The 117,464-nt window shown below is 39.4% G+C and overlaps 12 protein-coding genes across 14 annotated transcripts; 6 read left to right on the top strand and 6 right to left on the bottom strand.

Annotated features, from left to right (window-relative positions):
- The first annotated feature begins 6,288 nt into the window (after positions 1-6,288).
- Positions 6,289-9,451, top strand: LOC116714498 (phytanoyl-CoA dioxygenase domain-containing protein 1). The gene is made up of 7 exons (XM_032555112.1): positions 6,289-6,360; positions 6,786-6,974; positions 8,220-8,472; positions 8,557-8,648; positions 8,745-8,884; positions 8,976-9,080; positions 9,173-9,451. Exons 2-7 carry the CDS (start codon positions 6,845-6,847, stop codon positions 9,257-9,259), a joined length of 807 nt encoding a protein of 268 aa, XP_032411003.1. The 5' UTR covers positions 6,289-6,360; positions 6,786-6,844; the 3' UTR covers positions 9,260-9,451.
- A 1,895-nt stretch (positions 9,452-11,346) lies between these two features.
- On the bottom strand, positions 11,347-14,176 carry LOC116714499 (glutamine amidotransferase-like class 1 domain-containing protein 3A, mitochondrial). The gene is made up of 5 exons (XM_032555113.1): positions 14,046-14,176; positions 12,321-12,433; positions 12,052-12,223; positions 11,751-11,952; positions 11,347-11,668 (listed from the first exon to the last, which is right to left on the bottom strand). The coding sequence occupies exons 2-5, from the start codon at positions 12,426-12,428 to the stop codon at positions 11,476-11,478; spliced, it is 675 nt and encodes a 224-aa protein (XP_032411004.1). The 5' UTR covers positions 12,429-12,433; positions 14,046-14,176; the 3' UTR covers positions 11,347-11,475.
- Positions 14,177-14,767: 591 nt separating this feature from the next.
- On the top strand, positions 14,768-21,468 carry LOC116714494 (uncharacterized). Its single transcript, XM_032555109.1, has 9 exons — positions 14,768-14,870; positions 16,072-16,185; positions 16,268-17,944; positions 18,040-18,139; positions 18,225-18,373; positions 18,472-18,584; positions 18,660-18,749; positions 18,847-18,969; positions 19,073-21,468. Exons 1-9 carry the CDS (start codon positions 14,816-14,818, stop codon positions 19,154-19,156), a joined length of 2,505 nt encoding a protein of 834 aa, XP_032411000.1. The 5' UTR covers positions 14,768-14,815; the 3' UTR covers positions 19,157-21,468.
- Positions 21,469-26,381: 4,913 nt separating this feature from the next.
- On the bottom strand, positions 26,382-31,264 carry LOC116714897 (uncharacterized). Its single transcript, XM_032555695.1, has 11 exons — positions 31,173-31,264; positions 30,220-30,390; positions 28,632-30,131; positions 28,455-28,547; positions 28,264-28,368; positions 28,050-28,159; positions 27,764-27,955; positions 27,498-27,660; positions 27,209-27,374; positions 27,001-27,095; positions 26,382-26,912 (listed from the first exon to the last, which is right to left on the bottom strand). Exons 2-11 carry the CDS (start codon positions 30,374-30,376, stop codon positions 26,827-26,829), a joined length of 2,667 nt encoding a protein of 888 aa, XP_032411586.1. The 5' UTR covers positions 30,377-30,390; positions 31,173-31,264; the 3' UTR covers positions 26,382-26,826.
- A 281-nt stretch (positions 31,265-31,545) lies between these two features.
- On the top strand, positions 31,546-35,763 carry LOC116713906 (cis-aconitate decarboxylase-like). Its single transcript, XM_032554174.1, has 6 exons — positions 31,546-31,629; positions 32,047-32,101; positions 32,226-32,413; positions 32,580-32,672; positions 33,019-33,224; positions 33,693-35,763. The coding sequence occupies exons 1-6, from the start codon at positions 31,612-31,614 to the stop codon at positions 34,615-34,617; spliced, it is 1,485 nt and encodes a 494-aa protein (XP_032410065.1). The 5' UTR covers positions 31,546-31,611; the 3' UTR covers positions 34,618-35,763.
- Positions 35,764-48,615: 12,852 nt separating this feature from the next.
- LOC116714363 (histone-lysine N-methyltransferase NSD2-like) lies at positions 48,616-67,710 on the bottom strand. Its single transcript, XM_032554888.1, has 23 exons — positions 67,013-67,710; positions 65,565-66,577; positions 64,751-64,892; positions 63,932-64,104; positions 59,698-61,510; positions 59,489-59,613; positions 58,711-58,930; positions 57,095-57,198; positions 56,299-56,358; positions 56,027-56,218; positions 55,831-55,923; positions 55,604-55,727; positions 55,290-55,490; positions 54,078-54,257; positions 53,138-53,294; positions 52,848-53,053; positions 52,662-52,774; positions 52,309-52,578; positions 52,101-52,217; positions 51,854-51,995; positions 50,972-51,078; positions 50,642-50,846; positions 48,616-49,857 (listed from the first exon to the last, which is right to left on the bottom strand). The coding sequence occupies exons 2-23, from the start codon at positions 66,558-66,560 to the stop codon at positions 49,097-49,099; spliced, it is 6,501 nt and encodes a 2,166-aa protein (XP_032410779.1). The 5' UTR covers positions 66,561-66,577; positions 67,013-67,710; the 3' UTR covers positions 48,616-49,096.
- A 994-nt stretch (positions 67,711-68,704) lies between these two features.
- LOC116714514 (UPF0461 protein C5orf24 homolog) lies at positions 68,705-72,033 on the bottom strand. The gene is made up of 2 exons (XM_032555132.1): positions 70,889-72,033; positions 68,705-70,655 (listed from the first exon to the last, which is right to left on the bottom strand). The coding sequence occupies exon 2, from the start codon at positions 70,649-70,651 to the stop codon at positions 69,983-69,985; it is 669 nt and encodes a 222-aa protein (XP_032411023.1). The 5' UTR covers positions 70,652-70,655; positions 70,889-72,033; the 3' UTR covers positions 68,705-69,982.
- A 279-nt stretch (positions 72,034-72,312) lies between these two features.
- On the bottom strand, positions 72,313-76,323 carry atp5po (ATP synthase peripheral stalk subunit OSCP). Its single transcript, XM_032555133.1, has 7 exons — positions 76,194-76,323; positions 75,849-75,899; positions 75,624-75,734; positions 74,264-74,393; positions 72,869-72,981; positions 72,670-72,756; positions 72,313-72,552 (listed from the first exon to the last, which is right to left on the bottom strand). The coding sequence occupies exons 1-7, from the start codon at positions 76,218-76,220 to the stop codon at positions 72,442-72,444; spliced, it is 630 nt and encodes a 209-aa protein (XP_032411024.1). The 5' UTR covers positions 76,221-76,323; the 3' UTR covers positions 72,313-72,441.
- A 1,634-nt stretch (positions 76,324-77,957) lies between these two features.
- LOC116714879 (serine/threonine-protein phosphatase 2A catalytic subunit beta isoform-like) lies at positions 77,958-82,219 on the top strand. Of its 2 annotated transcripts, none has more exons than XM_032555665.1 (8): positions 77,958-78,064; positions 78,156-78,400; positions 79,378-79,587; positions 79,796-79,969; positions 80,065-80,154; positions 80,845-81,006; positions 81,330-81,448; positions 81,555-82,219. In XM_032555665.1, exons 2-8 carry the CDS (start codon positions 78,299-78,301, stop codon positions 81,625-81,627), a joined length of 930 nt encoding a protein of 309 aa, XP_032411556.1. In that variant the 5' UTR covers positions 77,958-78,064; positions 78,156-78,298; the 3' UTR covers positions 81,628-82,219. The 2 variants fall into 2 exon arrangements, with proteins under 2 accessions (XP_032411556.1, XP_032411557.1); XM_032555666.1 differs by having other exon boundaries at positions 77,995-78,074.
- A 1,427-nt stretch (positions 82,220-83,646) lies between these two features.
- Positions 83,647-95,973, top strand: sfxn1 (sideroflexin 1). Its single transcript, XM_032554469.1, has 11 exons — positions 83,647-83,769; positions 87,931-88,100; positions 88,171-88,341; positions 89,410-89,508; positions 89,610-89,685; positions 89,846-89,931; positions 90,584-90,711; positions 90,800-90,849; positions 91,034-91,083; positions 92,102-92,149; positions 92,242-95,973. Exons 2-11 carry the CDS (start codon positions 87,937-87,939, stop codon positions 92,336-92,338), a joined length of 969 nt encoding a protein of 322 aa, XP_032410360.1. The 5' UTR covers positions 83,647-83,769; positions 87,931-87,936; the 3' UTR covers positions 92,339-95,973.
- Positions 95,974-96,658: 685 nt separating this feature from the next.
- Positions 96,659-111,945, bottom strand: atp7a (ATPase copper transporting alpha). Of its 2 annotated transcripts, XM_032554467.1 has the most exons (23): positions 111,668-111,945; positions 110,347-110,477; positions 107,081-107,585; positions 105,020-105,781; positions 104,166-104,369; positions 103,921-104,084; positions 103,622-103,783; positions 103,414-103,490; positions 103,064-103,286; positions 102,732-102,965; positions 102,525-102,616; positions 102,242-102,369; positions 101,756-101,910; positions 101,538-101,672; positions 101,183-101,377; positions 100,733-100,915; positions 100,416-100,629; positions 100,192-100,338; positions 99,967-100,109; positions 99,231-99,434; positions 98,876-98,993; positions 98,396-98,498; positions 98,025-98,298 (listed from the first exon to the last, which is right to left on the bottom strand). In XM_032554467.1, the coding sequence occupies exons 2-23, from the start codon at positions 110,464-110,466 to the stop codon at positions 98,025-98,027; spliced, it is 4,542 nt and encodes a 1,513-aa protein (XP_032410358.1). In that variant the 5' UTR covers positions 110,467-110,477; positions 111,668-111,945. The 2 variants fall into 2 exon arrangements, with proteins under 2 accessions (XP_032410359.1, XP_032410358.1); XM_032554468.1 differs by lacking the exon at positions 111,668-111,945 and having other exon boundaries at positions 96,659-98,298; positions 110,347-110,466.
- A 1,015-nt stretch (positions 111,946-112,960) lies between these two features.
- Positions 112,961-116,981, top strand: fbxl3l (F-box and leucine-rich repeat protein 3, like). The gene is made up of 5 exons (XM_032554381.1): positions 112,961-113,608; positions 114,614-114,983; positions 115,182-115,304; positions 115,407-115,578; positions 115,919-116,981. Exons 2-5 carry the CDS (start codon positions 114,633-114,635, stop codon positions 116,560-116,562), a joined length of 1,290 nt encoding a protein of 429 aa, XP_032410272.1. The 5' UTR covers positions 112,961-113,608; positions 114,614-114,632; the 3' UTR covers positions 116,563-116,981.
- Positions 116,982-117,464: the final 483 nt, after the last annotated feature.

The raw sequence follows: 117,464 nt of genomic DNA, 5'->3' as shown, positions 1-117,464 counted from the left end.
GATTTAAAAAAGTGCTTTACCATCTACAAATAGTTCAGTGTTCAATATATTGATGTTCAGCCAATAATACAGCCTTACAAGAACATTTGAGCCATACTTTAAGGAAAAAGGGTAGTTTGTTGCACAAATGAATTTTATTAGAGAAGTCCTATTTATCTTTAATTAAACAGTTTTAATCAGTCCTCCAGGGACAGTCTCCTCCAACTTTTAGATGCATCTCTGCTTCAACACACCTAAGTCAAATAATGTGGTCAGAAATCTGGAGAATTTGGCTGCATATGAGGAGGTTATTCAGCTAATTGATTCAGGTACAAATACACATTTAAAAATTGAAGGACGCCGATATTTGCCTAAATTTGAGGACTCTTGATTTACACTTTCAGCATTTAAGTCATGAAAGTGATTACAGTACACAGCTTTAAAGCCATTGATGCACCAGCCCTATTGCAGCCAATTATTAAAACCTTCAACCACTGGTGCTTTTCCAAAAGATAAACAAGTTTCACAGAAACCTGTGGGTTTGCTTCTTATTAATCTCCTGCTTGAAATCAAGCTTAACGAGCTTAACAAGCATCACTACGGTGCAATTAGCTAACATAAAGCAAGCAGTTCACCAATATTGTTAAATATAATGATGAAAACCTTACAGTTCATCACCCAACTTTTATCACTAAAAGCTAGGTAGTAGGTACCACACAGGTACCACCTACCCCAAATATTGTCAACTTGTCAAACACCTGTTTCTAGCTAGGAGGCTAGCTCTAGCTAGGAAGCTAGCTCTCCTAGCTCAGCTAGTCTCTTACTTTAAAACACTCGGAATAAAAACTATACTGCTTCAGGTAAGTCTTTTCAGTCATAAAAGCATACATATTTAAGCTACTTGATGCAAATATCTAAAATAAGTTGCTTAGCTTTAATGTCACCTAAATTAAAATCTAAAATATTTCATTTTGCTCAAAAACCTTTTTTGCATCTGCAGTTATTTACTTGTAAATAACTTCATCTAGGCAAAAATTATTTTAATTTACCATTAATGCTTACCTGTGCACAGTTATTCCACCAACACGTCCATATTGAGGGCTGCGGCTTCAAATGAGGATTTAATTTTTAAAAACCTTGCGTCTGGGATGGTTTGGTAATAAGACACGCCCACAGTTTTTTTTCCAGCCAATCAGATGATGACCGGCTAAAAGCGCGCGTAGTGTATAAAAATGTGTGTAAAACTGCAATTCATACACTGACATCAGGCGGCGCTGTGTTATACACTGGAATACACAAAACTCAGGTTACATGGTATAAAAGGACAATTAAAGAAAGTGAGATATCACGCTGTTTATTCAGTGAAAAGTACAAATACATGGTCCAAATCATGCAAACACTGGCATAGTTCCTATAAAACTTTAGATTTATGAGAAAAAGTGTTGTTTAGATACTCAAAATTTAAAATACACTCCATGATTTATGCGGACATTGGCACTGTCCGTGTATTACCCCTAGGTCCGCGTAACGTAAGTACGTATTCAGGTCAAAAGGCAGGCTAAACCATATATACCAACACACACACCCCCACACACATAAATGGCCTGGTGAGCAATATTGTCGTGGGGCCTCCTCGCTAAAGTCACGAGAATGAATCCTGTGCTGGCGTTAACATCATATCAATCAACCCCCGATAGAGACCCTATTGAGATGATCGGAAATATACAGAGCCACACGTGTCACGCGGTGTTCCCCTTAAACACTGTATGGCGTTGAGACATCCTCAGGGACATATGTGCCCAGTATTCTCCCCGGACACACGCTCACACACACACACACGCACACACAAATGACCTGGTGAACAGCACTGTCATGGGGCCTCCCACCCCCACCCTCCCTAAAGTCACGAGAATGAATCCTGTGCTGGCGTTAACATCATATCAATCAACCCCCGATAGAGACCCTATTGAGATGATCGGAATATACATAGCCACACGTGTCACGCGGAGTTCCCCTTAAACACTGTATGGCGTTGAGACATCCTCAGGGACATGTATGCCCAGTATTCTCCCCGGATACACGCACAAACATGAACGGCTTGGTGAGCAAAACCGGAGTTAATTACAACATTCTATTTCAATATAATATATTGTATGTTACTAATGATTTTCTAACACCGAACCCCTTGTCTCTGTTTCTATCGGCTAATTCAAACTCATAGAGGTCAGAAGGAGTTCCCCTTAAACACTGTATGGCGTTGAGACATCCTGAGGGACATCTCTGTACAGTATTCTGCCCGGACACACGCACAAACACGAACGGCTTGGTGAGCAAAACCGGAGTTAATTACAACATTCTATTTAATTATATCATATTGTATGTTACTAATGATTATTTAACACTTATTGTTTTTTTTTTATACTTTAATTGTATTACCCATAAAACTCGGAGCCTGTCTCTGCTTCTATTGGATGAATTGAAATTAGCGGGAATATAATGTAACACGTGCTAAGCACGCTGAGGTCATGAGACATCCGGGGGGTCATATGACCGGATGGGGGGAGGGGCATCATGTGACCGGATGGGGGGAGGGGCATCATGTGACCGGATGGGGGGAGGGGCATCATGTGACCGGATGGGGGGAGGGGCATCATGTGACCGGAAATTAATATCAATTAGTCACGGGTCATTAATCACTCATCCATCAAACTCCGATTAAATTTTGACAGAAGGTGGCCCATATCGTCTCTCTCAGAAGTCTTCAGTGAGAGGAGCAATCAGACAGATATTTTATTTTGAAATACAACTAACTTTTAAAATATATAAAATAATAAAATACTTATTATGTTTATGCAGTAGATATGCAGTAATGAGCAATAGCATCTAGGGGGAGACAAGAGAATGAAAAGTCAGCAGGAAAGAGCAACACAAACCTCTTTGTTCTCAGAAAAATGTGGAAAATCAGGCTTTACACACTGAATCATTCCAGCTTTATTTTCATGGTTGGTAACAATAAACAATAAAAAAGTAAAAGTAACAATAAAGCAAATTCATCTATTTAAAAAAAATCAACATTAAATTCAAGAACTTTTGGTATTAATTTCTGAAGGTCTTTCAAGTTCGGCTTTAAACTTAAGCTGCTTTTTTTCTTTGTTTTCAGACCAGCCTCTGACCATTTTTAAAATAAAGGTTGTGTCTGATTTTATTTAATTTTGTTTGTTAAATCACTGAACGCTGACATATAATTTTTTATGACAAAAAGTAAACCAGTCATGACAAAAGTAAATGTAGCAAAGAGCCCATTTTAAAAAGGATGTTTTGGGGAATAGTGGATAGGTCAGATTTACCTCCATCTTTAAAAAGACGGGCTTCTGATTGGATTCATCGTTCATCTGTCTCGATGACGTAAAGTACTGGATGGCTTTGAATTTTTTACACTTGAACAAGCAAAAAACAGAAGTGATGGTCTGGTGGCACATTTGACACCTCAAACATAGATCTTGGTTCTCTGGCACAGTATGTTAGGCCGATCATCGCAAATCTGGGAGATAAGATGGATGCAGATCTTGAAACTTTTAATTACATCCAATTTTTTTTTTTTTTCATTTGACATAGTTAGCCAAAATAAAGCCAATTATATCAAGGCAGTTTTGTGAAACTGTTACATTATGCCTGGATTACTGTAACTTGCTCTATTTTGGGATTAGTGACGTGTTCATCAGGAGCCTGCACATTGTGCAAATGCTGTGTTGGTGTTGGAAAAAGAAAATATGAGCAAATTAACCCTCATGACTTTACTTCACTGGTTTCCTGTTTCACAATCAATTTTAAAGTTATTTTATTCACTTTTGTACCTCTTCAAGATGCCTAATGTGACTTCTATAGAAATATATTTGTTAAAACTATCTCTATGTCATGACAGTATAATATGAGACTCTGCTGCAGAAAGAAGGCAGTATTGCTTCATTTTTGTTTCTTGTGCTCCTTTTGAGGCTCTTAAATCCAGGCTGGTTTTTGTTTGTTTCGGTTAGTTGAAACAAACAAAAACTGGAAGTTGAAGTGTTTTGTTAATAAATTCTGATATCTTAGAAATAATTTATTTGTGTGTTTATTCTGTATGTGTGTGCATAGCTTGCTGTTTGAGAATGTCAGTCCAGAACTTAATCTGTCATCAATTGTTATTTCATACCAAACGTCACTAGCAAAATATTCAGAAACTTACCAAAACTGAGAGCCTTTTGGCTATCAATTCCTGACAATTAGGTGTTACCTCGACTGGTCATTATGATCACAATTACTAACTCTGTTAATATGTTCCTTTGACATTATTCATAGCCAAACTAAGCCTATTGTTGCATTTAAGTCAATTATAATTCTGTTGAGAATTACTGTTTGTGCAAGCATTGCTCGGAAAGGATCTTGCATTTCCTTTTTCATGAAATATGTTTGGAATAATGTCATCAAGTCAGAGAGGAAAGGGTGAGTAATTGGTTTTGAAAAGGGCTGTTAATTTTTGCTTTGTTGCTGTAAATATTTCTGCAATTGTTTCCTGGTAGCAGGTCATGAAAATGTAAAACAATGAGCTAAAGAATCAAGGTGAACAGTATGACGTCAGGGGGACTTTTTCTTTAAACTATTATCTCAGAATATTTACAAGGTTCCTGGTTCTGACAGTAAAAGATGTCATAGCTTTTCCTTTTGACCGAGCATTTATGGTCAATAGTATTTCCTCGTGAAAATACCAGTAATTTGTTTGGTTTGTTTCTTGAATTACTTTTTTGTACAAAGGTAGTCACTGGTTGCCTTTTGAATTTAGTTTTCATATTAAAGCCATTTGTTTTTTATTTCTTGTTCTATGTCAAGAACTTTATGATTATTTCCACTACAATGTTTGTTTCTCACAGAAACAAAATGATCTATGATCTGTTCAGCATCTCAATGAGTATCTCTTTGACATCTGGAGATTGATGGCTCTGATTTTTTTAATTTTCACAATAACAAGGCTAACATTATATTATGTAGAACCAGTTCAGCATATTGATTATTTGTACCCTACTGTGTGTGAGAAAAACACTGGAATAAACTGGAAACTGGATATCACCCTTCAACTTCTCATGTGAAACATACATATATTGTATGAAACGGGTGTGCACAATGAAGATCGGTCTACAGTTTTCTCAGATTTTCTTACATTTCTGGCTTCTGTGTGTGATTTTATTTTAGTTTGTCACTCACAATTTATTTAGTATTTGAACAAATAAAACAAGCAAAAATAAACTAAAACATTAGCAATTTGTTGTTCATCATTTATTTGTTGAGAGAAGTGATCCATCATTAATCTGTAAATAAAAACCTGTTATTGGTGTGAACCTGATGTTTTACAGGTCTTTTGTTTGACATATGCAAAAAGGAAAATGTCCAGCCTTCATCATTTAAGCACATCTAAATAATCAAAACCTGTCTTAATTAGAAAGTGGTCCTGAATGTGTGGCCAACTACATCCAAATATGAAAAAGCATCCAATTAGATGTCAGAAACTGCAGGTCGTACATATTGTCAGACAACGGTTTCATGAAGACACTGATTTCCTCACAGCAGTCTTAAAGTAGGAAAAGTAAGGAAATTATTAAAAAGTCAGATCCAATTCCCCCTTAGTAAATGTTTAAAAACTTAATTATAAAAAATACATAAACTGGATGTATATTTAATTAATGGATATATTAAAATTTGCATATATAAGGATGATAAATGTCATCATAGAACAGAGTTAATCGATAAATATAGTTTTTATCATTGAAACAGTGACATGTCACCAGATTTCCAGCAGTCACCAGACCACACAGTCTTTTAATCACTTCTGCTTTTATTTTGTGATGGTTCTTTCTTCAGAGTTTCATAGTGAAACATTTTTATACTGGTGGGGTTCATTTGTCACTAATTGTTTTTTTCACTCTACATGAAAATAAATGATAATCTGATATGAGGGTGTGGTGAGGGAAGCGATAAAGAAGTTGAATCTGGATCTAGCAGGATTTAACAGCTTTATCATCTATTGTTTCAGATTTCAACAGAAACTGTATATATCACAATGTGTTCTCTATTAATAGACTGTAAACAGTTAGAGATAACATAACACAAAAGGCATGTAGATCAAAGAAATGTTTCTAAATAGCCACCACACACCTGAATAATGTCATTGTCTTGTACTTTCCAGGTGTGGTGTGTTTTTTCCTGGAATATGATGACATAGCACAGCACAGTTTATGAATTGTACAACGATGTCACAGTGGTAGGAGTTTCCAAAGCTGTAGCATATATAAGGACTGACTGACAAGAGCCAGACAGAATCCAGACTTAACTGGGAGACTGAGCAGACAACAGGTATGGAGAGACACTTTCTGCTGTAGTTAAAATTTAGACTTTGCAGAATAATATTCTACCTAAACAAAAAGAGTAATATTGCCCCATTTGACCATGTTCCATCATGATTTGTAAATCAGCAGTATTTTGTTCAGGTTTTTTGCAGGAATTTGACAACAAAAACATTTTAGGAGTTTTATGTCTCTGCAGTCTCAGAGTTGTTTTTAGTGCACACGGAAATAGAGTTTCCTATATTTACAAGTCCAATTAACTTGATTCAAGCAGGTAATGAGTTATAAACTCAGCACAAGTGCTGCGGTGTGATTATTTTGAAGTGTATGTTCTTTATAATCAGCAAATAACTAAAGCAAGGTCAATTTGAAGGAACACCTTTAATGGCGTTTACTAAACTTAAACTCTTTTCAACTTTTAAACTTCACCTTCAGTCTACATCTCACCAACCTTGGAAGCAGGAAGCCAGAGACATCAGCAGGGAAACCCCAAGATGAATACATCTCCAGCTGAACTACAGGAGCGCTACAACAAGGAGGGCTTCCTCTCACCGCTGCCTGTGCTGGACGAGACCGAGCTGAGGGAGGCCAGGGAGGCTTTCGCTAAGCTGGAGGAGGAATTTGGTATGTGACATACAGAGGGAGGGAGAATTAGAGGAAAAATTCAGAGATTGAGCAAGATATAGAGAACTGAGATAAGATCTAGTAGACAGGATGCAAAGGGAAGTAAAATAATCAGATTGTGCAAGATGTATAGAGCTCAAAGAAATTTGAGTTTCGTTTGACTCTTTTGTTTAGTTGTGCTACTGCTTCACTGGTTTATTCTTATAGAAGCACGGCAATGCTTTTCCCGGTAAACGTAGCTGTAATGGGATGTACAGATACGACTTTCGCAAACAGGTGCCAAGTAATTCACACATACAAAGAAACTAAAATAATAAGTTCATAAAAAATTAAATATGGAAATAACTGTAATAGCATAGAGAACATAACATTTATTTATTATTTAGTAGAAAAGCCATTACTGGCAATGGTGATTTCAAGACATCTCCTGCATGGAGAAAATAAATATATATATTGCATACATGCGACTTTAACCCGTTCTTCACACAACACTTTTTAAATCTTGGAGGTTTAGGGGGCCGTTTCTCCTGTCAGCTTCATATTATTTCTCTGACACATCAGAGTTTACTCTGAAAATCACTCCTCTTTTCATCCGAAGAATGATTCATCCATCAAACCAGATGATCTTAGATGAAGGAGCTAACCATTTTGCAACAGCCTTCTATTCTATTATTTCAGATGATTGCGTTGTTGAATGCAAGCATCAACAACGCTTGATGCTTGCGCTGTTGATGCTTGCAAAATGTGTCTGTTTCCTTCGTGCTACAAAAGACAAAATTATTTTTTTTACTGGAAAATTACACAGTAAGGAAATGTAATAATATCAAGATAAAAACACCAGCAAATACTGCATGCTACATTCATCAAGTATGACGTGCGAGTGATTAAATGAAACAAATGTTTCAATAAACAGCTGATCTATCCATATACAAATATTAAATAACTACAGTAATACTTGAACACACCCAGTTCAGACACAATCTGTTCTCCTCTGTTGGTTTAATCATGTTTTTTTTTCATTCACATTACATTTTCTTATATAATAAATACTTTCTGTGTAGATTTGATAAACTTAACTTTGCACACCAGCAATAATTTTAATGCTCTTCTTCTTTGATGTACGAAACTCTTTGTCATGATAAAATATTTCTCTGAGAAAACTGTTGACATATCCAATACTTTGTTTCAGCAGATGAATCTGATTTTCTTTTTTTTCCTAACCATGTATTTTCATGTATCAAACAGGTACAGAGTACACACAGTACAGCCTCCACAATGTCCATCTTCAGTACCCCTGGGTGATGAATCTGACCAAACATCCCCGCATCCTGCAAGTGATCCAAGCCATCCTGGGACCCGACGTCATTCTGCTGGACTCTCGATTTATCTGTAAATACCCGACAGTCAAACCCGCCAAACTCCAGGAGAGCAAAACAGATCAAAGCAAACCTGATGGAGGCGATGAGCTTCCTTATGTGGCCTGGCACCAGGATATGAGGTGAATATAACTTACCAAAGGAAAATAAAGTGTATAAAGTGATTAGTTTTTTGTGTTGCATGATTAAGAATGTGGCGTTCACAGGTACTGGGGTATTGCTGGTGGACCTGTTCTGTCTGTGTGGCTTGCTTTTGATGATTCACAAAAAGAAAATGGAGTCCTTCAGGTCATCCCAGGTTAGTTAAATTTGTTAGTTATTTGCATTTTTTAAGTTATCACTGGCAGTCCAGGCCAGCTGTATGCTCCACGTATTTGACGTCAGTCCCTTATAGGAAGTCACTGCTCGGGCATGTTGCTCCATCGCCAAGCAACCCGCCCTGGAAACCTACTGTCAGTCAACCAGGAGATCCCAGAGGAGCTGGTGCAGGTGGACGAAGCTGTGCTTTGTCCTCTGAAAGCCGGACAGATGTCGGTAGGTTTATTTGCCTTTTGTGATAAAACTTTGCAGCTATAAAATGCTCTAAAAACAAGTTTATCTCAATCAAATTTATCTTTTTTTCCAGATTCATGATGGACTTCTTGTCCATGCAAGTGATGCCAACACTTCTCAAAGGAGGCGTTGTGGCTTCGTGATCCGTTATGTTCCCACCTATGCCTACCCCACTGAGGTGAGAGACAATCATATTTTCTTAGCCAGTGGTTCTTTTAGAGAACTTACCTTTCATTTCTAATAACTTTTTTCCCTCTGTTTTAATTTTAGGATCCTGATCGTCCCAGGAAATTTCATGCAACAGAGTTGATCTGTGGGGTGGACCAGTTCCACCATTTCTCCAACAAAAGCACATGAAGAATTAGTGAAGACTTCACAACAAAAGCTTTAACATCTCGTTTCATAAATCAAATGTCTATTTAGTGTTTATATGGAATTATGTATATGGACTATAATACATCACTGACTCTAAATTAAACCATTGTCTGGTTAACTTATTCTTTCAAGCTGCTAATGCATGTTTAAATATTATTAAAAGAACAAAAAGAATGTTGAAAATCTCATTTTCTTTTCTTAAATTACATTTTTGTTCCTTCACATGTGCATGTGGTTTAAAAATCTGTAAATTTACAGAACTCTAGCCTTGAAGACAAAGGCAGTTGGAAAAAATACATATTTGAGTACAAACCTCCAGGTTGCTTCAAAATGAAACCAACAGCACAGAATATGGCCAGACAGAAGAGGAATCATCTACACTTCTGCATGTTGCTATTGTGATATATTATATTATTTACATGTTAAAATAATCTGATCATAGTATCAAGTTTCTACACATATAAATACAATTTCATTTACATGCTCCACTTTCACTGAACAGTACTTTATTAAGATATTTTAGTAGCATATATAGGCTTTAAAATTCAGAAATGCTTTGGAACACACTCGACACACTGTGAGAATATTTTGAAAAAGGGCTTTTTCCCCACAGATTGAAAAGAGACCGTGCTCTAGAGTCACCTGTGCATGTCCCAGTTAGACATGTACAGTTAACTGTGCATGTTTGGTGTGTACTTTTACCACCAATATGTAAAAGTATCCATAGTAAAATTAGGAAATTTTTACAACAATGCAGATTTTCAAAGATTTTTCATGCTACAACAACTTGGGAAAGTGCATTAGTTGACTCAATTCTTGGTCAATTTGACCATATGCTTTGAATAGCTGTTGTTGTTGAGTCTCAAGTCTTTTTTTGTTTGTTTGTTTGTTTTTAGAAGGGCTTATTTTGGGCGTGATGTTTTCCAGATTCATCCTTTATTTTATGACTGTCCCACCCATTTAGACGTCATCTAATGGTTGTTTGGAAACCTGATGAATCTAAAAGAGCACTCTACAACTTGTTACTTTCTGTGATGTTCACATGGTGCTCTGTGGGTTTTTTTTGTTTGAGCCAATCCACGTCACGTTTCTCATTTCTGGTATTCCCCGCACCTGTGTCGCTCCCTGATTGTTTTCTTCTTAAGCCCCTCTCAGTCACAACCACGCTGCCAGATTATCCGAAGCTTTCAGCTAGTAGTTTTCCAGCACTCCCATCACGCCCTCGTCGTTTCAACCACGCTCTTGTTCCTCGGATTTGCCCTTGTCGGACTTTTTGCTGTTTGCCCATCTGGATCTCGACCCACGCCTGTCTCGGTTACACCGCTCACGCTCACTCCCACGGATTCTGCTCTCTGCCCCTTCGTGCATGACCTCAGCCCGTCTGACTAAGAATTTGGATTTGCAAATACCCTCCCCAGGCTCCTCCTCCTGAGCCCTGCGTCTGTGCAGCATCTGCTCTCCTCCTCGTCCCTCAGCTGTTCACTCCAGTACCTTTCCGCCAAGTCAGGTTAGTATTCCTTTCCTACACACTCACAAATCCCTTCGTTACTATTTCTATAGTCACTGATCCCCCCCCCTCTCGCAGTGCTGCAGCTGACGATCCTGTGTGCCCGGTTTGCGCTGCCTTTTAATAAAGATCTGAGTTTCTGCTCACTCCTGTGTGGCTGAATTTCTGGGTCCCTCTAGTGAATCATTACAACTTTCCTCACGTTGCATGTGGTAGCAACATCAATGTGTCCAATCTTGTGTCATATTTTCAGCTTTTTTTAAGTTTTCATTTGGTGCTAATCCAATGACTGCAAGTCTAGGTGGAATCTATCTACCTGACTAGAACAGGAAGTCATGGATTACTGATTTAAAGATCCTAGACACTGAGATGCAATGTAAAGAAACGTTTCCAGAACTATTAATTTATAGGGGTCTCAACAAACTAAAAAAACTAAATTGATCATAAAAAGCTAAATTATCTGAATAATCACTCACTTCACACATTGTAGAGCAATGAGAGGTTGGCGTCTCATACAAAATGTGTTATTGTATGTATGTATGAAGAAAAATATGCCCAAAACTGTAAGTTACAGAAAATGCTTTATTTAGAATTTCACTCTTTTTTACTCAGAGTTTCTGATTAAATGTTGCAGTATCTCTCATGATTTGCTGGTGAAAATAAATAGAACTGATTACATATAACAATCTTCTTAGGCAAGTTTCAGTGTTTCTTGAACCATGACGCCGATTCCATCAAACACTTTGTGAACGGGAGCGTTGCACATAAAGGCAGAGGTGGTGACCAGCTTGTTCTTGACATCAACGTGAGCTTCATCCACGTCTTTGTTCACATGTTTGCAGCCCATGTCCTTCAGAGCTCCAGCGGTCTGAGCAAACGGCCACCTGAAGATAAAAACAAAGTGAATGATCACACAAAATCCACTAAACTAACATTTTCACCTAATGTGAACAGAGATTTACACACTTTTCACACTCTTTGTCCTGCCCCACGGTGAGCTCACAGCCGGGCAGCAGCTTTGCAGCCAGGACAGGGGAAATGCAGCACATGCCCAGAGGCTTTCCTGCTTTGTGGAAATCCTTGATGATCTTCTCCAGATGTGGCTGGACGGTGCAGCTCTTGTTCTTTAAAGCCCAGTCGCTCAGGTTCTTTGCCACACCAAATCCCCCTGATAGAGAATGTAGGGGTTTGTTCAGAAACCTACATTAAAACATTAAACAGAGGAGCTTCACACAGTTTCATCTGAGTTTATAGAAGATCATCTCACCTGGAATGATGGCAGCATCAAACGCTGAGACATCCAGCTTGGCCAGATCAGTCACGTCGCCCCTAGCGATACGAGCGCTTTCCTGCAGGATGTTCCTCTTCTCCTCAGTAGGTTTCCCCTCACAGTGATTTACAACGTGCATCTGATCTCCGTCGGGGGCAAACATCTTCACCTGAGATCAAACAACCAATATGGTAAATGAAAAAACATGAACCCCTGCTAGTTTTATATCAACACAATACTTCTGACAGACACTTTTTTGTCCTTACTTTTGCTCCAGCGCGACTCAGATGGACCAGGACGGCCGAGGCCTCGTGGATCTCTGTGCCGTCATAGACTCCGCAGCCAGAAAGAATAACTGCAACATGCTTCACCATGATTGCTAAGAAATGCACAAAGACATGTTCATCTAGTCAAAAGGAGACTCAGAAATTCAAACCTCACCATGAATGATTAAGAACCAACTTGGCACCTTTAAGAGTCTCCTTTTTTCCCAATTGGAAGTATAGTCAGACTGGTGATAGACACTTATCACCTGTTGCATGTTCACATAAAACATTTACAGAGGCAGGTGAGAAACAAGTCTCAGTAGTGCAGCAAAACCTGGCAGCAATAAATGTGTTTTTTGTCCAAATTAATATTTCTTATTTATATTAATTCAACACTTTTTTCACTGTTGCAGTTTACACCAAAGATGCTCTGAGGAGAACAAAAATGTGATATATTTTCTCTAATGTTACTGTATATACTGAGAAGACATTTTCCTGTCTTTATTCAGGGATGAGGACTTCAAAAATCAAACATTTTTAACTTGGCTTAGAGTCCGGCTCTAAAGGTACGAGGCGTGATTCAGATTCACCGACTAGAAGTCACATTCTATGTGGGGAATGGAAGAGAGGACGAATCTGATGAGTCTACTTTGTGAGATGGTATGAGGAGGGTCATCTGGGAATCTCTGGTGATAGATTTCAGAAGGAACAACTACCCACCCTCTGCAATGTTCATCAATCTTATAAATATTTAGGAGTATAATTGAAGAATCAGCTATACTGGTCAACCAAGGTGGAGGCCATGTACAAGAAGGATCTGAGTGGGCCGACTCAGGTTATTTGATGTACATTACAATCTGCCTGTGAGATGCACCATATTTTTTTGCTGTAGCATTGTGGTGTGCAGGTGTCGAGGAAAAAAAAAACATACAACAGATCATCTTAGGAGCAGGTTTAGTAACCTGCTCCTAAGCATGGTGAATGGGTTACAAAACCTAAAAGCAGGAAGGGCATCCTGTATGGTTCTCCTCTGCATTTTGGATGAAGCAAGTCAATGGGGAAGTCACTTTTAATTACTGTACTCTTATGCAATTCTTCCAGCCACTCCGTCACACCGTCAGCCTCACAGTGCCTAGAAAAATACCCAGTCAAATCAAAGGAACACATAACTCTGTCTCTTTATAAGTGCATCTAATATAAACTCCAACAGATCATGAAAGAGCGACCAATAAAATACAAGCAAGGCATAGGTGAAGGAGGTGGGATTTAAAATAGAAATATATTTCTACTGTTCCTTTATAGTACATGTCAGTAGAGGGCGTTAACAGAACTAGGTTGCATTTTCAAATGCTAACCTGAACAAGCAGTCACAGGTAGGCAGGCAGTATTCAGTCAATAGAAACGGGACTTATTGGACTTAGAAAAACAATATTCCTGTAATCGGTTTGTTGATAAATGTATAAAAGCACTAATGTGTTTTTTTTTTTATCTGATCACTGATTAAACTAAATAATTAGTTTTAGCACAAATATTAACTCTCTGACAGTTTATGGGCTATTTTTAAGCTACTATTATTAAACCACAGAGTTAGACATTAATCGTTTTTAATTCAGTTTGCTGTTTAAAAAAAACAAAACAAAACTAATCGGCTTAAACCTGTAATGTGTTGCGCTTACTTTTTAACATACATTGAAGGCAAAGGGATCAAGAGAATGTATTACTCACCTTATTTAGTTTTTGTAGTATTTCTCCTGTTGAACACGGCGTGCAGCGCAGCTCCTCGGTGTTGATTTGAAGGTTGGGCTCCGAGCGAGCGGTTTTATAATCCCCTGCTGCTCGCTGGATTTTCCCGACCAATCAATACGCTGCTCAAGACGCTGACGTCACTGGCATCAAGTTACCAAAATCTGTTTAATAGTTAATCCTCTACCTTAAAATGCCGAATCATTGACTACTATGAACTCCCAGTTGTGGTGATGCTATTAAAAGACATTAACCTCATCCATCTGGACGCACGGGGTTAGTAATGTGGAAAGGGTTTAGAAAAGAGGAAATGAATCAAGAGTCACAAAATTACAAAACATTCTAATTTTAGGAGCGTGTGTTCTGCCATTCAAGAGGAAATCAACAAAAGATTTCATAACATTATTATTATTAGTAGTAGTAGTAGTAGTAGTATTAGTAGTAGTAGTAGTAGTAGTATTAGTAGTAGTAGTAGTAGTAGTATTAGTAGTAGTAGTAGTAGTAGTAGCAGTAGTAGTATTAGTAGTAGTAGTAGTATAGTATCACATTTTTCAGTCGGTTTATTTGACGGGAGAACGGGCTACCTGACACCGGAGAACAGCCTCTTGTCCTCTTGTCCTCCCACAGCTTTTAGTGGGGCTGTGGTTTTTCCCAGGTAGGCGCAGCTCCACTGTTTCCCGTCCCCGGGAGTCCTACCTGACACACCAGTATAAAAGTCCTCCTCACATCGTCAGAGCAGCACTACTGCTGCCATGGCTCAGTTCAACTCAGCTTATGTGTCCGTCGGCATCCTGGGTATTTTAGGAGGTAAGCCTTCAAGTTTATTTCACGTCCGTTCTCCAAGTTAGCACTGTACGTACTTTTTCCTCTCTACTTTTTTTGTGTGTGTGTGTGTTTTAGATTTTTTGGGTATTTTATATTTACGCCCAGCAAACCTCCATTCGGAAGCTGATGTCTCATTGCTCTCCATGCAAAATGAATTTCCAGTTTCTCCCTTTTCAGTTATTTTAATTTTACACTCCTTGGGGATCAAATCCCTTTTCAACTCGATGACGAGAGCTTTTAATGAAAATAAGACGATCGCAATGAATGTCTGTCACAGGTATATACATATTAATTGGTTTTCCGAGAAAAAAGAAATTTCAAAAGCTGAAACTGGTGTTTTAACGGTACAAAAGTTTATATTCATTATGTAAAAACTTATAATACTGATGATATTATTTATATAAAAAAAATTGTATATTTATATATTTTTGGTTGTTTTCAATAGAACTTCTTTTTAGTATTTTCAGGACCCAGGAGGAGGGAAAAAAGAAAATGCTTTGACTGGGTGATTGCGGGGATGTTCTTTCTTTCTTTATATTTTGACGTGAGATGTCTCACTTCTCAAATTATCTTTGAAGATATGATTCTTCAAAGTTACTTATTAAATAATTACACAAATAATTATATAATTTAAATGCAAAAGTGACATTGCATTGCGATTAAAATTGGATTTTTAATATCTCAATAACTCTACGGAGTTGTTTTTAAATGTCGTATATCAAGAAAGCATATCTCATAAATCCATCCATCCATCGTCTACCTGCTTATTGCAGGTTCGCGGGCGGGGGGCTGGTGCACAGCAGTCGTTGGGCGACAGGAAAGGTTCCCAGTCCGTCGCAGCAATCCACCAGAAATAAACGAATTAAATCATAAAAGTGACTTTATTACTTTACTTATTGTAAAAGTGTGTTCAAATGTGATATGGAAAATCAAAAATATTCTTGCTTTTTGTGTTTTTATCACCACAAATGCTGAAAATTCAAAACACTTAGACAAATGTGTCACTTCAACTTTACGATAAAATGTTGTTCTGTTGGTGCTTGGTTTGTGGACATCAATACTTTTGCTGTTATGGTGGACAAGCCTCTGTCTTCTTTCTTCCAGGAAAGAACAAAGTTTTTTAATTAGGAGCATTGCTTTGATTGAATTAGTTCCAAATAATAGCTGTGGATCTCATTTTCAGGCTCTCTCCTGCTGCTGGTGAACTGCTATGCCAGCACTCCTGAGAAAGACTTCATCCCCCACACTGCGCTGGGGATTTTACTCCTCATCATTGCTGCCCTGATAGCTTACACAGGTTTGTTTTCAGTATATTTCACCGCACAGATTTGAATTGTCTGCCTTTTCCAGCCTTCTGACCCTGTCCTGTATCTTTCTAGGTGTCCGTCACAGTCTGTCCCACTCCCGACTGTTTTCCACTCTGTGTCTGACCGTCTCCGCGCTGTGGTGTGGGTCAGGTCTGGTCTACATCCTGACAGGACAGAGAGTGTTGCCACTCACAGAGCTAAAATCCTCTCTGATTCCTGGCCTGGCAGCATTTACCTTAGCCCTGTTCATCATTGGCACCGCAGCCCTCTTTGTGAAGAAACCAGTTCTCCTGGTCATAGCTATCAGCATTTCCTTAGCCTGTGCCCATCAAATCGCTGGTCTGTCAGATTCAGACTTCGGTCAGTCTGCCACAGCTGCAAACTACCTCCTTGTTTGTCTTGTGTGTGCCTATTTTGGCTTTGGGCGTTTGCTGTACACCATCACACAGGGCAAAGTGAAACCTCCAGGAACAATCATGAAACAGAAATCTGAACTGAAAACAGAGCAGAATCAGAGCTGCAGTGCTGTAATTAGTGTAGGTTTGGTGATGAACTTGTTATCTGCCTCTGTATTAGCCTGTCCCCTGGTAGGCGTGGTCCCCCAACTCTCTGTTGGCCATGTCCCCTGGCTCTGGACAGCTGGAGTCTTCCAGCTTGGCATGTGTGTCCTCTTTTACCGAGCAATGGACACATTAGCTGCGACTTTCTATGGTTTTACATCTTTGCTCAAATTTGCTGAGGGTTACAGCGCTCTGTTATCATTGTACTCCATTCAGCCATTCTCCCCGATTCCCTTCCCTGTTGTCTTTGCCGTTCTTTTCTTTGTCCTCGCGCTGTTCAGCTGTCAGAAGAGCTTGTTGGATGGCCTCTACCAGTTATTCTTTGTAGCCTATTGTATTTCCATCGCAGCCCAACCTCAAGGCTTCTTCCAAGGTGGCACTCAGGGTGTACAAGGAGCTATCTTTGTAGCTTCTGCTGGAGTGCTTTTTGTTACAACATTCAACATGGTCTCCAGCACCAAAATTCCTACTGGGCAGGGACACTTCAAAGCTTTAGTAACCAGAATTCGCAGTCTTACTCTCAGGGCTCTGGATAAAGACCTGCATACACCTCACCTTGGATACTCCAAATATGCAGATGCAGAAGTGCTGGGCCACGCCTGCAATGTTCTGGCAGCTTTTGCCATCACAGCCACGATTGGTGACAGGAATCCTCTGACTGTGCTGGTTTTGCCCTGGGCAGTGATGGCTGGTGGAGTGTTGCAGCTCCTGTGTGGTTCAGTGGCGTTTGCTCGGGGTAAAACTCTGGAGAGCACTGCCTTTATTCTCTACGGGTTGATGTGGACGGTGTGGGGGTTGACACGATTTGGTGGTCTTTACAGTGAGACCAGAGGCTTCAGTGTCGCTGTTGGGATTATTGGTTTCATGATGTTTAACCTCCTGTTGACAATTGCAGCAATATTTCTTAATGTTGCCTGGTTTGTCTATGCATTCACCTTCCAGCTCATCCTCATCAGCTTCCTGCTGGATGCAATTGGTGCACTGCCCTATGGTTATGATATTGGCGTCACAATCATCTTTGGTCTTGTCAGTTTTTACTGTTTCTTGGCGCACATTTTCAACAGCACCTTCCAGTCTCCTCAAATCCCCTTGGGAAGACCTTTAGTCAATCTGGGTGGGGTCGGAGGAGGGGAAGGGGTCTGTCCGCATGTACCAGCTCGCAAAGCAGCATCAGTTCAGCAGATTGCAGGTGAGAAGATCATGTCGATAGTTTTTAGTGTACTCTGTTTACATGTAGGACCTGATATCCATATTTTTCTTCTGCTCTGTATTTCTATGATGTAGAAATCATGAAAAATGGAGGCATATGTGGAATGCCAACTGACACTGTCTATGTGCTGGTGGCTGCCTGCAACAGACCCGATGCAGTTATCAAAGCTTACAAGTAGGCTTCATAGTTGTAAAACTTTCTCTTAGCAACTTTTTTATTTGTTTTTCTGTCACTGATGATCATTTTTGTTTGGCTTCAGAGTTAAGAAGCAGGCTGAGGACCGACCCATGTCCATGTGGATCTCTTCTGTCAAGCAGCTGGAGCCTGTTAGACACCTGCTGAGTCCCCTGCTCCTGGACTTCATGGAGGCTGCATGGCCTTCCTCTATCAGCATGGTCATTCCCAGAGGTGAGTGATTTCTTATTTTCAGGGACAACTGTGTGAAAACTGAGTTCATGATGTGCTCATGTGAATATCTAATGGGTTTTGTTGGCTAACTGTGATAGGACCATGGTTGGACATATTTGGTTTGGGAGATGCTGCCAAACACATCGGGACTCCACAAAGCATTGCCATCAGGAGCCCAGACTGTGCAGTAGCTACACATCTGATTAATTTGGTAATTTCCATTTTACTGTGATTAAAAATAATGTTGCATACTCCTTATTGATTGACCATCTTCTATTTCTAAAAGGTGGGCCCAATTGCAGTAACCTCAGCCAACCCAACAGGCGAGGCAGATACAACTCACCATAACCAAGTTTATGCCAAACTGGGAAAAAAGGTAATAGCTATAATTTAGTTTTAAGAAGAACTTCAGTTTAAAAAAAAAAAAAAACATTGTTTGTGTTTATCTAATAAATATTGGATTTTTTGTTAAGGTTGAAGGAGTGTTGTGTGATGGCCCCTCCCCTGAAAATATTGCATCTACTGTGGTTGACTGCACCAAGATTGAAACTGGACAAATTGGTTTCTTCAGAGTGGGCCTCATTCCAAAATCAAAGGTAATAAATATACCATTGCTCCTGTCCTCTTTATGTAGATGAAACTGTTTTATTTTAGTATGTTTACTAATGCTGATGTCTTTCATTTTCCTCTAACCCTAAGGTTCTCCAAATATTTGAAGAGGTTCGAAATCGGCACAGACAAGGGCATACCAATCCAGGATTTGAATATGATGTACCCCTTTAAGACATGCAAAGAGATCAAAGTCTAACAGACACAACAGTGTCAAAAAGAGGACCAGGAAACTTAAAAGCATAGTTATACAACGACAGAGTCAAGAAGTCAGGAAATGCCTCATAATAGCCCCTATTAGTGCTGCTTATAATGGTGGCTAGTGATCAAGAGTCTGATAAACAGAAATAGCTGCTAAATTACCTAAAGAAATGTTGTATAGTGTCTAATAATGTATAATATTAACAGGTAACATAAGTAATTTATTTTTTTTTGTACTGATTGTAAGTTTTTATGCTTTTTATGACATTTTTATCTTCGTTTATGTGTTGTGATGTATAGATAAATTGTCTGTGTTATTATATACAGTATATATATATATATATAATTCAGGTTTTATTGCTGCAAAGTATACATATCATGTGCTTTATTCAGTTGTTGAAAACATTGTCCAAACATTTTTGTATGCTGTGAAATATGCCTGATTGAAATCATAGTTGCTAAAATAACTCCAAAGAAATTAAGCAAAAAAGAAAAAACACTGGTGCTCCCCAATAAGCACAGTAGTAACACTGTAAATGCATGTAATAACACTTTTTATGTTTGAGTGAGTGATCATTTAACGTTTCAGTAAATGATCATGTAATGTTTGAGTGATCATTTACTGTAACTCATTTTTAAGAATTCATTCTGTACCATATTTCCATAAAAAGAAACATTTAAAAGCCAATAGTTAGCAGTTGGTATATCTAAACTAGATATACCAACTACATTGTCTACATTTGCATAAATGTAGACAAAATATCACATTCTTCATGATTATAGCTTTGAGCCACAATATATCAGATTATTACAGAAAACCTTCACCCAGCTTCAGATTATCAGGTGCTTGAGGACATAACCAGGACCTTAAATTAAATCTGTTGTCTAATTTCCATCACCATAAAATATTACATGAGAAAAGACAGAAAGAGATCAAATTTTTGGGATAAGCAAAAAAGTTTTATTCCTGTAAAAATAGCATTTAGTTAGACAAAAAAACAGCTGCAATGTCATGTAATATGAGAAGGTTGTATTATATATCAGGGGCAGACTGGGTAGTTGGGGTGTGTGTCATGTGGCCAGTATAATTTAAGAATCTAACTGTAAAACTAATATCTGAGCTTTCGGTCCTCTGGCTGTCTATTGTCTGGCCTGGGTCATTGTCTCCCATATTCTATGCAAGAATTCCCAATTGTCCTTGAATAGGATATGGAAGAATAATTCCATATTCTATGGAATTATTGTTCTTCCATGTTTTATGGAAGAACAATAATTCTTTTTTTATTCTAAGCAGGGTTCACGTCAGCATTCTCGCCTCCCCACAGCATATTATTGCGGTGTAAATAATATGCGAGACCCATAACAACAGAAACATTTTGAAGTTAGAAAAATAAAACAATGCTAACCTCGCCAAAGCTGCAATGAGCAATATCATCCATGTTTGGTGGAGAGAACAGGCCTAGGACCAGCAAACAGAAATTTTTACAGTTGTTGCTACATTTTTCTGGAGGGCTTTCATTTTTATCTCTCAATATTTTAGCAGCAACTTTTGGTTTTGTAGTTTACTTTTGCAAATAGTAATGCTTACTATTATTTGCAAATAAGCACGTAATAATGTTGCTTATAATGTCAGTGATTGACAGGTAATGTTCCAAGAAGGAATGAGATGACAACAAAGCTGGCCCAAATCAAAGCTAAACTTATTAGCTGCTTAAGGCCCCAGAACTATAAATGCTTGAGTTTTAGCCCATACCATGGATCTAGAATTTTAACATTATTTAATTGATAATGACAATGCACACAACAGCTCCTCCCGATGGTACCAGCCCATTAACTCACCGACCCGCCAGGGAATTCCCTGGTAGAAGTCCAATCTGGTGATATACAGACAAAGATAGGATAAAGACAATCTGAGCAGTTTTCAAATGATAATCTCATTCAAACCTTTGAGCAATAACTGATAATGGGACTTTAACATCACAATTGGTGAGTTCAGGTCACTGCGTCTTATTGTTAAATCTTAAACTCTGACCACAACTGTGCCAATGAGGTCTCTGTTCTTGGATGTTTCCTGGTTGAATTGTCATTGTGCTTTAGGAATAAATTTGGTTGACCCCTCTGGAAGGCTTGTCACTGCTGCACATTTTGTAAAACTGAGCTCAGCTTTCCAAAAACAAAATTTTTAATCACAGTTAATTTATGATTTAACAAGGAGGGGAATTATTTTATTTTCAGGGCCAGGTCAGTTTGGATACCTTACAGAATAAAATTCTCATTTAAAAACTACTTTTGTGTTTAGTTGGGTCGTTTTTATCCAAAGTCAAATTTGTTTAATAATCTGAAACATATGAATGCTACAAAAACAAAAGAAATCTGTAAGATGGGAAACAGTTCTTCACAACCCTGTATTTACATCTTACATTCAATTCAACTCAGTTTTATGTTTATATTGCCAATTCACAACAAATGTCATTTCAAGGCACTCTTCAAGAAATTAATTTCAATTCTATCATACATAGATTCCAATTCATTCTAGTTATGAAATAGTGCATCAAGTTCAGTTGATTTTTCAAATTAGTTTAACAAACTTTTTCTGTCCAAGGAATCCCAGCAGATTGCATTGAGTCAGTAACTTCGCAGTAATCCCTCATACTGAGTACTTGTTAATGAAAACTAAAAAGTTAATAGCAGAATAAAGAGAACATTGACTTGTTGACAGCATTACATCAACTGAATCCACCTACCAGAAAGGTAACACAACAAAGCAGAATGAAAGAGCTGAGTTGGCTTCAATAGAAAAATACATAAATACTTTGTAACAGAACAATCACTTTGACACATTATTCTTTTCTGACAGATAAACTAACAAGTGTAATGTTTTCTTACAAGAATGAAAGAATGCTCCACAAAAACAAACTTGCTTAATTGACACCCCACATGTTAGAGGTTCAGGTCAATTTGGCTCATGGCGAGATGGCTCTGAGGTTTTACTACACGACACACAATTAAGCGAAACTCAGCCAGATCCAATCTTTTTTTTTTTGCCTTACTAATCATTATTTTTAATGTGCACAATCATTCACCAGCATGTCTGTACTAACTAAATGATTCAATAAACAACTCAGTTTCAATGTGGGTGGCAGAGGTTTTTGTTGGCTTACGTGTGATATGAAATAGGTAAAATACCATAAAATATCATAAATTTATGGTACTGTCTGGCCAGGTTGTTTTAGGATTGTTGAACCCATCCAATCAGTTTCAGCTGAAATGTTTCTTTTTGATAAGAATTACTTCACATTGCTGGAATGCTTCATCACTTGAGAAACCTGCGGATTATTCCTAATAGATGAATGATCTTAGACAGGGTGAAGGAGGCACCTCCTTTAAAGAATCAAATGGAAACACAGTGTTTTTTCAGCTGCAGTAAAATTTCACAGAGTTCGAGCTTTAGGTGGCATTAATCAAACCGAAACCTAAACTTTTACTCAGGCAACACCTTAAAAACATGTTTCTGGATTATGTAAATATCAGTCTGAAAAACACTCCCTGAGTGTCAAAGTTTCATTTTTAGTGGAGCAGTCCCACTTAACATATAAGTGACTAATTACGAGGAAGGAGACTGAAAAATCAGGCACCTTTACGGTCAGCTTTGCTGTTTACTTTCAGAAAATGTTCCTCTTCCACCCAGGGCTGTGAAAAAACTGTCGGTGTATGTTAGACTGAAAGGTGTGCTTTGTAAATTCACCCAAGTGGTTCCTTATTACTTATGGGAAGGAAGGATGGAGAGATCCACACCCAATGAAATAAGTTCTGGAAAATCTGAGGACAATGGGTTTATTTCTTCCTGTTCCACTTTTTACAGAATTTATTTTTCTTTCTTCTCCTAGCTTTAATTTCTTTCAGGAAGTCAGTCAAAAATGTACTTGAGAAAAGTTTTCATTCAATCATTATTCGACTAAACAGATTGAACATAAAGAGCAAATAAATGAATGTGAAAAACGTGTTCACATGTGAAAATTTGACATTATAACATCACAGTCTTCCATGAGGTATGTGTGAGACCATCTTTCATTAACCAATCAGACAATCACGTTTATTCTCTAACTCTACTATCTTTCTTTTATCTACTGTTTAACTATTGATCTTTTGAACATACAAATCAAACGCTCAAGGAAACAAAGAATATTTATGTGGCGTCATCTAACCTCCTCAAATGAGAGACAACCCAGTACTTGTTAACAAAGCTAAAGATGGACGAGAAGGAACTAGTGTGTCTGATACTTGAGATCTTAATGCAATATTTAAAGGAAAAGAACTGCTGTGATTTAAAGGGACTTATTTGGCTATTTGGGAGTAAAAGGTGCCTTAGGAAAAAGATAGAAATGAGACTTCTTGTTTGGTAACAAGAAATGATAACAAGTAACAGCTTTTGTATACAAAAGCTGTTACCGAAAGCTAATTCCATCATCTATAAGCTCAGTCAATTTATTCTGGCATCAATAAGAACTATGTACTTTATTAATACATGTGCAATATATGAGGCCTAAATAGAAAAAGTGGATTTACACTGAGATGAAATCACACACAGGCGGACTTAATAGAGATGTACGTATGTAATTTACTTAGGGGTATCAGAGTGAAAAGGATTGATTACAAATACACTACAGACTTTTCAAATTGTAACGTGTTACAGAAAATATACCACCATGTATTCTTTTTCTTCCACTTCACACTTATGCACTACTTGTTGGTATCTTTCATAATACATATTGAAGTTTGTGGTTGTGAATGTAAAAAAGTTCATACTTCTGCAAGTATTCAACAGAGACATATCTGGGGGTTTTTTTATTTTTTGCTATGTTATACCTGTTGAATAATTGCTGAATAATTTCAATGCTTTAAAACACGCTTACGAAATCTTAAGCATTTGACAAACACATGCAATGGTGATGAAATAATAACAATGAGATTGACCTTAAAAGAAACAGAATGTTAAAATAATAACATTTTGATCTAATAATGATTTTTTGATCAAATATAAAAATAGTATGATTTCAAGACATTGAAGCTAAAATCAAAGCAGTGATCATGTGTTCTCATCAGTCCTCACAGCTAATTTGAGACATTATGAATATATTACATTCCTACATGACACCTTTTAATGTATGAGACATCTTTTGGGATGTGATCTAATGATTCACATATCTTTTTTTATGTATGTTTGTTTTGTCTTTTTTTTTGTTGTTTATTTTTTTTAGACCTTGCTTTTTTTAGGACGAGGAAACACTATTCAAGGAACGAAAAAAGATGTGACGAGCCACCCACACTGGAAGTTTGGGTCATTCAATGAGAAATGTGACATTTGATATGTGTCACTGGATAGTGACAATTTAATACACAAAGGACCTGCACCACAATTATTCCAAATAAGGAGCAGGAAGTTGTGTGAGGGGGGAAAAAAATGCATGAGGAGTGAGTGGGAGTGTTGCATGTGAACTACAAAGATTTGCCACGCAAGTGATGACATGCAGCAGTGATGCGGACTACCCTATTTAAATGATGACTTTACATTGGCCATGTAATTTAAATATGCAACGTTGTATGTCATAACAGTAAGAATATTTCAGGATTAATCCAAATAAACCCCTGGTTGTTTTGGTTTAATTGCATAAATACTTTCAGCAGTCTGACAACGGTGATCCATTCCATTTGTGTAACATGCAGCAGATCAATGTAATATTTCTGTCACCTTTTCTGGGCAAAACAGACATGCTTCTGCAGAGCATTAAGATATAAAAATGTGCTGGTGCTCTGGAATTTTTCGGTTATCCTACAGCTCAAAATCAGCGTTTCTGGAGGATAGTTCTAATCAGATTTTTATTTTGATTTTATATTTTGAAATGTTCCAAATATTTGATGAGCAATGTCTTCTGTCATTGTACCTATGCCTCCTGCTCACCAAAGTCACTGCAGGCATTTTTGATTGCCAGTTTACAACTACTTTTCATATGAACTAAATATAGACGCAAAAACAGCACCTACAGCAATCTGGTTCTGTTAGCAGTACCAGATTGCAAAGGTAAGTCATTACCTTATATTTTCAAAGGTAAGCCATAAACTTCGTATATCTTCCCCCTAGTATTTTGCGCTTTCTGATCAGCAGCATATGTTTTGCATATCCATGAAGGCCGACCTGCGAAATATATTCCGCCTGCTATTTTCCTCTTTTTGTTACACAATCCTGTTTGTGAGTCGTTTGGAAGTGTCTGATTGTAGCACTATTATTATAACACATGAAGAAATCTGTACAAACAAAATTTATCCAAAAAAACTGTATCTAAATCTTGAAAACAAAAGTTCACTTAATGAAGAAATAATTAAAACTGATTTTTTTTTTTTTATCTGATATTATTCAGTTTAACAGGTTGCTTAAAACTTGGAAGTGTAAAGAAAATGTTACAAACATACTGGTGATAATGTTCACCATTCAAAATATTTTGCTCATTAGAATATTTCCAATATCTGCTTGTAGATCCTGGATGCCAGTCAGTCACAAAATTAACAACTCACGCTCGTATTCAGGAGCAGTTCGAAGTCACCAATGAAACTGATGTTCATGTTTTTGGTTCATTACCAAAGATGATAAATGCAAACATTCAAATTCCTGGTGTGGATATAATTATATATATTGTTTCCCCTATTTTACTGCTGTGCTTCACACAGACTAACTCTGGGAATGTGACAGGTTGATATTACTTGATTAAGTAGTCATGACATCTGCCCTGATAACCGAAATGCCATGCTGCAGTGACATGCCACTCATGCTTTGCAAATGGTGGTTTAGAAATAGTTTGACCTTAATAATAGTGACAGTGGTTCACTCCTTTAGTTTCTACAATATGTCTCTGTTTTTTATCACTGGAAATAATTTCAAACAACCAAAGTGGTGTTCTTTGTAAGTAGGGCAAATGTTTACCAGAGACTGAAATGAGAGTAAATGGATATAGCAATATGTACAAGCCAAGAACACTCTTGTCACGCATATAAGAGTGGAATGACTGAAGAAAAAAATGGCTTTGTGATTTCATTTTATGTGTTCCACAACAATTCCACCATTTTTCTTTATTTATTTATTTTTGACATATGTCCAAAATATCCTCATCCTCAAATATTCAAGATCAATCATGACACAACTATGTTACTGCAGCAGTTAAATACTTTATTTGAACAGAGTAATGTAATGCAACAATGCACAATGGATCTTATTACATACATTTGTTCTTTATAGCCCAAAAAGCCACCATGTGAGCAAATGGAATATTTTAACTACATGAATAAATATTTACAAAATATTTTTAAATATATTTTAATATTATTGCAAACAATAATAATGATAAAAAATGCAGTTTCAGAATAATATGACAGAGAAACATTATTTTTAATAAGTTAGGATATCTTAGGGGAAATTCTTCAAGTCAAAATGAACATCACATTTCTAGGCTCAAGAGTCACTTGAGTTTCAACACCTGCAATGGCAGCTACAGTTACAGTATACCTTATATAAACAAAGCTGTGGTATTAAATATTTGCTCTGGTGCTGACCGACGCATGCAGCTACGAAGAAGTCCTCTGGAAGGAGACGCTCACAACATGGTGTTTTTCAGCCTCTCGAAGATCTGATGAACTTTAACCGCAGGGACACAGCCTTCTCTTACAATGGTGATGAAGCCTAAATGAAAAGTGAGAGCAGCATCCGTTGGAGTGTGCTGGGTAAAACTAACATGAGAGTGGGAGAGACGTTGATTGTTTACACTCACCTTCATCAATCCTCAGACAGTTGACCACAGTTGAAGCAACGACTTCATTGGAGTCCCCGTCACAGAGGACCCCTTGTATCTTGTGCCCCAGTCGACTGCGATTCAAAGAAAGTAGAAAAAATAAAAATATTGCACATGTTCAGAAAGCAATGGTTTTAGTACCATGATGTGACCAGCATTTATTAAAGTTCTTTTTGAAGTATCTTACTTGATGACCATGCTGTGGTGGGTGCTGTCTGGTTCTCCACTGGGATTGGCAGATGTAATAGCGAGGGGTCCAGTCATGTCACACAAGTGGCAAGTCACCGTGTGGTCAGGAACACGGATCATGATGCTGTCCCTGGTGCCAACGCGGTCGTAAGCTGCTCCAACTCCTGCGGAAGATAAGTTAACATTTGAGGTGAGGATTTTATTTTATTTATCTGAGATCAAACTGTCATTAAAACCAGGCAAATATCAGTTTACAAGCATTAACAAAACAACTTCACAATGTTTACCTAGTTTGAATAGCCAGTCTCCTTTGCTGACGATGCAGCTGATGCCTCCTGGATAAACGTTCCTCATGAACTCCCACAGCAGAGGGCTGAACGGAGGCTTGGCTGCCACCAGCTGCTCTACACTAGAAATGCAAATGCATATAGGCTTCTCTGCTGGACGGTCCTGGAAGAGAGTCATATTCAACATTATGTTGATGGATTTTTCATAAATTAAACACAGTGGAAATTATATGCCACATTGCGCTTGAAAGATATTCGTGTCTTACCTTAATGTTGTAGATTTTCTCTATAGCCTGGGGATTCTTGCAGGAGGCCGCCAGAGCGTACACAGTGTCTGTGGGAATACCACACACGCTTCCCTCTTCCAGAAGCTGAGCAATTTTTAAGAGGCCACTTGTGAGGCGAGAGCTTGCCACCGGACAGGGAAGCTCCTCAGATATTTCTGACTTCATTTTTTCCTAAAGTCACAGATGATACAGGAAATGTTCAAAATAATTCATGTGCAGTTGAAAATTCTTAATGAATGAAACATTTTGTCATTAGGGTAATTACCTTAAAGAGAGGAGGGCCCATTGGCAACACTCTTTGTGAGAACATGACGTTTATCAGTGACGCAAAAGTGCCATATATGCAAATGAGAGACACCAATGCAAGCATAGCAACTGTGGGAAAAAATAATGTCAAAGGTTCATAAATTGAGGTGAAAAGATCCATCTAGATTTAAGTAACTAATGCTTGTTATCATATGTGGCTCATGATAACTTACTTTCAAGTTCATATGGCAACTTGTTCAGGGTGGAGAGAAGGAAGCAAACAAGAACCACCTCCATCAGTGTTGTCAGGAACAGAAGAACCAGGTTTCTATAAGCAGCTGGACCAGTTAACAGAAGATTACCATGATAATCAAAACAAACAGACAGAAATATTGACCACAGAAAACGCATAGATAAAACTTACCAATCAGCATAAGGAAAGCGTTGATGACAAGGAAGGCAATGGCTCCTGCAGTAAAACCATAATCTGCCTCGGTTGAGAGCTGAAGCTGGTTACCTGAATTAAAGAGATTCAAGATTAAACTATCATCTAAATTGCAACAGATATTGTCATTATGTTCATCTATTAGCATTAACATACCTGCAAATCTAAACCATGTCCATGTTGCCCAGACAACAACATAGATGGAAGAGATGACTGACCCGAAGCGGCCGCCTCCTGTGACTTGCAACCTGCTGACGTAGGCCTGGATGATAGCTCCAGAGATCAGGACCCAGGGGATGGTCAGGTGCAGGAGAGAAGGGTTCATACTCATCCTTCTTGAATGAAGAGCTGACAAAGCTGCAACCCCATTTGAAAGATAGAACAGAGCATCTGAGGTCTGATCGCCTGGGGGAAGCACATCCTGATCTCCCTGTTTAGACCTTCTACATCTCAAAGCCCTAATCAGCTGCTCAGAAGACACTGGTTGTGGTCCTACAAGTATGAGAGACTTTTCTGCAATGGTGTTGATGAGACGGGTGAAGGTGCCATAGATTGAGACTGCAGTGAAGAGAGAACAAGCTACTCCAAAGAAGATGTAATAACCCTGCAGGGGGATCTGAGAGACTGTGGAGATTGTGACCAGGACAAAGAACAAGTTATGGATCAATTCCAGGACATCCATGTTCAGGCTCCCTATACAGAGCACCAAGGCTGCCACCACAAAGAACCAGTCTCCTACCATTGCATCCCTTCCAGAGACAACTTTACTGTCCTCCACTATTAAAACAGACACAACAAACTCCTCCCAAGCTTTGATCAGCCAATATGTGGCATGCAACCCAAACTTTGTGGTGTGGTAGCAATCTTGACGCAGGTGGGCGTAGTAGCTGGAGAACAACTGGGCAACTGAGATGATTGATACCCAGGCAACACCTAGACCAAATGATTTCATGTACCCAAAGCTGTAGAAAGCAAAGATGAATGGAGCAATGGAGTCGCAGAAGAAACCCAAAGCCATTGGCTCTGCATATTTTGTGTTCTTCTTCTTCTCCTGGCCTCCACTCTGAGCTTTTCCTGAGTTGGGGGTCCCTAGTAAGAGAACATTAAAGAGTGGGGTACCAAAACCTTTCAGGGCTAGACGTTGAGTCAGGCCTTTGATGAGAAGAGCCGCTGAACCATAAATAGCAAAGATCAAAATGAGCAACTCCAGAACCCCAGAGACAATCAGAGCCCAGGAATATGCAGATAAAGCTACAGCTTCAAAGATCAAGGTGGCTGTGATGGCTCCAAAGACAAAAGGCATGATGTAGTTGACCGTGGCAGAGCAAAACGCAAGAAGAAAGGACAGGATGATGTAGGGGACCAGACCAGCGATTGCTGACTCCTTCATGGACAAACATAAATAGCACTGCGTGGAGTTATTAAGAGACACGTTGCTCATCATGTTGATGGATGAATTGCTCATCATCGGATCTATTATTAATGTCATATTTGGATTTTCAGGCAGGGCACCATAGTAGATTCTAGTTGCACCATAACTAGCCCAAAGAGCAGAGTAGCCAATGAAGGCGGTGCCGCTCAGATGGTCGTATTTACGGAAGGAGAGCAGGCCAGCCACCAGCTGGCATACGCCGCCAATCAGGATGAGATGTACACCTGGAAAAAAAGTTGCAAATTGGGGATAAGCTCTCTTAAAGAACATTTTTGTTTTGGAAATATTTTAGTTATTTACATCCAGTTTTACCTGCGAGAATGTTCTCTACTCCAACTGGAGCGTTGCCATTGTGAGCTGTGTTGAAGTTCTGTAGGAGTACAAGGAATGCACTGATCCCATTTGACAACATGCCTAAAACTCCTGGTTCCCCATAGAAACTGGCAGGAAACCCATCAGATGCAGCCATTTTTTGTCCTTTATCTACAGTCAAATAAAACCTAAAAAACAACACATACCAGACAATAAATATCATAAAACCACTGTCTTCCAGAACACAAAAGCATCAAATGAAATCAAAATGTTTCACTATTTAAAGCACAGAATAGTTTTACACATTCTGTTATGTCCTCTAGGAATCCTCTCTAAATAAAACAGTCTATTGTCCTGGAGCCTTTCCTGTCTTATCTGTATGATCACACAGATCTGAGACCTGCTTGTCCTGCCCAGTTCTGAGTGAGCAGAGCCATTGTCGAAGAGTGATAAATGAAAGAAACTATTTACTCCAAAGTAAAACATTACTTTCAAACATATTTACCCCTACAACTATGAATGCTTTCATTTTCTTCTTGTAGCAAGTTAAAAACTGCTGTGAAAAACAAAATATTCCTTTCCCTGGCAAAAGTAGGCTTAAAGTATTTTTCTTTCATTTTACCAACAAGTTTTCTCTTACTTTAGGTAGTTAGAGAGCAGGGACACAGAGCAGAGTCCTTCTCCACAGAATTAGAGAGAAACTTTAAAAGACTTGAAGAAAGATAAATAATTATAATCTAAATAAAAACCTACACTTTTTTTTTAATTATGCTCTTATGTGTTGCTTTATTACATTTTGAAAAGAGATTTAGTAACAAAAACAAAGTTCTTGGTTGAATAAAAATTATTTAAAATTTAAATCTGCCAATGGTATTAATAATTTTCTTCAGGGTACATGCTGTGACAAAAGGTTTAGCTCTTGTTAGTATCAAAACAAGTAAGTGAAGTCTTACCTGGTGATGTGTCTCAGCCAGATGAGGTGTTGATTTGTGCAGCTGAGTTTGTTTTAAATAAGACTCAGAAGTCTGTAGGAGGAGTTCATGAAAATTCCCCAACTCAACCACGCAGTCTTCAGGCTGAGAAGGGTGACATCACTGTTTGCACCTTGCACAAAGCTTTGACTCTTGCTTCCTCCTCCCAGTTGATCATGCCTTCTGAGACAAAGGGGACAATGACTACCATGGAAACTCTGCATTTTGATTCGACGGATGCTTGTCACAGATACACCTGCCCTGCCCTGCTCTGTCCGTTTTTTTTGTGGTCATTGTGTGTCCTGGACTATATAAGGCAGGCAGGTTTACCTACCACTAGAGAAGCATCAGCATCCTTTGGAAGAAAGCTGCTGGAAGAAAAAAGAAAGGAAAATCTCTGTGACAGAAGCAAGTTGAAGCCATGTTCTCAGTGCTACAGGTAAGAATTAAGCTGTTTCTACATTTGTGAAGTAGAAGGATTAAACTTTACCTTCTAGTTGAGATCATGAATCTACTAAATGACTAAATTTTTTCATGTTTAGCCATGATATTATTTTAAGTCTTTTTAGTGAGAGTAAATGGTAAAGAAGATATTTTAAGGAGTTCTTGTTAAGCCACACTTGTTACAGCTCTGAGACAGCAGCTCTTTGAGAAGGAACAGGTCCTGATTGTTGTTCATTACAGTTACAACCTGAGTGAAGTCCAGTCTGAGACACATAGGGTCAAAGAAAAAAAACACAGCAGTGGTCTCGGTTTCTTTAAGACTTTAAATGTTAGAAACAAAAAAAGACAAAAATAGACTGTTCTTAAGGTGTCTGAGGTGTAACTAAGCAAATGTTTTGTCTTTCACCTGCAGAAAACCATCCGGCCAGTTCAGGCTGCCAGAGGAGTGCATCAATCTGCAGTGAAGAGTAAGAATTTCTGCTTGTTTTCTAATTTTCTGTTGCAAAAAAATTAAAAATAAGCTGACTGGTGTTCCACCACATTTATGAGCTCACACAAACCAACATTTGTTTTTCCTCCTCTTCGCTGCAGTCCTGAAGCATCCAGCTCCGGAGGACACAGTAACAGCCAGTTTTGGACAGTTCATCAGTGAAATCAAGCCCCAGCATTTGTCCCCTGTTGTCCTCCAGCGCAGTAAAAGGATGGTGCTGGACAGCATTGGGGTCGGCCTCATTGGAAGCACAACAGATGTCTTTGATCTGGCCCTGCAGCACTGCCAGGTAAATCAAAGTCTCTACTAACAATGTGCAAATCAGTGACCCTGTAGAAATGCTGAGTCAGGGGAGATTCAGTGTGGGGACAAATGACCAAAGGAGTCAAAGATCTCTGGTTATTAAAAATGTTTTGGTCAAGAATAGATCATTTACTAAAGTCTTTTCATTTCAGCACATGTATGCACCTGATTTCATCAGCTCTGTGTACGGCTGCAGCAACGTCCGGCTTTCCCCAACCCTGGCTGCTTTCGTCAACGGAGTGGCAGTGAGTATGAGGAACTGGACCAAGTTTAGTCTCTGGTACAGGAACTGCTTTAACTCAGATGTTCCTGCAGTCTGGCTCCTCAAACAACACAGTTGGTTTACAAAAATCAAAACAACCCACCTGACCCTAAATATTTCCATGAGTGCATTTGCTACCAGAGAAGCTACCTGAACATAAAGCTTGTTTCTTCAGGAAGTAGTTTAAGTAATTTTCCTTTTCGTTTTAAACACACCAGACAAAGACGCACTTTATTAAGACTGTAAACAGGTGATCTGAGTCAACTGAGCTATAAACTGCTTTCAGATATACTTATTCAGCATCTAATGAATAGTCTTTTTGCTTCCAGACTCACTCCATGGACTTTGACGACACCTGGCATCCAGCAACGCACCCATCAGGGGCCGTCCTTCCTGCTGTGTTAGCGCTTAGTGACATGATGCCAGCCAGCAGGAAACCCAGCGGTCTGGACTTCTTACTCGCGTTTAACGTGGGCATCGAGATCCAGGGCCGCCTGATGAGGTTCTCCAATGAGGCCCGCAATATTCCTAAAAGGTCAGTTCCTCAGACGTGCAGTCAAGTTACATCAAGATAAAACTTACTCAGCACAGACCTCCTTGTATGTAGCTTATTCTACTTTTATCCATATGAGTTTATAGACTCCCTGTGCTGATCTCAGTACAAGAAGAGTACTATTGGTCACTGAGGTGCTATATGCAGTTGCCGTTATGCTCAGAACGAAACGTAATGATCTTAATCTCAGGAACAACGTGGGCTCTGAAGCATTTGCACAGTAAGCCAAGTGTAGGAAAAATACTGTGTGATTTGCACACTCATACGACTTCACTCCCTATACTTGTTTTCTTCATAAAATACCAAAAAGTCAAATAAACAAAACACCTTGTCCATTAGCTAGAGGTGTGATTGTTCTGTTAATATGTTTTTAACACATGTAATCTAAAAATATTCATTTAGTCACAGGAATGTTTATTTACAAAAAGGTCTCTGTGTGTCCTTTGCCAGGTTTCATCCTCCCACTGTGGTCGGTCCCATGGGAAGTGCAGCAGCCTGTGCTCGCCTCCTGTCTCTGGATTCCTCTCAGTGCAGTCATGCCTTGGCGATAGCTGCTTCCTTGGCTGGAGCTCCCATGGCTAACGCTGCCACTCAGTCTAAACCCCTCCACATTGGCAACGCCTCACGCCTTGGGCTTGAAGCTGCCCTTCTGGCATCCAGAGGCCTAGAGGCCAGTCCTCTGGTGTTGGATGCTGTTGCAGGAGTGGCAGGCTTTAGTGCTTTTTATGAAGATTACAAGCCACAGCTGTTAGATTCACCCCATGATGGCCATGCATTCCTGTTAGAGGAGCAGGACATGGGCTTCAAGCGCTTCCCCGCCCATCTGGGGATGCACTGGGTGGCAGATGCTGCAGCTTCTGTCCATAAGCTTCTAGTGGGCGTTGGTCCTGGAAAGATCTCTCCAGATCAAGTCCAGGACATCTTGCTCAGAGTCCCCCTCTCTAAATACATCAACAGGCCTTTTCCTGAGTCAGAGCATGAGGCTCGCCACTCCTTCCAGTTTAACGCCTGCAGCGCTCTCCTGGATGGTGAGGTGACTGTCCAGTCCTTCACCCCCGGCGCCATTAGCCGACCCGAGCTCCACGCTCTGTTGAGCCGCGTTCGGCTGGAGCATCCCCACGACAACCCCGCAAACTTCAACCTGATGTACGGGGAGGTCCAGGTGACGCTTGTGGGAGGAGACATTCTGAAGGGACGCTGTGATACCTTCTACGGTCACTGGCGCAACCCGCTGACCAACGAGAGCCTGAGGAAGAAGTTCAGGAACAACGCAGAGGTAGTGCTTCCATCAGCGAAGGTTGAGCGGCTGATTGAGGCGGTGGATGAGCTGGACAGACTTGACGACTGCCAGGACTTACTCTCACAGCTGCAATGAAGATTTGCAAATCTACACTACAAAATAACAGAGTCTGACTATTTAGTGCAAAGTAACCTCAAAATGCGACAAAAAAATATGCTGAACTTTATATTTATACTAAAAATATTTTATTATTATCACAAAGAGTTTCCTTTACCAAAGAAGAAGAACATTAAAATGCTTGCTGGTGTGTAAGGTTGAGTTTCTTGAATCTACACAGAGAAAATATTTAGTCTAAAAAGAAAATCTATAATGTGAATGAAAAAAGAATGTAATTAAAACATCAGACAACAACAACATGGGTCTGAATAGGGTGTGTTTAGTTAGTGTTATATAGTGCAACTATTTAATATTTATATATATTGTATGGCTAAATCAGTTGTTTATTGAAATATTTGTTTAAGGCAATGCCTCACATATTGTACTTGGCGAATGTAGCACATTTATCTGGGTATTCATTCTAATAAACATGCTGAATTCCTAAATTACTGTTTGCGTGTGTAATTTTCCAGTAAAAAATGAACTTCACCTTTTTTCCAGTCACACATTTTCCTGCTATCACTTTGTTACATCTTTCGTTCATCAGTTCATCAATAATAAGAGTAGAAGGCTGCTTCAAAAATGTTAAGCCTCTTGATCCCAGACAGATCATCTGATTAAAATGATCAGATCAACAAATGGATGGATGGAGACGATAAGAGGAGTGTGAGGAACTTCATCTTCCTCTCATGCTTCTCCATGCAGAATTTAACAGCTGTGCATCGACTTTGTCACTAGAAGCTGTGTAATGAGAAGCCAAAGAGCGGCGTGGGATCTTGCCGTATGCCATAGTTTTCATCAAAGTGAAATATTTCTCGGCAAAACACTGAACTGTTTTTCTCTCAGCCAAAATCAAAATCGGCATGTCAGGCTTTTTAAACATCGGTAAACAGGGATCGGCCAGAAAACTGCAATCGTTGCAGCCCAACTTAAGATGGAATACATACACACATATTCTTGACATTCTTTGATTAAATAAATTTCTCTTAAGCATAACTCCAATAGCTGAAAATGTAATTTATACTGGGTGAGTCTTTCTCCCCTGAGAATGTGTATTGGTGCTGGACTGATTCTGTGCCTTCAAATGATTTTAACAGAAGTTTCACATAACTTAGAAGTTTATGTAAAAATAATGTTTGTTTTAGCCACAAAATGATTAAGCTCAGCAGCAAACAACAAACCCCCAACTACCGCATAGAGCAGCTCATCGATGTAGCAGCTATGTAGCCTGACGTAAAAACATCTTGCTAGACAATGTCAAACATTGAGAAGTTTTAATTATTGTTATCAAACACGGTGTTTTGAAGCCAAAATACCTCGGAGCTATTCAGAGCCAACCATGAGAATCAACTCATTTAAAGTTTAAACTCAGTTACACATAAATACAAATGGTGTAGCATAAATGTTTGGCTGTAGAACTGGACCGTTCAAGGTCGCTATCAAGCTAATTTTCTATTAGCAGCTTTACAAATCTTTTACATTACATTACATTACATTACCAAGGCACATTAAAACAAACCTTTATCTTGGCTTTTTTCTATTATTCCTCTTTCTTTTCTTCCTCCTTGAAGGGTAAGTCCTTTTTTGAGACATTGTTTTGCTAACTTAACTTCTAACTTGGACGTTTGGATGCTCTGCTAATTACACAGCAGCTCATGTTACCGGCGAAGGGTGCGGTACCTACCGCGGCCACCAGGGGCCCCCAAGAGCAACTTATTTTTTTTTTTCTTTTTATCCATAAAATAATGATTTCTACATACATTATCAAATATGTATTACTGTAAAAACAAATCACTTCATAGTGAAATTGTGTGTTTTTGATATTATAATGACAGAAATTATTACTAAAAAAAAAATCAGCTCCACTGAGGGGGCCCCTTAGTGGCCCTGGGGCGATAAGCGGCTGCTTAGTTTACTTATGCCTTGGGCCAGCCTTTTTTATGACAATGTCATTTCAGTCTTATGCACACCCCGTCAAATAAAGTGATACCAAAATTCTCACCTGTAATATACCAATGCCTAAACAGATGTTCATCTATGACCTAGAATTTTGAAATAGCTTTTTGGTAATATGACATTAAAACATTGTCCCACCCAGAAAAATAACAAAAATTTTACTGACGGTATAACAATTTCCCTTAAGTTCCTAAAATGCTGCTTAACTTCTGTGTGAGACTTTTGAGTCTGAAATAAGATTGAAAGTGATGACCTTCCTGTCGACATTCAGAACCAAAACATGTGTCCAGTAAAGTCAACATTTTTGATCGGCTTGCTAAAAATTCAACAGCACTGTCTTGATTCACCCTCTTTCAGTTTAATCCCAAAGAGGAGATTGCCCATGGAAACATCTAACAGCCCTTTCATTTTCTGAGTAAACAGCATTGAGCTGAGGCTAATGATATTTCTTCTAGCGAGAAGAGCTGACTGGACCCAGAGCAGAAACCCAGAGCAGAAACCCACACCAGTTCCAAGGAAGTAAGCAGCGTCAGACTAAACTGGAAGTAATCAGCTTAATTTGTTTGTCAATTTCTGCATTAATTTAACTCCATTATTTCACCTAAGGGTAAGGAAGTAGTTTTCCAGAAAGATGTACTACCTAAAAAGAATTTTCCTCTATGACTTTCAGCTACTAAATTTAGTCTGCAAAAGAAAAATGACAAGTGATGACTCAATGACTGTATTTTAGTCTTTGGACTAAAATAAAGTTTCAGTCAAAAGACCATGACGAAATAAATAAGCTTTGATGTTGTGTGCCCTCTAAAACCTTTAAAAATATTAAAGATCTATTTCCCAAAAATATAAAAAATGGATTTATTTAACCCAAAATATATCAGTGATGTCTGTTCTCTATGAGATAAAGTGCTGCGGGAAAAGTATGTCCTCCTTACAGTTTTCTTTCTTCACTGCTTTTTTGTCACATAAATGTTTCAGATCTTCAAACACATTTTAATGTCAGCCTTAACCTGAGTAAATACAGAAAAAGGTGTAAAAAGCTTCCCTGTTGAAGTCAAAGACCGGGGATTTTTCCCTTGAAATTTGTAATTGCACCACTTTGATCTGTCAAGCAGGTTAATGGCTTATTGTAAATCATTAAAAAAGTCGCAGGTCAGGGTTTTATCACCAGGCCGCCGGAAGAATTGACCGACTTGTTCACATGTGTACAATTTGAATGCCCAAAAAGGGCTTCAAGTGTGTTTCTGAGAAATCAAGGAACTTCCCAATTCCTTACAGCAGGCCGCTATTGAACAAACATACGTAAGCCTCTCCATGGTTTTCAGAAGAAAAGAAAAATGCACTTATTAACTTTTGGGTGTTACTGATTAAAGAAAAAGACTCTTACGTGAGCAAAACATTTAGCTACTTCTTATATTCATTATTTATTACATCATTGAGATAAACCTTAAGTGTTGCTAATGATACACTTCTTTGAAAATTATACAATTGAAACTATGATTCACTTCATGTTAAGTTTTTTCTATAGAAGATATTTACACAGTAAACTTGTGTCAAAACAAAAACAGAAGATTTCTGTTGCGTTGAGCTAATAGAGGAAGAGAAGAGAGCGCAAAATAGTGACATTAAAAATAAAGACTTAAGGGGCACGTTCATAACTCTTGAACAATTTCATGAGGAGAATTTCTAAAATGACAGAAGCAACCACAGATCAGAGACACCTGCTTCCAGAACCAGAAATACCTGCAAAAAAACTTACAGGGGGACAGGAAAGAAGAGAAACATCATAATACTCTAAATGCATGTGAATGAAGAGCTGACTGTGTTTTTCACATTTAAATGTGGGTCTATAACAATTAACTGTGGGAGAAATCAAAATCAGCAGTAGTATGTATCTGCAAATGTGATACAATATATAAAATAACATAAATGCAGACAAAGACAAGTGAAACGCAGTCTACAAGGAGAATGGCCACTGTGTTCCCATTCTGCTCAACAAAATGTGCTAAGAGTGAGGTTATGTTAATTTCTTTTTTTTCCCAGAACATTTAATTGAGGAAAATGAAATACCTCTCTAACCTCTAACAGGGTTTCTTCCAGGATTTCCTTGTTTAGCCCTATTCAATCGCATCATCATACAAAGTGATCAAGTTTAGTTCATTACAGCAATTTAAAAAATGACCCAATGATTCATTTTACCAATTGAAAGAAGAAATCATCTTCTTCTAACAGGAAGAAACCTCCGGCAGAATCAGGCTGGGTGTGAGTGATCAAGTGACGGCAGGCAGAGGGTACGGAGGAAAATGAGCACACACACAATAACATGAAAACACTAGTCAGGAGGTGCCCATGTTCTCAAATGTTGTGTTTTAACATGAGGATGTATTTATACTTGATGAAAAGAAAACCCAGCAAGCAATATGCTGTGTTCTAATGTAACAGAACCTGGAGTCATTTTTGTTGGGACAAAAGGAAAGGAGAGATATTGGTTATCTGATAGTAATGAGTCGCACGTGAATGGTTCTTGTTGGGGTTTTTTTGTTTTGTTTTGGGTTTTTTTTCACCCACATGCAACACGGAAAATGAATTGAAAAAAAGTGAAATTATATACCAAAAGCGTGGGCGCCCGTGCAGCTAAATCTCAGATGTAAATGGAGCTTTCAACAAAGGCTGAAAAAGGTTGCTTTTGTTTGTTGGAGATGGAGTTTCTGAGTGGGTTTATCATTAAGAGGTTTCACCTGGCATATCTTTGCACCTCTTTAGATATAGGTTCTTTAATATATAAAGCATACATGGCACATTCATGATATTAGCACAGAATAGCTGTAAAAGGACCAGCATGGATAACAAACCTGTGCTGGTCAATAAGTATCATTTCACACTACAGAATAAACAAGGAAACATTTACACTTTGACACAGGTAATGTATAACAAGATCTCTCCCACACAGTCAGAACAATGCACTGTTCTCTATGAGATAAAGTGCTGTGGGAAAAGTGTCTGTGTTGCGCAGCGGTGCAACACAGATGTTGAGATTTCACATTACAATACCTGATTAGATTGATTTTGTCAGGTCTATTATTGAAACATGACTCAATACTAACAACAAAATTATCAAAGAAGAAAGAGGATCCACTCTACATGGGTGAGAACTCTTACATAATAATTAGAGTAATGTTTAAAATAAGAATAAGGGAAATGAACTCACCCTTACAGTCAGCTTAACCTACTCATTAAGACGTCAAATGACAAAAAGGAAGACATTTTAAAAATACGACTATTGATGGATCACCAACATTTTTAATACACAATGAATCAGCACAATTTACACCGTCATACTCAACCATAAACCTTTCTTGATTAGGACCACTGCTTTAAAAAAAAAAAACTACTAAGAAAAAGTATAGCCCTCTTACAGATTTCCTGAGTTTGTTTTTTTTTTTGATGCCACATTTAAACATCTAAGAACTGCAATCAAATCTTTTATTGTGATATAAAACAAAGACGATCACCTCAGTGAGCACAAGAATCTGTTTGCAAATGATGATTTTTCTTTATGAATCAAATTAAACTATTAGCCCGGCCCTGGAAGAAAATGTGCATGGACCACAAACCTGAGAGCCACAACTTCCTTTAAGTATCTCCAACAACTAGCCTAGATATTTTTAAAAGGCTGTGGAAGAATTTCAGTCCAATCGCATTTGCTGAATTGTGTAACTCGGTCACATTGAATTGTCTCCGGGCATAAACGATAATGTCACAGCATCTGAGTCAGATTAAAGTCCAGATTTTGAATAGGACACTGAAATATTCATTTTTGTTTAAGAGAATCCTGTAAAAGTGGACTTTCTGTTGTACTTTTGATAAATGCTCTGCTGCTTAATCAAAGTATGCTTGACAAACCGATGGCTTTTCTGGTAGAGACCAGAATCTGCAGGTCCTGCGGGTCCTGAAGCAGAAAAGCAGGCCCAGATCATCATTCTGCCACCACCATGTTTGATTCGCAGGTTTTTTTCTGAAATGCTGTGTTAGTTTCAAGACAGATGGAGCGTTGCCCACATCTTACAACAAGTTCTACTTTTGTCTCCTCAGACCACGGAATATTTTCCCTAAAGTTTTTGATCTCATCAAGGCATTTTCATCAAGAAATTTATGACCTAATATATTAGTCTTCAATCTGCTCTTAGTGTAATTTTGCTAAGAAAGTTCACTATTCTTGCATGTTTTTTACATTTGGGTCTAATGACTTTCTACAAGTGCCAACATCTTTGTAGTAGGTTTCTAACCCTTTCCAGACTTTGCTTCTCATTTGCCATTGAATATCTTTACTTTAGAGCACAATGTGCTGCTTTTTGAGATCTTTCAGCCTATTTTACGTTGAGACAAGTTATATTAACTAAAACCAAGGACCTTATAAAACAATTCCAGAGTCCCACAGGGAAATCAGTTACTTGTCTTTGAAAAAAAAACTAGCTACAAAATGACTAATGGTGAGAAATTGTAGAAAAAGAAAAAAAGATTTAATTGATCAAATAAATCCACAAATTGCTGGGCTAATGCTGTTGATCTAAGGATTGGTGTGTTGACTAAGTGGTCTATTGACTGCACAAGGCTTCACTTCAATGGATATTTGGATCATAAGGAAGTATTTTATTGACTCAGTAAAAGCCTTTGTAACTGAGAAGCTTCTTAATGTTTACCTTCAACAGAATCTGGAGACATTTTTTTCGGAAACGACGGGAAAGTGGAGATTTGTTTGCTTTTTTGTAGACTTGGAATGAATTTGATCATTAACAGTTTCTTCTGTGTCACTGATTAAAGATTCTTTAATGCACATTTTGAGGGTCATTAAACATTCCAAAAAAAAATATTTTTTTTTGCCTTAAAGGCAACTTTTATTTCAGACAAACAAGAAAAAAAAAACATAAATAAATATCTTGTCACATTCTTGGACACAAAAGGAGGGGGCTCGCCCAGGGGGAGTCCAGACATAGACATAGTTAATGACATTAACTATGTTATTGACTGTGACATAGTTAATGCAAATGTTTCTCCCACTCAACATAATACAGCAGTGTTGCAACATCAGATTTCCAAACACCTGAGTCTCTATTCAGCACATTATATATACCATGTACCTGAAGCTGTGACACAGATCGTTTCTGTCTAACAATACCCGGGCAGGTGTCTTTGGGTAAGAGGTGGTGACCTTTAACCCTTCATGAATAATACACAATGCAATGCTTTCGATGTGGTTCTGGGCTCTTTTGGGATATTATGGAGAAGTCACTGGTGCACTCTTGAAATATGTTTGGTATATTGACCACTCCTGCAAAGGTTCACCGCTGTCCCATGTTTTCTACATTTACTGATAATGGTTCTTATTGGGGTCCATTGGAGTCCCAGACTTAAGGAATGGCTTTGCAACCCTTTCCAGACTGATAAATGTCAACAATTTTACTTTTTTGTTTAACATTGGTTTTTAATGTCTAGATTTTATTAGATCTTCTTTTTCTATAATGTTTCCATTCTATTCAAAGCATTAATCAGGCCTGCATAAGGCTGCTAAAATTTAACAAGAAATGGTTGATAACATGCAATTATTCGTTTAAAAAGGGGGTTCATTTTTTTCACATATTCTCAGATTGCTTTGCAAAGCTTTTGTAAGGAAAACAATCACCATTTAAAGAAATGAGTTTCATAGGTCATCTTTGACAGTAAAAATTTATCTGAAGCGCGTTATTGTGACAATAAAGAAAAAAGTGTGCTAAACTTGTAGGGAATCAAATAATGTTGATCTCAGACACAAATCTGAGATAAGGTAGACATATTGCTCCTACTCAGCTTTCTTCTCATGGCGGCAGACTTGTTTATTGATAGGCAAAGGCAGGAAAGAAATGTGTCTTTTACGTATGTACCACCGTCACACAGGGTGTGTCAGTTATCAAAAAACTGGTAACTGACATCGTCCAGTTTTACGTATCAATAATCTCCGGTAAGTCCTTAACAACTTGAGCTTTACCGGTAACATAGAGCAGCAATAAGGTTCATGCAAGTATTACAGTAACTGGCTGGCACTCCTGTTGCCAATAGTTTACTGTCCGTTTTACAAGGGATTTGTCACGATGTACCCTGAATATTGTGTCAAACGGGTTGAGTGTTTTATCTAAAGAACATAAAGTAAAGAAAAGAATGGCAAAGTGGAACAATGTATTCCATAAAATACGTCCAGGAGATAACAAAGCAAAGCCTTTAAGTAATTTGTCTTTGATGACTAACAGATGGAAAACATTAAATGAATAAATCAGAAAAATGCACCAATGGAGGGGAAATGATGATGATAGCAGAACCTGGAGCCACTATTATTTTGTTAAACAATAACATAGACATGAATGATCTCATTTTCTCCTTAACCCCCTAACATGCTGAGAAAACCTATATATACATATATATATATACACAATGGCATATCAAGTTGTCTTCATTTTGTTTCTGAAGCCAGAAAACTGATGAACAACATTATGTGACTCACATGTTTCAGAGTGGGGTAAACAATAAGTTAGATCAAGGAAGTATCACATTTTATTCACTCAGCTTTACTTTATTCAATTTTTTAACTTTAAATGTCAAAGCTAAAAGCAATTAGAACATTTTAAGCAACATGTTTAATTTAACATAGACTTGCTCAACAACAATTGAGTGGGAAAGTCTTTTGTTATGCTGTATTTAGTTGCATTTAGCTGTATTTATTGTTTGTATTTGATTTTTTTTTTTAAAGTTTGGTGGTGGTAACATTTTCGGATGATGGCAACAAGAAGAAAATTGAAAAAAAATAAAATTAAAATAAAAAATAAACAGATCTGTAAGTTTTGGTTGATCACAGAACATTCAAATTTAGCAACAGTGAAATGTCTAATGTTGTAGCACCATCCTCTGAATCCTAAATGTTTGTTGATGTGTTTGAATTTGCATAACTTGATCAGATTCACAAAATTTGTAAATAATAATAAGAATAAAAATTTAATCTTAACTATTAATACTATTATAAACAACAAAAAAAAAACAGTTAAACAATTGGCAATGGTATTTTAATACATTTCTCCATAAACCGTTAAAAGTTTGTATGAGATGCAGAGGAAACTATAACACCACAAAGACACAAAGGGAAATGGAATATGAGATAAAGACACTTTTATCTTTTGAATTACCAAGTAAAAAGGAGAGTCTAGTCTCAAGAAAATATTTGATAAGTAAATAGTGGCACAGTGAAACGGCACAATAAATCCCTCCTTTAGAAAACAGAGCAACTCCTTTAGATATCAACTCTTATACATAAAACAAAGACAGATCAAATGTCATCCTGTTGGGCATGAGGGTTGAGACCTTACACACATTTAAAGTTGGATTTTACTTCATCAGAATGGAATAATGCTGAGCTAAAAATTCACCAATACAATCAATAAAACAGTAGTAGTGAATCTGTGTTATTTCCCATTACAGCAAAACCAGGAAGCATTTAACACAACAAATGTTTCTTTAACACAGTCAAGACAATACAGCAGTGACACAACATCACCCGGTCTCCTTGTAGCCAACGCTCTGACACACAGATGGAGTTTTTATGTCTCAATACCTGCACAGGTTTGCCTTATCACAGGAAACAGGTTTCCCTTTTTGAGAGACAGAAACCTGAGCCCAAGTATTTCTACACAAGAAAATTATCTTTTGGCATCTGAGTGAGTGGAATAAGTAACAGGATCAGCAGTGGCTCGATTCTGACAGGTGAACGAAACACAAACAAGACAACAGGCTCTGAGTGGGTGAAAACTCCTAGAAAACAATGAGAGGGAAGATTCATTAGTTTCTTTTCTTGCAGCATCTTGAAAAAATGTCCTGAATAAGGGAAAACAAACCTATCCTTATCTGAATGACGCTTTTGGGTTACTGCCAGTGGTTTTGTATCTAGTAATAAAACACTTAATGAGAATGTGAGACTCAATCTAACTTTGTAAAGACTGATATTGTAGTACCTAGTTTTACTTTATGATCTTCAAGAGAAAACCAACCTTAGAACGTCTATAGATGGAAAACAATAAAATAAAGAAGTTCACACAGAGCTAAAGAAATTGATTTTATCCACAGATCAGCATACAGATCAACACAAGGATGCATTTTAAACAACTTTTCTGTCGACTATTCCTTTAACGTTGGTGTTTTATAACAAGGAAGTCCATTTTCTGATGAAAAGAAAAAACCCCGTACGGCAAGAACCTGATGCCACTATTATTTTGCTAAACAATAACCAAGAGAGACATGAATGGCTTAATTTCCTCCTTAACTAAATGACTTGTTGTCAAAGAGAAGCAGATATTAGCCTCTCTGCATCTATAGCTGTGGCACCACTGGAGTTTCCACAAAACAACAACAGATCTTTGTTTTGTTTTTATTGTCTGTCTAAAGCCTGAAAACTGAGAACAACACACACCATGTCACTCACAAGTTTCCGAGTGTGTTACACAGTGGGTCAGATCAAGGAAGTATCATGTTTTATTGATGGAAGATATTCCTGTAAAAATATAGCATCACCTTAAAAAGATTTGTCTTTAAGAAAATATGCATCAAGACACCTGATATTAGAAAATACTGTCATAAATTGGTACGTGAACAAACAAATTCACTCAAAGCATGGGAGGAATTTAAGTCTATTGATCAGTGTGTAGACATTTAAATATCAGCATTTCAATCATTTTATGAGATTTCCTTCAAAGCTGTGTTTTTTCTAAGTGGAAATTAAAACCTGCATTCTAGTGGATGTTTTACAGATCTTCTACAGATCCTGCTGTAAACAATATTTCTATTAATAATGTTTATGAAATGTACATTTTTTATATGTCTGACATTTATCTTGGTATTTCTCTTTTCTTGATGACATACCAAGACAGTTAGCAGTCTGGCTGGTTCCTCTTTAATTTCAGCCACCCTAACCTGCTTAAGAGAGATTAAATAAGCTTGGCTCTGCTAAATAAGCCTTAAACTTTGATCCAGTCTCTACATTACATCTCACATGCAGGAGCCAAAAACACCTCAGGATACGAAAAGAAGCTGTGAGTTGAATGAGAATCCAAGCCTGCCCTCTAGTGGATGATTTCCCTGCTTCGAGTCTACTGAACATACCTAGAAAAAAAGTGTAATAAAAATCTAAGAATAATTTACTATAGGGAGTTATTTTGTAGTAAATATTAACAATTTTAAAGTTGTTTTTTTTTTAGCTGACTAAAGTAAAACAACTGAAAACATCAAGACAAGTTTCACTCACAAATACCTGAATGGCGTAACCTTCAGGTTCAACTGACATTTCTGGCACTTATAGGTTTCTCACATAAAGTGATAGTTTGGTTAATGAAATGCAGAACAGAGAACATACAACTTCAGCTTTCCAGTCAAGTACTTCTGATGTTTTAGATTATATGTTAAGTTTGCATTTTGTCAGTTAGAATGATATATGGTAAATGTATTGTTTGTCCATGTTACTGACACGTTAAATTAAAAATGTCACTCATCTGTCCACAATGATTACAGAAACTTGTAGTGTGTGTGGCAAGACACTAAAACTATTGCTGTACAGAAGAGCTGCAGGGATCCACAGCTCAGGTGGATGAGTCTGTTTACAGAACATCTACAGGCAGAAAACTTCACAAATCTGGCCTCTATAGAAAAGTGGACAAGAAAGTGAAACTTACACAGACACACACACAGAGAAACAGACACTTTAGACAATATCTGTTCGTCCTGGTGATGAAATTGATATTTTTATATCTGGTGTGTTATGCTCATGGTTATAACAGAACAACCAACAGAACAAAATCTACAGCTGATTTTATATAAAACAAGCACAGTTTGTTCACAAAACACACACCCTTCTGGAGGTCTCTGAGATGTTCAGCTACACATGGCTTATTGTGCTAATGTTGTCCCTCACATTAACATCATTATGTTCCGTTCTGAGCATAAGAGCATAATGATAAAACTTTAAAAAGTACTGACATCAGGACAGGAAGTCTATAAACTCATGAGGTTACAACCAAAATAAGCTGCATACAAGAAGACTTCTGTAAAGATGTTTAATCTTGGTGTGACTTGACTCCAACTCTGAGGAACTGGCATTTCAGGAATATGGCATCATATCACTGAGCGCTAATAGAGGAGGAACGGCTCCTGATGGATGAGTTGCTGGATGCCAGGGTGCATCAAAGTCCAAGGACTGAGACTGAAAGCAAAAAGACTTTATTCATTGGATGCTGATAAATCAGAAAGCAGTTTATAGCTCAGTTGACTCAGATCACCTGTTTACAGTCTTAATAAAGTGCGTCTTTGTCTGGTGTGTTTAAAACGAAAAGGAAAATTACTTAAACTACTTCCTGAAGAAACAAGCTTTATGTTCAGGTAGCTTCTCTGGTAGCAAATGCACTCATGGAAATATTTAGGGTCAGGTGGGTTGTTTTGATTTTTGTAAACCAACTGTGTTGTTTGAGGAGCCAGACTGCAGGAACATCTGAGTTAAAGCAGTTCCTGTACCAGAGACTAAACTTGGTCCAGTTCCTCATACTCACTGCCACTCCGTTGACGAAAGCAGCCAGGGTTGGGGAAAGCCGGACGTTGCTGCAGCCGTACACAGAGCTGATGAAATCAGGTGCATACATGTGCTGAAATGAAAAGACTTTAGTAAAAATGATCTATTCTTGACTTAAACATTTTTAATAACCAGAGATCTTTGACTCCTTTGGTCATTTGTCCCCACACTGAATCTCCCCTGACTCAGCATTTCTACAGGGTCACTGATTTGCACATTGTTAGTAGAGACTTTGATTTACCTGGCAGTGCTGCAGGGCCAGATCAAAGACATCTGTTGTGCTTCCAATGAGGCCGACCCCAATGCTGTCCAGCACCATCCTTTTACTGCGCTGGAGGACAACAAGGGACAAATGCTGGGGCTTGATTTCACTGATGAACTGTCCAAAACTGGCTGTTACTGTGTCCTTCTGTGTGTAGAGCGTGGCTCACAGGTTGAGAGAAGCCTAGAAAACTGAAGATCTTCTACACCAAGCTTGTAGGGCTCACATGATTAATCGTGACAAATTGATTATTGAAATAATCGTCAACTAATTTAGTAATCGATTAATCGTTAACTGGAGCATAGAGACTCAAAAAAAGGCCATTTGCTGAAAAAACAACATATTTAGAGCAATAATTAAGCCACAACCAAACAAAAATTTTGCACTTAAAATAAGAAGACCTTTGTTATAAATATGTACTACCCAAAACTCAAGTGACAGTTTCAGCATCACCAGGCTCAAATTTACTAAAGAATTGCTGTGTTATCGCATTTTACGCAAAAACCTTTTTATTTTATTATTTAAGAAAGGAATTGCTTGCCAATATTCATCTTTTAATCTACTGTATGTCTAATGTGATATAAAAACGAGTGGTTAAATGACGAATTTGTAGGATGTGCCAATATTCTTTCAGATTATCAGATAAAATAATCAATTACTAAAATAATCGTTGGTTGCTTTGTACACTGCTGCACACTCACATTGTGACAGGAAGGAGCCATTCCTAAACTGTTCCCACAAAGTTGGGAGCAGAAAAATGCCCAAAATGCCTTTTTGGTATTGTGGATCAATTGCTCCCTTCAGCTCTCATGTGCTCAGAAATGCATGTTTTTATGTCAAATTAAAAATTTCCAGAGGTTTCAAAAGCTACACTTAATATCAGACAAAATGCAAGGATAAGGGAGAGTTAATCTCATCATATTTTTTTTATCGTCTTTTTGGTCAGCACTGTTTCTCACCATGGAATTCGTTCTTATTTTTTAATCAAAAACCCTTTTTCATGACTCGTAGGTGTTTCAATAAATAAGAAGGCTGATGTGCCATTATACCATGAGCTTTCTGTAACTCCATCTGCCCAATAGCTATTTTCCTAATTTGTTCAGACTATTGTTATACAGAGAAACCCAGAATGTTTATCTGAAATGAATGACTCCAGTGGGTTTATTTTTCACTCCTCACAAACAGAGCAGGTACTGTTTCTGCTTAACTGTAACAGGGATTCAACAGCTCCTGGAAACAGAAAGAGGACGTAAAGACAGGGACGACGAGACAAGACGGCCTCCTGATGACGGTTTGGTCAAACTTCTCACTCATTTCTTATATTACAAACATTTAAAAAAAAAAGGTTGAACTATGTAAACAGTGTGAAAAGACAGAACAAATCAAGAGAGCACCAAACACAAATAAAAGTCTGGACAGGAATATAAAGAGACTGAGTGAGACAACAGTTCAGCCTTAGCACCAGGACACATCCCCGCTGTCAGTCTGGAGATGAGAAGGCAATGCTGTACCACAGTGAATGCAGTGCTGCGTTCAAGTAGGTACCCAAATATGGAACTCCTTCAGTCCTGTCAGCGTGTGGAGGGAGCTCCTGCTCAGCGTTACAGAGGGAGTCACTTTTCATCGTCCTCCAGCCTCCCCCATTCCTCCACCTCTTCATCATCAGCATCGTCATCCACGTAGCCGCCCCACGTCCCGCACACGTCCCCGCCTTCTTCGTCCTCCTCCTCCTCTTCGTCTTCTAGTGCATCGCTTCCATAAGGAGGCTCCTCTTCTTCCTCCTCCTCGTCCTCCACAACCTCCATTTCCTCGGTCTCATTGTCCTCTTCGTCGTCTTCGTCCTCCTCCTCGTCGTCCTCCTCCAAGTCTAACCCGTACACATCACCGTCTTCCACTTCTCCGTCCTCTCCTTCGCGGGCGGGGCTGGTTGTCAGTTCAGTTCTGTCAGTGAGGTAGGAGGTGCTGGAGGGGACGAAGCTGGAAGTAGCAGTCTTTGTGTTGATGTAGAGTCGAGGAGGAGGCTCTCGGCCGGATGGAGCAGCCTGGGAGGGAGTGGAGGAGAGGGAAGCAGCAGAAGAAGACGAAGGAGGAGTCGCTCCTGTGGCGGCTGGAAGCGTGTCGGGAGGGACGGGCACGGCCATGTTCCCAGGCCTCATGGAGGCCATGTTGGGCATGTATTCCCGTACCTCCCCAGGTTCCAGTGGCTCGGGGCCACACGGGTCGTGGTCGCTGCAGGACAACTTTCCGTCCAATTTGGAAATGAAGAGCTTGCCTTCTCGGTGCTCTTTACAGTACGAGTTGGGGCACATCACGCAGAACGAAGCTGCCTCCTTACCGCAAACGTCACACTGATGCCATGGACACTCCCATCGCCCTGGAGACAAGGTCATTCATTACTTCAGCCATGTTGAAATGTGGAAAAATATTGAAACAATTAGTGTTTTAAATATTTAAATTTACTAAAGTATTAAATTTTTCTACATTTTGTTATCCTACAACCACAAACTTCAGTGTTTTGTTTTGGGATTTTATGTCATGAACAAACACAACGTAGTGCAGAATTATGAAATAGAAAGACAATTCTACATGGTTTTCCAAAAATGTTGAATTCCTTATATGATTTGATTTGAGTGTTGAGCCTGCATTGACTTACAAGAAGCAACACATCAAATTAGTCTAGAAGGATGTCAAGATGGCTTCCCAAACATTATAAAACATGAACTCAAATTAAATTCCAAAACAAAAAAATGTATTATAGTGGATACCAAGCCAAGTGTCTTTGTTGCCAAACAACAAACACAATAAATGTTGCTATAACAACTGTCTCTTCATTAAATAGCCAACTTAACTTGTGTGCTTCAGACAGCAAAAACAAATCAGGGTTTTTCTGTTACATCTTCACTAACAGATTATTTCTTAAATCATAATACAAAGATAAGTGAAATATAAAATGAAACTCATCTTCAACCACATTAAGTTTACAAAACTTTAATTTTTATCTTCTGGCAGCCCTTTGAATCTTCCCACTTCACTTAGTACCTTTTCTTAACCTTTGTCTTCTTCTCATGTTTATCTTTACAAACATTCAGTTTGAAACACATCGTTACTTTGAGTATAAATTTTAGTTTGAAATGTTTATCATTTGTAGATCTACTAACCTGCAGGCCGCTTTGCCAAGTTGAGGCAGTCAGCGTGATAGACTTTGGGACATCCCGGCTTTTTACAGGACACTATCTGGCCTCCGTCGCCGCAGCTGAAGCATTCGTCTTCCCTCTCCTTCGTAACTTGTTGCTTGGTCTTCTTCTTCATGCTGCCCTTCCTTTTCCCTTCCTTCAGTTTCATTTTCTCAGCTGGTGGCTGATTCTAAGTAAAGATGGGAGATGGGGCGGTTGGCAAAGCAGGAACCAAGTGAAGGTTAATCAGTGGTGAGCGTTATTTTTGACTAATATTGTGATCAGAGGCACCACGGATTGAATATACAGTTTTACCTTTGGTCGAACCCCCAAGAAACCGCTACAGTTGGGAGCTCCACATTTACAAGCAGTCTTCCCGTTACCACGACACTCCAGGTTGTAGTTGAAGGTCAGCTCAACCCCTAAAGTGAAAATCATACTGATGCTTTAATTGTCAAAAACAGTTTCTACACATAAAGAGCAAAAATGACATATCAAAGTCAGAAAACTTAGAAATCTTCTAAGAATGAAACATGAATAAGTCACACAAGGGCTTCACCTTGGCTAACGGGGGTCCTGCAACTTTTAGATCTCTGCTTCGGCACAGCTAAATAAAATATCCAGGCCAGTAGTAGAACCTTACTACACTCTGACGAGTCAATTTATACATTTGATTCAGATGCGAACACATAAGGACAATGGCCATGGAAGACTGGAGTTTGGTAACTCTGATTCTAGAGAAAAATGGCATATAATTTAAGAAAATGCTGTTTTTAAAACGCTTTAATAGTGCAGCTAAAGCCACTGTCTAAAAAATGTGTAGAACATTGAGATTTTCAGCTGCTTCCTTTCACTAATGGAGAACAAATTACATCAAATTGACTTTATTTTAGGTCACAGGACTAACATTTTTGTCACAATTGTTCATTTTACAGGCAGGCTGAGTTCAACATGGAGCACTATTAAAATCCATGGCTAGGGTGCCAATCTGTTGAGTCTACAAGCTAAAACTTTCAGAGAAACATTTCTTATGACTTCCTCCTCTTAACTGAACAAATCATCATATAAATCTTTAGCATTAAATAAATTTAATTATTTAGAGCGGCAAGTCAAACCACAATTGAAAGGTTGTAAAAACTATCAACTTTAAGAAGGCAAAAAAAATTAAAATAATACAATCCATTCGATCAGTGAAACCTTTTGGGATGTCCTGAAGAGCGAACAGTCCAACCCTGGTGTCCCCATTCACAGTCCACTTCTGAGTCTCACAGTTTGGTTGGCAGCTATGGTTCATGAAGCGTGCCTGGTTCCCTTTGGGTCCAGCATCAATGACCCGATCCTAAATGAACAAAAATAACAAGTTCAGTCCTCTGATCTGTTTTAGTGTGTTTGATCATTTATCCCATCTCCATGCTCCATTGACAGCTATTCGTTCCAGAATCACCTTGTCCAGGGTCAGCATGTAGAAGTTGCAGATGTCGTTCTCCTGAGCGTGTCTGATTCTGGCGCGACATTCTTCCTCGTCGATCACCTCCCCAACATATTCACTCACAAAAGCACCCTAGAGGTAAAAATCAAAGAACAAAATGAGAAATAAGTAAAATGTGTCAAAATCTCTCAAAATGTTTCTGTGTGTATTTTTCCCAATTTACCTTCTTGATATCAGAAACTGCGCGTAAACCCCATCCACAGGATAGCGTCCTGAAAATCTCCACAGTGGTGTATTGTCGCTTTGTAAAAGTCTGGTTCTGACATCGCTCCCCGGCTGCACACACTTGCGGGTGGCACTCATACATCAGCATGCGATTTATGCACTCCGAATCCATGCTGCACGGGTTTTCATCGTACGCCTTGCAGTTGCAGCGGGGGATTTCAGACAGGTCGGCAGTGATTATCTGCACCTTCCCAATGGGTCGGTTCACCTAGGAAACAAAGTACCGTTCACCAGGTTTTCAGTTTATCGCAGTCAGCTGGTTTTACGTCCAGTTGGGTCAGTTCAGAGTACCTTGATGTGCTTGTACGGAGGTGGTTTCTTGTCGTTCTTTCTGTCCTCCTGAAGCTGCTTCATTTCTCTCTCGGTCTGTAGCTCTTTGAAACGCTCTGCAGCCTCAGACAAGGCTTTAAGAACACAAATACAATCTCAGCTGATGTCATTTATTTGCAGAATTAAAACACTAGCGAAAACACATACCTTTCTTGTACACTGCGTCAGATCCTTTCCCCATTTTTTCGATGTTGTGAGTGTCACCCTCCATGTAGGGGAAGACTCTGGCTTGGTACGTCCACACAAAATCTTTGGAGCCAAAGAATTGCACCGGGAACTCTCCCACTTCATGTTTCATCCTCAAGATGTTGTTTGGGACGTCTTTGGTCAGACACACTTCAGCGGGCCACCACCTGAAGCATCAGGCCAGGTTTCAGATAGGGTACCTTTCCTGTTGCATTGAGCTGTGGTGTGGTGAAGAAATATTGCGCCCTTACCTGTATCGGCCCCATTTGACCCAAAGGATGTCCTTCATGCGAGGTTTCTTTCCGGCTTTGCAGTCGTTGCAGAACCAGCTACCCTGAGGCATCTCTATATTCAAACATTCCCGATGGAAAGCAGCAGGACAGGATTCACAGCACAGCAGACTGCCCCCTGTACCGTCAGCAAAATACAAGTTCTTCAGTATAAACAGGAGATGTTGTCCAAGTCCTGTGGATGCAACATCAATCATCGCCCCTCTGCCCCCGAACTTAACAGCTGTTTGTTCTGATATGCTAAAGTATATACGCCCAATCATATTTACTTTATCTTTACATTCTGGAGAAATGTAAAGAACATTTCTCCTGAAGATCTGCAGTTGACTTAGATGAAAATTTGCAAAATCACAAAACAACAAAGCATTGCACTATCCAGAGCAGAAAACTGTCAAAACCTCTGCTTGTTGATGATCTGTTAATTCTGGCTGTGATGCCTGTTCTGGTCAACTTATTCTTATGAAATAAAACAGACCATGGTACATAATCACACCACAGTAACTGCAATTGACATTCTGCTGGGCATATAGCATTTTTCTTATAGGAGACTGTAAGTATAAAATAGAAAATCACTTTAAATAATCACTTATCAAAGTAGTTCTAAAATATTTCCCTAGCCAATAAGATTTGTTGAATGATCAGTTTGAAATCCCCTAAAAAGTACAGCTACTTTGTTTCTGTAGCATTTAGCATCTCTTAAAAGCTGCAGAAACAACAAGGGTTTATTTTCCATTTGACTTCATTTGTATTTTAAAGTGAGAAATCTGTTGGCTTTTTGCAGACTTGAGATGAGATTTAGTTTAAATTTAGGACCTTGTTACACATGAAACCCTACAACTGACTTTATAGTTCCTGTTCACCATGACTGAAAGCTAAAAGGGAGACCCGAGCCCAGACTGACCTTCGGAGCAGACAAAGCACCAGCTAACGTTTATGTGTTCGTGGTTCTTGCAGCCTTTGCGAGGAGCGAAGTGGTTGGGACACAGGAAGCTGTTGTTGGACAACACCAGGCTGCCTGCTGCCATGCAGTTGTCATTGGGGTGATAAGCTACGGGACAGCGGACGCATCTAGCCAGCCGACCTGAGAAACAAAACACACAGAACAGCTTCATCCACGTGCAGAAATTTACCCGTAACCCAAGTTCAAGTTTAATACAGCTGACATTATTGTATGGCATTAAATACTTTAAATGAATTTACTATTTCACAGAAACATTAAATTGTTGGGACACTGAGAGACATAATAGCCCCAAATACTGAGTAAGCAACTGAAAAAGAACCATAGACGTTTAGACACAGAAACAAACATTTTTTTTTAACAAATCATAATTATCTAAAAATGCTGAAAACTCTGTAGAACTCTATTTATGCACTTATTTTCCCCCAAAGGGTTTTACATTTGTAAGAAGAAAGAAAAAATACTAGAACTTCCTCAAGGTGATTATTGGTAAGTAAGAAAAGTTATCAAATACTTTAGGAGTTTATTTAAAAATCGGCAGAATTTTAAAACTGTGCAATTAACACCTTGAAGATTATGCAATCTTGTTCATTATTGAATTTAACTCGACCTTATTTTTAAAGTGCCGATTCACAACATACAACAATTCAATCCAGTCATGCAGAAAGATTCAAAGTCATTGATTTATATTATTTATTAAACAATCTGGTCAAGTCCAGTTTATTACTCAAATTGGTTAAAACAATTATTTTCTGATTTGGATTACAACTTTATTTAGGGATGTCTATAATTAGTATGTAAAACCTGCAATTGATTGGTTTACCAGAAGGTGGCAGCAGAGTCAAAGGGCCTCTTCACAAGTTGTGAAGTTTCAACACTTTCCAAGCCAGGAACTTAAATATTTCGATTTATTCTAGTTCGGCTGTCTAGAGCCAACTCTTTACTGTTAAGAAGCTTATCTAAAATACAACTAATTTATTATTTTAACCATAAAACCTGATCATTTATCAAATGTGATGCCAAAAATAAGAGCTTCTGTCTTGCCTGAGTGAAGGCAGCCAGCCAACCATGTGCTTCAGTGTTCAGCGTGCCATACATGTTGCACCTGTTATAAAAGTTCCTCTACAGGTTTGACTGAAATGATGAGGGGTCTACCTTTGGTGCTGCAGGCGTTGAGAGGATTGGTGATGTGGCATGACAGGCAGACATGCAGAGGGCAGCGGAAGCCCTTGTTATGCGGCTGGGTGGGCGAATACGCCATGATGCAGTCCGAGTGGTAAAACTTCCCACAAAGGGGGATGATACAGCGCTTCACTCCATTATCAGACTTCTTACACACAAAGCAGTTATGAACACCTGAAACAAAATGAAGTCAATGAGAATCGGAAGACTTGTAGTGTTTCAGGGCAAACGGCTCACGGTCAGTCGCAGGGTTTTAGGTCCTTTGTGAGTCACAAAGCGAGACCCACCGGTTTTACATTCCTGACAGAGGAATTTTCCTTTGGGGGCCGCAGACAGGCCGATGCACTGCAGGTGAAAGGCGCCAAAACACGGACCGTCGCACACCAACAGGTCTCCTGTCTTCTCACACACCTGTAAAAACACACACGCAGCAAGAGGCACACTGATAATATACCTGTCACTAACACAGAAGGTGAAAATAATCACGTCACAGTCAGTGTGAAGGTCATTTCACCTGGCAGACGCTCTCCTTAAAAGATGCAGCTCCTATTTTTCCCTTAACATCACCCGGGGACGAGAGGCTGTCATTCAAACCCACTGGCATAACCTAAAGGAGATGAATATCATCTAATGTTACTGAAGCAGTCAGAACAGATAGAAACTTAAAATATTATTCTACGTTTTGCTTGGAGAAAGCACAGCAGGGGCACCTCAGGTTTAGGAGTTAGTGTTCCAGTGTGTTCCTCCTGTTTCTCCTCAGCGCTGCAGGGCTCCGTCTCAGCCTCCTGCTTCGGGGTCTTACACCGCTGAGGGCTGGGTGACCTGCTCTCTGGAGGCCTGGCGGCTTCAGCAGGGACGGATGATGCGCAGGGGGCAGTTTTCTCTTTCGTCACGGATGCAACCTATCCCGCAAAACAGGGATTAGAATAACTAAACAGAACTTCAGCATGTTATAGTAAATGTTTGGTGACTTGATGAATACCTGTGTTTTCTTGACTAACACTTTTACGTCTGGCGAAATGCCGAGTTGCCGCTTAGATTCCTATAACAAAATATAAATATTCAGAGTCCTGGAGTACACAGCCGTACTCATTACAATAATGTGAAGTTACAGTAAATCTCTTATTAAGATTTTATGATTAAAAAAACACCATATAATTGTGCAAAATTTTTAAATTGAAAAAAATGACACACAAGTATCAAAAGGTTTTTTAAAAATTAACATGAAAAAATTTTTTGCATTTGTATTCAGCTCCCATGATTCAGTCATTTGTAGAACCATCTTTCCCTAATTACAGCTCCAGTTAGGCCTAAAATTATTCATACCCCTAGAAAATCATCTTTCTTCAAATGAGATGCTTTTGTCTGATTGGAAACAAAACATAAATCCCTGAAAAGATACTAAAAAACTTTAAAAGGAGGATCAAATTTGGGAAAAAAAGACATAATAAAAACTGCTAATCAAAATGTGTAACGTTCCATATGACCAAAAAACAATATATCGGCATTAAAGCAATCAAACCCTTCTTGTGTTTCCACTGGTATTTTGACAATCATTTGCAATGAGCTCCAATCCTACTAAGGGCTCCTTGCCATCACCCTAATCTTTAACTTTCTCCACTTCAAACCTAAATCTGCCAGTAATAAGAATAATGTTGAGCACACCTGTAAAAACCCAGTAAAAGACATTGAGGTTTATGGTTGTTAAAGAGACAAGAGAAGAAGTTTAGTGTGAATACCTTTGCAAGGCAATTTAGTTTTAGATTTCGTAAACATACCTTTTTCTTTGAGGAACCTGCTGACACTTCTTCTATGGTACACTCCATCGCCTTGTGTGAGAGCTTTCTGGGCCTCTTTCTTTCTTGAAGGGATGTTCCCGAGTCTGACATTAAAAACAATTAAGGTAAGTCTCAAGTATTCACATGCAGAAATTGACATTCAAAGACAGACAACATGGCAAATACAGTTAAAATAATGGGCTTTTGAGATGTAAAAACATGAGACCAGTATATAAATAATTTCAGAATTTTTTTCTAACTGTCGTATATCGTGAAAAAGGACAGCTGAAGGTTTTGGGTAAAAACTGACTTACATTTATAACTGTTCATGATGTCATTCGTTAAGTCTAGGTCCATCAGAAAAAAAAAAGTAATCCCAGATCATGACGCTGCCACCACCATGTTTCCCTATTGGTATGGTGTTCTTTTGATGTGCAGTCTCATTTTAGTGCCAAACTTTACTTTTGGAATCGCATCTCATTCGACCACAACATGCTCTCTAAAAGATTTTAGCAGATTGTTCCCAGATTTGGAAGTTTTTTTTGAAACGAAATGCTTCTGTCCTCCAGTCAAACTCTTTAGTCTAGATATCTGGAGATTACAGAAGATTACTGCAACACGCAGAAGACAACCAGTCGTAACTAGAAATTCCTGCAGCTCTTCCAATCAGGTTCTTGGAAGCCTCCATGACTGGCTTTTGTTCTGTCTTTTCATCAATTTTGGAGAAACATCTACATTTAGAAATCTCAATATTGTTGCTTATATTTTTTCTCAAATTGTTGATGACGCTGTGTCATGACGTACATTTTAAAAGCTGGGTCGTTATTTGTACTCCTCTGACTTTATTTAAACTATGTGAGTGAGCAGCACAAGAAAAAAAATCCTGGTTAGGCAGATTAACATTACTTGTGGTAATCAGACTCTCTGTGACTGAATGCAGATCTGAACCAAAGAAGACTGAATGGTGGAAATTAATCAAATGCCGATTCAGCAAATACATCAGTTTAATGGTGTGCAACCAGATCATTGTAGATTTGCACTTATTGTTTTTCATTTTCATGTAACAGCTTTGGTTGTTTTTTAGTTGGACAATACAGGATCTACGTCACATTAAAGGTTTAAAAACTTGTAAAACAATTTTTAGATAATTTGTTTTACATTAAAAAACCATGGCATTTTAAAAAGGAGTTTTGCAGACTTTTTTTTATACTCACTTTATGTTGTTTGGACATTTTAGAAATTGTTTTTCTATTTATTCTATCAATTTAGTAAAAACACTGCAATACCTATATCAAGCCAGTAGGTGGCAATAACATCAAATCTCCTCAATAATCACTTTAATTTTTAGCTGTTTATGTTTTCCTCTAAATTGAAAGGTTAATTGAAAAAAGTGGGGGGGAAAAAACACAAAAATGGCTCCATTGTTGTGGATTTGAGTTCAAAAAGCAACAGTGATAATATGGGAGGGCTCATCTCTATCACCATTCTACTAATCTCCTGATAACCAGTTCAAATGGGAACGCCACAAGCAGATCTGATAAAAAGATAAGAAAACTTGAGTTGCATGTGGATGAGCGGTGAAAACCTGATGAGAACAGATGGAGCGTAAGACTCACCACACTCAAAAGACAGATACGTTTCCTCTGCTGCGTCTGTGTCAAAGCGGGGTGGTGCTGTGACAGGAGATAAAGGTGGTGCTGGAGGAGAAAACTCTTCCAGAGACGGACTCGGATCCATCTTTACCCGAGCCTCTCCTGGCTCCGCTAAAGACAACGTTGAGGTATCCATGGCTTCTGTAGCACTGAGATCATGGAGTGCCGTAATCCCTGAAGTCTCCTACACACAGAAACATAAGACGCAATGCACAAGTGGATAGTAGAGGTATTCACACCTTTGGCACATTTAGTCACCTTACAACAGCAAACTTGCTGTGATTTTATGTGACGGACCAAAACAAAGTCGTCTCGAATTCTGAAACGAAGGCTCACAGATAAGGAGCTTTAATTTAAAAATCTGAATTAAGCCCCTAATTAGTCTGAGCAGACCTAAATAAAATGAAGTGCAAAACCCAGAGTGACTAAATAAAATACACTACTCACATTTTAGTTTTCATTTGTTAAAAAAACAAAGTTAAAAACCATGTAATATTTCATTCTACTTCACAATTACCTGTGTCTCTCATAAAATACACTGAAGTTTGTGATCATAATGGGACAAATTGTAAAAAAACATCCACATATTTGTACAAGTCTTGTACAGTTTTATAATTATTCTTATGGTTTGGGGCTTTTCTTTGATAGCTGTAACTATTTATTTATTGAAAAATCCCCAATCTTTTGTTTCTTGTTTTTAATCTGTACTGTAGGAAACCACAACCCCCAAAACTTTCCTCACCATTTTGGAACAATCTGCCGTGTGTTTCTTTGACCTCTTTTTTGTGGAAAATATTTGTTCATACTCCTCGGTGGACTCCAAGAGCCTCTTGGTTGGTTTCCGGAGGCGTTTGTTCTCAGATTGTCCTGTGTGCAAAAAACAAACACTTTCATATGTCCAGTAAGAAAAAAAACCCCAAAAACCTATAAAGCACTTTGCTCGAGTTTTACCGGCTGTGCTGCTTGCATCTGAAGAGCGCGAGTCATTCTCTGTGTGCGCCTCGAGATCTGGAGATGCTCTCATTGTCGGAGAACCCTTCATCTCGGCAGGTGCCTCAGTCTCAGCGGACCTCTCACTCCCAGCTGCCTCAGTCTCAGCAGCTTCCTCAACCAGCTGCCAGCGCTTCTTTGGAGCCACAGCTATTTCTGAGGACTTCTCCAGGTAGCTGGCAGAGGAATCGGGGCCAAATGAGTCTGTTACAGGCTCCGTCAAGCCAGACTGGAAGCTGATGAAGTCTCTCTCAGGTACGTCCAAACGCAGGTCAGGCGTTGTGAGCTTCAGTTTAGACGGAAGTCTTTGTTTTCTGCGCTGCTTCTCCGAACTCCCGACCTCAGCGTGAGGAGGAAAGCCTTCACAGTGATAGGTGTCGGCTGAGGCGCCCGCATTAGTGCAGAGCTTGGTTTTCACCGGCGTGCTTTGGCTCAGCATGGGTTTCTCCGACTGCCCGTTTTCTAATTTGATCTGAAGAGGTAGACCTTCGCAGGAGCCTCTCAGCGGACCGCCTTCTGCTGCGGTGGGGATCACCAGGGGTTCCTCCTTTATTAAGGTAGCCGACGGCGGCAGCACCAGCGGTTTGCCTTCTTTTTCTCGAGTGTCATGCATGTCCTTTAACAGCATCAGAATAGTGCTAAATTTGTAATTGGAGTCAGGTCGAAAGACACTCAGCTCAGAGTCACTGCACTCCTCCATCGCTAGTGATTTGAACCTTAATTCTTTACTATCCTGAAAGGTGTCCACTGGAGACAGAGACAAAGAGGAGGAGGTAGATAGATCTGATGGACTGTTTTCTGCCTTGATTCTAACCGGCTGCTGCGCAGGCCGAGTTATCCCCTCGCACTTTGACCTGACCACCGAGCCGTTGTGAACTGGTTTCTTATTCAGCTTCCTTGCGCGACGTTTCGGAGAGCTGTGGTTAACAAAGGAACATGTTTTGCTGGGGTATTTCCGATTTGGAGATAGTTCAGATTTGATGGCAGTGTCAGTAGGAGTTTTGCCAAAGCAGTCTTCACGAGGAGCTTCTGGGGGGACTCGGCTTGTGGCTGGTCCATCTTTGTGATTGGTCTCTTCTGCTGCTTTCAGAGCCTTTGTTATCAGACGGCTGCTGGCAGAAAGAGTCCCAGAGTGCTTTTCACTTGAACCCTGAGACAATTTGCCTAGCCTCTGCTCAGGGTCTTTAGAAGTCGCTTTGTTTTGAAATATACAGGACGAATCAGACGGATCTGAACAAAGGTTTAGTTTTTTAGATGTCTTTTTCACTTTTACTGAAGCATGCTCTTTTCTGTCCGTGGTATCAGTGTCATATTTTGGAGAAAGAGCTGTGCGTTTAGGTCGATTCAGCATCGGAACTGAATCTAAATCAGCATAAGGCGAATCCTTCGGCTCCTCTTTCAGTGCGCGTGTTGTTGCATGAAGCTGACCAGCCTTGTTGGCAGTTTCCTTTCCACCAACAATATGACCAAATATGTCCGACAAACATTTCTTCTTCTTTTTCAAAGCTCTGCTCTTATTGCCGTGTGCTGTGGAGTTTTTGAAGAGATGGTGACCATTTCCGTTGGTCGTCGGACCAGGCGAGTCGGGTCGATTTGGGACAATGGAGACGGAGGGGGCCTCCATCGGCTCTTCAGGTGGAGGGAGGCTGGACAGATGTTCTTCTCCATTGACAGGTAGTGAAAGTGTACTCTCACTGTTCCTCTGTCGACCAGGGAGCAGATACTCAGCTTCGGCCACACTGACTTTCCACGCAGTCAGCAAACTTTTTGGAATCTGCCCAGATCAGAATTTATGCTTAGATAAGTTTACACAATAAGAGAATAAAAGGTACAGTCATGGAGAAACATAAGCACAGTTCTTTGAATTCTAAAGTTTCACATATCAGGAGTCAGAAAAGATTTTATTAGGGGGAGGAGGTTTAACAGCTTTTAATATTATTTAAATTTACTGTATATGTGCTAAAACATAGAATAGATTGCACATTTGTAGTTATTAAACAAATGTGAACGAAAACTGGAAAAGCTCTGTCAGAGAAACTAAGTGCAACCCCTCCAGCTTAAAAACAGATTTAAGAGGGAAAGTAGCAGCCAGGTTTTGATAGTTAAATGAACTTGTTTTACTTATCAACCACAAGTCTACAAATTTGCTCACCTGGAGCATACGGTGTAGGTTACACAAAGCCAAGACGAAAACACCTCAGCAATGACATGAAAGAATCAACTGTTGTTGGCAATCAATCCTGGAAGAGTTATTATGTGTATTCCAAGCAAGTCAAGCAAGTAGTGGAAAATTTCTGACATTTTCCAGTCTTTTCAGAAGAGGATATTCCATCAATTTCAGACCAAAGAGGGCTCAGAGAAATTGCATCTCAAGCTTTATTCAGGCATGAGAATGATAAATGTTAAAGTTAATAAAAGTAAAATTCTAAAAAGACCGAACAAGTGTGGCTTGTTTGGAAGGGTTGCCAGGAGAAAGTTTTTTCTCTAAAAGAATGGTAGTACCATCAGCATTAGTTGTGTTAATACTTTGCTACAAGTATAGACAGTGATGTCAGTAACGCATTACTGACGTTGGACCACTTTTTTCAGTAACAAGTAATCTAACGCGTTGCTATTTCAAATCCAGTAGTCAGACTACAGTTACTTATCGAAATCACTTTGCGTTACTATTTTCTTTTGTAATTTCATTCCATTTCCTCTACGGGTCGTGACCACCGTTTCTGTGACAGTATCAGCAGCGACAGAAACATAAACAATGGACTTATTTCAGTAGGGTTTTTATTTTTCTACTTGTCTTTTTTTTTTTTTCACATATGTTATATGATTAAAATAGCTTGGCTATAATAAACAAGGCTCCTACCTCACTCTAGTTCGGAATTTAAAATAAATAAATCAGAGTGATGCCTGGTGTTCCTTATGAAGCAAGGATTAGAATTAATGAACTTTTTTCTAGATTTACCAGACAGATTAGGTGTTTTTGCACAAAGTATCGGTATCTGTACGGTATCGGTCGGTACCAGCTTGAATTTTACTAAGTATTGGATCGAAAAGAAAATCGATGGTATCGAACATCACTAGTGAGAGGAGGGAGGAGTCGCTGCTGCTGAAACCAGTGCAACAATTTGGGTCACTACTATTAAGGAGCTGGTCTAAAAGTGTCATTTTCTTATCTTTTTGGAAGTCATATAACAGACAGTGGTTGAAACACTGCACATCACTTTGTGATGCCCTCCCCAATGTGAAACATGGCGATCATGCTGCAATTATGTATTTTTTTCAGTAGGTACAAACAAACTGGTCAGAACTGATGATAGATGGATGAAGCTAGAAACAGGGGAAACCTGGATAAGAACCTATTGGAGATTGCAAAAGACTAGAGAGTGGGTTCAACTACCAGCAGGACAACAAACCTGAACAAGAGCAATGTTGCAATAGTCAGATAAAAGCATATTCAGGTGTTAGAATGACCCAAAGTCCAGCTTAATTAAGATTCTTTGGTGAGATTTTAAAAAAAAAAGACTTTCACAGATGCTCTCTTTTTGATCGGACTAAAATTGATCGATTTTGCAGAAAACAGTCAAAACATTTTGTCTTTTGATGTGCAAAGCTGGTAGAGGTCGATCACAGAAGACTTGCATCTGTAGCTGGTGTGAAATATGATTCTAGAAGGTACTGACTCAGATGTACTGAACACAAACGCATGGCACACTTTTTAAATTTTGCTTTGTAGAGACTTTTTGAAACCATGGATCCTTCTCCTTCCACTTCACAGCCATGAGTTACTGTGCTGCTCACTTAATAGTCAAATCATATACGTTGGAATTTGTGGCTGTAACCTAACAAATGTGAAAAAGAGCTATTAACACTTTCGAAAAGCTCTGTACGTTCTCCTTTGTGTCCTGGTAGACAGGCTCTAAAGTTTGTGTTTCTTCCCACGTGGGTCCGTAGCAGAGGCAGATTTAGTCACTGTGGGCCTTTCACACACAGCTATTCCATGTTGGCTTCAGATTTGTTCAATACATCATTACTCTGTGGAATCTGTTATGGGTTTGTGCACACAGCCGTTTAAAAATGTAAATACTTCTACAACCATGTAAAGATCAGATTATTTTTTTAGAGGTCCTGATGGGTAAAATTCTAGAATTCAAAGATGCTGTACTTTCTTTTGACCGTGACTGTAAATGTACTTATTTACCGTATACTTGTAGTCCTTCTCTTTCTGCTTTCCCCTCCGTCTAAGAACAGGCAGCTCGTCGAACTGATGTCCCCCTTCAAATGGTAGAATGACGCTCCCTGGGACCCAGGTGCGTTCAGAGACCTCGCCGACCGTCTCCAGGAAATACATCCGACAAGGACGATTACTTGGTACTGAAGGGGTAAAAAAAAAGAGAGAGAGAAATGAACGGCAGATTAGTTATTAGTTGCGTTACACACGGACAATAAATTAGATTCAGTGCCAATTAGCGAGTGAGATCAAATGTTTCATAGAGATGGCTAAAGCTGCATATCATTAAATCTGAATATCAAATTTTACTTTTGTGAAAAAAGTTACATTTCTTCATTATATTGATTACTACCAACAGTGTTAAATTTTAGTCTTTATAATAAGGATTTGCAGCTAATGAAAACTCCTTATTCAGTTTCTCAAAAAAATATCTATATAATACTACACCAGTAAAAAATATATACTTTTATTGCAGAAATATGATCATGTGTGGCCAACACAATCACAGGGAAGACTGTTTTTCAAAAGGTTATTTCTGTATACAAACATATTAATAGAAAGTAAACTAGAAGGATAAATGTGCTAAAAGGGAGTACAAACACAACTATAAACAATTTTGCTTAAACTTTGTGATGCTTTTCAGATTTAATCTTTAGATCCTATATTATATTATGGTATAAGAATTGATGGTTTTCAACTGCTACTATGTGGTTACATTTTATTTTAACGGCATATCTGTCCACAGCACATAAAAATACAAAAAGTAATCAAAGCTTCATCAGAACTCACCTTTCATTTTTGTGTGGACTCCTTGGTTTGGGTCACAGAGGACCTGGCAGGGCCACCAAGGTCGTCTGTTGAATTTTGCCCACACCAGGTCTCCGTCTAAGTACTTCACAACAGGGAGAAGTTTTTTCTTTGGGCTGTTGGACTAAATCAGCACAAGGAAAACAATTTAATGTGAGACAAAGGCTAAAATGACAGGTCATCTGATTTCAAATGAAATCAAAACCGTGACAGAGCACGTGCAGCTACTCTTTCAGTGTTAGATTTAATCAAGATACGTTTCATCTATAAGTGTATATTTCAGCATGTATTTTTACCAACTTGAAAAAAAATATTCAGTTTCTTTCTGGTCATAAACAACTTCTGCTTTTCTTTGAAGACCTAGATTCTAATTTTGAGCGATTAAGATTAAGTTTCTAGACACTACAAAAGAGAAAGAACTGCAGTGCCGGCTCTTAGGTAGCTTCTGACTCAAACAGAAAACAAGGAAATAATAAGACTATTCTCATTTTTACATTAAAGCATATGCCACTAAACTATATCTGAGTTTTACTAAGTTAAAACTGGTTTTGCCTTATTTAAGGAACAGGGTAAATACTTCATATTTTATCTGTATCTATTACCTAATCAGAGCAGATTCTTATCTTTGGCTGACTGATTGGTGCATCACTATAAGATATATTTCAAGTGCTACTTTTATCAGAATCTTCCCCTCGTGGATTAGATTTCTCCACTCCAATACATAGCCAAGACAAACAAATGTTCATTTGGCTGCACAAACAATGCAAATCAAATTCTCCACGTGTGTCCAACTCACATTAGAGTTGGTGCCAGCTGGTGAGACAAACCCAGGGTCAACAGGAGAGGTGAGTTCGACTTCGCTGTCCGACTCCTCGCCCACATTCCACCCGTCTCTCATAGTGATTTCTGGCAGTGCACTGGGGCTTAGTGTGGGGTTAAGTTCAGAAATAGTTTTGGACATCAGATTAAAGACTGTGGGTTTGTATGCTCTTCTTTCTACCACTGAGTTACATGTGCTTTTGCTCCCAGTGACATTTCTATCCTGGGTCGCGTTTGAGGGGAGCTGAAAAGGTTTGAGGTCCTGAACGCCTCCGTGGCCCTCCTCCTCTTCCTTGATGTCACTGCTGTCAAACAGCATGGACCCAAAATGCAAGCCCCGATGCTCCCAAAAGGCGATGGGAGCATCGGGGATGCGCTCGAAGCTGTCTGGACTGCGAGGGGAGAAGCCGTTCCTGCTCCCATTCTGCAGACTTTCAAAGGGGTCCATGTCGTCTGTGCCAGGGGACGAAGGTAGCTGAATGGGCGGTGGCTCAAACCCCTCATCTTCATCAGTGATCGAACTTGCACAGTGCAAGTTGCTCCTGGGGTGAAAGTCTTTGCTGTTGAGTGAGGCGTTCATGCGCTGTGGTCTCCTCTGTGGGCTGTAACCTGCATGCAGAGTCTCAAATGGCTCCATGTTGTCAGTGCCAGGAGATGGAGGCAGTTGGACTGCTGGTGGCTGAAACTCATCATCATCGTCATCAGTGATTGGACTTGCACAGCGTAAGCTGCTCCTGTCCTGGGGGTCAGCATTCAGGCGCTGTGGTCTCCTCTGTGGACTGTAGCAGCGAAACCGCTCCAGCTGATTGTATCCCAGGAAAGCAGGCTGTGGCATCTGGCCCGGTCCACGAGTCACAGTGCCACATTGGTTCCTATAAGAAGTGCTCAGAGGGCCGTTTCGGGCCCTCAGATCTGGCTGGCTGGGGCCAAACGCTGATTCGACCCTAGGACCCGGTCTGTACGACTGATTCATGTTGTCATCCTTATATCCTGGTAAACAGAAACAGACACTGTTAGATAAGGGAGGTGTGACGTTTAATACCACAACAAACATAAATCCGAGCAAAACAACAGCCTATCCAGTCTGCAAAGAAACTTATAAAGCGAAGACTTTAGCGCACACACACCATGATAGCATGGCCTCCATTGTAAAAGGCCAGCTCAAGACAAAACCCTAAACACGTCCACCGGTGAGCTCCGTCCACACGTTTCTGTTTGCGAGTTATTAGAAAAATAGCGCCGCTTTGTCTGCTAATTGTGGGTCATGGCGATCACGGAGACTGTAGTGAAGATGGTGACACTGAGCCATCACAGGGGGAAAAAAACACACAAGAGCGGTTCACACAAACAAGCTACGACCGATCATAGGAAGCTACTATTAACTCACACATTGTCAACACGTGGAAAAAAGGGCGAAAAACCCACCATTTGGAGGTCGGTCACCGTCAAACCAACAGCGGATCTTAGTTGGAGTGACACAAAGCGACTGCTTTCCTCGGCTTTGCCTGCACAATCCCAGCTGCAGCAGCTCTGATAGTAGTAGTAGGCCCAGGCACAGCTCTCATTCTCGGCACTTCATCGCCTCATCAGCAGCAGCGGCGACGGCAGCGGCGACGGCCCTCCGCTTAGAAACTGTCAGCTTTACAGTGAAGAACAAGATCCAATCTGCTGTTGCCCCTTGAGAGCCACAACCGGTGTCTCCCTCTGCCACAGCAGATTATTTACTACATGTTTTATCTTCGTGCTAGTCGAAGTGCCCCCGGTTATGTTAAAACAAGCCCAGGCTGACTGTGTTGGTGAGCAGCAGCCAATCGGCTACCCAGCTACCCAACCCCCCGTCTCCGCAGAGGGCCGTGACACTCGCTCACTACCGCACACACTCATGTAAATACGGGCGAAAGCGCAAGCGCGTCAGGACATCCAGGTGAAGTTACTAAAACTATAAAAGAGCAGTAATAACAAACTCTAAGGAGTCCACAAAAGCATGAGGTGCCAGGGCGTCTTTGAAAGCAGACTCTGGGTGTGTTGATTTGTGACCGAGCAGAACGGTTTCCACGCCACTTTCAGAGCCGCACACACGGCCTCCCCGGTCAGACCTCACTCTGTGCGCCATGTTGTCTTCCCGCACAGAGGACTGGCAGGAGGAAGCAGGCCGCCAGGCAGGCGCAAAGGAAAATAAACGATAGAGACAAGCGGCGAGAGCCGCTGCGCCGTGGAAAGTTATTGTTTTCTGTTTGCTTTTAAACAGCGATTTATCTCTTAACGAGATCACACAAGCATGCCCTGTTACGCACACTGAAATTATTCAGATTCAAAAGCGCAAGTATATGTAAAAAAAAAAAAGCGCACAGTAGGCTCGAGTCCTCTTTAAGGATCACACAAAGACTCCGTGATTGCTTCATACAGCCTATCCACGCATTTTTATATCTTACCCTATTTAAAAGTCCGAAATGTTTCTGGAAATATCCGGTAGATTACAGGGGGTGATATCTATCAATTTAAACACGATTTACATAACAACATGGCCCAGATTTATTATGAACCAGTTCCTACTTTATACATCCCTGTAAAACGCACTCTAATAGAGTCATAATGACATCCGTGATTCAACTTGACTAACTGTAAATATGAGGATTTATTACAAAGTAATAACTATTGTCAGAAAGGCGAAAGCCCCCTAGTGGCTACATATGAGCATTGAATATTTTGTAATGGGTGGTTAGAAGGGGCTTTTTATGTCCTCGGAGTTGCAGACCAAAATAAATAAAAGCCATACTAGAATTTTATGAGTTGAATTATATTGCTGTAGCAGAACTTTAAATTTAGGTCAAAAAATAAATCTTCATTTCCTTAAGGATTTAAACAAAAAACTCAACTGTGTATGAGATTGTTTGAATAGCACAATAAACCTAACTTGCATGTTTTTGGGCTGTAGAAGGGAGCTGAAGTACATGGAGAGAAAGGCTATTCATGCACATGGACACCCTGCAAAGCTGCAAGGTAACAGAGCTAACTACTGATGAGCACTATATGGTAGTCAGAGTGGTCGAAATTCTAATAAATAGGTTCAAAAAGGCACTGCAAATTAGCAAAGGGGTGAACTGAGCTGGAGCCACGTACTTGAAAAGATTTTTATTATGGTTTCACATACAGCACATTAGGATTTATTATATAATCCACAATGCATATTTCTGATTTTCAATAGTGACAAGTATAACTACATAAAAATGGAAGTGCTTATGATAAGTTCAATAACAAAGAGGAAAGACATCTATATTTACAAAGTGCAGAAAGAATAAACACTGTGCTCAAAAAGTAGTAAGTTATAGCAGTTGAAGCTAATTAAAAATTTAAACACAAATTGTTTGAAGAGATGCACCAATCAATTCGCCACAGATGGTAATTTTCTTTTCTGTTGTAGAACCAAAACTAATAACTCCCACCATTTTCAGTCTCGAAATGTATTAGACAACTGCATGTATGCACGATTGAGCCTCAACAGAAGTCACACAAATTTATAGGAGAAATGCTTTGATACTTACATGGTTACACTCTGTTAATAAAATAACCTGGAGCCATTTTTGTCCCCATTAATGTGTCTTCAGCAAGAAAATCTGAATCAGTCAAAACTGAAACTGGCAGGTCAAACCTATCTGCGTAGCTTTGGTGCTGGGTTGTAAAACAAAATAAAACACATACTGTACAAGTAGATTAGTTTGAAAACATTTTCTGTTTTCAAGGAAGTGAGCTGGTTGATCTGTTTCAGAAAGTAAAACTAGAACAAAAACACAAGCCATAAAAAAATGTTCTGGAGCCAGGGCCGGCTCAAGGATTCATGAGGCCTGAAGCAGAGTTTCACTTGGGGGCCCACCTTCATTTCATCATAATGTCCATGCTTGGCTGCTTGGACAGTTTTAGCTTCTGCCTTCAACTAGCTTGTATTTCAGTCGACTAGCGAACGAACATTAATTCATTTGACTGTAACATAATGTATTTTCAAAAGTCACTTTTACATTATTAAATAAATAGTAATACAGAGTGCTCATTTAAAAAAAACCCTTTAATTTATGTATATGTTTTAATTTAACATGGTCACAAATTTAATTTGGGTTCCTAAGAAGATTCAGTTTTGACTTATACCTTGAGCTGGCCCAGACTGAGGGAACAAACAACTCGGACATAAAGTTTGAATTGCTACTTATGACTTTTTTTGCTTTTTCTGATGATTTTTTTATTTTTATTTTTTATTTTTGCATGCATGCATGAATTAGTGCATCGGTAATTACACTTTGATTCACTTATTAGATGTGAGTGAAAGGTGATACAGTTTCTTTATTTTAAAAAAAGTTTTCTGACGCATGCTCATGCAAGCAAATAACAGAGCCGTCTGTTGAGCTATTCGCCGGGTTCATCCACTTTGCTGCTGGCGTCACAGAGATCTCTACTTTCCATGATGGCGTACGGAAAAGGCGGAACATCGCTGCCAGGGAAGTCCAGTTTCTTGGGAATGCTGCAGTTGCTCAAGTCAAGGGTTTTTGCAGCATCACAGCCAAACTCCAGCTTTTTGAGACGAGCTAGACTCTTGATGCTGCCGGGCGGCCTGCCTGGGCTGACTTTATATCCCGCTGCCTTGGTGGTCCCCAGGGGTCTCCCTGGGCTGGTTTTGAATCCGGCCGCTCTGGTCGTCCCAAGTGGGCGTCCAGTACTTGTGCGGTACCCAGCCAACTTTGTAGTCCCCGAAGGCCTCCCTCTCCGCCCTGATTTAACAGTACCTTTCTTTTTCTTGGGGCCATCAGGCGCCAGGGCCTCGCCGGCCCCGATTCTCACTGCCTGTGGTTGGAAGTCACCTTGGGCCTCCTGCAGCTGGCATGTCATGGCTTTGTGTATTCCCTGCGGCAAGGGGGTAAGACTGGCGAGGGACAGCTGCAAACCAGGGTTTGTCGGAGAGGCATAAAACTTGTTGGAGTGGGTGCTGCATAAATCAAAGTGGCTGGCTGGGTGGCAGTCCTCTGCCAGCCCACCAATACAGAAGTCACTGGTGCTGCTGCTCAATCGGTGCATCATTTTTCTGTCGGGGTGGAGAGAAGTGGAAATAAGGAGGAGAACATGTGGCAAGTACAAACTGAAGCAGCTTACTTTGATGAAGCACACAGGCCTTCTTTTCAGGTTGCAACACAAAACATTAAGGATGAAAAACAAAAAGCAAAGCCAGAGTTTCTAAAACTGTAACTTGTTCCAAATCAGATCATCGTTGCAATCAAAGCTTAGCCACTGGTAACACATAAACGGATCAGCTCGTACCTCGTTTATTGTTGGGTGTTGTGTTGGAACGGGTTAATTCTGTCTCGTAAAGGTTTGTCCCCTCTGGAAGCAGCAGCATCATCTTTGTGCGGGCGCTGCGCACCCTACGCCCCCGGTGCTCTGACCAGAGCTCCGTCCGGAAACCACCCCGCTCTTTGCAGTTTATTTATGGCCTGGTTAATCCTTGCTGAGGAGGGTTAGATGGGACCGGCAGCCATTTTTGACCCGAAAAAAAAAAATTAATAAAACAGCATTAACCGAGCACGCATGCGCAAAGGCGGGTCTACAAGACGTAGAGGGGATCAGAGTGACGTAGTGAGGCTCAGATCAAACATAACTAATACCTTTCTAACTGTTGCAGAGCAACTAGATTGATATTAACCTCATGACCATTTTCATATCTCATCATATTAACAAAATGTTAGGCGTATTTTATTGCAATTTTAAACAGTTTCCAACATGTTTATATTTAAGAAATCTTGAAATATTTATATTTAAATAAATAAATTGGTGTTCTGTTGTTAACTAGATTTGAACATGTAAAGACATAAATTTTGGGCTATGCTTCTTTCAAACTAGTTCAATTTTATGACAAGCATCTGTGAACAAAAATTTTATATAGGTCCCGACTCTGATAGCTCTGGTTTCTTGTTTTGCGCTGGATGGTGAACCTCTTCCGAGTCATTTAGGCTTTTGAAAACTCTAATCGACCATATTTCAAGATTATCCTACATTTAGCTCAATCCATCTTTCGTTTTAGTCTGATCAGCTTTTCTATTGTTGCTCCAGTAACCCCACAGCATGTTGTTGCCACCACGCTTTACAATGGGGACATGTTCAGGGAGATGTGCCCTTTGCCCAAGCAAGACATTTTCCCCCTCCTTGATATTACTCCACAAAAGCCAGATTTGTGGAATGCACAACTAATAGTTGTGTCCAAACTCTCACTAAAGAGTGCTCCTCCAGAGTTACAAAGGCAACTAGCTTGCCTCTCTGATTAGATGACAGTTTAGATAGGCAGCCGTCTTTGGGTTGAACAGTGCCATATTAAAACCTTGGAGAAACGGTTTTACTCCTCAACTGTGATTTAAACGTCACTTTACCCCTGACCTGTTCACAGAAACGTTGGATTCACATCTAGATTTTTATCTAGATGTTATACATCATGATACATCCATGTGTATCATTAGATACATCTACTGATCTATTAAATTTGTGTTTCAGTCTAAAGAGACATTGATTAAATATGCCAGACAATTTTCAGATTTCCATTAGCAAACTCTCATATTCAAGTATTGTTTTGTATTTTTCCGTCACATAAAATCAGAATACATTAATGTTTGTGGTTCTAACAAATTTCAAGTCTGAGCCAAAGTGAATACTTTCACAAGGTACTGTCCATCCATGTAGGGCAAAGACAAAAGTCAGTTTTTTGTAGTTTTTATTAACATCTATAAGAATTTAAGCACAAACACCGGATTTAAGGAGTAACCACAGTGCTAGGACAAATAGCAATATTTATGTTTGGGTTTGCAAAATTAAGTCCACAGGACTTAAGTCTCCCTGATGAGCTGGGTCAGTTTCTGGATCTTTGTCTTAGTGGACATGTCCACATATTTGTCTCCAATGCTGACAATCATGCCTCCCAGGATCGAAGGATCTGACTGTAAATAGAAAATGAGTTAAAAATTACAGACAACTCAAATATATTGATGCAGCCCAATATGTTTTTCTACCCCAGCTAATTGCTTTAATGTATGTTTACCAAAAAAAAACTGTACCTTGGTTTCCAGCTTGATAGTTTCCCCCTTCTGAAGAAAGCCATTGAGGGCCACTTTCAGTTCAGCAAGACTAGATTTATCCAAAGGCTGAAACAAAAATTTGTGACAGTATCATTTATCAAAGACCACATGTACAACACTAACAATACCAGTGATTAATGAAGTCACTAGGTCTCTGTAGAAACAACACATTTCCTACCTGAGCAGTGGTGACGGAGCAGATGACCTCTCCACGGTGTGCACTCATCATTTTCCCAAACGCAGAGATAACGTCACCAGTTAGAGTGAGACGACCATTATCAGCCAAGACATCTACAAGAAATAAGCCAAACATGCAAGAACAAAGTTTACTCAGAAACAAAATGCACATAATTCATACATTATTATATAAGCTTATTGTGTTTTATAACTATCTCTGTATTTTAGTTCAAGAGCCGGTTATACTTCTCTTATGTTAATAACAGACAAGGTTGAGTTATAATGCAGAGGAAAATATGTTGCGGAGACTAACAAAAGAAATCTATCATGTATTCCACTAACATGTTTCAACTCACAAGACAAAAATACAGGCAAGGCAATAATAAGTACCAATAGAAATAACTGGTGTCACTATCAGGGTCCGAAATGAACACATTCATCCTCTGAATAACTACAGAGGAGGATACAAATGTATTTGTAAATGATTTTCATGAGCATATTGAATCAGTTATGACGTTAAATGTTGTCATCTTCTCTGCTCAATTAGTAAAAACTGAAAGGTCAAGAACTCAAGACCAAAGATAAAAAATATATATATATATTTTCAACAATTAACTAAAACACTGCATATACTGGTAAACAAAATCTTTATGAGCATGCAGAGATCTATTTAGTCTGCATGCTCAAGACTAGGTTCTTCACATTTTCCTCTCTTTCGATCTCCAACAGAGTAGACACAGGGTCTTCAAATACATGTCCTGTGGGACGGTGTTCTGCAACTTTTAGATGCGTCCCTGGTCCAACACACCTGAATCTCCTCAGTTTGCAGTCAAGTTCTCTACAGTCCTGCTAATGACCTGACCAGGACCCCAGCCGTCCAGGCCTGGATTTGAAAACCCCTTTCTGGTGTATTATTTACTAATGGTGCACATGCGTTTTTTATATTACTGTTTAGTCTAACTAAACTCAAGTGTTGCATAAAAAAAATTGCACAGACTAGTCAAAGTCATTGATGACATAAACAGTAATTATAATTGACAATATTTTTTGTTTGCACGCATTTTTTCAATTCAATTTAATTGATTAAACTTTTTAAAATAGGGTACAACTGTTCTTCACCAAGTTGTCGTGCACAAGTGTGTATTTATGTATGTAAAATTACAGATGTTTTTTTTTTAATACAAACCCCCCCCCCCCCCCCCCAAAAAAAACAGTGTTTAGTAGCAGCCCTAATCTGAGTCTCAAGTCTGCACTTGCACATCTAACATTCTTGTCAATTGTCAAATTTACTCTCTTGCAGCTCAGTTAAAAGTTTTAATGATCACCGTGGTCTAATGAGCAAACTTAAACTAATGCAGTGACAACAAGGTGGTTAAAACAAGAGCTCTGCACTCACTGATGAGGTTGACAGTGATTGGGGAAACATTGGCCTTTGCAAGGGCATCGTGGAAAGTCTTCTGCTTGATGCTGCGCTTGACATGAGGATTCATTACAATACCAGACATCTTAGGGTCCTTGATCAGGTCCTAAGAAAACAAGGCAGAAAAAACAATAATGTTGAATTAAATTAAGTTACGGCACTCACCAGCAAATGCATCATTTACAAGAGCTGTGATTTTAAGAATCCTGCTTCATAAGGATTCTCAACATCCTTATAAAGCAGGAACACGGGGAGAACTTGTCTCACTTTGATGTAATGCAACTCTTGTTTTCCCGTTTCTCTTTATTATTTTTATTCTGGTTGCACATTTTGTCGCCACGCTTCTTCTCCTGCATACTTTGTGCTATTTCTACCATTCAACTTTTACACTATTCAGCTTGCTCTCCTAATGCCGGCTATATCTTTTGGTACTCATAACCTTCATACTTTTGATGATATTCAGCTTTTTATGAATTTCTCACCCCATGGGGGAAACAGCTACATCCTGTGGCAGAATTGAGAATTATAATATAAAACGTCGTGTTTCACAGTGGATGTTTCAGGTCCTGCCTATTAATTTCAATGAATCATCCAGTTTCAGGGCTGTCATGGAGGACACAAGGCAGTGGTCATTTTGAAGTTGGGCAGTTTAACAGCTTTTATGCTGTTTGACACCTGGGAATAATTTGAGCTTTTGACATTGCCTTTTTTCGTACTGCACGTAGCATGTTTTTTGTAGTCACTGTGCTAAACGATGCCTGCAAACAAATGTTGATATCTCAGGAACCATAAAAGGTATGGATTTCATTCACCCACCGTTTTTATCAGAATGAATAATGGGACGTTTCTGTCCTTTTGCAATTTTAGGCTTTACCTGAGTTTATTTTTTTTTACATTGCATAGGCTATATTACTTCTAATACTGTTTGGGTGGAATTTTTGCATTGTTCAAAAACTTTTACTCCTCTTCAACAGTTTTTCTGTTATAATAATCCCATTTAGGCACTTTGCAGGAATATAAGTTGTTCTGGTGCTTCTGTCTATTTCTTGCATTTCTGCAAGTGTTCAGCAGTTGACTTCAAACGTTTTGGCATTTTCAACAAAAGCATTGAGCATTCAGCATTCACACTTGCATTTTCAAAGGAAATGCACACTTTCTAGTTTTTGTCGTTTATGGGCTAGAAATTATGAAAAATATAGGGGTTCCAGCTGGAACAGTGAATTTAAATCAGGATATTTTAGGTGGTGGACTAACAATATGATTTAAATATCATTTATCTATTTGAAATGAGCTTATTAATTCTTGCAAAGAATGAAATGAGCACTGCACAACTTACAGAAACTTTCCCCAGCTCCTGCTCCACTTGGTCCAGTTTGTTCTGCTTACTGGCCGCAGAGAACAGAGCTGTGGCATAGCGGCCCTCCACTCCATAGACTTGGATGGGAGGCTAGAAATAAAGATATAGCATACAATAAACAATTCCAATATGCAGCTGTCCGTCGATGATAATATTTATGGCAGTTTTGTTAATGATCGATGGGCGCAAGTCTAATTCATTTACCTTAACCAGTTTAGCTACTGGTCTAATAACAGACGTGCTGAACCGGCGAGCCTGGTGGGGAAAAAATAATCACTGAGCCGTAAACAAAATGAAATGACTACAGAGCAAGCTAAATCTGATTTTGAAGCCTTCTACGCCGTTTACGTTACAGACAGCTAGCTGCAAAGCTAACACATTAGCAGTCATTCAAGTGCACTAACTTGTAAACATTTTGTGAGTATTTAGCGACCCCCTCTAACAACCAAAAACATATATAATGTACAGGGCATACAATTAAGATTGGTTAATATCGCTTGGGACTAAGGTCAAATCCTGCAGATGACGAAAAAAGTGTCAATGTCTTACCTGCTGTCCTAGCATGTGTGCTGCCATTTTCTCCTACAGCTGTCCAGAGTAGAACGAGCGACTGCGCATGTGTAGCTGAGAAGGAGTCGTCTTCTTCTTCTTGTTTTGTTTTATGGCGGCTGGCAGACCGACTGTCATGGTGCATTACCGCCACCAACTGAACTGGAATGTGGACAAGCGATAAACAGGAAGAAAAACTAATGATGAAATCAACTTAATAATTCAACTTCATAGTAATAAACTAAATAACCTCTATTAAGTTTGTATTTAAAAAAATATATAACTTAATTAGACCTTTCGTCCCTCTACGAAAGGTCTAATTATTAAGTCTTTATTACTTTACTGATATCACGATCAGATATTTTATCAATTGTAAATTTAATATTCATTTTTGGAACTACCTTCTTTCTGATTTATAAGCAATAATTTTATTTAAAAAATATATATACTGAATCGTTTCAGGGAAAGTATATTTAGGAGCAGTGTTTCAATGGGAAATTGTTTTTGACCGATTGAGATGCTCAAAGTCGAGCAAAAGTGTTCTAAAACATATCATTTTGGAAATACCACTCCCCAAACATTATTATTATTATTATTATTATTATTATTATTATTATTATTATTATTATTATTATTATTATTATTATTATAGGTTTAATTAAGGACAGCGTTTGAACAAATATTCAAAATGCTTTAAAATTTAAACAAATATTATTCAAACTTGATGCTGTCTGATACAAGGAAACTATGAAATAATTTATTGCTGCATATTGTTACTGGTGAAAAGGATATTGGTTAGAACAATATTACATTTTTCTTCTCCATACTTTTCATGCATCAAGGGCAGTGAAACTCCACCCAAATACTCAAGGGTCCGATAAGGAAGGAGTAATACTTGTGTTTTTCAGTTTTAAGGATGTTACTGGATATACGTTTTAAGTAGATGGATCACATTTCTCAGTCTCCAAGGGGAAATTTGCAGTGAAAGCTCTACATCTCTGTCAAACCACAGATGCAGGTGGTGCTAACATAAAAAAAAAAGTAAGACCAGTCTGGCAATATGACATTGGCTAAAAAGGTATATATCATGATCCAACCTAAAGAAAGTCCAAAAACTTAAGTCATTGAAATATTTCAGTGTATAAGCTATTACAGTAATTTCTAAGGTTTTGGGACTCCACTGAATTACAATGAGAGCCAACATTTACTAATGGAGAGACCTACAGAATTGACTCCAGGAGCACATCAACGACTCATCCAGGTGGCAACAAGTAAACCTAGGACAAGATCCAAAGGCACTGTGCCTCACAGGCCTCAGTTAAGGGAAAGGTTCATGCCTCAACAATAAGACAGAGACTGGGCAAAAATGACATTCTTAGGAAAGCTCCAATTTCACTGATGACCAAAAAAAACCACAGAATCATCCCACGAAGGCCCCTTCTTCCACCCGCCCACCCCCAAAAGAAAGACAGAAAAAAAAAACATCTTAATGACCCCCAAGTTACAGAAGCCTCTGTAGAACGACGAAAGAAAAATCTTTACAAACAATTTACAGAAAAATATAAATACCGTCCAATGTTTCAACTTCACAATATTTGACCGCTTTTCCCTCCCCGGCGTGTAAATGGTGCGGACCCACATGTACTGAGATACTTGTAATGTCTGTTGATATTTACATGATAAAATAGTGTTAATTTTTATAATCCAAACAGAGAATATAGTTCAGTGTGTAATTTAATATAGCTATTCATACCTTTAACATTTTTTAAATTATTATTAAACTAAGACACTCCTTTGATCCACGCTGGGCGCGGTGACATCATTAAAAAAAAAAAATACGCGTTGATCTGCAGTGTCGCTTTCCGATCAAGGTAAGCAAAGGTGAGCTTCTTGGTTATTTTCTGTGATAACGAGCAGCACTGTTAGTGCATGTAAATATAAAAAAACATCTGTATTAACCAGCTGCAAGGAACGGGGGAACCACTCCCATCCCAGTCCTCCTCCATCACCACCACCACCTGCTGGGAGACGCAGAGCAGTCACAACTTACCTACCTACCGGGTTTCCTGCGGGCTTAAAGCTGGTCGGCTTGCAGGCTGACAAGCATGGATGACAAATCCTTCACCAAGGAGGTGGACGGCTGGATCGAACAGCTGAATGAATGCAAACAGCTAACAGAGAACCAGGTTAAACTCCTGTGTGAGAAGGTAAACACTGCTAATGTTTAATGGCTAGCGGACAGCTAGCTGGCACGTCTTCTGAATATCCGACTTAGAAGGGGATATTTTCCGCAACAACAGAAACCATTTGACTGCAGCCTCCATGTTCGAGAGATGCTACTCGAATATGAAGAAATGCCTTCAGTTTGTTTTGCATACTGGTTCCTTCACCAAACGCTCTGGCAGACTCGGGGAATAACCTGCTGCACGATCCGAAAGATGACAACAGCTATTGGTTTCTCCAGATCTTGTTCATAATACCTATAATTCCACCATTGGTGAATTTTGATGTGGGCCATAGACAATTGCCCAGGGCAGCATTAGATGGGGAAGCATGAGCACGAAATAAATAAATAAAAAATAAAAAATCAGTTGCACCTTGAACAAGTTTTCTATTGCTTTTATATACATGCAGTGGGGAGATGGTGCTGCTTGGTGTTTCGGGAAGCTAGGAAAATAATTTTTGCCAGGCTGTAATGCATTTTATCATGCTCCAGATTCTTAGATAATTTCCTACATTTTAAGTGCCTGGAAGGCAGCAGAAGGAGGGGCTTGTCCGAGGTGCAAGTTAGAGAATCTTGCTAAACAGAAGACCTGTCACCTGGATAATTATAATTATAATAATGTCACTAAGAATATAAAATAATTACCAGTATAGTTTTGTTGGAGTTTTCACATAAACGTCTTTGATTTAAAGAATGTTGCACTTGTTTATTGTGACTTAAAACAAATTTAGAGTCATTGATGGCTCTCCTTTAGCTTCCATGTCATTCCTGTCCATTTTTCTTTCTCAATTAAAATATTTAGAAACTGCCAACTTTCTCTTTCTCTTTCATCTTATGTCTCAAGTAAGGTTACAAGTCTTTTGTTCTTTGTCACTACCTGCTTTCCACATGTAAAGTATATCACTGGTTTCTGTGGCGGTACCAGTATGATCTTGAGTTTCTCTCGGCTCTTTGTTCCAGGCCAAAGAAATTCTTACAAAGGAGTCCAATGTACAGGAGGTGAGATGTCCGGTGACCGTCTGTGGAGATGTCCACGGGCAGTTTCACGACCTCATGGAGCTGTTCAAGATTGGAGGGAAGTCTCCAGACACCAACTACCTCTTCATGGGAGACTATGTTGACAGAGGCTACTACTCTGTGGAGACAGTAACACTGCTGGTTTCTTTAAAGGTTAAACTTCTAACATTAATGCATATTTAAAGCCAAGTTGCTATAAATTTATTTATTTTTTTCTTCAATTGTGAGCCTTTGTGTTCAATATTTTAATGTTATTGGAGAAACTGGTTCTGAACGCTGGGAATATGAGTCTGCAAATTAATCTTGTCATAAAACAATGTCTATGAACCCTTTGAAAGTGCATTATTTTCTGTTTGAATAGGTACGATTTCCTGAAAGAATCACAATTCTCAGAGGGAACCATGAGAGTAGACAGATCACGCAAGTGTATGGTTTCTATGACGAGTGCCTGAGGAAGTATGGAAACGCTAATGTCTGGAAGTACTTCACAGACCTTTTTGACTATCTGCCCCTCACCGCACTAGTAGATAACCAGGTAACATGTGAACGTGGAGTACTGTAGAGGAGAGTACTCAGAGTTATGTAACAACCAAAAATAAAGACTCATGTATTTACTCCCCTGTCCTTAAGATTTTCTGCCTTCATGGAGGATTGTCCCCCTCTATAGACACACTGGAGCACATCAGAGCGCTGGATCGGTTACAGGAGGTTCCTCATGAGGTACACTCACCCCATAGCAATTTAAACCATCGGCTGGCATAATGTAATTTCTATATCAGCTGTATTTGTAAAGACAAATGGCAGGAAATAAACAAATTCAGTTGTGCATGTAGCATTGGCACTTGGCTAGGGGATGTGTTGATACGGCCGACTCTGCTGATCCAAAATTATCCTAGACTTTGTTTTGGAGTGCGCATTGGACACATATTCCCTCTGAGTTATCTCAGAGGAAACGTTTGCCAACCACTAATCAATCTTCCTTGGCTATTTCAGTCCTCGAACTTAAATCCCGAAGAAATCCTGAGGAGTTGAAGGAGAAAAACCAAAAGAGAGAACCCAGCATGCTGGTCCATCTCAAGCTCTAAAATCCACTTCCAATTGTTAATAGTCATTGTCTTGCAAATTGAAATGGATGAATTACATTGTCAGCATGTCATCAACGTCTACAAAGGTTTCATAAAAGAACAATTCATTTGATTCAAATATATTCAAGTAGTGGAACATCCAAAAAGAGGCTGGGCACTGTCCCCAGATGTCCAACATTGGACACCATTGCTCTGGGGAGAGTATGTAGAGAGGAGTAGTGTTTCTGTAGGTTCAAAACTAATGTTAAAGAGTAGAGAGTGATGTATATGTACGTATAAAGTCAGGGATGTTTCACCAACACTGACACTTTGCTCCATGTCTTAGGGTCCTATGTGTGACCTGTTATGGTCTGACCCAGATGACCGTGGTGGCTGGGGAATCTCACCTCGTGGTGCCGGCTATACATTTGGCCAGGATATATCTGAGACTTTCAACCATGCAAACGGCTTAACTTTAGTTTCAAGAGCCCACCAGCTGGTGATGGAGGTACTGTGACTTTCACTGCTCCCTGAATAATAAGAAACGGGTTCTAAATGACTGATGCTGTTCTTTAGACATAAATACCACGAGATTCTCTTCATACAACACGTGCATTAATCTGAAATTCAACCCCAACTGGTTAAGCAGGCCTTTGCATTCGGTTTATTGGGAAACATAAATATGTTTGAATAGTTTTTAGCTCCTAGTCATGTTCCAGATGCTTACAGATAATCATGCCCATATCTAAACAACCATGGAAACAGGATTGCATCTTAAACACCATTTATGGCCCCAACAGTTAGTAACACTTAGCTTATCTCTTGATCCAGGGTTTTAATTGGTGCCACGACCGCAACGTAGTGACAATTTTCAGTGCACCAAATTACTGTTATCGTTGTGGGAACCAGGCAGCAATCATGGAGCTCGATGATACCCTGAAGTACTCCTTGTAAGTGCAGTTTCTCTTCTAAATCCAAATATTCTAGTGGAACTCTGCTGTTTTGTAAATGCAAAATACATTTATAAATGATGATTTGGTCTGATGTATCCTTTAGCCTCCAGTTTGACCCTGCGCCTCGCAGAGGAGAGCCCCATGTGACGAGGCGCACACCGGACTACTTCCTGTAAACAACACGATGAGAGGTTGCACAGAGGCTGAAGAAAAGGAGGCCGTGGTGGTACACAGGCTTTGGGCCATGATATTGACTTTCACACACGTTTTCTTAATTTTTACCTGTCTGTGCATGAATTAAGTGCTTGGAATGATTGCCACTCTTTACTGTACTGTTACACTACCTGCTGGTATGTCAGGAAATAAAAAATATTACTGATGACGAGTTAGACTGTTTGACCAAATAAGGTCTTTAAACTGCATCCTGTATTTGGCATGACCTCATATCCAAGTGAAAGCATTATAGGTATTATTTTGTAGCCAAAGTACAACAGCATATTCTGGAAGTAGAATAATAAGGCTAAAAGCCAGAATTGTGTATGATCTATTAACACTTTTGTATTTGCTTCCTTTTTTTCTTTTTGCTGCATTGCATTGGAAGAATGTTCTTTTTATACTGTTTTAAGTAGTTCTGCTTCTGTTATCACAATGTATTTATTTAAACCTGCATTACTGCTGCAAACGATCTTACTTGTGTAGTATAACTTAATGTTTTTCAGCCAGAACTATCTAAAATAAAGAGTTTGGCATTCCCTCTCTCCCTCAACATTTATGGTGCATTCACTTTCTGTTCAGAGGTCAGATGTTTCAAGTTCACAGTTGGGGAAACTCAACAACAGAGGTCTCAGTATCAAGTATAGCTGCTGGACATACAGTAAAAAATGTAATGAAAGTCGTACATGTAATTATTTATGAACACTTCAAACATTTTTTTTTGTCATTAGACAAAACAGACATATAACTTTATGACACCCAAATGTGAACATGTTCTTTTGATGTTTGAACACATGAAATTGAGATAAATGAATCATTGTTTTGTATTTCTAATTAGCAGACTACTTACTACAACTTGGAGCAAATTTCACTGGCTTTCCAACTTGCAATTGGAACCTGTACAACTTTGTGTAATGTTGATGTTTTATGCTTGTTAAAGAAACATTTTAATTACTCTGATCTACAAGTATACTTGATGTGGACTGATACTAAATATTTCAGAATTGTAGAGTTTATAGATTTTTCTTGAGGGTAATAACTATAAATGCATCCAGACATCACTATCCCTCCTCTACCCAAGCTCTTATTCTTGTAACAGTATTTTTTTAGACAGAGAAAAATTGTTGGGTTCCTTCCCTTCCTGTCCAATTGAATGTATTCAACTGAGACATTCTTATCCTAATTTACATTCACATCAAAGATAATACATCAAAATATCCCAAAACAAATTTTACAATTGTTTATTTGCAATCAAACATATGGTAAATGAGAAAATATTTACATTTGTAAGTGGATCTGCTGCTTCTACTCGTTGTTCTCGACGTATGCCCAGATAAATCTCGGTCGAAATTAGAGTCACCACCTCAGAGTCACCACTAGATGGAGACAGAGTTCTTATTGTATTTCGCTGAAAACCATGAGATCATCGCAGTGATAGCCAGATTGTAAGACAAACTAGTTGATTTTATTGATTTTTACAACATATTTTGTCTATCTTTTGTACTTTGCATAAAATCACATGAATCTTTTTTATTGTCATTACTTTTATTGTTTCCATTATATATTTTAATCGAACTATTATTTATGTTCTGAACTAAAATGGCTTTTATTTTAGGACTTATCACCTTAGCATTGGTGTTCGCATACTTCTGCAATTTTCTCGCACAAGTGTGCAGATTGTATAAAGTTTTAACGCATTAATGATTTACTGCCTTGAAAATAAATTTCGCAGCAAAGCTACAGATTTAGCTGAAGTTGATGTCTACAAAATAAAAAGCTTGGCGTCAAAAACTGAGTGAACTGAGGGATTCTTGGTCACATAATATTTTCTTTAAATATCGCATTTCATTTAAAAGGAGGGGGCGTTCATTCCTTTTCTTCAAGACGCCTGTTTTTGGAGCATATAGAAGTGTGTTTTGCCGTGTGGATGGAGGCAGGACTTTTATTTTCCCGGGGAGCGTTTCCGGGCTGTGGGGAACGCTCCGTGTTGTTTGCTGTACCGACGCTGCTGCATGTAAAATTAGCTGGCTGCAGCCAGTTAGGGCCACCCTCTCTCTCTCTCTCACACACACACACACACACAGACTCCCGGAGCCCACAGTGCAGTAAGTAACCTGTGCATTTATCTGATTTGGATCCGCAGAGAGGAACCCCGCTTCCTCCGATCGGAGGGGACTCAAATCAGATGTCGTGGCTCCTCAAAATGCCTGCTGATACTAGTTGAATCCCGAGCGTCTCACAGCTGGATAATAGCTGGCCTCTGACAGATGTGGTTCCTTATTATGCTGCTAGAAATGAGGGAAGCTCTGGGTCTGATTGATTAGAAGAGGCTTTGTGCTAGTTGTTCTTCCAGATGTTCTTTCAGCTCCAGCTGCATTCAAGATCTGACTGGTCTATGTCTGGTTGGTTAAGACGCTGAAGTTGGCATCCGATTCGAAGCTTTCGCTACGGCACTTTGACTGAAGGGCGATTCTGCTAATTTAACCTCTCTGGTCTAAATGTAATCCGCTCTAGTTCTAAATCTGGATTATTTAGAATGGTCAAATTTAACCTGAATTAATTTGGATTTTGGTTTATTAATGTTGTTGGGGTATTTTGCACTCTTTAAATATTCTATAAAACATTTGTTATTTTTTTTTTGGAATCTTTATTCAATTTGTGAAAACTCAAGAAGGAGCAGTTTCATGCTTTTTTGGTCTTCATGGATTTTTATGGAGTTTGTCTTCTACCATACAAGTTACAAAATACAGAGATCAAAACTATGCAGAGTTTGTAAAATAGTTTCTGATTTCAGAAATCATTATTTGATTTATGAAAACTCCAAAAGAGAAATGTTATGGCTTTTTGTGCCTATGAAAGTTTATCTTGGATAAAGTTTAGCTTGAAAGGTACACCACCCGGACATACTTCTTCTACACTAATGACAAATTCCATAAAGAACAGTTTGTGAAACCTCTATTCAAATTGTAACTAGTCAAAGAAGTGTGATTTTACTTTCTTATTTCTTAATCACATTTTGAGGTGTGCCATTTTAAAAGTACTACATTAGATCAAACCTTTTACAGAATTACTTTTGTGTTGATTGCAGATTTAGTAGCATGCAGTTTGGTGTTTGTAAAACTTTTCAATTTGAGAAAATGACTCATTTATCTTAAGATCATGTCACGATTGGTCCAGTTTGACAGAATCTTACCAGGTCAAATCCAGACAAAGTTATTTGACTGATGACTGATTCAATGAAGCAATATTTGTAGTTTTAGTTTTTTAAGACATGTTTTGGTTTCACATCATCTTGAGTCCAGCTTACAAAATACAACTTTTCAGAGTTGTTCTATATTGTTGGATTCTATCAAATGCTTTTGAAAACCTTTATAACCATTTGCATAAACTCCCTCTAGAAAATTGTGAGTTAATATTTTGGTCCTGAGATCACTTTGCAAAGTTTGAAAATAACTCCAGCTCAGATCAGAAAATGACAAAAATTGTTTTACACATAACAGATTCTATATAACAGTTCTTGATAATAAAAAAAAGACTTGCAAAAACAATAGGAGGTTTTCATAAAATATGAAATGGGTTTTATAGACCCATACAATTCTAGTTTCAAACAATCGATCGATCAATCAATCAATCAAGTGTATTTAGATAACACTTCAGCATCAGTGCAGTTCAAAGTGCTTTAAATCAGAAAAACACAAAGGCATCATAAACACACAATAAAGTCCTCAAAATGTAATATTTCTAACTCTAAGGAGTGTAATGCAGTCTGGACAGGTTATATGTAGCGGAATATCCCTTTACTGAAGAGCAGAATCCGACACTTCTAATCAGATGCTAACTTCAGCGTCGTTGAGCAATGAGTGTATCCAACGTGTTTACGCTGCGATCACTGACAGAAAGCTGCAGCGTATAAACAGTAGAAAGTCACTCTTATACTATCCTCTGTGATGCTGCTTGTGTTCATTATGTGATTAATGTATCTCGAGTTGCTGTGAATTTCAGGTTAATGTGTAGCCACGAAGGCTCCCTGTGATTGGCTGAGAGTGAGGGCAGAAGCAGCTCAGGGTCTGCAGATTAAAGACCGACAGTGAACAAAGTTCAGTCCTCTCATGTCACATCAATATGTCTGTCTCAGCGTCAGATTAATGCTATCAATATATTGACCAATGTGGCGCACAGAAGCAACTTTATGAAGCAGTTAAAAACTTAAATTCTTGCAGCTGATTGTCATGATGCTGGATTCCTCCTCTCTTTCATCAAGTGTGATCCAAATGATGCAATACCTCACCGGGGTTTCATGCTGGTGCACAGAATTTAGAAAAAAACCCCCACTAATACTCAGAAATGGTAGGAAAATATACCAAATCATTTGAACTTTGCTATTTTAACACTGGCACTACATGTCACTGAGAAACCTAACAACAAATAAAAAACTAAAAACTGCTGACACTGCACTAGCGCACTAGCGGTAGTGATGAAATGCCTAAATGCACCCTGTCATTCACACCTTGTACCACCATCTTCAGCAGCAGGAACTTCAAGTAGCTTTAGAACATCATGTCCATTTAATGAGATTGTCATGTTGTTTTATCCAAAACTCTCTTAAGGTCCCACCAATCAACACTGGGCTTTGACTTGGTCATTGTAACACTTTGTTCCCTTGCTTTGCAGCCATTCTGATGTAGATTTGTTGTAGTGTCCCCCCCGCTCCCCCCTTGCTGTTGGTGCTATTTAGCTACACATTACATTTAATTTGGGCAAGCTTTCCCTTTCAAAAAATAATTAGAACCTAATTTAATTCAAGTACAAGTAAGGACAATTCAAATATCAACAATAGTTTGAGAATCATGATGTGGTGTTTGCCTTTTACCCAACATGGTGCTGTGCATTATGCCTGGTCATTTGCATTCTAGTCTCTTCTGTGCTAAGGAAATTGTTTCAGTGGTACTCTGGTTCACTCATGAGCAACTCTGGAAAGCTAAGCTTATTAACATATGCCATATGAAACTAAATATGCTTGTTCAGTATTTATCTAGCTGACCTACAATGGACTTTAACATTTAACATCAGAACCACATTTCTTGGATGGTTTCACTTTGGGGTGAATTTGTATTCTACCTGGAAGGTCAAAACCTCTTTTGGAGTTTTCTACTTGAAATGAACCTTTCTTCCTGTAAAATAAAAAGCTTCAAATAGCCTTTAACGAGACTGATAACCCTCCTCAGATTGATGAGAAGCAATAATTTCCTGAAATCGTTGCTGATATGTTTCCCCCTGAATGTATTAACACATACTGTATATGTTCAGGGCAGCAAAAGGACAACCTCCTGCTTTTATAGATCAGAAATAGATCCATATTACTCAGGTGCGTCAACATCTGCCTGCTTATTTTGGCTTTAAATCCCTTGGAAGCAGCAAATATGCATTTTGTTTTCCTGCAACTCTTTCTGCCTAGTTGGTTGCCAAATCTACAGCAAAACTCAATCAAATAACTTCTATGGTGTTTTAAACTGCTACTTTTCTTACTTCCTGTAGCAGCTAGCTGTGTTGCAATGCTAATACCAGCTTGTTTGCAGTGCAGTAACATAATCAGAATTACTCAGTATCTTTGCTTACGAAGAGTTTGAGCCCAATGCTTCACCACGCTAATGATTATAACGACCTTTACTCGGAATAATGAGCGTCCTGCTTTGCACATCTATAATAATTCTCTTCTCTGTTTGACTTTGCAGTCTTATTGTTTTTTGTCTCTTATATGAAAGTAGGCTGAGAGGAAAGGGGGAAAGACATGCGGCAAATGTCGGGTCCGGGAATCGAACCAGCGACGGCCGCGTCGCGGACTCAAGGCCTCCAAATATGGGTCACGCTATCCCCTACGCCACCACAGCACGCCCCATTGCTGTTATATTGTTAAAGAACTTTTTCTTTCATAAAATGCAAAGTTACGTGACTAAAAGCACACTTTCTACACTCAGCAGGGTCTGATTTACTGATGTAAATCCTCCAATCCCTTTAAGGCTTTCTGCAAACTGCTGTTGAGTTACAGTCTGAGATTTACCCTTTTGCTGCACTCATGGCTGGGTGCCTAACAATCCTTGTGCCAAGTCTGGCCATTGCCATGGCAACATTATACTGAACTGAAAGGAGCATTGTATCTCTCTAGTACTACTCCTCTGACTTCTTTCCCCCAAATAGAAGTCATTTGTACTGGAGGGACACCCGGCACTCACGGACACCTTTCATCTTTTTACCATTTCTCTCTGTAGATAAATATGGCAGCCGAGCTATCAACCTCCATAAACATCAAGGAGCCCCGGTGGGACCAGAGCACATTTATTGGTCGAGCCAAACATTTCTTCACCGTCACAGACCCGAGGAACATCCTCCTGACCAACGAACAACTCTCACATGCACATTCAATCATCACTGACTACAGGTAAAGCAGTTCAGCAGGAACAAGGAGTGACTTTGGGAAGAGGTTTGCTCACATGTTCTCGATCTCGCAGAAAAGGCATCGTTTCGCCGGGTCTGACGGAAGATGAACTGTGGAGGGCCAAATATGTTTTCGACTCGGCCTTTCATCCCGACACCGAGGAGAAGATGATTCTGATCGGCCGCATGTCGGCTCAGGTTCCCATGAACATGACGATCACTGGGTGTATGATGACGTTTTATAAGTAAGATCTGCACACACCTCATGACTTGGTGAACATTGTTGGGAAGCTTTCTGATCTGTTGCTTATTCAGTGCCTTGCAGAGCCTATTCATACCACTTTAACTTTTTTTCCACATTTTGCTACATTATAAAACATTAGTGAACAAACAGCATCATAAAGACCAAGGAATACAGCAGACAGATCAGAGATAGAGAAGTTATAAAACACCTAGGAAAGGACTGTTCTGAATACTTTCGAAATATGAGAAGATTATGGCAACACTTAAAATCTACCCTAAGAAGATCACTGATTAGAAAACCAGGCAGTAGACCAGTGGTCCACCGACTGAAGGAGCAGCATGGATCCACAACTCAGGTAGGACAATCAAGAGAAACATCCTCTGTGCACTCTACAAATCTGGCTTTCATGGAAGAGTGGCATGAAGAAAGCAATTCTTGAAAGGAGGACAGAAATGGTGGTTTTGGAGTTTGGCACTAGCCAGGGTGGAGGTTGACCCTCAGACCAGGTAACGACCCTCAACGTACATCCAGGGATACAATAACATGCCTTAGATCAAAGCATATTAATTGTTTAAGAATGGCCTAGTCAAAGTTTAGACCAAAATCCATTTGAGATTCTGCTGCAAAACTTGACCAGATTCCGTCCATTCAGTCTGACTGAAAATGAGGTATTTTTGCAAATAAAATTAAAAAAAAAGTTTTTTAAGCTGGTAGAAACATACCGCAAAACACTTGCAAGTGTATATAATAAGAAGGGTAGTTCATATCCAAAAGTATTAACTCAGAGAGGCTAGATAAAAAGATCCTGCAATTTTCTAGTTCTAATTGATAAAATCCTTAAACCTATGTGGGTTTTTTTCTACCGATTCATCACATAAAGTCCTGATACTATACATTGAAATTTGTGACTATACTATGTATAGAGATTAAAAATGAATACTTTGCAAGGCACTATAAATCACCTTATGGATCATATTATAAAACTTTGAGTCCTGTTTGCAACAAGAACGTCAGTGAGTGCTGATTTTATTTTGTAGTCAAACACAGACGACTTGTGTTCTTCTCACAGGACAACTCCTGCTGTGCTGTTCTGGCAGTGGATCAATCAGTCCTTCAATGCAATAGTGAACTACACCAACAGGAGCGGTGACGCTCCAATCACAGTCAGGTAGGAGACAGCAGCTGCAGCGCGGACTCTTCCACGCACGGATTAACCCTTTAATTTAACCGCTCCTGTGCTTTGGTTTAATGCGACTTTTCTGTTTGCAGTCAGCTTGGCACAGCTTATGTCTCTGCTACCACAGGGGCAGTCGCCACCGCTCTAGGACTAAATGCACTAACAAAGGTACCACTTCATCTAACCCCGTAACGCATCCCATTATAATGGCAGCTCTTGTGTGGACTCTTTGATGGACATGCTGCTGTTTGATGGGGAAAGCGTCAAGTCCAGCCTCAGAGACGAAGCAGTCAGATGAATCCGTCTCCTGTCTTTTGCTCTCCTGCAGCACGTGTCTCCGCTGATTGGACGGTTCGTTCCGTTTGCTGCTGTAGCGGCTGCTAACTGTATCAACATCCCGCTGATGAGACAAAGGTGAGGAGGGAATATGCTCGCTTAGCCTTGTTGTTGTAGAACAGCATCACTTCCAAGCGCCTGGTTGGGATATATTCAATAAAGAAGCATGTATCCTGATAAGGCTTTTGAAAATTTAAAATAGTTTTAAAGTAGCTTTTGAAACTAACAATGTTTCAGCAGGTACAACATAAGCTCTAATTTCTGAAGTAAGATGTTTTTATTGGTCTGATGTAACTTTCTATTCTTACATATCATGTTTTCATGAGCTGGAAGCTGAAAATCACTACAAATTACAGAAATTAATGCTTGGAAGCCTCAGCCTCTGTGGTATTCATCTGTATACAGTGTTCAACTTAGCGAATTAGATTAGTGAATTTTCAGTAATACTCCAATTTACTGAATATGACTAAAGATAGAGCCAGATACTACTAATGGAGGCATGGTGACCTCAAAATACTACTTTTTGTTTGAAATCTCTAAGATTAAGATAATTTTACTGCCTTCTTTGCCATCCTCCTCACTGTGAGTGTTTGGTCAGATTTATTTCTGACCAGACAGATATGAAATCAAAGTGTCTAGAAACTCTAATCAACTTGAGAATCATTTTCTATCACAACATTTAATGAAAGGTGCTGCATAAACGAAGCTTGATTGGTTGATTTGTCTTCAGAGAACTTCAACATGGGATTCCCATAACAGACGAAAATGACAACAGATTAGGAGAGTCAACAAAAGCTGCTCAGCAGGCTATCTCTCAGGTCGTGGTCTCCAGGATCCTCATGGCTTCTCCAGGAATGGGTATGAATCTCTCTGTTTGGTCAGATTTTATATTAACAATTTGAGTTGCACGCTCTGCGAAAGTCATGCTTCATTGGTCTCTTTCCAGCCATCCCTCCATTTTTAATGAATCACCTGGAAAAGAAGGCTTTCCTGAAGGTAAGCAAGAGCTGCACTCTTCAAGACAAAAAGCGGCGCTCCCATGAAGCTAAACAGTCGGTTGACGTTGGCCCCCTTTCAGCCTCGACCCGACAGAGGAATGAAAGGCGCTGAGACCGCTCTTGTATGGGAGTTCCCTGCTGCCTTTGTGTGCCTCGGTCATTTTTCTGCCTTGTCTTTTCAGAGGTTTCCATGGATGAGTGCACCCATTCAAGTCAGCCTGGTGGGATTCTGGTGAGTGGTCAGAGATGGCCCACCTGATAAGCTCTCATGAGAGTCCTCTCAAATATCAGCCTAACTTCTCGCAGCAGAGACATTTGATCACCATAATCCTAGGATTGAAGCAGTAAACTGAGACCTTCAGATCACAGCGAAGGGGTTTAGATAAAATGCTTTGTTTCCTCTTTTGAAAAATGATTCATCTGCACATCGCTTCAGAGGTTCAAGTTAAAACTACGGTCAGCATTTTTTCCGATACGATGATGGTCGTTAGCAGCGCTCACTGCAGTATAACAAACCATTGAAAAAGAAGGCACTCCCCATCTTAAGTACGAGTATAAGGGTTTAAGTATAAGGCATAAAAATGATAAAACCGCAGAACAAAACTGGAAAACTTGTGTATCAATAACTAAGTACATAACTGAGCTTTCATTTAAGCATCAGCTGTGAGACGGAAGACCTCACGTTGGACTCCACAAAACAAACGCGAATCATCACACCTCTACCACCGTGCTTGACAGTTAGCATGAACGTGTTTTTGTTTAGGATTGTTATGGTCAAGCATATTTACCATAACAAAAATAGCTGTTCAACGGACCTTGTTACTAGAAGTCCTGCAGTTCATTCAGATGCAGCTTTGCAATCGTAAGTTGTGTCGCCATGTTGAAACTATGAAACAAGAAACTAAGGAGAATGTGCTAAGATGCCCACTCCTGGGAACACTCGCACCTGTTTTTCCTCTTGAGAGTAATCTATGTTTACTCTCTACTGCAACTACTTTTCCTCATAAATCCCATAAGGGCGTTCTTACTTTTTCACACAATGTTTTTTATTTTTAGTAGAATCAGTTGAATGTTTTGGACCAAATCATCACTATAAGTCCTGATATGTAAATCTTTTAAACTGAGAGAAGGTGTACTTTCTTTTTCTCAGGACTGCAAGTGCAAATCTTTGTGCCCTATATGGTCCACTTGTATAACAGCTCACTCTGATAGCACAACCACATTTATTGTCTTTGTTGTTCTTTGTTCAGCCTGGTGTTTGCCACTCCTTTGTGCTGCGCATTGTTCCCTCAGAAGAGGTGAGTGAGTTTATAACTCTGCTCCGATAAGAGTCGCCGCCGACAAAACTCAATCTGAGCCGCGTTAACTCTTCCCTCCCCGTCCGATCCAGCTCCATGTCCGTCAGCCGCTTGGAGCCAGAGCTGCAGGAGAAAATCCGGGCCAGCCACCCAGGAGTGGAGCGGGTCTACTTCAACAAAGGGCTATGAGCGCGCATCCAAACACCGCCATAGGTCAGCTGCAGACTCGGCCCTCACCGCTCTGACTACTCTCCTCATTCAGTGTGCCAAAGTTAGGTTTTCTTGTCTTATTTCCAACATTCACATCCAGATCTTGGGTCTCCCTGTCACAGTCAGTCTCTGTTAAAAAAATAAATAAATCAGGGCCAAATATTTGCTTTGATCAATTATTATTATTATTAATTTTTTTTTTGCAAAGCGATTCTTGCACAGGGCTTGATGAAATGATTTAAAGGGGCAGTATTATGCCATTTCAAAGCATAATCAAGCAACTGTCACCATAAGTTGTTATAGAAATGCTGCTTATATCCAACATGACTTAAAAGAAATTTGACATTACAACTTAATGCCTGTGTCTCTTTAAGAAGCTCCTGCTCTTGCTCCGCCTTCAGGTAGTCATTACAACATTTTTCCATTAAGCCTTTAACAACATTTCTTACCAGAATTGCACTGAATAAGTAGGTCTTATGTTGAGCTTAGTAGATGCACAGTTCCACCAGGTGTTTTCTAATTGCTGCTGCTGCTAGTCTGAAGGCATGAGTGTGGGAGTCGTGGAGAAGGGGTGCTCTGTAATGCGGAAGCTCGGCTTGCAGACTGCAGCTGGAGGAGCTTTGCGGAAAAGACATAACTCTGTGAGAGCAAGTGTTTTGTACCGCTATTCGTGAGATTAAAGGATTTCTCAAACATGCATGAAAGAATCAAGGCAACACTCAAAAGTATGTTGTTGAGAAGGGAATTACACTAGAACATGCCGACTTTACTTAGCACTGCCCCTTTAATGTTCCCCCCCAGCGGGTTTGTTGTGACCTGTGTGAACTTGTTTGAAGTGAACATTTCTTCTGTGCAGTGTTTAGTTTGGTGACTCGTTGCTCGTTTGATCCCATGAATCACTGTATTTCAGGTTGGCAGACAGTTTTTAACCCACCTACATTGTAACTGGTACAAAACACGCAGGGTTTTTCTCTTTGTTGTTGCCAAATTGGTACTGATGCTTTTTAAAAATCCATCTACAATTGCAACCTCTTGACCCGAGTTCCTTTAGGAAAGTGATTACGTTAAAACGAGCCTCTCGACATCTAATCGTGTATCTTAAGCTGATTCTCAAGGGATCTGCCCTGTAAAAATGTGATGTAGCGACGGTTGCTGCCAATGATGGGCCAACATGGTGCTATTTGCTGTCTTAATAATTAATGTTTATTATATTATTTATTCTGCTCGCCAGACACACACGAACAAACCACTGCTCATGTGGAAATCCCGGAGAAGATCTTTTGGTTCTACCCAGCCACATCCTAACATTTATTGAGAGTTGCTTAATTTCTGTTGAACTTTTGCAAACCTGGGGACGTTTGACCACACGAAACAATTGCATAGAGGAGCAGATGGTTACATAAATGTTTCTTCTCACAAACTTTTTTGTGTTTCATTCTAAGTAGCACATAATTGAGAAGTGGAAGAAAAGAAATTATGCATGCTTTGTAAAATTCTTTCGCAAATAAAAATCTGAAAAGCTCAAGCTCACTCAGATTAGGTGGAGACATTTCTAAGCGTCAATTTTCAAGTCTTGCCATAGATTCTCAGTCGGCTACCGGTCTGGACTTTGACTGGACCATTCTGACTAATGAATGGGCTTTGATCCAAATCGTTTCTCTGTCGCTCAGGTTGAGTGTTTAGGGCCCAGTCACACATCATCTACCAGTCTTTTTCTAGACTTGTAGCTCTGTCCACCTTCCCATCAACTTGCAGCAGGGTCCCTGTCACAGCTGAAGAAAGGCTTACCCACTGCATGATGCTGCCACCACTATGCTTCAACTTTGAGAGAGGTGCTAGTTTCCTGTCTCACTTAGTGTTATTGAAGAAGCAACAGAGAACTTCTTATGTCTTTCTTCTTGCCTCTTTTTTTCTTAAAGGCCAGATTAGTGAAGTGAACTAGCAACAGTTGCCTTGACGACAGTTGTGGATCTGCAGCTCCTCCAAAAACTGGCCTATTAAATTTCTTCTGTGATTAATGCTGTCCCTGCTCGATCTGTTAGTTTAGCTGGACAGTCGGGTCTTACTCGTTTTGAAGTTGTGCCATGTTATTTTCATTTTCAGATGGTGGATTGGACAGTGCTTTAGGAGATGATTTCTAACTTAAAGTTTATTTCAACATCTCCAAAACGTGGCTTGTCTGCTGTGATTTTGTTCTTTCTGATGCTGTTGGTAAACATCGGGACTGTATTTTGTAATTAAGTGACTCCTTCAGATTTTATTCAAGGGTATCGGAATAAAGAGGGCTAAATACAAACACGGGGCTCTGTTTTTGGGGTTTTTGTTCATTAAAAATGTTCAAGGCCATGCATCGTTTTCCTTCCACTTCACGTTTATGTTCTTAGTGCTGCTCTATCAGAATCTCAATAAAAAACATTGAAGCTGATTGAAAACTAGTGTGACCTTTTGCACATGTATTTGGGAGTTTATATCTACCACTTTCAGGTATAAAACTGGAGAAAAGATGCACGAGAGAAGCATTAATGAAATCTGAGAATTCTTTTCAAGTTAAAACTTTGTTGACATTTTAACTCGTCATTTTATCCTGCTGAGTCTGAGGAATGTGAAAACTCTGCAGCAGCAGTCTCCAGCTCAGTGTTTTGTCTTTTGTCCAGACTGACAGATTAAACGCCAACTCTACAGTTACTTGAGCTCATAGTATATCTGAGTTCAAACCTCAATCAGATCAAGCAGTTTTTCTCTGGTCTTGTAACTTATTTTTCTCCTGTATTCAGATGACAGCTGTGTTTGGGCACTGTCGGGTGTTTGACCTCTCTTTTTTTCTTCCCCAAAAAATACTATTGTCATCAGTGAGCTATTCTTGTACAATATCCACCGTTAAGCATTATTAAAATCAGGGATAAGAGACAAATAAAAGATTAACTTGACGCCAGAAAACTTACATGCAATATTCATCCAAACAAATCCAACTTTTGGACTTTAAAATAAACCTTTAACTATATTTCTGAGGACCGGGCATGCAGTGAGATTGTGCTCCATTTACCACAGATGTTTACATTCCTAAATGACCATCGATTCAATCCTTGTGCAGTCCTTCCCCTTCCTGGTGTTTTAATGTTTTCTGTGATCTCCTCACATAAGTTGTGGTGTGAGTAACTTCACTTTAGACTGTGGGTGTTTTTAGGAGCTGTACCTGGCTGATTTGAAGTGAAGGTTATTCTTGTCTTCAAGGTACCTGAATGTAGTCCCAGGTGTTAAAAGATGTGTTGGTTTAGAAAAGCACAAACGAGCAACAAAATGCAGCACATTTTTAAAACTTGTTCATCTTTGATTGGTGAATGACAGTTTAAAAAAAAAACACACACAAAAAAAAACTTTCTTCCTTATTTGAAATGGATTAAAGCTGCATTTCATCAGATGGCTCTTTTTAAGTGTTGGAAGTTTAACCCTTAAGTTTCAGCCAAAAGAAGCATCACAACCAAAGTGATTCAAATGGACATGAGGGTAAAAAGTCATTTACTGTTTCATGTGAGAAAAACTGTGATTGTTCTGCAGTAACATGGGGTGATGTGATGTTAACAGTATCTGGGTGAAATAAAGGTAATTTAATCTGTTTTTTGTGTCGTCTGTTCATTTTAATCAGATGGCTCCACCTTTTGGTCACAGGCACAGGAGCATAATAAAAATGCAGGAATATTCAGAAAAAGTTGATTTATTTCAGAAATGCTTAAAAAAAAGAAGAAAATTCCACTTTACACTCACAGTGAAACATATAGTTTATTTCTGTTGCTTTTAAGGATTATTTCTTGCAGCTACTGAAAACTAAATTTATTTCCTGGAAGATGCATCTTTCATAAAACCAGTTAAGATGTCATGTTTTAATTACAGAAATGTTACATCCAGGACCATGTGTTGTCCTGGACTGTCGAGGGGAAGACTGCTGATGTCCAGCTGACAAGATTAGCCATGAAAGGTGGATAGTAAAGAAGCTGGTTGGTCAAGCAGTAATTCCTGCTTACTAAGGGAAAGTCAGTGGATGGGGAAAAAAAACCTAGACCAAGCACTTGATTTATATACATCCTGTACATTTACTCTTTCATACAAACTGTTTTTATTAGTCTTAAGTAATATTTTACAATGTTTAAAAACTAGATTTTGCCTTGTTTTTGTCAAAATTAACTGAAATATACTTCTTACTGTGTACAATGAATCTATACAACATAAATTTAAACTATTATTTTTAATTACTTTCATAGTTTAACTTTCCTATGATTATTTTACTGAGATACACAACAGGACTGCGTTACAAAAGCGTTTTATTTAAAGGCACAATGTTTGGAAGAACCACAGAGGATAATGGGCAGACTGCAAACAAACCTCAAACTTCATGAACATTTTCACAAAAAGATTGCACAAATACAACAGATTGGCATAAATGGACCCACAAATAAATTCAAGAATGGTCTGCAGAAGAAAACAGCATTGCTGGATGAACCTGGTGGATCTTTAGCTTAGGAAGGAAGAAAGCAACACAAAATAAAGTATAGCTGAGCAACTTTCTACAGATTTTATCAGATAACTGCAAATAAAATACTGTAAAAACAAACAGTGACAGTTTTATGGTCTGCAAAATGGGACCCTTCTAATCTCATTTGATTGTACAAAGTGGTTCAGTAACACAAGCTACTTAGTGAATTTACCAGCACCTGTTTGGTCGACTCGATTGGAAACCACTGATGCTGCAGGACGAACGTTGATTCGTTCATCAAGTGCACTAACATGAATCCATAATAAATGCAAAGTGACAGATTGGTATTACATAAGTCCGTAGAAAACAGTAACACTGTATTTTATGAGTTGTAACCAGAAGCAGGAAGTGAACACATTTAGTGTTTGGCCTTTGTGAGACCAGGCATGTCTGCAGCAGGCAACTGAAGCAATCCAAGCACAAAGTGACTCGTGTAACAACTTCTGCTCAGTTATAAATGAGTATAAACACATTCACTTTCACATTGACGAAAAGGTGCAAAATCCCAGATCCTTCAGCGCATGCCGACTATGAACATGTAACCTTTGCTCACACATCGTGGACCTAAAGTCCAAGAAAACGGGTGAAGGTTGCCATCTTTGGAATGTGTTGGACTTTGCAAAGGTAGCGTTTCAGCTGGCACTTGGGTAACGTTTACAGCTCACTCCACTACAATCAACTTTCTGCTTGTTTCAAGGCTGCTTAGAGTTATTACACATGTGATTATTAAAAATCAAACTTGGCATTTGGATTCAACAACTTCATTCTTCACATAAGAGGATACAATGACAAAAAGTAGATAAATAATAATATAAATAGAAGAATAATCATACAACAGAGTTCAAATTTTCCTCTTCTGTAGTGTCCACTCAACAACAAGGGGCACCAAAGTTTAAATGTCTTTGGGTCGATCTTGAAGATTGTAAAGGCAAAGGAAGATCATCTTTCTGGCCCACCACAGACGGTCTCTCTAAGAGAATATGGGATCAGCTGGTTGAGCTAAGAAGAACAAAATGTCTTATGAGCTAACTTCAAGTATGGATGGACTGGTTTTCAAAGAAACCTTTTGATCTCAGCGTAGTTCAGCCTTTAATAACTGCAGTTTTTGTCTAAGCAGGCCGCCTGGGATGCATGCGCTCAGCAGATCTCCTCCTCGCACAGCGGCCCCCCCACCAGCAGCGAGTGTTTATCGGGCTCGCTCAGCACCAAGCTGTTGAGCGAGTGCTTGTCGGAGCGCAGCGAGTTGATGGAGGCTCGGCTGTAGTTCACGATGCGGTCCAGCAGGCTGAGTTTGGGGGAGGGACGGCGCAGCTCGCCCATGCCGATGTGAACGCTGACGTCAGACAGGCTGCCCTGCTGCCTGCTGCTGCCGAGTTTGGCTTCCAGCTTCTCGGCGCTGGGCTTCGTGTAACTGAGCGACGACACACAAAGAGAGCAGTGAGGGACAAAAAAACAACAGCAAAAAAAACAAACAAACTGGAGAACACAAGCCAAAAATATCTCATTACCATTTAAGCAGAAGGGAGGACAAAACCACAGACACAGAAGACAGCGCCATGGCAGCAGAACCCATCCACGGCTGTAGCACCAGACCAATGGGTAGGAACACACCTGGAGGAAAAACAGTACCAATAGGCTTGAAAGAGTCTCAGTACCAATAGGCTTGAAAATTATTTAAATGACATGCGTCATGATAGAAAAATAAACAAAGCAGGGTCCCTGTTTTATTTTCAGATCGAAAATTATGAACAAACTTTCATGTCAAAATTCCAAACTTTTCCAGAAAAGTTTGAGAAAGATTTCTTTTTCACAAGGAAATGGTTCTTAAATCATTTTTTGGATGGACAGACAGTTCCAATAGGAAATGTATGAGCCTTGAAATTCAAACACCTTTCCATTATTTTTCACACTTTGTCCGACCTGGAAAATCCCACAGTTTTCCGAACAGGAATCCAGATAAACCTTTCGGGTATTCTCACAGTGCCTACCAGCAGCGATAGGAATGCCAACCAGGTTGTAGATCAGAGCAAAGATGAAGTTGATCCTGATCCTCTTGACCGTCTTCTTGGAGAGGTCGATACTGCCGACAACGTCCAGCAGGTCATTCTGCAAGCAGAGAGTAAATCTGAAACTGAAAATGTCAACAATAAATGTTCACTCTTTACAAAAAGTTGAAAAACCCTTGTGATAATAGAAAAAAGGCTTCACTTAGGTTTTATTAATCACTGCTCAAAATGTTAAGATGCTCTTGAATTTAAGAACATTTAAAAACATTTAATAACTTGACCAATAATGTTTTGTATTCCTATGTGATTCAACAACTTGACAATTTCTAATTTTTACCCTGATCAACACCACATCTGCTGCCTCAATGGCAACATCTGTCCCGGTTCCTATGGCGATGCCGACGTCAGCCATCGCCAGAGCGGGCGAGTCGTTGACCCCGTCGCCCACCATAGCAACTCTCTTTCCGGCCTGCTGCAGCTGCTCCACTTTGGCCACCTTGTGGGAGGGCAGCACCTCGGCAAACACTTTCCTGATGCCCACCTTTTGGGAAATAGTAAAAAATAAAAAAAATTAAAAAAAAATAAAGAGGGGCAATCAGGTGTGGCTCGCAAAAGTATTCATATCTGTTTAATTTTTTCAAATTTTGCCATATTACAGCAAGAAACCAACTAAGACCCGGTCATCCATATAAACAGAAGGAGCAAGCAAGGAGAGCATTAATCAGAGCAGCAGCCAAGAGGCCCAGGATAATTCCTGAGGAGCTGCAGAGATCCACAGCTGACAGGATAACTATGAGGGCTGCACTCCATAAATCCGGTCTTTAAAGAAGAGTGGTAGTTTTTCTCCTTTCAATCTGACTCAGCCTGAGCTAGACTCCGAAGAAAAGGCCAAAAATTTCAGGACCCAGACGTGGAAGGCTGACAGAGAGACTTGCAAGTCTAATTGTATCCCGTATTCCTTTCCTTCCATTTCATAATTATGTTTCAAGTACATTAGTTTTTGGTGATAATGTGAGAAAATGGAGAAAAGTTCAAGAGATACAAATGTTTTCCTGTTCTTCTTCCTTCCTTACCTGGGCGGCGATAGCGCGCGCTGTCTTACTGTTGTCTCCGGTCATCAGCACCACCTCCAGACCCATGTTTGTCAGCGTGTGAACGGCCAGCTCCGCCTCAGGTTTCACAGTGTCGGCTATGGCTACCATTGCACACAGCTCGTCTACAAACAAAAATACATTTTTACAAGTTACTGTTTTGTTTTGTGTTAAAGAGAGTGTATTTTTAGCTGAACAATCACTCACTGTCCACAGCGACCAGCACAGCAGTGCGTCCTCTGCGCTCATGCTCTATCATGGCTTCATCGATGTCTGGTCTGACCTCAAGGCAGTTTCTTCTCATCCATTCCCTGTTGCCGATCAGGACAACATAGGCAGCTGTCTGAACCAAACCTTCAGGAAATATTATTCAAATTCTGTTAAACTCAGGCTTAAAAAATGAATCATTACAATTTGGCTTCTCCACGCACTTAGAGGCTGTGGATCCATTGTGAGCGGGTGGGAGCTGGCCGGCGTCCGAGTGTCACTGATCTGGACGAGGATGCTGCTGCGCTGGTTGTTGTCCTCGCTGTCGCTGTCCGCCTGCTTTAGCAGAGACTCCGTGTTGCTGACCTGACATCGGATGCCGCAGCCCGGCACGGCCTGAAAGTCGGTGCAGGTGCCGAGAGATTCGGTACCGAGCTCCTTCGCGTCACAAAACAGGAAAACACAAACGTTTGGTGTTTTCTAACTATTTCAGCAAAGGGAAGTGTGGGCTGATGGATTACATCTGAGAGAGAAAACCAACCTGCTTGCAGTATTTGGTAATAGCAGCTCCCAGTGGGTGTTCACTGTTGTTTTCTGCTGTGCCCACAATGGCCAGCAGGCGGGAGCGAGGCATCCTGTTCCCTTCCACAACTATCTTGACTTGGACCACCTTCGGAGCGCCATATGTGATCGTCCCGGTCTTGTCGAATACGACAGACTGGACCTGAAATAACCAGGTGGGTAAAAAGTAAGACAGAGACATTTAGATGACTTTACAAGAAATCTTTTGATAACTTTTATTCAGACTAAGACATTTGTAAACAAAAAATGGATGAATGGAAAGTCAAATATTTTAACAATTTCTCTGTCCTTTTGATCTCTTTTTCTATACTTATACAGTCATTGAAAGTATTTCAAAGAAATTTGAGACTTTTCCTCACTGTAGGAAATCTGTAAATAGATTACCGTCAGAGAATAATTACAAACGCACCTTATGAGCCATCTCTAGGGGCTCGCCTCCCTTTATCAGGATGCCATTTTGGGCTCCAACCCCGGTTCCCACCATGACAGCTGTCGGGGTTGCCAGGCCAAGAGAACAGGGGCAGGCGATGCACAGCACAGTTATGGAGGCCTGGAAGGCAAACCGTATCACTGCCTCGGTCCTGGAAATGCTTCGATCATAACCCTGCAGTGGAAAGAAGGGACAAGTACTTGGTTAAAAAAATAAAAATATTACAGATAGGGGGAAGGCTCTTCTCTACATTTAATTATTAAAATAAAAGTTAAACATTTTTCTGCCATAACGAGGAAGCTGTCACTCTAAGGTGAACAAACAATAAACTCACAGGAAAGAAATGCTCCACCAGAGAAAAGTCCAAAAATCCGATGATGATCCAGGCAATCAGTGTGAGTACCGATATTACAACAATGAAAGGAACAAAATAGCCACTGATCTTATCTGCATACTGCTGGATAGGAGCCTGCAAAACATCATTAAAATAATTAATAGAATTACAGGAGGTTTTTCCTAAATATTGTAGATTTAGCACAGATTTTAACTCACCTTTGAAGTCTGTGCCTCCTCCACCAGTTTAACTATCTGAGACAGGGTGGTGTCCATCCCGACATGAGTAGCACTGACCAGCAGAGAGCCGTTCTGGTTTATGGAGCCGGCGATCACTGAGCTCCCGGGCTTTTTTGTCACCGGCATGGCCTCACCTGCAATCACATTGCAACTACTGATCAGAAATACAGCACAAGTTAAGAATATCTGCATGTTTCTGTTTTCTAACTGCCCACAGCCTAGATCATTTTAAATCGCTTCTCAAAACTCATTTTTATTCTTTGGCATGTATTTGAAGTAGTGTTTTGATACTCTGTTTATACAAAGTGTTGTACTGAAATGTTATGTAATAACAGGAATTGGGAAAGCATTGTAAAAATTGTTTTCCTAAAAAAAAAAGCAATCACCTCCTGATGGTTGCTTTTAACTGTACTCAGGAATTATGAAGCCCTTCCTTAACTCCAAACAGACACAAATGCAACCAACCTGTGATAAGAGACTCGTCTGCCATCGAATGTCCGTCAATGACTCTCCCATCAACCGGAAACTTCCCTCCAGGGACGACTTTGACCACGTCACCTCTCTGCACCAGCTCAACATCCACTTGTTCCTCACTAAAACAAAAATCAAATAATCTGACCCTTATTCAAGCTAATATATTCATTTCATCAAAAATCTGCATTTTTTTCTGTTTCAGTGTTTACATATGATTGTAATCTATAAATATCCCCAAGATGTAAACAAATAGATGAAGAAAACAACAAAAAACCTGAGAATGCAGTTATCACTGCTGAGGTTCACCACGGTGGCTTCTGTTGCTTGTAATGACATCAGCTTGGACAAAGCCTCAGAGGTTTTGCTCTGGAAGGGACGCACAAAAAAATGTTTACTCGCCTTTAAAAAAAAAAAAAAAAGCTGCCGAATTTAAAAGGTTTTCTAGAAATTCAAACAATCAACAATCACAAGGGAACTAGACCTTCGCAATCTGCTCCAGCCAGCGTCCCAGCGAGATGAAGACAAAGAGCATGGGAGGCGTGTCGAAAAATGTGATGGGGTTGACTTTTGCTTTCTCCACCATGGCAACAATTAGGATGACCAGAGAGTAGCTGAACGCGATGGTGGTGGCCAGAACGATGAGCACGTCCATGTTGGCAGACTTGTGCTTCACTGCTTTGTAGGCTTGGATGTAGAAGTAACGACCTCCAATAAACTGACCATTAACAAAAAGACAAAAACAGAGAATACTCACTGCCCTACATTTAATCTGCCAGATTAAGCAGCTGGATACCTAAAATCTGTGTTACTCACCTGTACAGGTACACAGAACAGAAAGGAGAGGAGGTTCATGATGGAGAGGCCGGGGAGCAGCTGCTTCTCCAAGAACATGGTGGAGTGGTAATGGTTGCGGTCCTCTATGGTAGCGTTGTGATGGTGCGTAGCGTTCATCTTGTGGTCCATATAAATCATGTAGATCATCATGCCCATCACAGGCACGCAGAAAACCAAGCTCACCAGGAAGGACTTCCTCCACCTGAACGAGTGAACACATCGTAGTTTGAACTTGTAAGAATTTTACTTCATGAACACATTTTACTAGAGGGAGAAAAAAGTGTAGCTATAAAACTGAAACCACTAAAGAAAAGAAAAAGGATGCTTACTGTTGTATCTCTTTGCTGTGGTCCAGGTGGCTGGCTGTACGGTCCCTCTTCACTAAAGATGCCTCAAATCCCATATTCTGCAAACAAAGTATTGTTTACTATTGATAATGTCGAGCAAAACTTAGATAAAACAAATTGAGTCATTGTTTCACAGTCATTAACAGTCTTGAACATCCAAGAACAATGGATATATTTTCTACATCTGTACCTCAATCAGTTTGATAATGTCTCGTGGTCCAATCACTTCTGCGTCATACTTCACATGTGCTTTGTTGGTCGCCAAAGCAACGGAGGCATATATAATCCCCTTTTCTCTGACAAGGGTTGATTCGATTTTATGAACACAAGAGGCACATGTCATCCCCCTGACCTGGTGGACGGTGGGAGAGAACCAAACAGAGATGAGCACATGAGCATCACATTGCAGGCTGAAAATGCAGCCTGCAATGTGTATTTGCATAAAACCCAAACATGGAAAGAAAAAGCTGACGCTTGTGACCGACTCACCACCAGCTCTAGGTTTCCGTCGGATCCTTCGTAGTTCTCCATCACAGAGGCGGTGAAGCCCAGCTCCTTCACACACTCCGCTATCGTCAGCGGATCTGTGACCTCGGGGTTGTAACGGACCTCTGCTTTACTCGCCATGAGGGCCACCAAAACCGAGTAGATCCCTAAAAGACATTTGAGATTTCCTCTGTAGCATTCATCACCAGAAGGTTCACACAGACGAATCCCGTTGTTGTTTTACGCACCAGCTTCGTTTTTGAGGTTGCGCTCGATGTTTGACACACACGAGGCGCATGTCATTCCTCCGATCTGGATGTAGCATTTGGAGGGCATGTCTCCAGTGGATCCCAGCAGGGTTTCATTGAGGAGCTCACTGTCTAAGTTCTTCTTCTGGACACGTGGAGACCTTGGTAATATGGGATCTGATGCAGGCAGCAGAGAATTGGTTTCTGTTGTTGAGATAAAGAGCTTACAGATTACTTCCAAGAATAAATAACAAACTTCACAAAAATCACCACACTGTGCAAACAAAACCCCTCCTTTTTATACGCTGTGCTTCAATGTAGTCAGACATTCTTGCAATTCTTTTCACAGCGTCTTCATCAGTAGTTCTTCAGGCCTTTTGAAACTCTTTTAGTGTTTTTCTACAGGAAATGAATGGTATATAAAAGTAAAGTCTTTCAAGAACAGGACAACCTTCAGACACACAAAAGGAAGGAAAGATCTTCCACTTGAAGTAGCTGGTTACAAAAAACCCAAAACACTCCAACTAGATCCAGGTTAGGTTGTCAGTCATGTACATGACCAACACTGTCAGTGAAATGTCAGCAAAATATACAACTTTAGGGGTAAAAAAAAAAAAATCATATATTATTTATGAGCCGGTCTAGTGGAATTTTCATTCACCGTGATCTCTCAGGTTTACACAGAATGATCAGAAAAAGAGAAAATATCTACTCAGCAACTGTTATGAGGATGAATGCGATGTTGATAATACATCAATGGTCAGAATGTTCAAGGTGAATAAAAAGCAGCAGCAGAAAATTAGTCAAGAGGAAGGAAAAGCCACCTGGATATAATACATGCCACACACTCTTACCAGGTAAAAATGCATCAAAGCCCATGTCTTCTATGGCCTCCTTCAGCTCCTCTGGCGTGGTGAGAAGAGGGTCATACTCAAAGACTCCCTGATGGTCAGTCAGAGACACCTGAGCCGACCTCACCCCCTTCCTCTGGGAGATCATTCCTTCGATAGATTGCACACAGGAGTTGCAGGTCATGCCTTCAATGTGAATATGAACAGCAGACACCAGCGGCTGGGTGAAACACGGCTGTGAAGTAGCAGGTCTGGGCTGTAGTGCTGAGATGGTGAGCGCTGGTGATGTGGATACGGGATTGAGAGTGTTTGAGAAGTCCAGCGGTTCGGTCTTAAAGTTTCCAGGAGGAAGAGTTTCGATGGCCTGCTGCAGCTGAGTCACTGTGACCTTCAGAGGGTCGTAGCAGATGGAGGCCTGCTCCTTCTCCAGAGAGACCTCCACGGAGGAAACACCAGGCAGCGTGGAGACGTTGTCCTGAATGTTGACCACACAAGAACGGCAGTGCATGCCTTTCACCCTGAGCCTAGCACACGCCGTGTCTATGAAGATCTCCGTCTCGTCGGATGTCTCGGGCGGAGAAGAAGAAGCCGTCGCTTGTTGAGAATCAATTAAACGTTCGATGTCTCTGTTGGAGAGCTGCAGGGGGCGGGGCTTGGATTTGACAGAGGCTTTGAAGCCAGCCACACCAATCTGTTCGATGATGGTCTGGATGGTGGTGAGGTAAGGCAGGTAGACGACCGTAGCTTCCTGAGAGTCCAGAACAACTGCAGAGAGGAAAGGAGTGAGTTAATATGCAGAGTAAAACACAAGATGAGCAAAGATACAGATGTTTAGATAAAGGAAATATATACATAAGGCCTGCACAAAATTAGTAAAACTGACTGCAATATTATTCTTGATTATTGCAATGATGTTGTTAATTATATTTTTATCCAAATTTTCTCCGACATGGCCATATCCCAACGCTTCCAATGAATTTAAACACCTCAGTCACTAAAATCTGAAGGATATCAGGTGTCATCCTTCCAATTTAATGCATATTCAAATAAAATAACCTTCTAAATGATGCATTCAAGCAATACACATTCTGATAATGGAATAATGACTGTAATTCAATATATTTTGAAGCTTAAATCTAAATAATTAAAGACTTAATTTACCAAAGGCTATTTCTTAAAAACTGGTTAGCTTAAATCATTTTTGAAGTCTTTCATGGAGTTTAATTCTTTGCCTTAAAACAAAAAAAACAAACAGGAGTGGAACACAAAAAGTGTCTGGCTTTATCAGCAAGAACCGATAGCCATTTTTTTAGAATAGCTATTTTTAATAACTATATTCAAGTAAAATATCAAGAATTACTGTTCTTCCAAATAGTTGCCTAAATTTGCCCCCTAGCAGATAAAGTAAAAATTCTACAGGATATCAGATGTTATATTTTCATATTTTGTCCACCAGGGGGCAGTGCAATCCAACCGGATCTAACTTGTTTTCAGTGTTTCTGTATATGAATACAGAAACACTGTAACACTATGAATACAATAGCTGCAGCTAATCTTACAGCTGCAGCTATAAGATTTCACAAGTCCTTGTGAGAGGACTTGTGAAATCCTCTCACAAGTGTTGCAGGGAAGGAAATGTAAACAGATGTGATTATATTTACTGACATGTCTCTGTGTTTACAGTGACAGTATGTTTGCAGACAGATTTAAGAATGCTATTGCAGCATTCTTACAATAGCTGCAGCTATTGTAAGAATGCTGCAGCTATTCTTACAATAGCTGCAGCACAGTGTTGAATGTGTTTCATGCTTCTACATCAGCACATAAATCTGTCTGCAAACATACTGTCACCGTAAACACAGAGACGTGTCAGTAAATATAATCCCATCTGTTTGCATTTCCTTCCCTGCAACCCCTGTGAGAGGATTTCACGAGTCATTCTCAAATCCATAAAGACAATCTCTCAGGTTCATAACGCCCTGGCCCTGTGAGACATGCAGCGCAGCACCTCAGTTAGCGAAGTCGTACGTGACTGCAGGTCTCAGAGCCTGTCGAGAACTTCACCTTTGATCTTTTTAATCCCTTTCAGTTTTCCAATCTTCCCTTCAATGGTGGTGGTGCAAGAGTGGCAGGTCATTCCTTCAATGCTGAGTTTCAGAACCGCAACTTCACTGGCCGCGGTGTCCAGCTGGGACACGCTCAGGCCTTTCTGCACTGGGCTGCCAGGGGTTTGTTTCTCCTGAGGTGAGACACCTTCCACCACCTCTCTGAGCTGCTGGATGGAGGTCAGGGAAGGAACATAAGTGACGGTCAGGCCCATGCTGGGTGCGCTCTCCTGGACATCAAGCACCCCTTGAATTTGTGACAGCTTCTCCAAAGCCTCCTGCTGGGCTGCAGTCGTCAGTCCTGACATGGGGATCAGCTGAGTGTCTGTAAACACTGGAGTGGCAGTGCTGCTCTCTGGTACACTGGACTCGAAGCCCATGTCCTCGACAGCCTCTGACAGGGACTCGGTGCTCTGTTGACTGGAGTCAAAAATAACCGTGGCACTCTTCTCCTCTAAAGACACCTGAAAATATAAAAAATAAAAAAACACATATGTTAAACAAGGATGATGTTGTGGAGAATTATTGTTCCGATTAAGGATGCACTGCTCCGCTTTTGTTCCCCTTCCAATACAGATATCTGAAGTTTGGTATCGGCTCTACAGCAGTACAGCAGTACAGCACACGTAAATACAACAATAGCTTCACAAGCTTGGTCAAACATGTAAAAACAACACAACATAGTTTGTTTTTTTTTCAGTCAGTACAATTAGTATAACAGTCATTGTGTAATAAACAATAAAAAAATACTGGGTAACACTTTGTTTGAAAGGGTGTGCATAAGAGTGGCATGACACTGCCATAAACATGACATAACACTTGTCATGAACATGAAGGAGTCTTCATAAATGTTTACGACTGTTGTCATAAAGTGTCAATCGGTAACTAATGACACTTTTAATGCAAAGTTGCACTAAAAGTTGAATTGAAAGTCCATTAAAAGTGTTAACTTTGCATTATAAATGTCATTATTTACCAAATGACACTTCATGGCAACAGTCGTAAACAGTCATGAAAACTCCTTCATGTTCCTGACAGGTGTTGTGTCCTGTCAGTCTTATGCACACCACTTCAAATAAAGTGTCATCAGAAAGGTAAACTGACTAAAGCAACAGGTTGACTAAACTAAATAAGCTGGTTCTTTCAAATGGTTCAGAGGATGCGATTAGCAATTCTAAATATAATGCAAAATAAATAACATAATAGCAGGACATCACTCAGAGCACAGAGAACAGACGTAGACTAAATAGATCTGCTCTTATGGATGGACCACGTTGTCGCGATACCTGATCTGGAATTTTTTTTAAATATCAGGGCTGATTCATTTATTAAAACTGGATATCAGATATCAATGTTTTCCCATACAGGCAGAGATATAATTCTAATTCTAGCTGCAATTAGTTTATTTTACAATAAAATATTAAGATTAACGCCTTAATACTCTAGGGTTTTAGTGGTTTTGACTGACTTTGTTCACCTATTTTCATAAACAGAGGAAACCCTGTTGAGGCTTCAAACGACTGGAGACGGGGGGTGGAGGTTCCTCTTCATGGAGAGAAAAGCCCCACAACCCACACCACAACTGCAAACAAGTGACTTGGAGCATATTCATGAGCTAGAACAGCTCACACAAGGTCTAGTTCTAGATCCGATACAGAATCTGCAGCAGGATTTGAAAATTGCTGTACAGACACACTCTCCATCCAATTTGACTGAGTTGGAGCAATTTATCAATGAAGAAAGAATTAGGTCTACAAAGATGGAAGCAAGAAACACCATAAGTCATGCAACCACTGTTACACAGAAGAGCCCTCTTTTTACTAAGATTTCACACAACCTGATGGCCACTGATGTTCCGTGACTTCATTTATCAATTATGTCTTTTTTTTTTATTATTATTTTACCGATTGGTATATACTGCACTGTGTTATAATTAGCTCTGATATGACATGTAAATAAATGAATATGAATGTTCAGTTACATATATTTCTGTATGTAAACTGAATTACTTTGTCTTGTAAAGTGCATTTTGATTGTGAATTGGCGCTGTATAAATAAACTGAACAGAACTGTTTTGCAATGGTTACTAGGGAAAAATTGCAGTTTCTAGATTTCCGGAGCAGTAAGAAAAAATTCCCCCCAAAAATCTGCAGCTGCAACTGCGGTGGCAATTCAACAATGATTTGACTCACAGGGGGCTCAATAGAGATGTCTGCCACACTTTTAAGAGTTCTGCTTACAAAACAGTATGAAAACCATAATTCCTTCCACTTAATTATGTCGTCACCACTTTGTGTTGGCATACTACATAAAATATCAATTAAAGCATCTAGACCTTTGCGTTTCCGACACAGGAAACAGTGGCTCTGTATACGCTTATTAAAGCAACTTACACTGAAGTTAGTTCAACGATCGTTTACATAATATTGTTATATGGCCATATTAAGTCACTGCAGCTCTAATTTAATGGCATTTTACAGCCTTTGTTCATGGCCTTTGGTAAGCGTTTAGCATGTTCAGTCAGCATGATGACCCTCAGGTCGCCTTCTTAAGCAAGAAGGAAACATGTGATGCTCAGAAGGCGTCACCTGATTCAACCATAAGTTTAAAAAAAGGAAGCAGTTTCTAGCTGCTTTAGTAGTAACTTTTTCTTAAAATTAGAGAACAAAGAAAAATACACATTGTTCTTCCAAGAGAAAAATGAAAAACAATCCACTTTGCTCAGATCACTTATGAACAGATAATCCCAGCACTAAATTCTGTTACCCACAATAATTTCCTGTGGGGGCAGAGGATATAGCGACCTGATGTCGCAGTCCTGCAAAGGGCAGGGGATTATTGGGAACACAGTATTACATTATCTTCTCATTCAGCCTTAGCCTGAGGGGTAAACATACAATAAACAAAACAGCAGACCACCACTACTTCAATTAAGCTGTCTAACATGGCTGCACTGATGGAAATCAGACAAGCTGCTCCCTAAGAAGCAGAACTGTACCAAACAATCCAGTTCTACCATGAAGAGAATAAAACCTATATAAATGTATATCTAAGCTTACAAGAGGATTCTCTGCTCAAGAGTTAAATAGTTAACACATTAAAACACTATCAGATCTTGTTTTTGCAGTGGAAATAAATGCAGCAGAAGTCATCAAATTTAAAGGTCAGTGAGTCAAGACAGAGCAAAAAATGCAGTACAACAGAAAGTACAAAATCAGCCATTACCTTTATATGTATCACTCCATGTAGAGACCCAATCCGCTGCTCTATGGACTGAACACAAGAGCCACAGGTCATTCCCTCAACTCTGAGGGAAACTGAGCACAGGTTTGTCTTTTGTGTCATGACTGCTTTACCTAAAACCACAGAAGGAGAGAAAAGATTTAAATGTCAAAACAACAATACACCAGACAAAAAAAAAAAAAAAAACAGAGCAGAGGAGATTGTTTTTCTCAAGTTGAGAAATAAAACCAGGACATTGCAACACTATGACAGTCTTGTTTGAGTTTTATTAAAACGTCAATAAGAATAAGCCCCTGCATATAAAAATTTAAAAAAAGTATATGCAGAAAACCTCCATAAAAAAACATAAACCAATCTGGATACTGATGATGAGTGCTGAACTTTACCAATTGTTCATTACTAATGAATTATATAGTTTCATTTTAATTTCTGTTGTATATTTTATTTGTTATTATGCAACTTTAACAAACATTACAATCTTACCCATTATATTAATTCGTACTTGCCATTATTTCAGATTTCAATACAAACATTTTGAATCTTTTACACTATTTTAAGGTATTTGTTGTTTTTTCTATTTATTTTCTGTGCTCCATTTTATTAGTTACTCACCCTATCTAATTCGTAAATTAATTTGTCGGAAAAAATAAATTCAGAAAGAAACACATATAATGAATCTGCTTTTCCGATTTTTCATTGCAAATGATCTCTATAAAAGCAAACGTTGCTCTCTCTCTCTCTCTAAAGGTCCAAGCTTGCTGTCAGAGCACCAGTCTCTTTATTATGAGTTTATCTAAAATATTGTGTTTACATGCGTTTATAACCGTCTTTTCTACATTACAGAGCTACTGAGACTTCTTAAAGCCAATCATGTGGACAGTAGGTTCTATTAGTCTTAACTAAAGTGTAATTTATAGAACCACTTCTAAGATCTGAGACACAAAACTGGAAAGACCTGAATTTTAACTTCAACCAACAAGGACAAACAAATCAAATATGACCTGTGTTGATGTTTTGCTTTCGTCAACAGGTCGCTTCTACAATAAAAATACATGCTCTTTTCTAGATCCAGCGTATAAGACTAATTTATCTCAATTTAAAATAATACTAACCATGCCTGGTTAAGCACAACAGGAGCTGCATTTACAGCAATAGTTACTAAACCGATTATTTTGTCGTTTCACCAGCAGGAACACAACACAAAATATATTAAGTCAACTTGAGCTTTAGCAAGAGATCCGCAGCTATGTATAGACAAATACGCCGCTAACACAAGCGATTTTATAAAGTGATGGACTCTTACCTTCAGTAGAGAAAAAGAAAGGTTAGCTACAGGCTACACAGTGTTGACTGTCAGGTTGAGAAGCTAAGCTAACAAGCTAACAGCCTCTTCCCAGCTCTGGTGACAGTGAACCAAGTAGACCCGTCTGGACATGTTGTCGGAAGTGAGGAACTACTGATACTGATAAACTGAGCGTTTCCTTTTCCTTGCTTTCATAAAAACTCTTCTGTTTTTGGTTCCTTCAACTCAAGCAGACGTGACTGATCGCTGGGCTTTACTGCGTCATCACCGAGGGGCGGAGCTCCGAAGCAGACGTTCAGGCGTTACGGGTTAAGTTTGCCCTCAGTTCGTTCTTAAGGCTGCTATTCGTAGCGGCATTATTAGAACCCCAAATTATTTGGGGTATAACAAAGCTTAACAAAGAATAATCTGATATTCTACATCGAATTTTACGTTATTTGATATTGAAAGAATTATAATATGTGCTATGCTAGATATTAGTAAAATGAGTGTTTCAACAATACCTTTATTGTAACTTCTACTGTATATCAGCAGATAGATCAAAACAGCAGCTATGATAACACATTAATGTAAAAAATGTAAAGAGCTGGGTAGATTCCAGTTTAACCTGTACCTCTCGACCTCCCAACAACCTCAGCAAAACTGAGCAAACACTGTGATGAAAATGACCATCCTGGTGAATGTGCATGCTTGCTTTGTTGCACAATATCAACGCAAAGCTGGTCCTGCTTGCACATAGTTGAAACAGGATACTTATATACATAGTAAAAAGACACAAACTTTCTATCTCACTTTGCCAAAGTCCAGAATAAGGAATAAAAAATACTTTTTATTAGGTTAAATTCAAACGTTGACACACATTTCCCTGGCATTTGATGGAATTTCCTTTTACAGAATGGCTTTGTTCAGTTGCTTTTGTTATCCTAACACAAGATCATCACATCAAATTTGGCCCAGTCTTCCCAACAGAACTGGTTTTCAGCTCTGGCCAGAAATTACCAATGGGGCTAAGATTAGGTTTGTAGGACAGACACACCAACGCACTGACTTCATGGCTCCTCCAACATTATACATCTGCTGACATCTTTCTGATTGAACATTTCAATCACCATGGCCTTGCAGGTATCCGGTCTGCAGATGTTTTATCCTTTTTATTGCTTTGACATGGTCAACAATGTTTGATTTTAAGACTAAAATAATTACAAGGAACTCTTTAATGTTAAAGCGAAAAATGATTTCCACAAAATAACGACAAATAGAAAACACAAAATGAGTCATTGCAAAGACCAGACTTTTGCTTCCCCTCATGTCCTTCTGGAAAACTTTGGTGCTCTGTGAGCAAAAGTTAGCCAAGATTCACCCCTGGGAAATCCTGAAGGTGTCAGAAAAGCCACAGATGTCCTTCCTGCGCACAGTCTGATACTTGTTTACAAGATCACACACACACAGGTGTCCACACTCTGACACACTGACCCACTTTCTCATCCTGCGTTCACATAGTTTAGCGATCTACGTGCACTCATTCAAACAGAGCGACCATGCCGACTGACACGAACTAATCAACCAAACAAGGGACTGACTGGGCTGACTGTCTTCTGTGAAAACAAACCCAAACTTGTTCATTTCCCACAGATGCAGATTCAATATTCAGCTCCTGTGCACACAGCAGTGCAGAGATGCGGGTCCATGTTTTCCCGCACTCACGTGTACCCGCCGCTCCGCGTCAAGCTGTCGCTGAAGAGAGGAGAGCTCATTAAAGGAGCAGCTCCTGCTGTCCCATATCATCATCATCGTCGTCATCATCATCATCATCAGCAGCAGCAGCAGCAGCAGGAGCCAGGCTTCCCCCAGTCACTGTCGGTCAGGGCTCCAGGTGAACGGCGCCTTCTCAACCTCCAGAGCACCAAACTCAGACGGGAACCATGCTTTTAATGACTCAATGTAAGTAATGGCGCGTTTTAGTGTTATTTTTTGTTAGCTACGATTGAAAAAAAAAAAAAGTTTCATTGTTTCTGCTCTGTTAAAATGTGTGTGTTTGGTTAAAAGAGTTTGCAAATTTGGCCAGTATAGAAAATGGAGTTTGTAAAGTGATGAAGAAAAAACAATGAATTAATGAATTATTTTATATGCGGTTTCAGTAAGTAATAAACCTGTTTTGCAGAGAATAAGCTTGCAGTTCATGGATTGTGTTTCATGTAGAGAATGAGATTATGTTTACAGATTTTAATATTTGACATCAGGTTTAAGTCTTTTGGCGAGAGTTTTGCAAGAAATGTAGGAACACAGATACACTTACAAACATGCAAGAATTGTGTTTTTCTTCAATTAGTCAACTTTTCTTTAGTTGTTTGGGTTAGAAACCCCCCAGAGAAATTATCTCTTTCATAATGTTTGTACAAGATCACTCTTCAGTGGTAAACAGAAATAACATTTTGTAACAACCACAAACTTTTATTTGTATTTTATCAAGATTTTCTGTGAAAGATCATGAAGTAGAAAACAATTGTAAAGTGGAAAGGAAGAAAACTAAAATTAAAACTTTTATTTTAAAAAAAGGAAAACTGGTTTATTTGAATGCATTTCATTGAATTAATAATTTGCAGAGTCATGTTTACATGTTTAAAGTAATCCATTATTCATTTTCATTTCCAAATTATGCTCTAGACTGTTTTGGTTGATGACATGAAATTCCCACAAATTGATTGAAATTTTAATTTGTGATATTACAAAATATAGAAAGATAATTTTTAGGCCACTGTATATTTTTGTTTTTCCTGGCACTACTTTTATATATATTAGAAATTAAACATAGACAGAGAGGCTGGGATGAGAAGCCATGAAAAACCATAACTGGGATTGGAAACATGTCTCACCATCGTTTGAACATTTACTACTTTATGTTGCTGTAATGTCTTTTTAACCCGTTCCAATCCTTCTATCTCACAGAAACCTCACTAGCGTCAAAATGAAACGTGGAAGGTCTGTTCTCAACTCCAAATGCCCCATCTTCCCCTACCATGAGAAACCAGGAAAAAGACACAAGCCCAACTTTGCGCTGTCTCCACCAACAGACTGGGGCAACCTGCCCTACTGCATCGTTCTGCAGATCTTCCAGCACTTGTCCCTGGTGGACCGGGCTCGATCCTCATCCGTGTGCCGGTGCTGGAACGACGTGTTTCACATGCCCGACCTGTGGCGACGGTTCGAGTTTGAGCTCAATCAGCCAGCCACGTCTTACTTGCGCTCCACTCACCCCGACCTGATTCAGCAAATCATCAAGAAGCACGCCCAACACCTGCAGTATGTTAGCTTCAAAGTAAGAGCCTTCCACCCACTTCCTGTCCACAATGATCCCAGATCAGCTGCTTTAGAAACATTATGTGCCTTTTCTAATCCAAACCAAATGCACTGTCACATTGATTTGGCTTTTTTTTTTTTTTTGCTTTACAGATATACTTTTTTATACATTTATTGTTTTTAATAAGTTATGAATTCCTGTTTCTGTTTGAATCAGGTTGACAGTAGCACAGAGTCTGCAGAGGCAGCCTGCGACATTCTCTCTCAGCTGGTGAACTGCACCATCAAAACCTTAGGGTTGATTTCCACAGCGCGGTCCAGCTTCATGGATGTGTCTCAGGTAAGTCCTCTGCCCGTCTTGCTCTTTTTATGCAACAGTCTTGGTAAAAATGGTTCCTGCAAGGAAAAGGTTCTGTTCTAACTGCTAGCTTCTCCTCCGCAGGCCCACTTTGTCTCTGCTCTGACAGTCGTGTTTGTGAACTCCAAGTCTCTGTCGTCCATCAAGATCGATGACACCCCGGTGGATGATCCATCTCTGAAGGTGTTGGTGGCCAACAACAGCGACACCTTGAAGCTTCTGAAGATGAGCAGCTGTCCTCATGTCTCCCCAGCAGGTTGTTATATGATTATACGACTGCAGTAATGATGTAGTGTACAATGCCTTTTAGCCCATTTTGTCACTTGGAAAACACAAATATTAATTAGTTTTAATGAGATTTAATGTGATAGACCCACATAAGGTGAGGCATAATTGTGAACTTGAAGGAATGTAGTAAATATTTCCAAAGTTTTTACAAATAAAAATCTAAGAAATAGGGCATGGATTTATATTAAACCATTGGGAGTCAATATTTTATTAAAAAAAAAACATTTTACTTTTCCAGTCTAGAGACCGAACACTACCTTGAACTAAATTGAACAGGGAACGTCTATAAATCTCTTTTCTCTCTTCAGGCATTTTGTGTGTGGCAGATCAGTGCCATGGCCTCCGAGAACTGGCGCTAAACTACCATCTCCTCAGTGATGAGCTCCTGCTTGCTTTGTCCTCTGAAAAGCACGTCCACTTGGAGCATCTCCGCATCGACGTGGTAAGCGAAAACCCTGGCCAGACTCACTTTCACACCATCAAGAGAAACAGCTGGGAGGCTCTGGTCCGTCACTCCCCCAAGGTCAACATCGTCATGTACTTTTTCCTCTACGAAGAGGAGTTTGGGCCCTTCTTCTGCGAGGAGACCCCGGTCACCCACCTGTACTTTGGCCGGGCTGTGAGTAAAGAAATGCTGGGCCGCATCGGGCTGAACTGCCCCCGGCTGGTGGAGCTGGTGGTGTGCGCCAACGGCCTCAATCCACTGGACGAGGAACTGATCCGCATCGCAAAGCGCTGTAAAAGCCTGACAGCCATCGGGCTGGGTGAGTGCGAGGTGACCTGCAGTGGCTTTGTGGAGTTTGTGAAGACGTGCGGGGGCAGACTGACGCAGCTGTCGATCATGGAGGAGGTGTTGATTCCAGATAACAGCTACAACATGGAGCAGATCCACAGTGAGGTGTCGAAGCACCTGGGCCGCCTGTGGTTCCCTGATATGATGCCCACCTGGTAAAGTGATAGTAAATGGACAACAGCCAGTGACAGCATAACCTATCTGGACATCGAATAAGGGACCTTTTAGGCCTTATTCAAACAAAAACCAAATCAAACCAAAGCTATGTTGCTATTTTACTTTTTGAAAAGTTCCTTTAAAACACCAAATAATTTCTAGAAATATTGTCATTGTTTATCTATTTCAGTTTTTTTAAAGCAGAGACCTAAACAGAGGAATGCAACATAAGAAAAAACAATGTTACAAAAGCTCTGGTTCTGTCTATAAGTCATTTAGCCAAAGGTTAATTTACAGACCCTACCCTGATTAGGCATTATAAGCCAACCTTTAAAACTAATAACACCAAGAAATATGTAAAATTAACAGTAGTTAGTTTTACATATGTAGCTTATATATATATATATATATATATATATATATATATATATATATATATCTTTGAATATATATATTTTAAATGTTTTAAGGTTACTTAATTGTTTGACTTGGAGTGGTTTTATTTTAATTATTAGCTTCTGTCTTAGGTGGACTGAAGCCAAGAGCGCAAACTCTTGTGATCAAGAAAGAACAAGTGTTTCCAGTTTATTGTGTCACACCTTAACGTAAAAACACAATGGGTGTATTTGTGGCAATTTGTTTTTGCTTCTTCTGTGCATTTAAAGTTTAATTCAGTGGTTTTACATGTTACATTTTATTTCAGTTTTTTGCCTTCTTATCTAGAAGGACTGAATGTACTCACAACATGTTAAATGTGGTTGTTTGGTGACTGGCTCTTATTTCTTGGCTTATCCTGAATCAAAACTCGTGCTACCTGAGTTTCTACATGAGGACGAAATACTGGGGGAATGTGATATCAAGTATCAGTAATCAGCAAATGGGCATTTGGGTTAGGTGCCAAAATG

Source organism: Xiphophorus hellerii, chromosome 23 (assembly GCF_003331165.1).
Source record: "Xiphophorus hellerii strain 12219 chromosome 23, Xiphophorus_hellerii-4.1, whole genome shotgun sequence".
Classification (NCBI taxonomy): Eukaryota; Metazoa; Chordata; class Actinopteri; order Cyprinodontiformes; family Poeciliidae; genus Xiphophorus; species Xiphophorus hellerii.
This window is presented reverse-complemented; position numbering and strand designations above follow the sequence as displayed.

Bases quoted from the DNA above. Each gene is read 5' to 3' on its own strand.
- LOC116714897 (XM_032555695.1), bottom strand. From the start codon at position 30,376: ATGGCTGCATCTGATGGGTTTCCTGCCAGTTTCTATGGGGAACCAGGA. The intron at 30,132-30,219 runs GTAAAACTGGAT...CTTTTTTTCCAG, and splicing joins AGTAGAGAACATTCTCGCAG to GTGTACATCTCATCCTGATT. The intron at 28,160-28,263 runs GTAAGTTATCAT...TTTTTCCCACAG, and splicing joins GTTGCCATATGAACTTGAAA to TTGCTATGCTTGCATTGGTG.
- LOC116714879 (XM_032555665.1), top strand. From the start codon at position 78,299: ATGGATGACAAATCCTTCACCAAGGAGGTGGACGGCTGGATCGAACAG. The intron at 78,401-79,377 runs GTAAACACTGCT...TCTTTGTTCCAG, and splicing joins TTAAACTCCTGTGTGAGAAG to GCCAAAGAAATTCTTACAAA. The intron at 81,449-81,554 runs GTAAGTGCAGTT...TGTATCCTTTAG, and splicing joins GATACCCTGAAGTACTCCTT to CCTCCAGTTTGACCCTGCGC.
- LOC116714514 (XM_032555132.1), bottom strand. From the start codon at position 70,651: ATGATGCACCGATTGAGCAGCAGCACCAGTGACTTCTGTATTGGTGGG.
- LOC116714363 (XM_032554888.1), bottom strand. From the start codon at position 66,560: ATGAATCAGTCGTACAGACCGGGTCCTAGGGTCGAATCAGCGTTTGGC. The intron at 57,199-58,710 runs GTGAGTCTTACG...TTTTAATGTCAG, and splicing joins GTATCTGTCTTTTGAGTGTG to ACTCGGGAACATCCCTTCAA. The intron at 56,219-56,298 runs GTATTCATCAAG...TTTGCGGGATAG, and splicing joins TGTTAGTCAAGAAAACACAG to GTTGCATCCGTGACGAAAGA.
- LOC116714494 (XM_032555109.1), top strand. From the start codon at position 14,816: ATGGCTCAGTTCAACTCAGCTTATGTGTCCGTCGGCATCCTGGGTATT. The intron at 18,374-18,471 runs GTGAGTGATTTC...TAACTGTGATAG, and splicing joins CAGCATGGTCATTCCCAGAG to GACCATGGTTGGACATATTT. The intron at 18,750-18,846 runs GTAATAGCTATA...TTTTTTGTTAAG, and splicing joins ATGCCAAACTGGGAAAAAAG to GTTGAAGGAGTGTTGTGTGA.
- atp5po (XM_032555133.1), bottom strand. From the start codon at position 76,220: ATGGCAGCACACATGCTAGGACAGCAG. The intron at 72,982-74,263 runs GTGAGTGCAGAG...TATTTCTTGTAG, and splicing joins AATCACTGTCAACCTCATCA to ATGTCTTGGCTGATAATGGT. The intron at 72,757-72,868 runs GTAGGAAATGTG...TTTTTGTTTCAG, and splicing joins GCTCCGTCACCACTGCTCAG to CCTTTGGATAAATCTAGTCT.
- sfxn1 (XM_032554469.1), top strand. From the start codon at position 87,937: ATGGCAGCCGAGCTATCAACCTCCATAAACATCAAGGAGCCCCGGTGG. The intron at 88,101-88,170 runs GTAAAGCAGTTC...TCGATCTCGCAG, and splicing joins TCAATCATCACTGACTACAG to AAAAGGCATCGTTTCGCCGG. The intron at 88,342-89,409 runs GTAAGATCTGCA...TTCTTCTCACAG, and splicing joins TGTATGATGACGTTTTATAA to GACAACTCCTGCTGTGCTGT.
- LOC116714499 (XM_032555113.1), bottom strand. From the start codon at position 12,428: ATGGTGAAGCATGTTGCAGTTATTCTTTCTGGCTGCGGAGTCTATGAC. The intron at 12,224-12,320 runs GTAAGGACAAAA...GTTTGATCTCAG, and splicing joins TGAGTCGCGCTGGAGCAAAA to GTGAAGATGTTTGCCCCCGA. The intron at 11,953-12,051 runs GTGAGATGATCT...ATTCTCTATCAG, and splicing joins TGATGCTGCCATCATTCCAG to GGGGATTTGGTGTGGCAAAG.
- fbxl3l (XM_032554381.1), top strand. From the start codon at position 114,633: ATGAAACGTGGAAGGTCTGTTCTCAACTCCAAATGCCCCATCTTCCCC. The intron at 114,984-115,181 runs GTAAGAGCCTTC...TGTTTGAATCAG, and splicing joins TGCAGTATGTTAGCTTCAAA to GTTGACAGTAGCACAGAGTC. The intron at 115,305-115,406 runs GTAAGTCCTCTG...TCTCCTCCGCAG, and splicing joins GCTTCATGGATGTGTCTCAG to GCCCACTTTGTCTCTGCTCT.
- atp7a (XM_032554467.1), bottom strand. From the start codon at position 110,466: ATGACACAAAAGACAAACCTGTGCTCAGTTTCCCTCAGAGTTGAGGGA. The intron at 103,784-103,920 runs GTGAGTCGGTCA...ACCGTCCACCAG, and splicing joins ACGGAAACCTAGAGCTGGTG to GTCAGGGGGATGACATGTGC. The intron at 102,617-102,731 runs GTCTAGTTCCCT...CGTCCCTTCCAG, and splicing joins GGCTGGAGCAGATTGCGAAG to AGCAAAACCTCTGAGGCTTT.
- LOC116714498 (XM_032555112.1), top strand. From the start codon at position 6,845: ATGAATACATCTCCAGCTGAACTACAGGAGCGCTACAACAAGGAGGGC. The intron at 8,649-8,744 runs GTTAGTTAAATT...AGTCCCTTATAG, and splicing joins AGTCCTTCAGGTCATCCCAG to GAAGTCACTGCTCGGGCATG. The intron at 8,885-8,975 runs GTAGGTTTATTT...CTTTTTTTCCAG, and splicing joins TGAAAGCCGGACAGATGTCG to ATTCATGATGGACTTCTTGT.
- LOC116713906 (XM_032554174.1), top strand. The intron at 32,102-32,225 runs GTAAGAATTTCT...TCTTCGCTGCAG, and splicing joins GCATCAATCTGCAGTGAAGA to TCCTGAAGCATCCAGCTCCG. The intron at 32,414-32,579 runs GTAAATCAAAGT...TTTTCATTTCAG, and splicing joins TGGCCCTGCAGCACTGCCAG to CACATGTATGCACCTGATTT.